The 111,306-nt window shown below is 44.5% G+C and overlaps 3 protein-coding genes and 1 pseudogene across 3 annotated transcripts; all 4 read left to right on the top strand.

The window, feature by feature from the left end:
• The first annotated feature begins 5,101 nt into the window (after positions 1 to 5,101).
• Positions 5,102 to 37,056, top strand: LOC130479013 (cholesterol 24-hydroxylase-like; annotated as a pseudogene).
• A 3,108-nt stretch (positions 37,057 to 40,164) lies between these two features.
• LOC130478712 (cholesterol 24-hydroxylase-like) lies at positions 40,165 to 64,189 on the top strand. The gene is given in 16 exon segments (XM_056850885.1): positions 40,165 to 40,194; positions 40,196 to 40,305; positions 42,779 to 42,856; positions 44,020 to 44,101; positions 45,228 to 45,301; positions 48,492 to 48,578; positions 49,833 to 49,971; positions 51,886 to 51,996; positions 53,535 to 53,691; positions 54,752 to 54,814; positions 56,251 to 56,323; positions 56,911 to 56,995; positions 58,623 to 58,733; positions 59,949 to 60,037; positions 61,577 to 61,643; positions 64,019 to 64,189. Coding segments are annotated over 16 exon segments (1,527 nt in total).
• Positions 64,190 to 67,033: 2,844 nt separating this feature from the next.
• On the top strand, positions 67,034 to 91,742 carry LOC130478711 (cholesterol 24-hydroxylase-like). The gene is made up of 15 exons (XM_056850883.1): positions 67,034 to 67,173; positions 69,301 to 69,378; positions 71,363 to 71,444; positions 72,452 to 72,525; positions 75,867 to 75,953; positions 76,394 to 76,532; positions 77,444 to 77,554; positions 79,569 to 79,725; positions 83,096 to 83,158; positions 84,347 to 84,419; positions 85,868 to 85,952; positions 88,175 to 88,285; positions 90,375 to 90,463; positions 91,031 to 91,097; positions 91,581 to 91,742. Exons 1-15 carry the CDS (start codon positions 67,034 to 67,036, stop codon positions 91,740 to 91,742), a joined length of 1,518 nt encoding a protein of 505 aa, XP_056706861.1.
• A 4,727-nt stretch (positions 91,743 to 96,469) lies between these two features.
• On the top strand, positions 96,470 to 107,293 carry LOC130479011 (extracellular tyrosine-protein kinase PKDCC-like). Its single transcript, XM_056851289.1, has 7 exons — positions 96,470 to 96,928; positions 99,161 to 99,280; positions 100,699 to 100,970; positions 103,552 to 103,631; positions 103,745 to 103,849; positions 104,464 to 104,640; positions 107,112 to 107,293. Exons 1-7 carry the CDS (start codon positions 96,470 to 96,472, stop codon positions 107,291 to 107,293), a joined length of 1,395 nt encoding a protein of 464 aa, XP_056707267.1.
• Positions 107,294 to 111,306: the final 4,013 nt, after the last annotated feature.

The raw sequence follows: 111,306 nt of genomic DNA, 5'->3' as shown, positions 1-111,306 counted from the left end.
GATTAGTTCCGCCACTCATGGGGAATCAAACCCAGTTTTCCAGATTAGAGCCCGCCTCTCTTAAACCACTATACCATGCTGTCTCTCAGTAACCTGTTTGTAGGTACCTCCTTTGGTCTCAGGCAACATGATGTGGTCCTAACCACTGATGCCTCCCTCGTGGGCTGGGGGATTTCATTGTGAAAGGTTTTCAGTTCAGGGCAGTTGGTTCCTGCTGGAGAAGAATTTACATATTAATGTATTACAGTTAAGAGCCATATGTCTCTTAACTTATTCAGAGAGATTCTGCGGAGAAGGACTATTCTCATTCAGACAGGGCAGTACCCCTGAATGTAGAGGCCACAGAGGCATGGCAGAAGGCTCTGAGACATCACGTTTCCTTATGAGCCATTCATATTACTGGTGTGTAAAACACACAGGCAGATCTCCTAAGCAGAGTTTCCATGTCCAACCATGAGTGGTCACTCAGGGACATCTACATCCAGCCTGGTTTCAAGCTATGGGTATTCCCACAGGTGGACCTATTTGCTTCTTGTGGCAATGCCAAGGCCTCAATTTTCTGTTCAATGGTGGGTAGCGACCCCTCTTCTATCAGTGACACTTTTCACACAAACCTGGGTTGGGGCATTTTTCTATGCATTTTCCTCGCTTCCCCTTTTGACCCAGGTTGTAGTCAAAATGATAGACGATGGTAGCGAGGGTATCCTTAGTCCCATTCTGGCCCCTCCAGATATGGTTCATCACACTGTTTAGTCTGGCCAATGGGGAGTATCCTTAGATCAATTTTTACCAAAGTGGGGTCTTTTTTCTCAGGAGACTATACTCCCTGTATTTTTCCCTGTCCCAACAAATCAAGCTGAATGTACTCTGCAAACTTTGAATTTAAGACAAACCTTTTAGGAAAAGCATTGGCCTCTTTGTTTGCCACTCTGGCCAGAATGAAGGAAAGACAGTGTCATCACAGTCCTTGTCTAGGTGAATTGTCTCTGCAATAAAGCTTTGCTACAACCAAGTCAGTTTACCTTGTCCTCTTTGTATCCATGCTCATTCAACCAGAGCACATGCTTCCTCTGCAGTCCTCCTTAAGAGGTACTTCTTCCTGAGATATGTAGAGCTGCTACTGTATGTGGTCCTCAGTCAACACCTTTGCAAAACAAGCAAGGAGAGAGGCTGAGGTTGGTAAAGCAGTTCTCCCTGTTCCATAATGTCAAGGAGAGCTTCACCCCACTGCCTTTGGTGAGTAGCTTGTTAAAATCCCAATGTGGGATGGCACAGAAAATGGAACATGAAAACAAGGTTGCACTTACCTGTAACTTGTTCATCAACATGTCTTCTGTGCAGGCACACATTCCCTCACTCCTGCCCCAATGTGAGCTCTCTGTTTTTACTTCTGGCATGCTTGGGGCAGCTCAGGCAGAACTGAGGAGATGGGGCCCCAGCTCCTGTCGCGCACAGCGTGTCTGGACTTCAGGAGTTTACCTGGTAGCAACTTCACACCACGCAGTTCTGCTATGTACAGTTTATTTACAATATCTACACAGAGTCCTTTAGCAGTTAACATTCACTGCTCTGACCATCAAAGTGCTTCGCCAGCACCAATATTTCTGGCAAGACAAACTTACATTCAATACACAGACTTATATATACATTCATGACCAATTACATTTCACCTGAGATGAAATCTCCGTTCCTGGCTGGAAATCCCCGTTCCTGGCTGTACAAACTGGCTCAGACCAGCATAATCACATGACTCAGCTGTCACTCTGATCAGTATGATCTGTTTAGCAAACTGCAGACTAGCCTGAACTTAGACATATGTTGACAGCGCCCTCAGAACATGCGACTATTTTGGTAGGAAAATGCATTGCGATGGCTCCAGGGGGACACCCCCTTGGTGAGTTTTTTAGCTACAAAAAAAACTCTCCGTGGCAGGCCTGCTCATACGCAGTCTCAATGTGGGCCGGCACAGAAGACAACTCGATGAACAACGGTTACAGGTAAGTGTGCCATGGCCACTGCCTTGTCCCTTTCGCCCACCCCTGATCCTGTCTCATCTCCTCCCCCACCTTCCATCTTTGTCTTCCTGCTGCTTTTTAGCCTCAGCATTTTTTAAAAACTTCCCTCCTAATGCTGGTTGTGATTTGGTGAGGGCTTGGTCAGCATTTCTTCATAAGAATTTGCTGATGGGGCAAGGTAAAACCCTTAGGCCATTTATGCAGGGCTGTTTCCCTTGTGGTCACCATACCGACTGCTCTGGTGCTTTGTTTTGATTATGCATGTCTTTCTTAACCATCAGAGGTTGCCTCGCTCTCCCTGCACATTTTGCCTGTGTTTTTCAGATGCTGTTTTAGTGAGAATCCGGAAAACATGGGGAAATGCGCAGGGAGAACGAGGCGACCTCTGATGGTTGGGAAAGGCATGCATAATCAAAACAAAGCAGCAGAGCAGTCGGCGGGGGTGACCACAGGGAAACAGCCCTGCATAAATGGTTTTTAAAATACCTTTTCAGAATTTTCTACAAATCTAAGGTTCTCCTGGATTTGCAGGCAAATTCCTTCTGTCTGTACATGGCTCCATTGGGCAGATTTTGTGATCCACATTCTGCAGCCATTATTCAGAATTCTACACACACAATGCAGCCATCTGATGGCAGAAAAAGGCTCTGTAGACAAAGCAGAAAATAGTGCTGTTTAGACAGTCAACTGATTTGAATGAATTAAAGTATCTATTTTATAAAAATGCCCATGTAACTGATAAAGTTAAAATGTTAGTTAGCACTTATGTTGTGACAAAGGTACTACACTGCTGTACTGGCACGTGATGGCTCTGTCCACCCTGACCTCAAGTGTGGGCGGAGGGAGTATTCGGTTTGAAACAGCATACCTTGGTTGGAAAGGAACCCCCATTCCCACCTTTAGTCGTCTTGTATTTAGCCTAATACAAGGCTGGAAACTATCTCTGGGAAGAGGTGAAAAGAAAGCAGCAATTTATGCTAACCCTTTTTGCACTGACTTTGTTATTACTGTTTGCTGATCCAGTCCAATCCCTAATCACACTTTCCTGGGAGTAAGCACCCCCACTAAATGGATGTGAGCAGGGTTCTGAGTAGACCTGCTTAGCATTGCTCTCTAAATCGATGTCATTGACTAATAACATTACAGAGCTGACAGTGTCTTCCCTGGCATTTTAAATCACTCACTTTGGGTGAAACCATTCCTAAAAGCAGATTGCAACCGCTCCCTTCTGCCAGCCGTCTACTAGGAGCAATCTTCTCTATTTAGTGAAAATTACCCAAAGTGGATGCAATTTGGTAATCTTCAGCAAATACATTCCTCTTCTATAGCACCTCCAGATGCTTCCCTTCTGGCATGGGATACATGAACAGAATTGGTTGGGGCAATGGCCTCAAATTAGGAAAAACAAAACCAGCCCTCAATATTGCCTCTTGTGCAGGATTCGTGAGCCTTGTCTATCACACTAACAGCATGTTCCTAAGCACGTTTATTCCATCTGAAATCCTATGAGCTGTATAGATGCACCTGTTAAGAAATGGCAATGGCCTTGGCATGTTTATTCAAAATGCCTCATAGAATATAATGCTTTTTACTTCCACGTTTAGGCTTGCAGGCCCTGAAGAGCTATTGTGTTCCCCACTGAACTGGGCAGGCTTAGACAAGCAGGTGCCTCTCTTAGTAGCATTGTAAGGATTACTGTGATGTGTATGGCTTGTTTCCACAAGGAATCCGTGAATGAGGTATCTCTCTTCGAATATGCTAATTACTGAGGCTAGGAAAGTGTGGAGAAATGGATGCTCCATTGCTACTACAAATGTCTCTGTATTTCTGGAGAGAGTGGAAGGAACAGGAGAAATAATCACTTTGCGGAAACAGCCTCTGCAAATCACTTAAACACTGGAAAAGTGAACCATGACTGCTAAAAATCAATCGTAATAATAATTCTCCTTGGCTCTGAGCACACCTAATCATCGATGTGCTCGGTCCAGGGTATAGTGACCGAGGAACTTGGTGGCTTCCCTCAGCTGTGCAATATCCTTCCTCTTGAAACACTTGCATAGCCACTGGGGATAAGGGTGCAAGCTCCAGGGTGGGAAATGCCTGGAGGTTTGGGGGTGGAGGGCATTGGGAGGGCAGAGTTTGGGGAGGGGAGGGGCATCAGTGGGGTACAAAGCCATAGAGTCAACCCTTAAATGCATCCATTTTCTCCAGGAGAATTGACCTCTGTAGTCTAAAGATCAGTTGCAACAGCTTAGTAGTCTAAAGATCAGTTGTAACTGCAGGAAATCTCCAGGCTCTGCCTGGAATGCTGTGTACAGTTCTGGTCACCACACCTCAAAAACAGGGATGCCAGGTCCCTCTTTGACACCAGCGGGAGGTTTTGGGGGCGGAGCCTGAGGAGGGTGTGATTTGCGAAGGGGAGGGACTTCGATGCCATAGAGTCCAATTGCCAAAGCAGCCCTTTTCTCCAGGTGAACTGATCTCTGTGGGCTCGAAATCAGCTGTAATAGCAGGAGATCTTCTGCTATTACCTGGAGGTTGGCAACCCTGCTCAAAAAGGCTATTGCAGAGCTTGAGAAGGTGCAGAAAAGAGCAACCGCAATGATCAGGGGACTAGAGCAGCTTCCCTATGGGGAAGGGTGAAAACGCTTAGGGCTGTTGACCTTGCGCGCTTTCTGCGACCGGTCAGCCGCAAGAGGCTGCGGGAAGAGGGCGGGAAGGGAAGGGGGGTGGGGGGTTAGGGGAGGGGGGCGACATGGGAAGCCGATGCACGGAGGTAGCTGTGTCCGGCATCGCTATGCCCACTTAACATCAGGGGACAGTTGAGGTCCTAGTCAAATAAAAGTGTTACTAACCGTGCGCTTGAAAGAAATGTTGGGTGCGACTCCTGCTGCTGGAGGCTCGTTTCTCTCCCCCCACCCCGGGATTCCCAGCTCGGCCTCTTTAAGCGGACCCAGCCGGGCTCCGCCCAGCTCGGAGGGGGCTTCCCTTGGCAAGTGGACTTGTGTTGCAAGCAGTTGCGTAACGCTGAGCTTGGGCGAGAAGGGGACTTCGGCGTCGCGCAACCAGAGGAGCGCCGGGCACTTATGGAGGCGCTGGCGGCGGCGGCGGGCTGGGTGTTGCTGCGCCTCTCGCTGGCCAGCGCCCTCCTGGCCTTCGGCCTCTACTGCTGCTACATCAAGTACGTCCACGTGAAATACGATGACATCCCCGGCGCCCCCAGGGCCAGGTAAGAAAGAGGCTGGCCGGGCAAGGAGACCTAGATCGCGTTGCAAGAAGAGCCCCCTTCCCTGATCCAGCACCCTGGATTTTTTTAAAAAAATTTTTTTTATAAGTATGAACAGAAAATAAAATTGACTTTAAGTTTATCTTGACCTCAGTAAGGCTTTTTGATACAGCTGGAAGGGACCTTACGTTTATCTTGACTTCAGTAAGGGTTTTTGAGAAAGTTCCACTTAATATATTCTCGTTGGCAAGTTGGTAACGTGTGGTTTAGACCCTATAACTGTCGGGTGGATTTGTAACTGGTTGACAGATCACGCCCAAAGAGTAACTGGCTCATCATCCTCTTGGAGAGGAGTGACAAGGGGAGCGCCTCAGAGATCGGTCCTGGACCGTGTTGTTCAACCTCTTTATAACTGACTTGGATGATGGAATAGAGGGGATGCTCATTAAATTTGCAAGGGATGCTAAATTGGGAGCGGTAAAGATAAAATACAAAGATAAAATACAGAGATAAAATTCAGCATTCAGGATGGTGTTGAAAGGCTAGAAAATGGGGCTAAAACTAACAAAATGAATTTCAACAGAGATAAATGTAAAGCTCTCCATTTGGGTTGGAAAAATAAAATGCATAATCATTTGATGGGGGACCCTTGTCTTAGCAGTGGTGCATGCAAAACGGATTTAGGAGACTTACAGTGCATTCCTAAGGAGAGTTACTCCAGTCTAAGCCCACTCATTTCAGTGGGCTTAGACTGGAGTAACTCTCCTTAGGAATGCACTGTTAATAGGTCATACACTGAACATGAATCAGCAGTGTCATGTGGTAGCCAAAAAGGCAAATGTGATTTTAGGCTGCATCAACAGAAGAATAGTATCCAGATCATGTGAAGTGATGGTAGCACTTTGCTCTGCTCTGGTTAGACCTCACTTGGAGAACTGTGTTCAGTTTTGGGCTCCATCATTTAAGAAGGATGTTGACTAGCTTGCCTCGAAAACCCCATGGCTTCAGTTTGATAGCACAGTAGCTCTCAGCCTTTTTTGCTCCATTCCCCCCTTTCACCATTGTTAAGAATATAATTCCCCCCTTCCCAAGATAGTCATAAACTTTTCTGAATGTAGCAGATTAAATTAAAAACAATCTTCAGTTTTACAGATTGTACATAATCTACAGGACATCACACTTTGCTGAACAGTGGTCCCAATTCCCACCCTGGAACCCTAGAATTCCCCCCCCAGGGGGGGAATTCCCCCCTTGTTGAGAACCCATGTGATAGCACTTTCCACCACTAGCCTGAGCATGATACCTGCTGGGTTTTTGCAGCTTGCTGCCTCCTGAAGACGGTGTGCTTTGTCGTGAGTATGGCTCAGCACGCATACAGTGCTCTCCAGATCATGCCCAGGTTTTTTTCCCTTGCTGTAAGTAATGCATTTTTTTTACTGTGAAAGTTGTGCGTAGATTTGTGTCTGAATTCCTGCAGTCTTTTACCTTTCCCCTGCTATCATTGGCCTCCTACGGACCAATTATAGGACAGAATAGTCCACACAGTTTCATTAACTCCTGTTTTATTTTTTTAATGCAGCTTTTTCCTTGGTCACCTGCCAGTTGTTTGGAGAGCACTACTACATGAGGTACTGCTTCCAGAAATCTTTGTGCAGTGGTAAGTTAATTTTAATTATTCTGCCTGTTGGAAATGGAGGCAATGAGCTGCAATCTCAGTTTTAACCAATGGCCCATATTTACATATTTACTTCAATTATACACTGGCCGTCTCCCCACTGGGCACCCAAGCAGCTTACATCATTCTCTCTTCCTCTGTTTTATCCTCACAGCCCTCTGAGGGGTAGATTAAGCTGAGAGTGTGTGACTGGCCCAAGGTCATAGAATCACAGAGTTGGAAGGGGCCATCTAGTCCAATCCCCTGGTCAATGCAGGATCTGCCTAGAGCATCCCTGACGAGTGTTTGTCCAGCCTCTGCTTAAACACTGTTAAAGGTTACCCAACAAGCCTTCATGGCATTGTGGGGATTGTGAACCTGGGTCTTTCAGATTCTAGCCTGTCACTCTTTATTTATTTATTTATTTTGTTTATTTAATAAAAACCCAATTTTTAAAAAGTAAAGACAAAAATATAACATGAGTGGTGGCGGATCTAGAAGAAGAAGAGTTGGTTTGTATATGCCAGCTTTCTCTACCACTTAAGGGAGACTCAAACCAGCTTATAATCACCTTCCCTTCCCCCTCCCACAGCAGACACCCTGTGAGGTAGGTGGGACTGAGAGAGTTCCTAATAGAACTGTAACTTGCCCAAGGTCACCCAGCTCGCTCCGTGTGTAGGAGTGGGGAAACAAATCCATTTCACCAGATTAGCCTCCGCCACTCATGTGGAGGAACAGGGAATCAAACCCGGTTCCCCAGATCAGAGTCCACCGCTCTTAACCACTACACCACACTGGCTCTCATGTAGATGTATGTGCAATTGCCATCTATATGCCATGCGTTCAAATATTGATAGAGCTCTAAGGTCCTGAATCCATTGATTTATCAGCGATTGGCTTTTATCTGTCAAATGTTGTAATATGAGTCTTTTAGCTGTAGTAAGGGCATGGAGGGTCTGCTTTTGTTGACCATCATTTAGCCTCCAAGAGACAGGCAAATAGTTTAAAAATAGGTAGATATCCTCACAATTCAGTGAATATTCTATTACAAAATTGATATGGGTAATAACTTCTTGGAGAGTCAGCATGATGGAGTGGTTAAGGTGTCGGACTAGGACCTGGGAAACCCAGGTTCAAATCCCCACTCTTGCCATGGAAGCTTACTGGGTGGCCTTGGGCCAGTCACACACTCTCAGCCCTGACCCTGGCTAGTGCTTGGGTGGGAGACCTCCAAGGAATCCCAGGGTAGTAACACAGAGGCAGGCCTCTGAAAGTCTTGCTGTGAAAACCTTAAAGGGTTGCCAAAAGTCAGCTGGGGACTTGATGGAAAAAACAAAACAAAAAACTTTCTTCCCAGAAAAATCTGTCATATAGTCAAGGATCTTTTCTCCCCCCCACCCCACCCGCCCACCCCGATATTCAATATTCCATTACTCTGGGAATTTGTATTCTTCTTTCATGTTTGGTGAGGTCTTTTTAAAATGCATAACCTCATATTTCCTGCATTCCCAGGAAGCCTTCCAAGTAAATAGAAATCCACATTTTTTAGGTGGGCCCATTTCATTGTCTTTGTGATGGGCATTTAATCTATCAAGTTCCTTCTTAGAAGAAACAAGCCGGAAGCTGTGAAGGCCTAGGGGTGGTTAGCAATTTGGAAATACCGGTAAGCTGTCAGGGGTTTGAGGCAGATTATTATTTTCTTTAATTGGCTCTCAACTACTTAACCCTTTCGGAGAGGAAAGTGGACCGTAAGGAGCCGAAATAAATTAACGGAGCCCGTGGAGAGCTCAGTTTTTGGGTTTGTATGAGGAGAAAGGTTTTTGGTTTGTATGAGGAGAGACCCAGATACTAAAGCGAAATATGATTAGACGTCTTGGGGGCTGGACTCCTGAACCATGAGAGGACTTGGAGATCCTTTGGGAATGGAGATGGAGATGAGAGAATGTTCATGAGAAGGGCTTTGACCAAAGGAGCTTGGATAAGGGCAGCCTTTGTTTGCCTCTAGTTATGTGGAAAATCTGCCTTGCCTCTTGCTAGGGCGGCCTCTGATTTTCTTTACCCGAGATGATGTTATTAATGCATTTCATCCAGAAGGAGTAAATTGCCTGCCTGCTGGTCTTCACACAGGCCTGACTTCAGAAACCAGCAAATTCTTGCTCTTATCTTCATTGGAGTGCAGCTTTTCTTATTCCTTCTTCTCTCTTTGTTTCCTCTATTTCGCAAAACAGTGCAGTAATATTTTTTTCTCTTCTCAGGGCTGAGCAATATGGACCCATCGTGCGTTTAAACGCTTTTCATAAAGTTTCGGTGTTGATATTAAGTCCAGAGGGAGTAAAGGTATTTTATGAAAAATATCACGTGTGTATGTGCTTGTATGCGTACCTTAGTCAATGTCCCTTTGTTTAGAAAAATGTGTGTGCGGCCTCTCCGCAACTTGCAGGAGGCAGCTCACAACTAAAACAGTAAAACAAGTCAATAAAAGTAAGCGTATTGACAAAAAACAAGTCAGGATGTAAAAACATAAGACAAACAGAGCAGTCTAAAATGGTATTGTTAAAACAGTCTTCAGGCTCAGATAAATTCCTGGAGAGTTGTGCGTGAAGCTTGGGGTGGCAGAGTCTGGGGAGGGGCTATGTCAGTCTCCCTTTATTGTTGTCTTCTGCCAGAGGGTAAGGACTTTTTTTTTTAAGGTTTATTGTTATAATTAAGGGGATACAGAAGGGAAAAGAAGGGAAGGGTAAAAACCGTTTGATATACAAAAACAATATAGCAGATTCAATGGAAAAATAAACTTAGTCGAATACAATACCATATAACAAGCATGAATATTAATCAAGTAAAATAAAATATATCTGAATATGTAATTGTAGAAAAATATAAAAGTCGATCAGATTTTCTGCCTATTACATAATAAAAGTATATTATACCGTTTGAAAACCCAGGAATTACATGACGAATGGTTGGAACATAATGGATGAAACATTGCCTATTACTCATTCTAGTGCTATTCGGTATATATCAATCATTTGATTAACTGGAAGTCATATAAATGCAAAATGATTCCCACTTTTCGTCAAATTGTTCTGTAAGTTCGTTATGATTGGGGTTCAGCATAAAAGTCATTTTGCCCATGCTGGCATAGCCTAGCAGTTTTTCTTTCCAGTCTTCTATTTCGGGTATTTGCATTTGCTTCCAGGTTCTTGCCTGGAAGTTCTTCCAGGACTTTTTTGTTTTGCTTGGGGTTCCCTCGCTAACTGTATTAGCCCTCCTCCCTGTTTGTGGGTTTTTATGTATTTCTATGTTTATGTGTTGTTATGTTTTATATAGTTGTTTTAAATATATGTGTCTGTGTGTATTTTAAATGTTTTTTAATGTTTTGGATTTTTTAATGTTTGCTGGCTTGGGGACCCAAAATTGGGTGGAAAAGTGGCACAAAAAAGTTTTAACTAAATAAAATACCCCCCCTCCCAGGTTTAGAAAGCTAAATGCTAGATCTGAGCTCAGAAGTCTTAATGTGTGTGGGGGGGGGCAGGTCCTCTTATAAATCTGATTCTCTCCAAACTTTTCATGAAATACAGTTTGATATTCTTTTGACAAAGTCAACAGTATTTCAATATGAACTAACTGCAGAATTCAATTTTAGGAGTACCTTATGTCACCTCAATACCCAAAGGATCCAACTGTATATGGCTGGCTTTTTAATATGTTTGGTGTAAGGTATGTTCATTTAAAACGAAATTACACATGGTGTGTGAGATAAAAAGAATGTGTTTAATGCTTGAAGAAGAAAACTTGGTTTTTATACCCCACTTTTCTCTACCAAAAAGAATCTCAAAGCGTCTTAAAATCATCTTTCCCCCCCTCAACAGATACCTTGTGAGGTAGGTGGGGCTGAGAGAGTTCTGAGAGAACTGTGACTGGCCCAAGGTCACCCAGCAGGCTTCATGAGGAGGAGTGGGGAAATCAAACCCGGTTCTCCAGATTAGTCTGCTGCTCTTAATCGCTACACCACACTGGGTCTATCAGTTTTCAGAAAGAGTTTGGTTTCTCCAGAGCGTTCTGGTTGGCATGCATACAAGGTCCCCTGACCATTTCATCCTCCCAGGAACTCTCTGAGATAGGCTGGGGTGGGCAGTGAGTGAGAGGGTGTATATATATGTGTGTGTGTGTTACTACCTCACAGACAGAGGAATGTCATTATGCTACTTCAGAACAAGCTAAATCTCTTTGTGGAAAGGGGGTAAGAAAAGCATTTTGGCCTGGCGCCTAAGAGACAGTAAAATAGGTGCTAGGTGCCACAGGTAAGGAGCCACCATAGAAAATGCTCTGTATCTAGCTATCATCCACCTCACTTTTTCAGGCAGTGGCACAGAGAGCACGGTCTGAGAGGCAGATCTTAACTGGATAGTATGAGAGGAGATTGTCCTTCAGGTACCTGAGTTTACCTGCATTGCCTCTAGGGTTAGTGATAAACAGGAAATGGTGGAGGGGGCCCACATGTGACAAGAGGGAGCCTGTTCTCAATGGATTGGAATGCTGATCTGTACTGTATACTGTACTGACTGTACTGATACTAATTTTCTCCACCTTTTTCAGATTTTTAGGGAATGGCTTGGTATCTGACCATGACTATAACCATTGGCACAGGCAACGGAGAATTATGGATCCAGCCTTCAGGTGAACGTGAGACAAAAAGCAGATACTTGAAACAAACTGCCTTTTTTTCCTTAACCAAGTTTTCCCTTAACCAAGGAGAGCCAGCGTGGTGTAGAGGTTAAGAGTGGTGGACTCTGATCTGGAGAACCAGGTTTGATTCCCCACTCCTCCACATGAACGGCGGAGGCTAACCTGGTGAACTGGATTTGTTTCCCCACTCCTACACATGAAGCCAGCTGGGTGACCTTGGGCTAGTCACACTCTCTCAGCCCCACCTACCTCACAGGGGGTCTGTTGTGGGGAGGGGAAGGGAGGGTGATTGTAAGCAGGTTTGAGTCTTCCTTAAGTGGTAGAGAAGGTTGGCGTATAAAAACCAACTCTTCTTCTTTTCCTCCTCCTCCACTTAGAAGTAAAGGTCTATTCAATATGTTTTGCTTTCTGGAACGGATGTTGCCTGCAACACAGAGGCATAACAAAGAGGGTCTCCCTACCCGTGCAGTCCTAAGGAACTATTGGTTTCTTGAATAATTGGGCAGCCAGATGGATGGAGTATTTTTTTATTTATTTATCGACTTTATTTATTTATTATTTCAAGGCCAAGGTCAGGGTGGGTAACAACCATAAAATCAACATAGCCAGGGGCTATGTTTGATCCTCTTTCTCCATGGATCTAAGTGGATGCTGGGGAAGTTTAGCCCTGGGGCAGTATGGCCCCCATGAACCTGAATGGAATGAGCATTCCTGTTGTGCACACAAACCCGCCCCTTTTAAGAAGAGGAGTAGTAGTTGGTTTTTATATGCCGACTTTCTCTACCACTTAAGGAAGAATCAAACCGGTTTACAATCTCCTTCCCTTCCCCTCCCCACAACAGACACCCTGTGAGAAGGGATACCACCTACCCTGTGAGGTAGGTGAGGCTGAGAGAGTGGGACTAGCCCAAGGTCACCCAGCTGGCTTCCTGTTTAGGAGCGGGGAAACCAACCTGGTTCACCAGATTAGCCTCTGCCGCTCATGTGGAGGAGTGGGGAATCAAACCGGGTTCTCCAGATCAGAGTCCACCGCTCCAAACCACCACTCTTAATCACTGCACCACACTGACTTTTTAGGGAAGAATCTACTTCCATATTAATCTTCTGGCTGTCTTAGATCATCAGCTGGAGGCCTCCTGAGCATTAGTGCCTTGTGGGGCACCTCCCTCACTTAAATTGTTGTGCTCCCCCCATGATTACCTACTGTATGCACCCTGTTTTATTACTTAAGATGACTTTGTGTCTTGCTATAAAATGCCCTTCCTCAGTGATATTTTTTAAATTGCCCAGTTATCTGATTGGCCAGCTGGGAATCTTCAATGACAAAGCAGAAGAGCTTATGAAGGTGCTGGAAGAGAAAGCCAATGGAAAGACAGAAGTAGATGTGATGGACCTCCTGAGACGAGTGACTCTTGACATCATTGCAAAGGTACTGGGCAGATAAAGGTGTATCTTCTGCCTCCCCCAAGGAGTTCAAGGTGGGAAACGTGGTTCTCCTCCTTACAACTATGAGATAGGTTAGGCTGAGAGTGCCCACAGTTTTGTAATGATATATCATGGCTGAGTGGTGGTTTAAGCCCAAATTTCCCCAATCACAGTTCAAGGCATTAACCACTACACTGGCCTTAGTGAGGGCCATAATATATTGCCACTGGGCCACAGGAGAAGGGCAGCACATTGCATTTCATGTGGGAGCAAGAGGGGAAGGGACTGCGGTCCTTATCATTCCCCATTACCAATGAGATCCATGATTGGCTTTGGGCTGATGCATGGGGTAAGGGGCTTTGAGTCTTTACACCTGCTGAATGGAGCTTCACCTGAAAGAACCAACTCTTTAATGCTCCCCCAAACGGGAGTGGAAATATTTAAATTGGGTCCTGAAAAAGGAGGCAACGTGGGGAAGGAGTTGGGAGTTTGAACTCTTGTTTAAGAAAAAGAGCCCCATGTCTGTGGCCCTAGAGCATCTGCTTGGCATGCAGAAGGTCCCAGGTTCAATCCCCGGCATCTCCAGTTAAAGGGACCAGGCAAGTAGGTGATGTGAAAGACCTCTGCCTGAGACCCTGGAGAGCTGCTGCTGGTCTGAGCAGACAATACTGACTTTGATGGACCAAGGGTCTGATTCAGTATAAGGCAGCTTCATGTGTTCATGACTTGCCTGAAAGCGATTCTCCTATGTGAAAACAGTATCAGTCAAGGTAGTAAGCCAAACAACCTCCTGCAAATGGACTCCTGATATGGGCTATGCTGTGAAAATAGTAACCAAATGTGTATTTATGCTTTTTATATACAGTAGAGATAGAGATTACTTGATGGATGTACATTTTCTCTTTCTTTTGCATATGCACAGGGATCTTTCCTCTCTCCCCCAACATATACACACTCCCACAGATGCACTGTTACCTTTTGAAAAAGGCACACAATGGAGACATGCACACATAGCACACACCCCAAACATAGATTCACACAGCAGCAGTTTTTACTCTCAATCAGCTCTTCCTCTTCCCCTCTCAGAAAAAGACAGCTCATCTTTCCCCCTCTCTTGTGAAATGGACTGTCCCTCTTTCAGGAAGCACCTCCCGCCCCTGCCTTTCCCTTTACATCAGTCTTTTTCCCAAGGATAGACAGTTCCTCACAAACAGACAGTATCCTTCTTCACCCTAAAGAAAAAAAAAAGCTATTTTACACCATTAAGTGAACGCTTCCTTTTCTGGTGGTGGTCATCGTTCAATTCAGATGAGGATTCACCTTGAAAAGTTGGATTGGCCAGTCACTTCCTGTTAGCTACTGAAACTGAAGAAGACGTGTCCCTAAAGTTGTCAAAAGTGTCATTTCTCTCCTTTTTCAGAAGCAAATGGTACTATTTATGACTAGTGGCAACCCTGTTCAGTGGGTATTGAATCCTGGTCTGCTCTGCTTATAACGAGTGGCACCGTTAGCTCATTCTGCAGGCTCAGGGAGCTGCCATCACTGATGCAGGAGAGAAGTGACTGTCACAAGAAAGGGACTTCAGTGGCAGAGGCCCTGAAATTCGGTCTCCAGTGGAATCTGTTGTCCCCTGTGTATAAGCTGCTAAGAATGACATGATATGGGGATAGTCTCTCTGGAAGGATGCTCGGGAATCTGCCTTGCTCAAGAATCTGCAGACCCTGCAAACTGGAAGTTTGCTAACTTGCCTCCACGATTGCGACTAGAATGTATTCGTCATCCTCTTTTCCATTTTCTGTAAAATTCTCAAAGAAATGATAATGTACTAAATTGTATATTTTGCATGGTGTAATGTTAAAGCCAACATGGTGAGAGCCAGCATGGTGTAGTGGTTAACAGCAGTGGTTTGGAGCGGTGGGCTCTGATCTGGAGAACTGGGTTTGATTCCCCACTTCACATGAGCGGCGGATGCTAAACTGGTGAACCGGGTTGGTTTCCCCACTCCTCCACATGAAGCCAGCTGGGTGACCTTGGGCTCGTCACAGTTCTCTCCAAACTCTCAGCCCCGCCTACTTCACAGGGTGTCTGTTGTGGGGAGGAGAAGGGAAAGTGATTGTAAGCTGGTTTAATTCTCCCTTAAGTGGTAGGGAAAGTCGGCATATAAAAACTAATTCTTCTAAAGCAATGTCTGGTAGTAGAATACATTTATATGCAGTCTCTGACATGATCATGGTATCTTATGAACATGTGCAGAATTAATTCCATATAGAGCTTAAACACATCATACACATACAGAGGTTTGTGTAATGTATAATGAAAGTCTGTGTCATGCTGACAGGCTAAGCTCTGTGTCAGGCTGACAGGCAACTCAAGGTTAGCTCTAATCAAAGCTAACTACTGAAGTTACTCTGACTTGTCCTTGAAGGGGCAGTGTAAAGTCACCTTTCTGACTCAGCTGCCAGATGTCAGAATCTTAAATGGCCTTTTTAAGATATCTTAATATACTAAGAGTAACAAGCTTTCTTGCCTTTTGTAATCTGCCCAAGGCTGTCAGTTACTAAAAGATGTTACAAGTGACAAATGTAAACAATAATTGTGTTTCATGAGTTCTATAGTTAAACGTTGTGCTACAGGTTTCTAAGTAGTCTCATTTAATGCGTATAGTCCTAACGAAGAGGATGGTATAGAAATTAAATACGTAACTTGATCATGTAACTCAGAAATAAGGATTTATACTTTAGGCACAGAGGACTGAAAAGGAAAGGATGTCCATATTTGGGCAATAAGATATCAGAAGACAGGAAAAGAAACCACTGAAGCTCCTGGTTCTGGATAAGAAAGGGAAAATAAAAGTACCCTTTTGAGGGCTAAGGAAGAGGGGAAAGGAACAATCTTCACTCTTAATGGGTCTAGAAATAGTATAAATACCAGCCACAGTCCAGCTTGCATTTTAGAATGCTATGACTGGCAGACTGCAGCTGTCTGATGTAGCACTTCTCCATCTCAAAAGGCTTGAGATGTAAAACATTGAAACTCTGATCCTTGCGTGGACAGAAGTTCTCAGATATCTTGAAATATCAAGATCTGGATATTTCAACATATCTTACTTACAGTCTTCTTGTGAGACTGCTCTATTCCTAGAAGAGGATAGAGACCCTTAGAATTCCTATTCTTTGAATGGGAATCTAAGTGCAGTGATCTTTCCATGTATTGGAACACTGAGAGTCCATCAGATTTATGGATTCTTACAGACTAAGCCTATTTGGCTTACCAATGCTAAGAAGCATCCTGAATACAGGGCTAATAGCTAGACCTCTGGGATTGTGTCAGAACGTCCTCTACTTAACAGAGGGACTTCTGAACCTCCTCAGAGCAAGAGACCAGAGAAGTTCCTGAAGGGAAAGGAGATTCTCTGTACTCTGTGAGATATGCACAATGCACATACACAGATTGGCACAGTCAAAGAGACTGTAAACAGCTTTAAGCTAACATATAGTATTTATATATTCAGCATTGCTGTCTAAAACTAGAAAGAGCATGCATAGCATGTACATACATAATGCCTGATCTTAATGATGATCAGTTAAGGATATTAATAGAAGTCTTTAAAGGACTCCAGGTGACACAGATGACACAGCAAGGTATAGTGTGTCTTCTGTACAGAAATGTTATGATGTTTTGAATGATTTAAGTTAGGATGTTTCTAACCAAATCTTTCTCCAAAGAATTAACCATATTTTGACAGGATTTCTGTAACCTTATATTCTGAATGAAGGTGCATTGCACTAAGGATACTTTATGAGTATATTCTGACTAAAATACTCCTTTATGGAGGCATAGAGAATGTGAATGATTACTTGCTACATAAACATGTTTAAGACTAATGATGTCTATCCTTATATAATATTTTAAGGCTTTGCAACCAGAAAGCATATATTGTATAATGTAAATAAATGTGTTTTTTATATATACTTCTACTCTTGTCCATTATTATAAATTTACTGGCGTATTCAAGAGATGTCCTAGGAGCAATAACAAGTTTCTAGGAACAGTTGATTCCGGTCTAGTGGTGTCTTGCTGAATAAGATAACTCCATTTCTCAGTAAATGGTACATTCTAAGAGTGTAGGCACTTAACGGCCCGAACCGCGACAGTTGGCGACCGCGGCAGGACAGAGCGAAGGGTTTGAATCCAGACGTGGGTTCGAATTCAGAGTGTTTTGCAAGCACACAATTTAAACCATTGGTATTTATTCCTGCAGGATCCTAAAGCACGGCTTAGGAGATTTTGGCTCTATATATTTGCAAAGCTTGTAGAAGTGACTACAATGACAATACCACAGTCAGGAATTGACTGACTTCATAAGGTGAAGGTAAAGGTAACATTACTTTGCAATCTACTGCCCTTTGTATACTGTACATTGAGCCAGGGCACAACTAAACCAATGGGCATTTCTCTAAGTACTTATAGAGAAATGAAGGCTACTATACTGTACTAGCCTTTTCAATAACAGCCTACAGGTGGCTGAGCAAGTAAGCAACTCTATGTGATAACTGTATGATATGCAGTCAGATATATTAAGATACATTAAGATGTATTGATGATTGTACTAAAGTACTTAAGGTTTTAAATGTATTGATATGTTGAATTGAAGTACTAAGGTACACATACAATGCTATATGCCAGATTAGAAAATATCTGGAATTACTGAAACATGTACTTATATAAGAGAATGTAAGACATGATGAATACAAATGAATATTAATGAAATGGAATGTATGTTTCTTTACTTGGTTCTTAACCCACGAGTGTTCAGATGGTTGAAGAGATGTCTGCTACTCACTTTTCTGTTCCTCATTATGCTATTATGAGATTATTGTACTAAGGACAAATAGTTGTCTGCTGGATAGACAAACTGAAACCTGGGCAATTATGATCATCAATACAGGAGCGTTTGTCACACCCTAAGTAGTGGGTAAGTGGAGCGAAAAAAGGACAGAATGACATGTAGTATGATTGAACTCCTATTTGTTCCCCAATGCGTAATTACTAAGTAAATATCATGCATTATAAATATGATTGAAATAAAATATACAATGATTCATTGTAAAAATATTTCGTTTTTATCTCCAAATAGAGTAAAAGGAATCTTGGTGTCTAGGAATTTGGATAAGGTTCAGCTGATGTTACTCAGACCAATGATAATGTTCAGAAACATGAAGATATTTTATATAAATATATGTTATACTTTTCAGAAAGTATAAGTGTTCTAGATCTTACTTTCCAGCAGATGTGAAAGAAGAATTTGGTGAAATGTCATCACCAGCCTGAGGTCATCTGAGAATAATGGACCATATATGTTTGAAGAAAATAATTGAACAATGATCTGAAGAGAATATTTTGAAGAGTTGTGAAAACCACATAGTGGAACATAATATGATGGAACACAGCCCAAAGGGATCATTGTTAAAGAAGTAAGTAAAACTGTATTTACTCCACAGCTATAAATAACAGACAGATGCCAGGCCTACTGTATCTGAACTGTACTGGAATCCATCTGCTACATAAGATGTGCAGCTGAAGAAGAGAATATACAGAGACTAACCTGATGAGTCTCTGATTGAATTGGCAGAAAAAGTCACCCCCCAGAATAAGTGACTAACTCTGATCTGGAACCTACCCCTGCTTGGTGACTCGACACTGGTTATCCATACTAACCATCAGAAGCAGGTATTGATGTCTGAAAAATGATGTGAAATATGTTATGCGTGAAAACAACTGTTTATCCATCCAACCCATTTATATACTCAGAAGCAAGTATACCACTAAGCTTGTGAGCAATTGATGTTTTGGGATACCACCCAGTATGTGTACATCGGATTGCAGCAAGTCAAAACCTTTGCATAGAGGACCTTTTGAGATAAGGACTCTCATGATAGACCTTTATGAGTTTGAGGCAAACTCCCCAGAGACTGTCTAAAATGTAAACTTATATGGGCTGGAGGAACTGATGATACCATAAATGTGATGAATCAATATTCATGTCAGAAGAAATATGGAAGAAACAACCATATTAACCATATTCGGCATTCAACAAAGGATTGAAGACAGCCTTGATAAAGGTACAGTGAACTTTTTTATATACTTTGCATCCAAGAAGAAAATGCAAGACTAGCATAAATGCTTTATGATAAAGAAGCAAGAAATACTTATGCTTCAGTATATTACAGTATATTCCAATGCCATTGGAAGAAGAATTAAAGATCAGTGAGTTTGTATTATGGAAGCTCCATATACAAGAGAAGCTGGAAGCTTTAACCTCATTCTATCCTAAGGAGAGGGACTTCAGTTTAGGAAGTCCAAGATATGTAGCTACGTAAACGGGACATTGAGACTCTTTTTTGTGTTGTTCCTCTTGGAGAAAACTTTGTGAATGGCCCACAAAAGAGTTCATTGCAGATGATTATCCAAGACTAAACAGCACAACAAGAAGAATTGTATTATGATGACCAGAATGATATTTTTTACAAAATGATACAGAAAGAAAGAAACTGTAATCTTATTCTTCCTGAAGATAAACTTAAAGTGGAAGATCATAGACAACCACAACAAAGTTGTAGGTTTATACTCCAAAGAAGCTTTGGTGATAAGAAGAAATAGTCAAACAAGACTGTATAGATTTCTATATACTGATGTTCATATGCTGGCTAACATAGCTGAGAAAAGCTCACAGTTCAGCAAAATATGACTACAAGCAAGTAAAGTGCTTCAAAGAAGATATGTATCCAGAGATGGAAATAATATGGTCTAGAGTTTTGAAAGCTGAATACAAAAGATTACGCCAAGGGTGTAAACAAGAATATTTCCTAGAGTATTTCGTGGCACCAGGTAATTGGAGGTAAAAATGATATGTTTCCCATATGATTGCCTATATGCCTAATTGAATGTAATAACTATACAATGTAATGTGGGTATTGCCTATACTTATATATTGAGAATGTGAAAGCTTCTCACATTTACATTTTACGAACATAAATTGTTCACCCATAATGAGTGCTGCCCACTAAGGGAGACACAAGTTTCTGGTCTCTGCAGTGAGCAGGTCTTAAGATTTATGGGTGTGTGAGTATATTATAAATATGCTATTCATGTTTGTTACAATTCAGAATGTATTAGTATTATACAGAATTGAACTATAACTGTAAGGATGTCATGTTTACTTGTGTCATAGAATACAAGATTACATAATGACACAACTGACACACAGTGACAGTGACAGTGACATGTAAGAGTTTGTGTTAAATGATTTTAATGATCTCTTAGAATTAGCTAATTCTGCATTGAAACTCATGTTGAAAGATATGGACCCACATAGCAGTACACTCTGCTCCAATTTAATTGTGGGTTCTCACAATGAGATGACCAGGAAACATGGTTTCTGGCACTTTGGATGTCAATCTGAAGGGACGAACCCAGAACATATTTTTGTAGATGTTGCAATGTTAACCTTGCAACTCCAATTTGTTTGAGACAAACGTTTGGCCATGCTTTTAAACCAAAAAGCCAAGAAAACCAATTCTGGAATGGGTTTAATGCAACCCTACGAATTCATACATAACTTGAGGGCTCATCTCAATCTACATGAGATTAACCTTTTTTGAGAATGAACGAGCGTTCTATCATTTACAGTACATTTTAAAACGACCACTTTTTTCCTGTGCCGAGGCTTGACTTTAGAAAAAATGAAGAGAGCTGTGTCTGGGCTCAGAGCCAACAGCTCCAGATAAGATATGTGTAACTCTCTACTCTCTCTCGTTCACTGAGTAAGCTTGTATGAAACTGGGGTTTCCAATGCAATTATAACCATTGCTAAAAGGAATGGTTTGAAAAGTAAATTAGTTTGAAAAGTAAAGCTACTGTTAAATGCTTTGGAATTATAATTAACAGATTGTTTTTAAATACTTTCCTCCACTGAGGTAGGAAGAACTATGGATTTACAGATGCAAATGTTTGAAGACAACTGATTAAAGAAGACATTATATTATGGCATGAAGACTTATGTAAAGGCATCTCCTTCATTGTACTTCATTGTTATTTTATAATATTTTGTAATAGCCTACATGTAATGGCTCTGCTGTATAACGGTTTGATTTGTATTGTTATATGATAGTGATACTGTTTCTCACTGCTACTTAATTTTGGTGATTGATTATATGGTATTCCATAAGCATGGGGGGGATTCATGAGGCATGCTATGCTCATGGATTCCCATATCATATTCTTAAATGTATAAAATGAGGTAGAATACTGCTGTATTCAATACTTGGTTTCAGTACTTCTCTGAAATGTGCAGAGAAGCTTTATACAAAATTAAGTTCTTTTACTGTCTTGGACCCTTTAACTAAGGGTCTCTCTCTCCCTTAAGTCTTGGAGTAAGAACAGATAAGAAGATTTGCTTATGGACTATTTCCTAATGAACAAATGGATAAAAATGGAGGATTCAAAAAAATTGGAATGACAGATCCAAGAAAATTGAAAGACTCTACAACCTAATGAATGTACCTAAGTTGTGTTTTAGTATTTCTGTGACATGTTGAATATTTTGCGGGAATAAATGCTGCAAATGTTCATAGGAGAGGGTATAGCAGTCTCTGACATGATCATGGTATCTTATGAACATGTGCAGAATTAATTCCATATAGAGCTTAAACACATCATACACATACAGAGGTTTGTGTAATGTATAATGAAAGTCTGTGTCATGCTGACAGGCTAAGCTCTGTGTCAGGCTGACAGGCAACTCAAGGTTAGCTCTAATCAAAGCTAACTACTGAAGTTACTCTGACTTGTCCTTGAAGGGGCAGTGTAAAGTCACCTTTCTGACTCAGCTGCCAGATGTCAGAATCTTAAATGGCCTTTTTAAGATATCTTAATATACTAAGAGTAACAAGCTTTCTTGCCTTTTGTAATCTGCCCAAGGCTGTCAGTTACTAAAAGATGTTACAAGTGACAAATGTAAACAATAATTGTGTTTCATGAGTTCTATAGTTAAACGTTGTGCTACAGGTTTCTAAGTAGTCTCATTTAATGCGTATAGTCCTAACGAAGAGGATGGTATAGAAATTAAATACGTAACTTGATCATGTAACTCAGAAATAAGGATTTATACTTTAGGCACAGAGGACTGAAAAGGAAAGGATGTCCATATTTGGGCAATAAGATATCAGAAGACAGGAAAAGAAACCACTGAAGCTCCTGGTTCTGGATAAGAAAGGGAAAATAAAAGTACCCTTTTGAGGGCTAAGGAAGAGGGGAAAGGAACAATCTTCACTCTTAATGGGTCTAGAAATAGTATAAATACCAGCCACAGTCCAGCTTGCATTTTAGAATGCTATGACTGGCAGACTGCAGCTGTCTGATGTAGCACTTCTCCATCTCAAAAGGCTTGAGATGTAAAACATTGAAACTCTGATCCTTGCGTGGACAGAAGTTCTCAGATATCTTGAAATATCAAGATCTGGATATTTCAACATATCTTACTTACAGTCTTCTTGTGAGACTGCTCTATTCCTAGAAGAGGATAGAGACCCTTAGAATTCCTATTCTTTGAATGGGAATCTAAGTGCAGTGATCTTTCCATGTATTGGAACACTGAGAGTCCATCAGATTTATGGATTCTTACAGACTAAGCCTATTTGGCTTACCAATGCTAAGAAGCATCCTGAATACAGGGCTAATAGCTAGACCTCTGGGATTGTGTCAGAACGTCCTCTACTTAACAGAGGGACTTCTGAACCTCCTCAGAGCAAGAGACCAGAGAAGTTCCTGAAGGGAAAGGAGATTCTCTGTACTCTGTGAGATATGCACAATGCACATACACAGATTGGCACAGTCAAAGAGACTGTAAACAGCTTTAAGCTAACATATAGTATTTATATATTCAGCATTGCTGTCTAAAACTAGAAAGAGCATGCATAGCATGTACATACATAATGCCTGATCTTAATGATGATCAGTTAAGGATATTAATAGAAGTCTTTAAAGGACTCCAGGTGACACAGATGACACAGCAAGGTATAGTGTGTCTTCTGTACAGAAATGTTATGATGTTTTGAATGATTTAAGTTAGGATGTTTCTAACCAAATCTTTCTCCAAAGAATTAACCATATTTTGACAGGATTTCTGTAACCTTATATTCTGAATGAAGGTGCATTGCACTAAGGATACTTTATGAGTATATTCTGACTAAAATACTCCTTTATGGAGGCATAGAGAATGTGAATGATTACTTGCTACATAAACATGTTTAAGACTAATGATGTCTATCCTTATATAATATTTTAAGGCTTTGCAACCAGAAAGCATATATTGTATAATGTAAATAAATGTGTTTTTTATATATACTTCTACTCTTGTCCATTATTATAAATTTACTGGCGTATTCAAGAGATGTCCTAGGAGCAATAACAAGTTTCTAGGAACAGTTGATTCCGGTCTAGTGGTGTCTTGCTGAATAAGATAACTCCATTTCTCAGTAAATGGTACATTCTAAGAGTGTAGGCACTTAACGGCCCGAACCGCGACAACCTCAGCCCAGCACAGGTATTTACGCTGATGCATCTTCTCATTTTTTCTAATATTGTCAGGTGGGTTTCGGTCTAGAATTGAACACCCTGCATGATGACCTGACACCTTTCCCAAATGCAGTGTCTGCGCTTATGAAAGGTGTTATTGACACTCATAAGCCATTCTTCCAGGTCAGTGCAGTCTTTTCTGATATGACTTCTTTCCCAGTCCAAAGCTAAAAGTTGTGGCTTTTAAAACTTATTCAGGGGTCTGCAAAGTATGGCCATTGCAGAAGTGACTGAAAGTGCTCTGGATTTCAAACCGAGGACTCTAGGGATGAAATCTAGTGCCTTGTTTCCTGCATGAGTGTGGCTGTTTGTCAAAGGATGTCCTGTTGGCTGCTTTCTGATATTTTTCAGCACTGCTGCACATGGCCAGGGGGTGGTATTGCATCATCTGTCTAAGCAGAGATCAGGTGACACAAGGAGCCAAAAGATTTCTACCTGGTCCTATAAAAATTGCCCTGTCCTGACTGATCCAGGCTAGCCTGATCCATTCAGATCTCGAAAGCTAAACAGGGTTAGCCCTGGTCAATACTTGGATGGGAGACCACCAAGGAAGTCTAGGATCACTACATAGAGGCAGACAATGGCAAACAACCTCTGCTCATCTCTTCCCTTGAAAGCCCCAGGAGCGGTCACCATAAGTTGGATACGAATTGCTGGCACTTGTACAACCAAATATATAAAAAAATAATCCTTGTTGGTGGGGAGGAAACTCTGAGCCACTAATGTGTGGTTCCTTTGCCTTTCAGATGGGGCAACTTCCCCATCTACCTGCAATTTGGCAGGCCAGAACCCACTGTGGAGGGGATAATCCCTGAAATAGTCGTCTCAATTGGAAGGGGTGGTGGAGAAAAGTTACAGTCTTGTGTTTGAACTGAAACCAATGGAAATGGATAGAACAAAAACAGCATAAATAGAGACCAAATAAAATGATAGAACAAACGTATATAAATACAAATACACCAGCGTGGTGTAGTGGTTAAGAGCGGTGGATTCTAATCCAGAGAACTAGGTTTGATTCCCCACTCCTCCACATGCAGCCTGCTGGGTGACCTTGGGCTAGTTCCAGTTCTCTAAGAACTCTCTCAGCTCCACCTACCTCACAAGGTGTCTGTTGTGGGGAGAGGAAGGGATTGTGATTATAGCCGCTTTGAGACTCCTTAAGGTAGAGAAAAGCAGGGTGTAAAAACTAACTCCGCTTCTCCCTCCTCTCCCTCCTCTTCTTCTTCCTCTAATAATAACCAGAGAATCCAAATTGATAAGAGGGTCAGAATTTACCTTCTGTGTACCCTAGCTTTGATCAGAAGCATTTGATTGGCAGCTACATTCTGTTTCATCCCGTTTAATTTTATGCTACTGTGCTCATGGTATGATCTTATTTCTGCTTAGTACATGCCATGGAATAGAAAAGTGGTGAAAGAAGCTCAGGAAAGCTTGAGGCTGTTACGTCGTACCGGGAAAGAGTGTATCCAGCGGAGGCGCAAGGCCATCCAGAATGGAGAGGAGACCCCTGTGGATATTCTCACCCAGATATTAAAAAGTGCAGGTAAGAGACTGCTTGTAGAGAGAAACCAATCATTCTTCTTGCTTTAGCAGATGGTTTAAACTATAGGATGGTAAATTTGACCCTTGTGTTAGAGGAAAACTCCTTGATTATATGAGCAGGTTTGCAATCAAATAATATGCTAAAGGAATGTTCAGAGGCAGTAAACCTCTGTAAACCAGTGCCAGGAGGTAACACCAGGGGAAGGCCTTGGCCTCTATGTCCTGTTGTTGGCCCTCCAGATTTAATTGGTTGGCCACTGTTGGACTAGATGGACCACTGGTCTGATCCAGCAGGGCTCTTGTATCCTTAAGGTATAGGTTGGATAAAGATATCAGTTAGGGATGCTTTAGATAGCTTCTCTTAGGCTGAATCATTGCCTCTAGCTTGCTATCCTATGTCTCCAAGTTGTAACTTCTATGATTCTTCAGTCTGACCTGTGGCCTGTCAGTAGAAGAAGAGTTGGTTTTTATATGCGAACTTTCTCTGCCATTTAATGAAGAATCAAACCAGCTTATCATCACCTTCCCTTCCTCTCCCCACAACAGACACCCTGTGAGCTAGGTGGGGCTGAGAGAGCTCTAATAGAGCTGTGAGTAGCCCAAGGTCACTCAGCTGGCTTCGGTGCAGAAATAAATTAACCACGCAGTCCTGAAGTGGGGGCCGAAACTGGTGAGGAGGTGGCATGACCCGTATGACGGTATAAGTGCCACTTATGCTGTCCAAACTGGCATGGACAACTGGCACGGGAAAACTTACACTGTTGTGGGGGAGCCGCACAGCAGCGCAAGCCACAGGCACTGGCACAGCCTCACCGGCAGCATATCTCTGGCGCAAGGGCATGACCTTCCTGGTTAGCTGGCTTTTCTGGGTTGAAGTTTTTCTTCCCCTTTCTGTTATGGTTTTGCTGTTGGCACAGTGGCCAACCAGTTCCTCTGGAGGTCCAACAATAGGACCTAGAAGGCTGAGGTCTTCTCCTGATGTTACCTCCTGGCACTGGTACTCAGAAGCTTACTGCCTCTGAACATGGATGTTCCTTTTAGTCATCACAGCTAGCAGCCACTGATAGACCTGTCTTCCATGAATCTGTCTAATCCCCTTTTAAAGCCTTCTATGCCTGTGGCTGTCACTGCATCCTCTGGCAGTGAATTCCACATTTTAATCACTCACTGTGTGAAAACATATTTCCTATTGTCCCTCCTGAATCTGCTGCTCATCAGCTTCATTGGATGCCCTCGAGTTCTTGTATTTTGGACTTAAAGTGTATTGGAATGCTAGTAAACTAGATTGCTCCTTGTCCCCTTTAGAACTGTTGTTCTGTAGGTGTTCCACTCCACATCTTGATGTGTGGGAAGACGGTCTGTTCCTATAGCTGCTTCATGCGTCACATTCTTTTAATATGCACACAAAAAGGGTGGATCCAGTAGTCTGTCAATGTTTCTATGTCTTTACAGCCCTGTTGTATTTTTGTCCTCTTTCCCCTTTGAAGTAGAATGTCAACCTCTGCCCTTTGTTTCCTGCCTCAATACAGCACAGGAGGGAGATTGTGATGATGAAAGCATGCTGGACAACTTCATCACCTTCTTCTTTGCAGGTCAGTAGACGTATTACCCCCTTTTAATTAACAATCAGTGTATTCTGGACTGATTTGCAGTCACAGTGAGTTGTTCACCTGGGCCTGTTGGGACTGGCTGAATTAGTATCATGACATGGATGAAAATGATCATCCATCTGCGGTTACGAGTTCTTGGTCATGTGCTTGTGAATGGCTTAAGCTGGATCAGGGCCAATGGCTAAAGTTACTGGCAGCGACTAGGAAATTACATGGAACAAAGGCAGGTTGGTGCTGCTGCAGTCGTCTTGTTTGTGGCTTCCTAGAGGCACCTGGTTGGCCACTGTGTGAACAGACTGCTGGACTTGATGGGCCTTTGTCTGATCCAGCAGGGCCTTTCTTATGTTCTTATGTAGCTGCATCCAGATGGGTCAGAAAATTTCAGCAATGATAATAGATATAACCTGATGCCATCGTATCTGTGGGACTGTCTCTCCTGATAGGCCCCCCCAGAAAGTGCACAGCTCATACCAACGTGCTGGTGGTCCCTGGCCCGAAGAGTGTCCTGCTGTCCTCAACCAGGGTCAACAAACAACCAAGTCAACAAACAAATCTGTAAAAGCTAACATAAAAATAAAATACAGTAAAAATATGAATATGAAATTTAAAATTTTAATTCATTTAGCATTTTTATTATACCTGTGGCAAATTTTATATACAAAAGCACAGAACTTAGCAGCATTACTTGTAATATGTGGATTTTCGTCAGAGAGGAGTTTTTCGAGTCAAGTTTTTTCAGAATGACCTGGAATTTTCTTTAATAAAGGATAATATTCATTCGCACTCCGTTGTAAAAAGGACAACGAGAAAACACACGTTCTCGAGTCTCTACTTCCCCAAGTATACATAAACACTTTCCAAGAAGTAGATCTTTTTATACCTGCCTTCTAAGACTGCCAATGGCAAGGCAGAGCATCTGGCTAGAGTAAACGCTCTTCTGTATCTGTTGACTTCAAGGAGCGAAAGGTAAGAAGCTGGTGCCAGCATGTATCTAGTGTTTATTGGGGAGAGAAAAAAGGCGTCCTTGAAAGATCAGCCGGCCATTTGATATCTTCCACCCTCTGATTGATAATTTGTTTGACTTTTGCTCTATCCAACTCTAATAGGGTGTGGGGAGCAAGACCTATTCTCTCTAGATAATTTTGAACTGCAACAAGCCACCTTGACTGGAAGCTATCTTGTAAAATCAGCAGAAGAAGGCCTTGTCCATCTAAATTTATTCTAAGCCACTGATCGAGAGATGCTAAGCAGACCCTAGCCTCCACTCAGAGACCTCTTACCTCGTTTAAGCAGATTATTGATCCCACAGGTCATGAAACCACTGCCAGTCAGCTGTCTTTCGCCATCATGGAGCTGGGGCGGCAACCAGAAATATTGGCAAAGTAAGTAAGCAGAGTTGTCCAAATGTTTGACGTTACCTCCTCCTTTTCCTAACTTGTAGTTTCGACAGCTTTTCTGTTTTTATAGACTCCAGGGACCAGTTCATACAAATTTATTTCCGTATGTGTATGGAGTCCCACATACCTTTGGGTACTTATTCATGTCAACAAACACAATGTTTGAATCCACCATTAATGGATATTGTCAGTGGCAATTGTTTTAAGCACAGTGTAACATCCTGTTCAATCAGAAGAATTGGTATTGACTGCACAGTTTGGATATACTGTTTTAAGGGGCAGTTACAACTTTCTCGTCTGATCTCTGATTGAGAGCCCAATCATTTCTGGATTGCTGCATTCTTTTAAAAACAAACAAACTAATAAGCTTTGCCTGAAATATATTTCATTGGCTGCAGTTTTTTCTCTAGAAAAAAAATAGCAATCTAATTAGCTTTTGTCAAATACTTTTTATTTTTGGTTTTGCAGAATCAAACTGATTTTCCAAATCAGTGAATTTGCATTGCTGAAGATGCATGTGTGAGAGAAGAATTATTCCTTGGAGCAGAATGTTGTCTTTTCAAAACCTCCTTTAAGGGAACATATCCATTCTTGAAATGAGTTGGATTGCTTGGTTACACAGTGTTTTGTTAATATAACAGATTTTTGTTTCACTGACATCTGCTCTTTTTTGTCCTTTTTCCGCCCTTGATTTCATGGTGATGTTGTTGTGAACAGCTAGGAGTGGGACAGGTTTATAATGTCTTCCAGGGAAGCTTGTACCCCTCCTACGCTGGCCTTAACCAACCAAGAAGGGCACTGATCCAGGAGACAAGTGGTTGGCTTTGCACCTGACAGGATCCTGTCTGCATTGGAGTGAAAGACACCTGAAATGGTCTAATATTGGACCTGAAAACAGCCAAGGGGCCTCTAGTTCACTTACTGTGACTTTATAGTGACTTTGGCTCGGGTCAGATATAACACGAAACTTTGGCTTACTTTAGTTAGGGACAGTTTCTGGAACAAGGATTCAGCTTGTTGATAATCACTCAAATCCTGCTTTGCCTTGACCAGTACTGGTGTCACTGCTTTTGTCTGTGGTGGGGATTGCAGTGTTGTGGAACGAGCCAGGATTAAATCAAGATTAAGCCAGTATGTCTGTATTTACGCATGGCATGAAAAGATCATGGTTTTAGATCCTGGTCTCACAGATCAAAATGAATTAATGTTGGTGGAGCAACCCTCTTTACAACGCTCACACTAACCATCGTTTGTTTTAATTAACCATAGTTTCATGTGAAGTCCATTCATTCTGTGGCTACTTTGCATTTTATCCGTGTCTATAAGAAGTAGGGTTGCTAACCTCCAGGTCTCCTGCTATTACAACTGATCTCCAGCCGATAGAGATAAGTTCACCTGGCGAAAATGGCCGCTTTGGCCATTGGACTCTATAGCATTGAAGTCTCTCCCCAAACCCCGTCCTCCTCAGGCTCCACCCCAAAAACCTCCCACCAGTGGGCGAAGAGGGACCTGGCAACCCTAATAAGAAGAGCCCTGTGGGATTAGACCAGTGGTCCATTTACTCCACATCCTGTATCACACAGTGGCCTCTTGGTTGCCCTGGAGGGGTCAGCAGACAGGGCACAGAGGCCAGGGACTTCCTCCGATGTTTCCTCCTGTCACTGGTATTCAGAGGTTAAGTGCCTGTGGATGTTGAGATTCCCTTCAGTCACCATGGCTAGTTGCCAATGAGGGACCTATCTACCATCAATCTATCTAACCTCCTTTTAAAGTTACCTCTGCTCTTGGCCATTACTATATCCACCAGCACTGGATTCCACAATTTAATTGTTGAGTAAAGAAGCATTTCTTTTGGTTCATTCTGAATCTATTGCCCATAAACTTTGTCGAATACACCCAAGTTCCATTATTATGGGAGAAGGAGAAAAAATGACAGTTATGGTAAAAGCTAGTCCTAGAATTATAAGCCTTGATCTTCCTTAATACGTTGTAACAGTCACCTGTCTCTATTTCATAGGCTTCAAGCTGAAATCGATGAGGTAGTTGGTGTGAAGAGAGACATTAACTATGAAGATCTTGGAAACCTCCGATACTTATCACAGGTACAACTCAAAATGGGGCCCAGGTAACCCAGAGTTGCTGTGAATCCACTTTACCGTGGTGTAGAACTGGTGGTAAAAATACAAATCAGTGGGTTCTAGCTCAAATCAAACCCGAACGCTCCCTAGAAGCTAAAATGACTAAACTGAGGCTATTGTACTTTGGTCACATTATGAGAAGTCAGGAGTCACTGGAAAAGACAATAATGCTAGGAAAAGTGGGAGGCAGCAGGAAAAGAGGAAGATCCAATGTGAGATGGATTGATTCTATAAAGAAAGCCATGGCCCTCAGTCTGCAAGATCTGAGCAAGGCTGTTAACGATAGGACATTTTAGAAGACATTGATTGATAGGGGTGCCATGAATCAGAAGTGACTTGACGGCACTTAACACACACACTCAAAAGAAGAAAGAGGCAGTCAGCATCTTTTCTGTGATGTAGGACTATAGTAAGAATAACAACCGTCTCCCTCCTAACCTCATTTTAAGCATTTATCTCAGTGTTACTGAATTGCGGGGGGGGGGGGACTGTGAGGAAGGGATTCTAGAGTTCCCCTGCTAAAACATCAAAAACCTTCCAACAGCTGACAAGACTGGGCTAAACCATGCTGCCTTCCCTCCAGGGCAACCATGCATAGTAAAAAATGCAGCAGAGACATATTTTATCTGGACATGCCAAGAGGTCCTAATGCTTCATGGGGGTAACTTCATTTCTTCCACTCATTCTACTACTCGAGATCTAAGCCTGAGAAGTTCTTGCTGAAAACCACTCAGCAACTTGATGACTGACTTGTGTTAACCTAAGTATTCCAAAAGCAGGTCCATCCAACCTACCTTCAAACAGGATCGAGGTTGAAGAAGCGGCTCCTCTGCCCACACTGTGTTAAAACCATCTTCACTTTCTCAGGTCCTCAAAGAAGTCCTGCGATTGTACCCACCAGTTCCAGGCACTATACGCTGGACGGGAAAGGAAGGCATCATTGAAGGTGTCAAAATTCCAGCAAACACCACTTTGTTTGTGAGTCTGTTGAATGGACTGTTATCTATGATTGTCTGAAAGATGTCTATAGCTGTAGATAGTGCAAATGTGGTGATGCCACAGTGGATCTGTATTTATGTCTCTTTTAAAATAGACATGCAAGCTTCTTCAGAACCAAATACTCTTCTAGGAGACACCTGCTGTTAAGATTGCTTGTTAGCAGCCCTTATGAGCTCTCAAAGAGACCTCCCTTTTCCTTCCCATTTGGATCTGCAAAGTACTGATTGCTGGCCATTATGGCCATCATGAAACCACACCCCACCCCAGACCAGAGCAGTGTTTCAAGTTGAAATAAACCCTGCCTGCCAGGTCCTGGGATTTTGAAAAACAAAACAGGTCCAAAGCCTTTCCAAAACAAGGAAGAGAGAGTCAAAATCAGAAGTAGATTCAGAGCAAGATACATGTACCTTTAGATCAGTGAAAACAATGAAGAAGAAAACAATGTGAAGATGCCTTTATACACACACACATTCGCTTTCAGCACCACACTTTCGGATTCCTCACTGATTTGTATATTTATTTGTTTTTCAAGTTTATAGCCCGTAAGAACATAAGAAAGCATGCTGGATCAGACTAAGGCCCATCCAGGCAGCAGTCTGTTAGTGGCCAACCGGGTGCCTCTAGGAAGCCCACAAACAAGACAACTGTAGCAGCATTGTCATGCCTGGGTTCCAAATCACCTAATACAATAGGTATGCTCTTCTGATCCTGGACTGGTATCATGACTAGTATCCATTTTGACTAGTAGCCATGAATACCCCTCTCCTCCATGAACATGTCCACTCCCTTCTTAAAGCCTTCCAAGTAGGCAGCCATCACCACATCCTGGGGCAGGGAGTTCCACAATTTAACTTTGCGTTGTTTGAAGAAATTTTTTTTGGTCTGTTTTGAATGTCTCACCCTCCAGCATCAGCAGATGACCCCGCGTTCTAGTATTATGAAAGATGGAGAAAAGCTTCTCCCTGTTCACTGTCTCCATACCATGCATAATTTTATAGACCTTTGTCATGTCTCCCCTTAACCGCCTTCTTTCCAAGCTAAACAGCCCTAAGCCTTTTAACCGCTCCTCATAGGACAGCTGCTCTAGTCCCCTGATCATTTTGGTTGCTCTTTTCTGCACCTTCTCAAGCTCTGCAATATCCTTTTTTAGGTGTGGTGACCAGAACTGTACACAGTTCTCAGGGCGGGTAACATCCTCTTAAAAGTACATAAAACTATAAAAACACCAGTTAAAACATATCATAAACTACAAAACAAGATGGCATTAAACAATCCCAAATGCTACCAAGGAACCGGATTTCAGCAGATCAAACCCCCCCCCCCCCCAGGTAGCAAAAGTGTGTGGGGGAGATCGGGAGGCCAGCAACGATGGATAAACTTGTAGCTGCCCTCAATTATAGGCCTGGCAGAATAGTTCCGCTTTACAGGCCCTGGAGAAATCCTTTGTTTTTAAAGTTTGTTTTTAAAGTTTGAAGCATGCTATATGCAATTTTTCAGGAGTGCAGAAAGGCAGCAAAGTCTGTTAGTGACTGCAGTGTTCTTTCTTGTGAGAATCTCATATTTCGCTGTTTTGAAAAAAGCATGGCTCTTGTCCTCAGGGTTGCAAAGCTATTAATTATATAAAGCCTGTAAGGGCAAGTGAACAGTCAGAAGCCCAAGATGAGTGTGTTGGGGAAAGAAGGCCGAACCAGATTACCAGGTGTCAGAGGGAGAACTTCCGCACCCAGCCTAGCTAATCGCCCATCCTCATGACAAGCAGATGTGAAATAAATTATGCAAACTCATAACAATGCAGAATAAGAAAAAATGCACACAATATGATGCACAATAAGAAAAAATATGCATTTTTGTACAACCATAATTAGCCAAATAAGAATAAATTATTTTATTTTTATTTACATTATTTATAGTATGCTTTTCTCACTTGAAATCAAGGCGGATTAGGCAGAGTGATTCAATACAGTTGACAGATGGGACCTTCAATAAACAATGCAATTAAATCATTAAAACTAAAAAGAAACACACCATTAAAACCAGAGCTAAAACATACAAGAGCATAAAAACAGTTAAAATGTAGAGCAGGAAGGCGGGATCATTGATGGAACTCCATATAAAACAGAAAAAGTCTTCACCCATTGTTAGAAGACAGCAACAGAAGAGTCTCCCTGGGGAGAGAGTTCCAGAGTTATGCTGCCACAGATGTGGTGTAATGTGTATGGTGAAATGTGTATCTATCTGTTCATATAGGTGACCATACTTCTTGCCACCTAATAACATTACTCACTTTTTTTTTTGTTGGCAGTTCAACACATACTCTATGGGACGCATGGAGAAGTTTTTCAAAGACCCACTGCTCTTTGATCCAAACCGATTTAACAAAGACCGACCCACGTGAGTCTGTTTAAAGGATCAGCTGGTAGATGATGTGGAAGACCCTGGACAGCTGCTGCTGGTTAGAATAGGCAGTAATGATCTTGATAGGCCAGTGATCTGTCTCGTTATAAGGTAGCTTCATGTGTTCATGCGTGTGTATTGTCTGATATGTTGGGTAAATTCTGTCCAAGGTTCTTTTGCTTTATTTTATTAGGTTTCTACCCTACCCTTTCCCTGCACAACCTGGGCTCAGGGCAGCTAACAGCAGCCATAATACCACAATTTGTACTTTATCAAAATGAATGTGTTAGAAACGTGAGAACATGCTGATCCATGTAGTCCAGAGCTCCTTTTTCTAACAAAGGCTAAATATTTGCCCCTAAGGAGCCCAGAAACAAGGAATGAAAGTTATAGCTATTGGAAAATTTGGTTAATATAGCAGAATTTGCCCAGTCATAGAAGCATGATATGGAGTGCCGTAAATAAAACTCCCAAGAAGTATACTGCAAAAAGTCAAACTTACATTTGTTCTAGTAGATTTAGTTGACGTTCAGGTTGCAGTCGAAAGGAAGAAAGAGAAGCCTAATCTAAAGAGTGCTTTCCCTATCACAAGTCGCCAGATGATCTGGCATCGTGTGTATGAGACATTGTTTCTACCTGAGAGACCTGTAGATATGTGTGACTCCATGAAAAGCCATGTGGAGAAAGGGAAGAACAAAGGTCACAGAAAGGAGTCAGAGGGCAGAAGAGAGAGACTTCCCATTCAAAGAGATAACTTAGACTGATGTAGTGCCCCCCCCCCCAATGTCCAGGCATTCTGAGTTGCTCACTCCACCAAAGCCCTCCCCCTCTCTGTGGTTCCACATCATCCTGTATGCAGTGGTACACTGCTTCTGAACCGGAAGTTCCATTTAACTATCATGGAATACAGTCATTAATTAGACCTCCATAATCCCCCTTTTAAAGCCATCTAAACTAGTGGCCAAGGAGCCCCGTGGCGCAGAGTGGTAAGCTGCAGTACTGCAGTCAAAAGCTCTGCTCACGACCTGAGTTCGATCCCAACGGAAGTTGGTTTCAGGTGGCCGGCTCAAGGTTGACTCAGCCTTCCATCCTTCCTAGGTCGGTCAAATAAGTACCCAGCTTGCTGGTGGTAAAGGGAAGATGACTGAGGAAGGCACTGGCAAACCACCCCATAAACAAAGTCTGCCTAGTAAACGTCGGGATGTGATGTCGCCCCATAGGTCAGGAATGACCTGGTGCTTGCACAGGGGACCTTTACCATTTTAAACTAGTGGCCAACATCATCCTATCAAAGCAGCAGTGAATTCCATAAATGAGTTAAGATGTGTGAATTCATACTTTTTTGCTCAGCCCAAGGGAGAACTGGCAAACTTGCTCACTTTGTAATGATTTTGCCTAGTCTTAATAAATTTTTTTATTAATATTGTTGATTGTAAATGACCTGCAGTGCCATCTTCATCAGACTTAACCACTTCTGAGTCCATCATGGAGAACAAGTCTATGGCCTTAGGACGGCACTGCTGGTAGAATGATAGAAATCAACAGATAATTTTTTTAATGGTGTGGAGATGAGGCGTAATAATGTTACCTGCTAGAGCAAGACTTACAGTCAATGGGAAAAGTTGCCAGTCTTAATTCTTAAGCAACACAGAGATTATGCCGAGCTATTGGAGAACTAAGATCCATCTTCTTATCTCCATTATAAAAATATGTAAATTGAGACACAAATGTTGGAGGGAAGGTATGCTCTGTAAAACTGAATTCTAAATAGCTGAAGTTCTTGTAAGGTTTTGGATCAAAGTACAGGTTGAGCATCCCTTATCCAAAATGCTTGGCAGCAGATGTATTTTGGATTTTTTTGGATTTTGGAATATTTGCATATACATAATGAGATATCTTGAAAATGGGACCCAAGTCTAAACAAAATTCATATATGTTTTGTTTACACTCATAACCTGAAGGTAATTTTATACAATAATTTAAATAATTTTGTGCATGTGGGGCATCGTGGGGAACCTGACATTGGTGCGACCGGCCTGCACACGTGCCATTTTATTACCCTTTGTGGGTGTTCAAAAGGTTTTGGTTTATTTTGGATATTGGATTTTCAGAAAAGGGCTATTCAACCTCTATATCACATTTGGCTGAACCATATAAATGATCACTGTCTTTCATTGCTGTCTCTAGGCCATACTTTTCCTATTTCCCGTTTTCCCTGGGACCTCGTTCCTGTATTGGGCAGATATTTTCACAGGTAAGAGCATCATCAATATGGCTACAGGTTGTCCCTGCATCTTTAGAAGTTCAAGGTATCATGAGAGGATGCAACTTTCTGTCCTACTTGGGTATTTCGCTGGTCCCTTTGCTTGAACTGCCCACCTTCTCTCTAGCCTGTGGCAGAAGGTGGGTGAAGGGATGGGTGGGCCAGCAGAAAACATGGCGGCTTCCCAAGAAATGAACGCAAATAGGAGAGGGACGCTCTGGAGATATTCTGGGACAGCATGTTCCAGTGGCCTTCATTTTCAGTGCTCCAGTTCCCACAGTCATATGAACATATGAAACTGCCTTATACTGAATCAGACCCTTGGTTCATCAGAGTCAGTATTGTCTACTCAGACCGGCAGCAGCTCTCCAGGGACTCAGGCAGAGGTCTTTCACATCACCTACTTGCCTAGTCCCTTTAACTGGAGATGCCTGGGATTGAACCTGGGACCTTCTGCATGCCAGGCAGATGTTCTGTCTCTGAGCCACAGCCCCTCCCCAATCTGAAGCTGATGGCCAATTTTGTGACTTCTAACTTAATTTTCTGATGGGTTATACCTGCCACAAACAGACAGCAGTTCCTGCTATTGTGAATAGAATGGGGGGGAATGTTATGGACATAGTCTATTCTGAGTCCTTTCAGTTTTGACACTGCATCTTCCATGATCATCCTGAAGCTTGTGGCCAGTTTTGAGGCTCCTAGCTTTATTTTCTGTTGAGTAATCCCTGCCACAAACCAATGGACAGACACATACATCTCAGAGAGAAAGCAGACTATCAATAAAGTAAATTATAGACGCTGTATGAAACTGTGAATGAATAGAAGATACACTTTCATGGAGCTTCAGTTCTATGCCTTCCCGTGTCCAAAGCTGGTTCAGCCAGCTTACTGTTTTGGTTCTTTTCAATTGCAGATGGAGGCGAAAGTGGTGTTGGCCAAATTTCTGCAAAGGTTTGAATTCCAGCTCGTCCCACCACAGAGTTTTAAAATTTTGGAAGTGGGAACGCTGAGGCCATTGGATGGTGTGGTGTGCAGACTGAAGCCACGCAGCCCTCTTGCTTTGGGGGAATAAACAAAATGTTTATTCTGGGGTATACCTCCTCCCCTGCATTTTGGAATTGCAGCTGGAACGTGTTAATATTCCATTTGCAAAACAGGTGCAACAGAATTTATCATTTGATTGCAGAATATCAGAGGGAATAACTGTCGACTCACTTGGGCCAATTGTTTAGGGCAGGGGTCCCCAACCTTTTTGACAGCACATTTGGAATTCCAACACAGCATGTAGGGTTGCCAGATCCAGGTTTGGGAAACTCCTGAAGATTTGGGGGTGGAGCCTAGGGAGAAGACAGGGACCTCAGTGGGGTACAATGCCATACAGCCCACCCTCCAAAGCATCCGTTTTCTTCAGGAGGACTAATCTCTGTAGTGTGGAGATGAGGTGTGATTCCAGGGGATCCCCAGGTCCCACATGGAGGCTGGCATCCCTAGCGCAGCAACAAAATGGCTGCCGCAGGAGGTGGAGCCAGCCACAACATGATTGCCACAGCTTAACTTCAGTAACACAGTGCAGATCCTTATGCTATGGTGGCAGCTGCTGCCAAAGCAACATTTTTTTTAAAATCACAGCCAATCAGAAGCCTTGCCCAACCCATTTTCTAAAAATACTTGTTGAGCGCCAGAAAAGGTGTTGGCGGGTGCCAATGAGATAGCTTTCTCTATCCAGAACCTGAAGCAAATCCTGTATAAAAAGTTACCACTTTGCATTAGCTCTCTGCTCCCCAGGAGTATTGGAGCTTCCTCATGGTGCCATCCACTGAGAGCCCACGGAGGCCTGCATCCATAGTTTCTAGGGCAGCTGGGAATTGCTACAGCACCCAAGCACCTTGTGAAAACAATCTAAAATCCAAGTGTGGCTTCTGGAGGACTAATTCAGGCACAGAACTTGCAAGACACATTGATTTAATTTTTTAAAAAATCTTTAAACTCAACCTTTCTGCCCTACTGAACAATGCAACAAAACTGATGTAGCAAACTCATAAATAAAGGGGTGAACAGGAAACGGCAACAGATTCAGGTAGGGTATCCCTTATCCAGACATCCCATATCCGGACTGATCCAAAAACCAGACCCTTCGAGCTGGCATGCAGGCAGATCCGTGCTGCCAGCTTTCAATGTTTCCTTCCACCTAATAAAATAAAATACAGTGTACAGTTCATGGTGGGTGGAGACTGATAGCCTGCCTTTGTCAGTTTGTTTGTTGTTCGTTGATACAGGTATTCTGGTGAGATAGTTACACCTTTGCTTTCTGATGGTTCAATGTACACAAACTTATTAAAAATATTGTTTAAAATTACTTTCAGGCTATGTGTATAAAGTGTATATAAAACAGAAATGAATGTGGGTCCCATCCCCAAGATATCTCATTATGTATATGCAAAAATTCCAAAATCTTCCAATATACAGAAAGATCCAAGATATGGACCACTTCTGCTCCCAAGCAGTCTGGATAAGGGATACTCAACCTATAGTCTGAGCTGGTTCTTGCCTGCAAAACGTCATGGTGAGTTCTTCCCAAATCCACCAAGGTGATGGATTCTTCTCATCAGACCAGTTAGTTTACTTTTAAGCAGTGGCTACTTCCTGAAGAGAGAGATGCTGGTTCCCCACACATGCCTAGAAACTTTGCATCTTAATACCAGGTGTGTTCTGGAGCAAGATTTAGAGCCATGCACTCTGCCCATTAATAGGTGTACTGTCATATTATTATAGTTGTATCCCACGCTTGCAGGAAGTAACCCAGAGCTGCAGTCTGTGGCACAGGCAGTGTTTGGGGCCCCAGGGCTAGGCAAACGATGGTCCCCTCTGAACCCAGTGCACTGTTTTGTTTTATTCGCTGAATACTGCAAAGTGGATAGCGTGGAGTGCAAATCTGAAAAACCCAGGTGGTCGCTTGGTACCCATGCATCCGGGACACGCAGCTGATGGGTAGGGTTGCCAGGTCTCTTCCACCGGTGGGAGGTTTTTGAGGTGGAGCCTGAGGAGGGTGGGGTTTGGAGAGGGGAGGGGCTTCAATGCCATAGAGTCCTATTGCCAAAGCGGCCATTTTCTCCAGGCGAACTGATCTCTTATCGGCTGGAGATCAGTTGTAATAGCAGATCTGCTAGTACCTGGAAGTTGGAAATCAGTACAGGAGCGAAGACAATTTAAACAAAGTGCAAAAATCTTTATAAGCTACTATATGTAAATCAAGACAACACAAGACAAAATGTACATCAAAGACCTACCAAAGACCATATATACAAATTGATATGTACAAAATTATTTTTCAGTTGTCTCAATTATGAGTACAAATTCTTCTTATTGAAGGCAGATATCATGTCGCAAGATAGAGGCCATCAGTTTATCTTGCGACATGATATCTGCCTTCAATAAGAAGAATTTGTACTCATAATTGAGACAACGGTGAAAAATAATTTTGTACATATGAATTTGTATATGTGGTCTTTGGTAGGTCTTGGATGTAAATCAAGACAACACAAGACAAAATGTACATGTAGTAGCTTACAAAGTTTTTCGCACTTCGTTTAAATTGTCTTCGCTCCTGTGCTGATCTCCAAACCCCTTGATACTTGTACAGTGGCGTCTATCGCGTTCTCTCAGTACCTGGAAGTTGGCAAGCCTACCGATGGGGGGGGGGGAGCGCTGGTTCCTGAGCTCCCCCTCCTTCCTGGTCGTGCCCCCTCCTTCCTGGTCGTGCCCCCGTACCCCTTGGCCCGATGGCCTCTCCCTTCGCCGGCGGTGCAGCTCGGAAGCGCGAAGGCTGGCTGCGGGGACCGCGGCGTCTCAGCCGCTGGGCGAATGGGCTGCAGAAGCCCAGCGCCCCGCTCAGCAGCTCCAAGGCAGAGACTGCCGCGATCATGCGCTTGGGGGGGGGGGGGGATTGGGATATTCGCCTGTGGAACAGGCGGCGAAGCTCAAGTGGGACGCACCCTCGGTGGCTGGAGGGGGCGGGCCGCCTTCTGGCCGCTTTCAGTTTTCCGCCCACGAGGACTCTTGACGTGACCCCTCCCGTCCCCAGCCTTGGCAAGAGGACTTGTGTTGTAAGCAGTTGCGTAACGCTGAGCTTGGGAGAGAAGGGGACTTCGGCGTCGCGCAACTAGAGGAGCGCCGGGCACTTATGGAGGCGCTTGGGGCGGCGGCGGCGGGTGTTGCTGCGCCTCTCGCTGGCCAGCGCCCTCCTGGCCTTCGGCCTCTACTGCTGCTACATCAAGTACGTCCACGTGAAATACGATGACATCCCCGGCGCCCCCAGGGCCAGGTAAGAAAGAGGCTGGCGGGGCAAGGAGACCTAGATCGCGTTGCAAGAAGAGCCCCCTTCCCTGATCCAGCACCCTGGAATTTGACGGCGCTGCTAAAGCAGCAGGGCAGGATCCGTGCGCTCAGTGCGGAAGGCCGGGGTGCGTTTTGCACATCTCGGCTTGTTTAGCATGGGTTGGAAGCAAACTGTTCCAGGCGCCCTTTGCCGGAGGTCGGGAACGGAGCATGTCGGCAGGGCTAGTAAAAACGTCCTTTGAGCGGCCGCACCTGTTCTTCTGTGGGTAGCCGTGTTAGTCTGTTTGCAGTAGTCAAAAAGGGCAAGAGTCCAGTAGCACCTTAAAGACTAACAAAAATATTTTCTGGTAGGGTATGAGCTTTCTGAAGAAGTGAGCTGTGGCTCACGAAAGCTCATACCCTACCAGAAAATATTTTTGTTAGTCTTTAAGGTGCTACTGGACACTTGCCCTTTTTGACTACTGTTCTTCTGTGTTCACCTTGGCAACTGCGAGGATGTGGTGCGCAGGCGTTCTTGGGTGCTGGCATTCTCCCAAAGAATGCGGGAATGAGTTTGAGCTAATCCACCAAGCCTTGGTTCGTCAGCAAGAGGGTATGCTTGCAAACAACAGCAATTAATGACAACTGTTTAGAGATACTGAATAGTACTCTTCCTTTGTGATGTTAAAAGCATACATTGAAATGCCTGTGTTATAATATTAATTTTGAATCAGTATAACACAGTGGGAGGTTGATAGTTCAAAGCAGTTGTTTATTGAGCCCAATATACATACCGGATAAAACTGCCCTAATGCGCAGGACAGTCTTCACACTCAAACAAAGGATTGCAACTCCAATTATAACTTTTGGTTAGGGATGTTCCAATTACGTCGACTCACTAGATATTGGTTGTCTACCTTACTTTAATTAACATAGTATATAGAGATTGGTAGAAGCTGTCTCTAAGCAAGCACTTGGGCTTGTGATTCACATTCCTAACAGTGAAGGTAAGACACTGTTTTTCTTTACTGGGGAAAGCCTGTGCCAGGCAATGTGTTCTGTTGGCCTCTTATAGTTATGGATGCCAACGTTCCCAAAGTTTCCATGTGTGGGTAGAATATATCTGCCTGATGCTATGCTCTATTCTTGAGCATAGCACCTCATGAACCTATGAATGTTTATACATATGAAAGAATATATGTTTTCCCATAAATGAAGTTTATAGGCACTTCAACATTTGCCAGTAGGATTCTAGTTGATACATAGCATAGGCCACATAACCCTGAAGTCAACCCACGCAACCTCAACAGTAGATGAAATTAGGGTTGCCAACGTCAGCCTGGAAAATTCCTGGAGAGTTGTGGGCAATCCCTGTGGCAGGGGAATCTGGGGAGAGATTTCACTTAAAATCTATAATAATAGAGCCTGCCTTCTGAAACTGCTGTTTTCTCCAGGGGAACTGATCTCTGTCAGCTGGGGATATGTTGCAATTCCCAGATAATTCCAAAATAACATTATTTCTGTAGCCTGAATGTAGAACTTGCTGTGATTTGCTGCTTGCCACCTCCTGGGAATGCACACACCTTTGATTGATTGATTGATTGGTTTATATTTCAGCTTGTACCCTGCCCTCATTCCTCAGCTGAGGAGTTTATTTATTTATTATGAATTTATTTGGAACAGTTTTATGCCAGCGCTGCAGGAAACCTCCTTGAGGTGGATTGCAAGAAAAACGTGATAAAAAACAACACCAACAGATAAAATAAGTTAAACATTAATAAATTTCTGGTCGCAGTATCTCAAAAAGGATATTGGAGAGCTGGAAAAAGTTAAGGCTGCCAGCCTCCAGGTGAGGCCTGGCGATCTCCCAGAATTAGAACTGATCTCCAGATGGCAGAGATCAGTTTCCTTGGAGAAAATTGCTACTTTGGAGGGTCGACTGTATGGCATTGTACCCCACAGAGGTCCCCCCCTCCCCAAATCCCTCTCTCCCCAGGTTTCAACCCCCAAGACTTTCCCAAACCAAAACTGGCAACCCTAGTCAAAAAGTAGATAAGAGAGCCATCATTTTCTAAACTAAAAAGTCACAGATTCTTCAGTCTTTCCCTCATAGGAAAGGTGCTCCAACCCCTGGATCATCTTGGTTGCTCTCTTATTTACTTCTTTACTAGGGTTGCCAGTTCCACAGAGTGGAGAATAACAGGAGCCTTTTCTACCATAATAGTAGAACATGGGGCACCCAATGAATTTGATGGACAGAAGAAAAGGAAATACTTTTTCATTCAACAAATCATTAAATTATAGAATTCACTGCCAGTGGATGTAGTGATGTCCATGAGCATGGATAGCTGGTCCACCAATGGGATCATATTGGAATTCCTCCTTTCTTTGCTCCCCCTGCCCCCAATGTCATTTGATACTACTGAGAGTACAACACCGGTTCCATAAAGCTTTGTGGTTTGTTTGTTTTTAATTTGCAGCTTTTTCTTTGGTCACCTGCCATACCTGTGGAGCAAGCTTAAAAGTAACGAAGTGTTTTATGATATCATGGCACAGTGGTAAGTGACGGACAACTTGAAAGAGGATACAAACTGTGGTGCTGGTCCAGCCCGGTGGTCCAGTCGAGCCAAGAATCTTTTCTTTGGTGGAATATTCCATAGGATTTCAATATATTGGATTTTTTTCTAGCGCAGGAGCTTGGATGTGAAATCCGGTCTTCCACCAGAAAGCCATTATTCCTCACACTGATTGTTTCTCTTCAAGTTAAATGGTTAATTAGAGGAAGTGGGTGAGAGTGATCTGGATTCCTGAACCCTGACAAACAAGCTGCAAGAGGTTCCAGAGGGAAACTTCTATAAGTAGCCTGTGTGAGGGACAGAGAATGCGGAGGGGAAATGTCTGAGCGGGGAACCGTTTGAGGGACCTGTGTCCAAAAGAACCTGCAGAGAGTTCTCACAAAGTCTGCATGGGTGAGGGTCTGAAAGACAGAGCTGGTAGACCAAGACAACAAAAACAGAAATCTTGAGAAGAAATCAGTTCCTCTAATTCTCATCATGGCTTCATTTGTAGATACTTAAATTCATAGATTGGGGCCATGAACAGACAAGACAGATCTTTCTACAAACTTAAAAAAAGCCCCAGGTTAGCAGAAAATCCTGAAACCTAAAAAGAAGGGGGGGTTTACTCCCCAAATAATAAAAGCTGCTACTATCATTTTAAGAAATGAACACCCTCTGGTATTTCATCAGCCATTGTGGGGGTTGCTGGGCAACCACAACAATATTGCCAGCCTTCAAACCTTGTTTTGTGTCGGTAAAAGACAGGGAAATGGCCCTGGGTATTTTGGCCTCCCAGTCCACCCCTGCTTCCCTTCCTCCTGTTCTGGAGAAAGACATCAGGAACAGCAGCAACCACTGTACAACGTGCTACTGTGGAATTTGTGTAGCTCACTCAGGTGAGGTTCTGGCTACCAGAGCACTTGATGGCACACAAGTAACTTGTTCCTAATGGTAGTCTCCACCCAACCAGCATGACTTGGCCAGGCCTGGTAGTGGCCCACCGCACAACTTGCCTGAGAGACTTGCTACTGCACGCATTTTGCAATTTGGCCACATTTTCCCAGAGAGGCACTGGCATGGGGAAGGAAGGAGGGAAAGATGAAAGCCAGTGCTCCAATCTTAGCTCATTATAACTACAGGTTGTCATTTTTTCCTCTTTGTAGGGCTGAAGAATATGGACCCATTGTGCGTATTAATATCTTTCACAGAATCTCAGTGTTAGTATTAAGTCCTGAAGGAGTAAAGGTATTTTATGAAATATATATATTCCAACTTGCATGAGGTGTATATGTGTGTGTGTGTGTGTGTGTGTTTATCTGAAAGATTAATACAACTTTTCATGTTGATTATTGAATTGGGGAACTGCAGTAGATGAATCTGTGAAAATTTCTCTCTTAGAGAAGACACTTCTATCTTTAAGATGAGCAATGCACAGGATTACCTTGTTGTTTTAATGGCGTAATCCTAAAGAGAATTACACCCTCCTAAGAACATTGACAGATTCCCCTGGATGGTCCAGGCTAGCCCAATTTCATCAGATCTGGGAAGCTAAGCAGGGTTGGCCCTGGATAGTACTTAGATGGGAGATCATCAAAGAAGACCAGGGTTGCTTTCCATAAGTTGGCTGCGACTTGATGGCACTTTCCATCACCATCAAGCACACTGACCTCAACGGATTTAGAAGGGTGTAACTCAAAGGATGTTTTGGAGGTCATTAATTCATAGGGTCACAGTAAGTCATAAGCAAATTCACCGCACCCAGCTCTTCTCAGGGTTACACTGTTGTAGAACATGCAGTGACGACAAATCATAAGAATTGCTGATTGATGTGTATAATACTCTATATGTTTATTTGGAAAGTGTCATTGAGGTCAGCATTATCAACTAAGCAAGTTTAGAACTGAAGGAAATAGTTGGCTGGTGCTTAAATCTGCTCCTGTTCATTTTCCACTGGAGCACCAACCTCTTCCTCACAGAAGATCCATGAGCCAGAATCCTGACTGACTATCAGGCTTCTTTCCAGCTTCATACATCCAAGTCTTCTCTGAGTCGGCAGCTCATCGCCTCTCCTTCCACATGGAGTTTGCTCCCCTCTCACAGTTTGCAAAATAAAAACGGAAGTGAAAAAGATATTTGGAGGCCTTCTGATTGGTAACCCCCCTCAGTCTGACTCTTCTACATACCCACTACGAAAGGCGGTTCAACAGCCAGATGCTGGAACTAAGTCCAGACCCCTGACATGGAAAGGTTGTCTTAAAATCTCTAAAAAACTATATCTTCACCAAATGTTTAGCTGTGTTCAGGTGATAATAAATTATTATTGTCATAGTTGTTGTATGTGGAAGTGAACAGACCTGTGATTTATCTTTAGGAGTTTCTGATGTTACCGCAATACCCAAAAGACCGAAAAGCATATAGCCATCTTTATAATATGTTTGGTGTGAGGTAAGTTAATTTAAAGCTATGCAATGCATGATGTGTGGGATTTAAAAAATAATTAATAATTGACAAAACATCAGTTTCTGGGGGGGGGAAGCTACTTCATAATGAATTGGAATTGAAATTAGCACAGAGAAAAGGCATATCCACATAGCCTCTTGTCTGTATTTTATTGCATATCAGATTTTTTTTTAATTACAGAAATGTAAAAGTCATAACTTGAACAAGGGAGGGTCGGGTCTGTGGCTCAGTGGTAGACCATCTGCTTGGCATGCAGAAGGTCCCAGGTTCAATCCCCGGCATCTCCAGTTAAAGGGACTAGGCAGGTAGGGATGTGAAAGACCCCTGCCTGAGACCCTGGAGAGCCGCTGCTGGTCTGAGTAGACAGTACTGACTTTGATGGACCAAGGGTCTGATTCAATATAAGGCAGCTTCATGTGAGTCTTCCCCAAAGAGTGACTTTCAGCGAGTTGATCAGAACAGTGGCAGGCATCCACTCAGCAGCATTTGAAGCCTTCCTCCAACTTCTGGCTCTGCTTTTGGAGGAAGAGACCCTTAAGCTGGAGGAAGACTCCTTAGGCTGGTAGAAGGCTGTCCGGCCTAAAATAATACATGCCAAAATAACCCCACGAAGTTATAGTAACAACATGGAGTAGTATTAATTCTTCATTTCCATTACTACCTCTTATTCAGTAATAACCTCACAGATGCCAGTGAAAAAACAGGCAGATTCTAATTCTACCCCAATAGATAATTTATATGCACAATTATACTTCTTTGGGTTCTCCAAGTGATAGAGGATACCATTTTCAAGGCTGCCAGACACCTCCTTCCTTGTTTCAAGTGACTAATCACTTGTATTTGTACTTGTGCCACAATGTTTACAAGGGAAACTGTGCTGGCCCACCAGGGCGGGGTGCTGCTGCAGCAGCGCGGTGCTATGAAGAGGTCTGCAGCGGGCGGGGCAACAGGCTGGGGTTTCTGAAGGCGAGGCTTCTACAGCTGGCAGGTGTACTAATTGGGAATGGGTGTAGTAGACACAGTCCAGTAACAGTCCAAAGTTCAGTCAGGGTGAAAGGCAATCCGTCAGAGCAAGAGGCAGAGGCGAGGTCCAGCCGGTCCAAGGTCAGGCAGGGAGTCCAGAAGCATTCAAGGTTGAGAAACAGTCCAAGTCGATACACAGTCAGCCAGAGTGGAGTGTCGCAGGTTCAATATGTGTTCCTTCCACAGCTTCTGCTGACTCAGCCCTCCTAAATACTTGCAGCTGTCTGGGGGAGGCAGCTTCTGTGAAGGCTCAATAGTGATTGCTGTCCCGGTTCCTTCTTTGTTGCTCCAGCCTGGCCGGGCGTTATTCTGGCAGGACCCGGCCCATTTTCCTCTGACGAGTCCCAGGAGACATCTGTTCCTCGTGGTCTCCCAGCTCCCTTGGCAGCTTCCTCGATGTTCCCGGGTCGACCAGGGTCTGGTTTTCCTTAGGCTGCTCTTTAGCTGGTGACTTTAAGGTTTGTCTTGGCAATATATCACCATCAGCTGTTTTCTCTGCCATTGTGGGTGGGGAAGGAGGACTCTGCCTCTGGATCTGGTCTTCCTCAGATTCTGAATCTGTTGTCAGGCAGCCTCTGACAGAAACTGTTTTCATCAGGTACCTTTACTATTCAATACTGAATACACATGAAACTGCCTCATACTGAATTAGACCCTTGGTATATCAAAGTCAGTATTGTCTACTCAGTCTGGCAGTGGCGCTCCTGGGTGTCAGGTGGAGGTCTTTCACATCACCTACTACCTGATTCTAAACTAGAGATGCTGGGGATTGAACCTGGGACCTCCTGCATGCCAGGCAGATGCTCTGCCACTGCAATACAATCCTTTCCCCTTACACGTGTTCTCAGCAGTAAATCCCAGTTTATTTGATAGTGTGCATAGGATCAAAGTCTTAGTCCAAGAGAATGAATGCAAGGGTCTCACTGGTATTGTCCTTTTAAATTAATGAGTTGTTGCATTCACCTAATTCATATTAATTGCGGCACGGTTCTCAGATAATCCACTGTTATTCAACAGGGGGGAAAATAGCGATCGGAAACAACCAAGCAAGAGGCATGAGTTTCTTAGCCAAACTGTATATAATGCAGTCAGAAGAATGCCTGGGAAGGGAAGGAATAAAAGTGCTATGGTGCTTCTGATGTGTTTAAAAAAACTTGATCCCAGGAAAACTGCTGTAGCATTCCATAATTGAGGCACCACCACAGAGTAGGCCCTGTCGTAATTACCCATTGCATCTCCAGAGATGGAGGCACCCAAGACAGGGCCTCTGATGCAGGTCTTAACTGGTCAAAACTCAACAAATTTGTCTCCTGTTTATGGTTTGCAAGCCCACTTCAAACTGTAGTTTCAGTTCTATGTGCAGAGATTAGTGTTTACCATAATTTGTTCAATTCAGGCCACATGGCAATCTAGCATGCAGGTAAAGAGGAGGGAGCTTTTTGGTGATGTCCAAATCTCAGGGCCATCCTGTCCACTAGGCAAACCTAGGCACTGTCCCTTCGGGCATCAGAGCTGGAGGGCACCAAAAGAGAGGGCAACAGGCAGCCCCAGAGGTCCAGGGTACCGGGCAGAGAGGGAAGCAAACCAGCATTCCTCCTATATTGTCTACCATGCCTACTCAGAAATAAGTGCCACTATGTTCAATGGGATTTACTTCCTGGTAATGCAGCCCTTGGCATTACCATGTTGATGTTTTATTATGTTTGTGTATGTATGTTCAAATGGGTGGCACCAAAGTCATCCCTGTCCATTCTTTCTCCTCCTTGGGTTTCCTATTCTCTTCCTTGATCTTACCCACTGTGCCCCCTCCACCCCTGATACTGCTTGCCCTCCTGGTCTTGGCCAGAGGGCCTTCCTGGAGGGATCTGAGATTCATGTTCATTAACCTCCTGGCACAGGCTTATCAGGGTACTGCGTTTAACTGAGTCTGGTTGTATTTTACATGGACATTTTAAATCATTGTAAATTGTAGTTGTATCTGTTGGAAACCACCCTGAGTTCTGCATTAGCTGGGGAGGGTGGGGTATCATCAGCATCATCAGCATCAGCATCCAAACCTTTTGGGTTGGCCCTGCTCAGTCTCCATGGCCATAATTCAAAGGATCAGTATGTGATATCTTTATATTAATACCATTTCCCCTTACTTTTTCAGATTTTTAGGGAATGGCTTGGTAGCAGATCCCAACTACAACCACTGGCACAAGCAACGGAGAATTATGGATCCAGCTTTTAGTCGAATGTGAGGGGGGAAATGTTTGACAGAAGCTGTTTTTCTTAAGTCTGGATTAGTCAATTTATATCCTTGTTCTGAACGTGTTAACTAACAAGTAAACTGTTTGTTGTGATGAGCTACCTTGAGCAGGTCTGGAGAGGAGGCATACACATTTTCTAAATTAAATATCATAAATATATCTCACTGAATTTACTGTGATTTACTAGAAATGATGCTGTCCAGTTTCCAGTCCTGGATTGTGTCTTGGAAGATAGCACCAGGTGACATCAGGAGAAAACCCAATGGGTGCAGCTAGAAAAAATGCACATTGTCCTATTAAAAAAATGGTGACCATGCGTAATGAGAGAATCGCAAGTAGAGCGATTGCAACAACTGAAAAGGGCTTATAGGTGAAAGGGACATGCATATGAATAAACACATATGTCCTGAGATGTTGGAAGAGATCCTAATAATAAGATGAGGAGAAGAAGCTGCCAAGGTAGGGTATTAATCCTCTTCCCTGGAGGTTTTCAGAACTGGCCAAACAGCTCCCAAGGATGAAACTATAGAAAGAACAAGACTGTTAGGATTAAAATAGAGTAAAAACAGGAAGCCCTGCCACTGAGACAACACCTCCAGGTAACCTGGAGATCTTCTGGAATTACAACTGATCTCCAGATTACAATTCCCCTGGAGAAAATGACTACTTTGGAGGGTGGACTGTATGGCATTATACCTTTCCCAAACCCCGCCCTCCTCAGGCTCCACCCCCAGATTTCCAGGGATTTCCCAACTCAGACCTTGTGTCCCTAACAACCCCACACACAAAAAAGTATAAATCTCCTGGCTATTATTATTAAAATTATTATTGTGCCTCTCCTTGTGAATACCTATACTAAGCCCCCATGTCTTCATATGGGATAGCTTCTTACCTCACTACAAAGCTTCTGGTGTAGTGGTTAAGAGCAGTGGTTTGGAGCAGTGGACTCTAATCTGGAGAACTGGGTTTGATTCCCCACTCCTCCACATGAGTGGTGGATGCCAGTCTGGTGAACTGGGTTGATTTCCCCACTCCTACACATGAAGCCAGCTGGGTGACCTTGGGCTAGTCACAGCTCTCTTGGAGCTCTCTCAGCCTCACCTACCTCACAGGGTGTCTGTTGTGGGGAGGGGGTGGGAAGGTGATTGTAAGATGGTTTGATTCTTCCTTAAGTGGTAGAGAAAGCCGGCATATAAAAACCAACTCTTCTTCTTACTCAGTGATATTTTTTAATTGCTCAGTTACCTGATTGGCTTGATGGGAATCTTCAATGACAAAGCAGAAGAGCTTATGAAGGTGCTGGAAGAGAAAGCCAGTGGAAAGACAGAAGTAGATGTGATGAACCTGCTGAGACGGGTGACTCTGGATATCATTGGAAAGGTACTAAGTGGATCAATTGTTGCTCATAACAAGTGAAACTGTTGGAACAAATGGGGAGTGGCCAAAACTCTTCAATATAGCATCTGCTTTGCATGCAGAAGGTCCCAGGTTCAATCCATTTAAAACAGGTGTCAAACGTACGGCGCATTGGCTGGATCTGGCCCCTTGAGAGCTCTTCTCTGGCACGTGAGCCAGCCAAGGCAGCCACCCCCCTGCTCCAGATCTGGGCTGGCGAAGGATGGCCCGCCCCGCCCAAGTGGCATTTATGTCATATTCGGCCCTCATAACAAATGAGTTCAACACCCCTGATTTAAAAGATTGGGCAGTAGATTATGCAAAAGACCTCTACCTGAGATTCTAAAAAGCTACTGCCAGTCAGACTAGAAAATACTGATCCTAATAGACCAGTGACCTGACTCAGTATAAGGCAACACCATGTGTTCATGTGAGACAGTGATGGAACAGCCACCAGGGGCACAGGATAAAAGTGATGAGAAGAATATCCAGGGACACTGGCCCTCAGATTCAGTTTCTATAGAGGACCTGAACCAACCAGCCTACTACCATTAGGTGCTGGGCATTAGATCAGCATTTGTCAGCCTGTGAGTCCTGATTGAAAAATGGGTTGCTGCAATGTATATGGGAGTGGGTGCCAGGCTTTTGCAGTTTTATTGATTTGTGCATGCTCTGGTCTTTTTTCTGAGTCACCATATCAAGTACATTGGGACTTGCAGGTCACCATACCAAAAAGGCTGAGTACCCTACTGATTTAAGTGATAAGGAGGGAGTGAGTTTGAATGGATGGAAAACTAAACTTGAGAAGCTGCAAGCCCTTATCACCAAAAATCCTCTTCCATCTTATGGTGTTTGCATACTTCCCTTCTTATTTTATAGATAATTGGCTTTCCTCCCAAATAATGAGGGCTAACTCCTGTCCATCTAGCTATCTTTACCTGTGCAAGAAACTATGTAATTTAACTATGTTAAATTGTGGAACTCCCTGCCCCAGGATGGGTGATGGCTGCCACTATGGAAGGCTTTAAGAGGGGAGTGGACATGTTCATGGAGGAGAGGGGTATTCATGGCTACTAGTTAAAATGGATACTGGTCATGATGCATACTTATTCTCTCCAGGATCAGAGGAGCATGCCTATTATATTAGGTGCTGTGGAACACAGGCAGGACAATGCTGCTACAGTCGTCTTGTTTGTGGGCTTCATAGAGGCACCCAGTTGGCCACTGTGTGAACCCACTGCTGGACTTGATGGGCCTTGGTCTGATCCAGAATGGCTTTTCTTATGTAATATGGTATTCTACATGGCATAAAATTTGCACAGACGCCTAAACAAAGCAAAGTCCAATAACAGAGGGTAGCCGTGTTAGTCTGTCTGCAGTAGTAGAAAAGAGCAAGAGTCCAGTAGCACCTTAAAGACTAACAAAAATATTTTCTGGCAGGGTATGAGCTTTCATGAGCCACAGCTCAATTCTTCAGATACAGCTAGAATGTGAATCCATCTGTCTTTAAGTAGAGGAGAGTGAATTCAGACAAGCATTAGTATGTAAATGTTAACAGTATGTAAATGTGAATAGCAGGCGTGATGGGATTAGGTGTGGTATGCAGAAGAGCCTGTGATGTCCAGGGGAGAGATGGGTGTGGAGAAATCAGCATTGGTAATGAACCATGAATGCAAGGTCTTTATTCAGCCCTGGGCTGAATATCTGGGCTGAATAAAGACCTGGGCTGAATAAAGACCTTGCATTCATGGCTCATTACCAATGCTGAGAAAATATTTTTGTTAGTCTTTAAGGTGCTACTGGACTCTTGCTCTTTTCCAATAACAGAGTACATATCAGCCTTGTCCCCCAAGAATTCAGATCTTTGACCAAACTTCTAATTTTCCTCAATATTATCAGGTGGCTTTTGGCTTAGAACTGAACACCCTGTACGATGACCAGACACCTTTCCCACGCGCAGTGACTGTGGTCATGGAAGGTATGGCCAAGTCACGCATCCCTACTTTTGAGGTCAGTGCAATCTTTCTTTTGATGAATTCTTTCCCTATATGGCTCCCCCCACCAATCTTACAAGCCATAAAATAAGACATGCAATCTTATAAACCATGAAATAAAAGAAGATGTGCCAATGGAGGGAGGGTCAGTTTGAATTGGTAAGAAGTTAAAGGTTTTCTGACCCCGACCTCAAGCAAGGTGCTGTATAGCTGGCATTTCTTTTTAAAACAGTGGGGAGAGCCATTCATGCCTTCTTTGGCCCTCAATCTGATCTGCTTGTGGATTGCCCATTTCTGCATTCCTGCTGACCTCCATACTGGGTATTGATGTTGGCCAAGAGTTCATATACGACACATCACTTAGAAGAAGAGTTGGTTTTTATACCCCACTTTTCTCTACCATAAGGAGTCTCAAAGTGGCTTACAATCACAATCACACCTCCCCCCCCGCACACACACAGGCAGGACAGGCACTTTGTGAGGTAGGTGGGGTTGAGAGAGTTCTGAGAGAACTGTGACTGACTCAAGGTCACCCAGCAGGAGTCATGTGGAGGAGTGGGGAAACCAACCCGCTTCACCAGATAAGAGTCCACCCCTCATGTGGAGGAGTGGGGAATCAAACCCAGTTCTCTAGAGTCCGCCGCTCTTAACCACAGCACCACACTGGCTCTCAGGAGTGGCAGGCCCCTATGGGCTCATGTCCTAGACTTTTAAGCTGGGTCTGGCAATGGTCCACACCTTGTTTCAGACTGACAGATGTAACATTTCTAGGGGGAGGTAAAAGGTAAAGGTGCAAGCACCAGGTCATTATTGACCCATGGGATGAAATCACATCCCCATGTTTACTAGGCAGACTTATGTTTATGGGGTGGTTTGCCATTGCCTTCCCCGGTCAGCTACACTTTACACCCAGCAAACTGGGTACTCATTTTACCGACCTCGGAAGGATGGAAGGCTGAGTCAGCCTTGAGCCGGCTACCTGAAGCAGACTTCTGTCGGGATCCAACTCAGATCATGAGTTAAAAGAATTAGAGGGTAGGTGACGTGACAGGCCTTGATCTGGAGATCCGCTGCCAGTTTTGAGTTGACAATACTGACCTTTGATGGACCAATGGTTGGATTCTTTATAAGACAACTTCACGTGCTCCTTTTAATTTTAAGTGCAGGCTCTTGTCCCAGGCTTAGAATCTGAAAATTAAATGAGGCCAAAGGGGGAAATATGTGGTGCATATCAAAAGGGTGGCAAAAACAACAACAAAGACTTGAGAACAGAGAGACGTTGCTTGCAGGAATCCCTTATAGGTTCAGGCTGGCCAATCCCCAACACAGTACGAGCTCAGAAATTTATTAAATAGCTTGATGACCTTTCAGGAAAATTACTCCTCCAGGCAGCTTGCAAAAAAAAGTATAAACAACCTCCCTGATGTTATTAAAACAGCACATATGTAAAAATACGGCAAATAGTAAGAATAACAGTTAAAACCACACCTGTCTGTCGCTCCATGTTTCATTTTATGTTGCTGTGCTCATCATAACACCCCATTATCTATTTAGTACATGCCATGGAACAGAAAAATGGTGAAAGAGGTTCAGGAAAGCTTGAGGCTGATACGTCGCACTGGGAAGGAGTGTATTGAGCGGAGGCGCAAGGCCATCCAGAATGGAGAGGAGATCCCTGTGGACATTCTCACTCAAATCTTGAAGAATGCAGGTAGGAGAGCCCCTGTGGAAAGAAACTAATCATATGTATCTTTCTGAATATAACATGCAAATGCTAAGATGGTGAGTTAGGAAAACTTTGACGATAAAGAATAGATTTTCAGTCAAACACAATACTTAAGGAAGTCATGAACCACTCTTACTAGGAGGCATAGAAAAAGGGTTTTGACAAAGACATCAAAGTTGTTTTAGATGTTTCATCTGAGCCAGTGATCTACTGGACCTGTTTTTTAATTAGGGTGAGGGAGATAAGTCTGACAATCTTGTGGGCTGCACTTAGTGAAATTTCAGAACCCAAAATGGGGCTGAAGAAGATTCTCAGTGGTCCATAGGTAGGAAATATCCCTTATACTGTTAGGCAGTGTCATGTGGTCACCTGAACCCACAGGTGTTAACAGGCCTTGTTAACGGCTGTAGATCTATGCACACTTCTCCTCCCCCCCCCCGTCAAGTCACAGCTGACTTATGGTGAGCCCGTGGGGTATTCAAGGCAAGAGACATTCAGAGGTGGTTTGCCATTGCTCGCCTCTGCCTCACGACCCTGGACTTCCGTGGTGGACTCCCATCCAAATACTAACCAGGGCTGACCTTGCTTAGCTTCCAAGATATGATGAACTTGAGCAATGTCAGGGCAATGAACACATACATGGGAGTAAGTTCCAGTGATCTTAAAATTATATGATAGGGTTGTTTTTTTGCATATAGCCAAAGGCCATTACAATCAGCCACAAAGAAGATAAAGCATAAACAATAAATAATATCATTAAAATAACCAAATCTAAAAGTGCTTATGTATTATGGGTCTTAATGGTTTGTACCTAATGGTACTTAATGGTTTGTACTTAATGGTTTGTAAAGATGGTCAGGAGTGTTTTGGAACCTGAATAAACGAGCCTGTTTCTCATCCATTTCTGGAACAGTTTTAGTTCCTTCTGTTCTGTAGGTGTTCACTTAGCTAGTGATGTCTCATCTCCAGAGCCATATTGAATTTTGCTCTCTTGTACCTTTGGAGTAAAATGTCAACCTTTGCCCTTTGTTTCATGCCCTGACAGCACAGGAGGGGGACTACGATGATGAAAACATGCTGGACAACTTCACCACCTTCTTCTTTGCAGGTTTGTGGATCTGTTGCCCTTTTAACACACAAACACGCTGATCTACCCCAAAAAATCTGCACATATTATAAACAAGCTTCCGAGGGTCCAGCCAATGAGGATGTCAATGCCTATCCCAATCTTCATCGGCATTCACATTGGGATATTTGCACTGGCTGATCTGACATTGACTGTGGAACTCCCTGCCCCAGGATGTGGTAATGGCCGACAACTTGGAAAGCTTTAAGGGAGGAGTGGACATGTTCACGGAGGAGAGGGCTATCTGTGGATACTAGTCGTGATGCATACCTCTTCTCTCCAGGATCAGAGGATCGTGCCTATTATCTTAGGTTCTGTGGAACACAGGCAGGATGGTGCTGCTGCAGTCGTCTTGTTTGTGGGTTTCCTAGAGGCACCCAGTTGGCCACTGCGTGAACAGACCGCTGGACTTGATGGGCTTTAGTTTGATCCAGCATGACTTTTCTTATGCCCTTATGACAAGACTACACGCAGTGCTTTAAATGCTGTGTGCCACTGAGACAACACCTAGGAGGGCGGAAATCTCAGGCGGTTCTCCTAAGTTAAAACCTTGGTGGTGGCAACCAGGTTTAGCATACCTGCTATCTGGAGGGGAGGAGAAGGGAAGTTCAAGAGTGCTGGGGTGGGCCATTCCTCTCACCTGTGGCAACCCCTCTGAATGGTGATGCTGTGCACTGCGCTGTGCCCAGCAGAGGAAGTTGTTATCCCAAATTCTCATCTAAAGATGTCATGTGCATGTGCAAAACACACACATTCACAAGTGGCTTCCTAGAGGCACCTGGTTGGCCACTGTGTGAACAGACTGCTGGACTTGATGGGACTTAATCTGATCCAGCAGGGCCTTTCTTAAGTTCTTATGTTCTTAAGTTACCAAATCATGCAAGTGTTTGTGACACATGCAAAGTAGTTCCCACCCAAGCAGGCAGTCAAGCTCTTAAGGATACCTCTGGGGTATAGGAATCTTCCTGGGTGCTATCGTGGAAGGCTGCTTTCTCAGGATGTGAAAGGGAAGGGTCCCTGGCAACCTGAGCCAATCCCAAGGGAGTTGTCGCATGATGGGCTCAGTCTCTTTAGGCCTCTGACTGGGCCTAAATATTCCCTCATTCAGTCTTCACCTATTGGTGATGGAGGTCAGAATGTTATTCACATGGAAGAAGCAGAGAATGAAACTTCACACACAGTTGTAATCCACTTGCTGTGAGACTTCTAGGTCTATGGAATCCCTGTTTGAAAAAGAAGTATCACGTTTCTATGCTGATTTTTGGTGTTGGCTTCTGTTGCAAAGGACAACTTACATTTCTGCTGTTATAGTGGAAGTATTTTAAGCTAGACTTTTTGCCTTGAAGACATGGGTAAGTCCAATTTCTTGTTATGTTCCCATCTTCTTTCTACACCTAACTAGGCTCTCCATACTGCAGGTCATGAAACCACTGCCAATCAGTTGGCTTTCACCATCATGGAGCTGGGACGGCAACCGGAAATAGTGGCAAAGTAGGTAAAATGGGCTGCTCAGTTGTGTTTTCTTCTTTTTTAACTTCATTATTGTAGTTCAGCAAATTTTTCTGTTTTTGTAAGGCTTGTGGCTCCAGTTCATGGTCAAGGAGTCCTGACCATCATTGAGTACTTGTTTATGTTGCCAAAGTAGTGTTTGAATCCAGAAATAATGGATATAGTTGTTTGTAATGTGAGGAGGACACCATAGTTCAGTTGACTCAAGGCCTGTGGCCACATTGGGTTCTAGGGTTGCCAGGTCCCTCCTAACCGCCAGTGAGGGATGGGGGGGTAGGGTTGCCAGATCCAGGTTGGGAAATTCCTGGAGATTCAGTGGTGGAGCCTGGAGAGGATAGGGACCTCAGTGGGGTACAATGCGTGGTATAGCCCGATCTCTTCAGATCTCGGAAGCTAAGAAGGGTCGGTACTTGGATGGGAGACCACCAAGGAATACTTTGCAGAGGAAGGCAATGGCAAACCACCTCTGCTTCTTACCTGCCTTGAAAGCCCATTGCTGGGGCTGCCATAAGTCAGTTGTGACTTGACAGCACATAGGTATGTAATGGACTACTCTCCTGTCTCTTAAGACTTCAGGCTGAAGTGGATGAGGTAATTGGCGCAAAGAGAGACATTAACTATGAAGATCTTGGCAACCTCCGCTATTTATCCCAGGTACAGCTGACAAATCAGGTCACAGGTGATTCAGAGCTGCTGTAAATCCATTTTGCTTGGCTCCAGCATCAGTTGTAAGAATAACAAAGTGGGTTCCCAAATGAGAACTGAAGCATGATGCTTGTCGTGATTTTTAAATAAATGGTATCTCTGACCTCTTTAGCTTTGGTACAGAACTATGAGATAGATGTTCTAGGGCCCCCATGTCGAAGCATCGTAAGGACTTCTCATTGGTAAATGAACAGAGAAAATAATGCAGTGATTTTTGCATTGCTCAAAATGCTGGACTTAAAATGTTATTGAGTACGATGTTAGTTTAATTCTGCTTGTTCTGCCAGTCTCCAACCTTAGTGCTTCACAGCCATTCATAAGAACATCAGTAGAGCCTGCTAAATCAGACCAGTGGTCCATCTAGTCCAGCATCCCGTTTCATACAGTGGCCAACCAGTTGCCTTGGAAACCAGCAAACAGCATAGAGGCTGCAGCCTTGATCTTAACTCCTAGCGCTGATACTCAGAGGTTTGCTGCCTCTGAATATGGAAGTTCCTTTCAGTCTCCCTGACTACTGGCCATTGATCAGCCTATCCTCAATCTTTCTAAACCACTTCTAAAGCCATTTATGCTCAAGGCCATCTTTATGTCCACTGGCAGCTGCCCTCTATGTCCACTAAATCACATGCTGCCCTCTATTTCAAACAGCACACCTGTTGTTACTGCTCTTGTGTTCGGGTGAGTGTTATGCAGAACTGTCAGAGCTGCCCAGATTGGTAAACTCCCTATTGACTCTCTCTTACATTATTAAAATAACTAGCAAAACTTGCTACCCTTTCTGTATTATCATATGTGGAGGGAATATCTGGCTGAAACCGAAACTTTGGGGCAATTATGCAAAGTTACAAATGCAAATAAGGCACACTTTATCTGATCAGGCAGCAAGCTCTGAGGTTTCTTCCATTAATTTTCCTTCAGTGGCAACCCTAAGAGGTAGATCACTTCTAGGGAACAGAGGCTGCAATCCTAAACACACATACTAGGGAGTAGGTTCCCCTAAAGTCAATGGGATTTACTTCTGAGTGTGCATGCCTAAGATTGTGCTGTGTGTCTGAGAGTGCGGTGTTTGCTGAAACCATCCAGCAAGTCCCACCCAAGCCTGGGCTCCTTCTACACCAGTTTGTTTCCCCACTCTTCCACATGAGCAGCAGACTCTAATCTGGTGAACCGGGTTGGTTTCCCCACTCCTACACACGAAGCTAGCTGGGTGACCTTGGGATAGTCACACACTCTCAGCCCCACCTACCTCACAGGGTGTCTGTTGTGGGGAGGGGAAGGAAAGGAGATTGTAAACTGGTTTGATTCTCCTTAAAAAGATAGTCAGCATATATAAAAAAACTCTTCTTAATCATGGCAAATTAAAAATACAGATGAGGCACATTTGGCAGCAACCAGATGTGACAGGCTGTTGGGAAATTAAGTGTGCAGTGTTTACTAAAAACTGCTCCATAAAACTGGCCTAAAGCTTTAACCAAGGCAACCAAAGATGAATGCTGGTCCATCTTTCACGCTACATGTTAAAGAAATACAATGCTTCTCTACCTAAACTGAGTTAAATTGATCTCCTCTATCTCAGGTTCTCAAAGAAAGCCTACGATTATACCCAACGGCCCCAGCCACTGTACGCTGGACGGGAACTGAAAAAGTCATTGAAGGGGTCAGAATTCCAGCAAACACCACCCTGATGGTGAGTCTTTTGAATGGACTGCTGTCTATGATTATACAAAGCCAAGGCTACCTGCAGGCATACATAGAGTTTTGAGACTACCATGAATCTGCATACATTACTTGTAGTCAGATAAATAAGCTTCCTTGGAGAATCATGCTCAGGAGTAAATGGTTCTTCCAGTGTCCAGCAAATGGCCCTTCCCCTTCATTGTCCCTCCAGCTGACTCTACAGCAGGGGTCCCCAACCTTTTTCAGCCTGCGGGCACCTTTGAAATTCTGATATTGGATGGTGGGCACAATCACAAAATGGTTGCTCTCACTTTACCATTTTACATCCGTTTGTTATTATTTCTTCCAATAAGCGGGCTTATAATTTCAAAACTATGAGCCAGAAAGGAAAAGAAACGAAGACAGCTGCCAAACCTTCTACCACTGACAGTCAAGAAGAGGTAATTTCCTGGCTGAAAACAATGGCTGCTCAGCTGGAAAAACAATCTGAACAGCTAAAACAGCAGTCAGGAGAATGTAAATGGCAGTCAGGAGAACTAAAACAACTTTTTGCTAATGATAAGTTAATTGACGATTCAATTCAGCAGCTCCAGGGATCAATCAAGTCTATGATGATAGACAAGCTACAGAGAAGCAAAAAGTACCACCACCACCCCGCCGCCCAGTGAGGAAGGGAGTTAGGTGCATTAGTCTTGGGCTTTTGTCATTCTTAAAAATGTGTGTGAAAAGTCAGGCCCACAAAGTCTTTCCACTAAGAGGCTGCAATCCAACAAAACCGGTCCAAATCAAAGCATAATATGAAGAAGAGACGGGAGCAGCATAGAGTTGCTTCTCATTACTCCACCATCTTAACCGGAAGCCCAGAAGCTGCAATTCTATGTTCAGCCACAGACCAACTCTGTGGTGTTTGAGCCCTTGATTTACAGCATTGCCAATCTTCAAATCTGCCAGTTCAAAGTAATTTTCACTTGGACCTTGTGATCAATTAAATGACTGAACAGGATTTATTCAGCAGGATTGCAGACCAATCAAAATTTCATTCAAAACAATGCAATTGACAATACAATACTAAATGGAGTTGCACCCTTTTATGTTCTGTTGAAATCAGTAAAAGGGGCATAGCTCTGTTCAGGATTGCACTGTAAATATTATTTACCTGTTCCTGTGGATATCAGTTGTTCTATCTTCACACCCACAAATGTAAACAGCTCTCTTCTCTTGGCAGTTCAACATGTATGTCATGGGACGCATGGAGAGGTTTTTCGATGATCCACTGATCTTCAATCCTGACCGATTCAGTAAAGAACAGCCCAAGTAAGTGGTCTGTGAAGAAAACAGTGCTTTTTTGTTTTAAGAACATAGAGGGGTATGTGTAAAGTGCCATCAAGTCGCAGCCAACTTATAGCGACCCCTGGTGGAGTTTTCAAGGTAAGTGATTAAGCAGAGGTGGTTGCCATTGCCTTCCTCTGCAGAGTCATAGAATTGGAAGGTACCACCAGGGTCATCTAGTCCAACCCCCCTGCCCAATGCAGTAAATTCACAACTGTCTCCTCCCCACACCCCCAGTGACCCCTACTCCATGCCCAGAAGATGGCCAGGATGTCCTCCCTCTCATGATCTGCCTAATGTCATAGAATCAGCATTGCTGACAGATGGCCATCTAGCCTCTGCTTAAAAACCTCCAGGGAAGGAGAGCTCACCACCTCCCGAGGAAGCCTGTTCCACTGAGGAACCGCTCTAACTGTTAGAAAGTTCTTCCTAATGTTTAGACGGAAACTTTTTTGATTTAATTTCAACCCGTTGTTTTGGTCTGACCTTCTGGGGCAACAGAAAACAACTTGGCACCATCCTCTATATGACAGCCCTTCAAGTACTTGAAGATGGTTATTATATCCCCTCTCAGTCTTCTCCTCTTCAGGCTAAACATACCCAGCTCCTTCAACCTTTCCTCATAGGACTTGGTCTCCAAACCCCTCACCATCTTTGTTGCCCTCCTCTGCACACATTCCAGCTTGTCTACATCCTTCTTAAATTGTGGTGCCCAAAACTGAACACAGTACTCTTGGTGAGGTTGGTTCTAGTCCAACCTTCTGGGGCAACAGAAAACAACTTGGTACCATCCTGTATATGACAGCCCTTCAAGTGCTTGAGGTTTTAGCAGAAGAGGAAGTATGCTCTGTGGCTACGAACTGTAAATGATCTATGTACTGTAAAATACTGCTGAATTTTCCCACTGGTTCCTTCTCATGTCTCTGCATGTGTTAGTGATAATATTGCACTCTTCTGAGCCTACAGATCTCAATGGCTGCTTAGGAAGAAACTGATAGGGTCCTCAAGCTTTTATTTATCAATAATGTAAATATCAACGCTACCATGGCAAGTATCAGTGATATGTGTCACTTAATAAATGTACAATATCAAACATAAATCATGAAAATCAACACAACATCAAGCATTGACGATGAGAACAAACAGCGTGGTTTAGATCCCATGAACTAGTTCCATGCATTGTCTTGCGGGACCCGGTATCAGATCAGCGATTACTCGGGCGGGTCTCCATTGAGGTGCAGATCTTGGGCAGGAGACCAGGGGCAAACGGGGAGGAGTGGAGTGCACAAAAAACTCCATTTTGTCAGTGGGGGGAACCATCTTGATTCTTATCCGGGGCCGGCAGAGAGCCTATCTGACACTTATTTGCGTACACGTTTATTGTGTTTTGTATAATCGTTTGATTTATAATTGTAAAGCCACCTTGAGTTCCACAAGGGAGAAAGGCGGCTAATGAATGTTTCAAATAAACAAATAAAATAAGACAATTGAAATGACTGATGTCCGCCTTGGATTTATTTTCAGGCCCTACTATTCCTATTTCCCATTTTCCTTGGGGCCTCGTTCCTGCATTGGGCAGATATTTGCACAGGTAAGATGGTTACCATTGTTGAAAGTGGAGAACTGTGCAAAGTTCCTTTGTACAGAGCACAGCCATGTTCCAGAGTGGAAGTAGAGCTAGCAAGGCTAAATAGGTCACTTCCTCTATCCTTCCTGTTGTCTGCTTTGCCGCCATGCCTGCCCTTTCAGAAGCCCAAGGCATTTTGAAATGCATCTGCTACATCTCCCATTCTGCTGGTCTCTTTGCCGGAAATGTCCACCTTCCTCTCCTGCTTTCAGTCAGGAGATGTAATGGTGGAAAGGACTGCTGGAACAGCAGGCCAGAGACACAAGTGCCTCTTGTAAAGATGTTTCACAACTATTAGAAAATGTTGTTTCGGCTGCTTTATTCTTAACAATCCTTTGGAAATTAAACTTGAGCTTTTTTTGTCTGACATTACAGGTTCAATCATTTCCAGTTAAAGGGACCAGGCACGTAGGTAATGTGAAAGACCTCTGCCTGAGACCCTGGAGAGCTGCTGCCGGTCTGAGTAGACAATCCTGACTTTGATGGACCAAGGGTGTGATTCAGTATTAGGCAGCTTCATGTGTTCATGTGTGTTCATGAGTCAGTACAGTCAACAAAATGGGACATTCGGTAGCCAATGCATTAGGATTTTAGAAGTCTGGAACAACCAGAAAGAACTGAAGCATAGCATAAGTATTAACACGACACATGAAGTGGTACAAAAATTGCATAATAGGATCCTACTTACAATAAGCCATACACCCCAGTATAGACCACAGCCCCTAATCATTTATCCAAGCAAGTTTGTGAACCATTTTGTACAATTGCAGCCCAAATTACCTGTGCAGAAAGGCCTTTTGGAATCGTTCAGTCCTGCATAGTTTGCAGAAAGCCCTGAGAGTGGAAGCTTTCCTTACTTTCTCGGGCAGGCCATTCCATAAGGTGGAAGCCATGACAGAGAAAGTACAGGCAGTTGTTGATTTTGCCCATTTGCAGGTTAGCCCCTGCAGAAGCCCCTGCAGTGGAGCAAATAAGAGGGGCTAAGGCCATGAAGAAGAAGAAGAGTTGGTTTTTATATGCCGACTTTCTCTACCATTTAAGGCAGAATCAAACCGGCTTACAATCACCTCTCCTTTCCCTCCCCAGGCACTCTGTGAGGTAGGTGGGGCTGACTTGCTTCTCTGGTAATAAAGCTGCTTCCTTAACTTGCTTCTCCAGTAATAAAGCTGGATCCAGTATGACCCCAAGGCTTTTAACTGAGTCAGCAAGGGTCTGTTGAATGCCATCAAAAGTGAGGAGAACAACGTCCTTCAAGACCTCCTCCTCATGTTGGCAGTAGGTCAATATTTTATTACAACAGGCTGATATTCACACAGAGCCATACAGAATAATATTTTGTTGCCCTCCAGTCACAGCTGACTTATGGCGACCCCATATGGTTTTCAAGGCAAGAGGTATTCGGAGGTGGTTTGCCATTGCCTGCCTTTGTGTCACAACCCTGGTGTTCCTTGGGGATCACCCATCCAAATACTAGCCAGAGTCAGGGCTGAGAGTGTGTTACTGGCCCAAGGTTACTCAGCAAGCTTCCATGGCGTGAGTGGGGATTTGAACCTGGGTTTCCCAGGTCCTAACTTGACACCTTAACACCTACACCACGCTGGCTCTTTAGAGTCCTATTAAAAGAAATTTTTGTTTTAAAGTTTGTTCCCTTAATGTAGAGGGGAAAATATTACTAGCAAGAGGATAGATTCAAATGACATAAAAATAAAAACATCTTGGTGAATAGCATACACACACACAAAAGAAGGGGTTGCAGCCGGCTGCTTTTTCACTCAGTCTTGCCCAGTTCTCCTGTTTATTGTGGTCCCCATTTGTGTGGTTTTTGTCTTTCAAGATCCCCCCCAGCATAGCCCTTTTAGTTGTCAAAAGAGCCCCCCTCCTCCTTCACCAATGGAAAACCTGGTTTAACCCAACCCTGTATTTTTCTAAGGAACAAATCTGAATTTTTTCCCAGCTATTATGATTTTTATGCTCCTAAGAGGACTTAAAAACATAACCCTGACCCCATTTTGTCTCATGAATGAATAGAAATGTCTGTGCTCCTGTACAAAAACTTCTTTGACCAGCTCTCACCACTTCATTTATTGTTGTTGTTGTTAAGAACATAAGAAAGGCCCTGCTGGATCAGACCAAGGCCCATCAAGTCCAGCGGTCTGTTCACACAGTGGCCAACCAGGTGCCTCTAGGAAGCCCACAAACAACTGCCTGTGTTCCTAGGCACCTAATACAATAGGCATGCTCCTCTGATCCTGGAGCGTATTAAATTAATGTGCCTATTGTTGTTTTAGCTGTTACTGTTGTTACTACTACTACTACTATTATTAATTATTTTGTTACAGATGGAGGCTAAAGTGATGATGGCCAAATTTCTGCAGAGGTTTGAATTCCAGCTGGTCCCACCGCAGAGCTTTAAGGTTTTGGACAGCGGAACACTGAGGCCGTTAGATGCTGTCGTATGCAAACTGAAGCTCCGCAGCCCTCTTGCTTTTGAAGATCAAGCAAAATACTGATGCAGGCTTCAGTTTGAGATTGCTTTTGGAAGATGCTAAAGTGAATTTCAGAGATGAATCAGGACTTGAAATGCATCACAGTGGAGTTTGGACCAACATTACTATTGTCCAATGTATGAGTTAAAATGCTACTATGGCTTAACTGTTTCGGGGGGTAGCCTTGTTGGTCTGCAGTAGAACAACTAGATTCGATTCCAGTAGCTCCTTAGAGACAAAGTTTTTTTAGGTATGAGCTTTGGAGAGTCAAAGGGCTCTGGGGAAGGGCTGTGGCTCAGTGGTAGAGCATCTGCTTGGCATGCAGGAAGTCCTAGGATCAACCCGCAGCTTCTCATGTTAAAAAATCTAGGCAAGTAGGTGATATGAAAGACCTCTGCCTGGGACCCTGGAGAGCCACTGCCGGTCTGAGTAGACAATACTGACTTTGATGGACCAAGTATTTCATGTATTTGATGGACCAAATTCAGTATAAGGCAGCTTCATGTGTTCATGTGTCCCTTCATCAGATAACTGAAAAACGTAGTTTTGACTCTCCAAAGCTCATACACTGAAAAACCTTTCGGTCTCTACAGTGCTATAGGAATCAAACCATGACTAAACTGGAAAGGGCTAACAAAGGCTCGACAAAGACAGCCCCATTAATTCAGCAAAATCTGGTGTTATTGAAACGCAGCTCTGCCTGTGCCATATTAGGACGATGATACAGAAACGTCAGTAAATCATGTGTTGCTCATACAAGTGTGTGGAAACATGGACAACTATGAGTCCAGATTGTGAAGAACTGTTTTATGGCAGTTTCCAGAGTGGACGACTGAGCCCGTAGAGTTCAAATTCATATTATACCAACTGAAAAAGATATTTTGTTGGGACAGAAAACAACCCAAGGAAGAAAATCTGGTTTCATGAAAAGGAAAAGCTATGATAGAACTATACATATGTTTGATTACTAAATGATCCATCAACATTTCTGTTTCTATTTAATTATCACTGTTTCTGCTTAAATGAAATTTTATTAAAACACATATTGACAATAAGGAAGAAGTGGCTCTGCTGCTTTATTTTTCTTATGCGTGTATGTATCCTCACTGTAAAAAAAACAGTAAGAGGCACTTTGTCCTTCTATAAGGCCAGCAGCAGGGTAAATGAAAGAACTACACCTAGGAAAACTGAGAAGGCTGCATTTGGTTCCCAGTTCATTCCCAGTTCCTTATTTGCATTTCCTAGTTCCTGAATGATATTGGACAATTTAAAAGCTCTGCACAGTATGCGTCCCCTCGGAGGACAGTGCCCTGGATGTGGGGGGGTGGGGTCTATGATATGTGGTGGTCCAAACTTTCTTTTGGGGTGCAGAGCGTTTAAATTGGCCTCAAGATCATTCAGGAACTTGGAAATGCGAACTGGGAAAGAACGGGGAACCAACTTCAGCCTCCTGGAAAACTGTAGCTTGAGAGGGCGCTTGGTCACACATGTGCCCTGAGCCCCCTTTGGCAGGCACAGCCAAGGTGCCAGGTGGAAAGTGGTTGCTGCGCTCAGTGGTGACCCGTGAGCACCTTTTTCCGGGGGTGCCCAGCACCCTGCTGGCATTGCCACTTGTCAGCTCAGCTCCTGGCGAGGTTGGGGGGGGGGTGCAGCATCTGAGCCAGCGTGACCAACGAGGCGGGAGGGGAAGGTTGCCAGCTCCAGGTTGGGAAACACCTGGAGATTTTTGAGGAGGGCGGGGTTTGGGGAGGGGAGGGACTTCAATGCCACAGAGCCCAATTGCCAAAGCAGCCGCTTCCTCCCGGGGAACTGATGTCTATCGCCTGGAGATCAGTTGTGTGACAGTACCCCAGAGATCTCCCGGTAATCATTGGCTTCCAGACTGCCAGGGAAGGAATTTCTGCCTAGCTACAAGCCTGCTCTGTGCACTGGGTCACTGGGCTAAGAGCCATGGAGTGTGTCAGAGTGAACGAGAAACAATGATAGGAGAAACTGGATGAAACTGCAGCTGTCCTGAGTCGCCTTTCTGTCTGTAATACAATCAGATAGGCATAACGTGTTGATGTATCGTCATAACTTGAATTTGGATAAATCTCTCTTCCCCGGTATAATCGGGGTTCAGAGATTTCTGCCTATTCGGGCCTCGGAGTCAGCAGCTGCCAATAAACTTGTTTTCTTGATAACGCTCTTGGGTCTCCCTCTCCCTCCCCCGCGAACCCCTGTTTTACTGCAACCGTTGCAATAGTGGGGGATCTCCAGCCGCCACCTGGAGGTTGGTAACCCTATGGGAGGGGTGGCCGCTGCCTTTCCCCGGACCGTAAAGTGATGCCGGAGCAAACGGACGCTCCCGGCAAACGGCGGTGGGGCGCGCACCCCTGGGGAGCTGCTCTCGTCCAGGGGCGGAGAGCAAAGGGCGAAAACGCACGGTCGCTTGAGCCTCCTTTCTTCCCTGTTCCAGTCAGGATCCAGCCAGGATCGAACGCACGGACGTTCGAAGAACGTTCAGCCAGGATCGAACGCACGAACGTTCTTCCCTGTTCCAGCCAGGATTCAGCCAGGATCGAACGCACGAACGCGAACGTTCGTGCGTTCGATCCTGGCTGAATCCTGGCTGGAACAGGGAAGAACGTTCGTGCGTTCGATCCTGGCTGGAACAGGGAAGAAAGGCGGCTCAAGCGACCGTGCGTTTTCGCCCTTTCTCTCCCGGGGGTCCGGCTGGTTTCGGTGTCTCTCCCCCCCCCCGCCCGCACGGTCTCTTTAAGCGGCCCCGCCGCCTCTCCCCGGAGCTCGGCTCCGCCCAGCCCGCAGGAGGACTCGGTGGTCACGTTGCGTCCTTTGGAGCCGGACGCGGGGGAGCCCTCGGACGCCATGGAGGCGCTTGGGGCGGCGGCGTGGGTCTTGCTGCGCCTCTCGCTGGCCAGCGCCCTCCTGGCCTTCGGCCTCTACTGCTGCTACATCAAGTACGTCCACGTGAAATACGATGACATCCCCGGCGCCCCCAGGGCCAGGTAAGAAAGAGGCTGGCAGGGCAAGGAGGCGCTCTCGGCGGGGCTGGCGCTGTAAGAGCCCTGCCTCTTTCCGCTCGAGCGTATCTATTGGTTTTGCTGCGATGTCAAGAGACCTGCTCGTTTCTGCTCAAGTGTATCTACCTATCTATAGGGCGAAAACGCCTGGTTGCTTTAAACCAGTGGTTCCCAACCTTTTTTTGACCAGGGACCACTAGGACTTTTTAGTTCGGTGCAGGGACCCCAAGGTTCAAAATAAAAATTCAGAGAATTTGAAAATAAACTTTAATCATAACTGTTAGTTAAACATTAAACTTAGAATAATATTTGAATATATATATATATATATAATAGAGAACTTTTAATTGAAAATATTAATTTATTATGGGTTTATAACTTTGTTTTATGGACCTTAATTTAGTTCTCGCGGACCCCTGGGGATCCACGGACCCCTGGTTGGGAACCAGTGCTTTAAACTCTTTTAATCCTTGTTTTAGCTGGGATCGAACGCACGTTCAACGAAACGCATGTATTCGATCCTGGCTGAATCCTGGCTGAAACAGGGATTCAAGGAGGGTAAAGCCACCGTGCGTTTTCGCCCTATGAGTGCATCTTGTTTCTCTACTGTGTGTTCAAGTTGTCAGGGGCCATACTGTTCAGACAGGCTCTTGACATGAGTTAGGCTCATTCCTGTTCCTGTGTTATTCTTTGGTTTTGTTCCTCTGAACTGTTCAGGCTGTTACCCCTCCTTTCCCTCCCCCCTGCTCCGACCTTGAGTCTCTAGCAGGCAACTTCAGTACTACGATTTGCTCACTCCCTGCTTCCTACCAGGCACTGTTATCTCGTAGTTCCCAGGCCGCTTAGCTTTGCACCTGGGATGACTCCATGCTTAAAGTTATGCTTTGTAGTTTGGTTCGCCATTAGCAGCTTTGAAACTGTGGATTGCTCATGTTGTACCTGCGGCTCCTGAATAAACGTTTACCTGCTTTAGACCTGCCTGTCTGAGCGAGTGACTTTTTGGGATTGCCGAGGTAGGCTAAAGAAGCTCACAGGCGCCTCGGTAACGCCCCTGCCCAGATCGGGCACGCTGGGCATGGCCGGTGCTGCAGTCGGCAGGACGGGATCTGGCCCTCGAGGGCGGCTTTGCAGACGTTTGCCTTGGGGCAAACGTAGGGCGCCTCTGCCCCCCCCCGCAAGTGTGCATCTCGGAAGCCTGTGTTTGCTTAGAAGGGGAACGTGGGACCTCGTGTCCGGGAGCTCACGGGCACTGTTTGGAAGCGAGCAGTCCCGCGGTGGCCTTTGCTGCAACTCAAAGACTTTCCCATCGTCTCCTTGGCAGCTGAAGAAAAGAAGGAGCAGTTTTATGAGATGCCTGATTTTATGCTAGAATAAATCTTGCCAGGCTTTAAAGTGCTACTAGCTTTCTGCTTGATTTCTCTACAAGGCAGGAACACAGCTACCTCTCACCAGCCAGGCAACAAGTAGTAATGGCCCACCAGGTATTGGCTGGCGCTTCACTGCACATCCCTTATTTCGCTGGTCGAATTGGGCTGCTCTGTGTTACGCGTTTCCCTCATATGCACACAAACCCAAAAAGACAAGCCAGAATTCAACAGCCACCCTGTGAAAAATGTGAGCCGGGGGGATGTAGAAACGTAGACGCAATGTGCTTATCGACCTTTCCTTATTCTTTGGCTGTTACCACACTAGGTATTCCCAGCCATGCATTTTTCTGCAAAACGGGGGTCCTTTTCAAGTTTGTAGAAAGATCTATGTTGCCCATTCACAGCTCAAGTCACTGGATTTAAGAATCCTGAGGATATTTGGCCAACTTGGCTATTATATACAAAGGATTGTGTATGCTCATCTTTTTCTTGAAGAAAACAGACATTTGTACAATTTAAAATCGTAACTAAGTTATGAATGATGTATTTATATTGTTAAAGCTGTGAAACAAGTTTACATTTGATAAGAAGGTGTGTCTATATATATTTCACTTTTTCACTTAAAAACAGTTTTTCTTCACATCTTCAAACGTCTGAAAATTTTAGAACTCCACTAAAGACCCCACTGTGCATCCTAATCCACAGGGTTTCATAAAGTATGGTTTTTTTTGTTTTTCATCTGTAGCTTTTTCTTTGGTCATCTGCCCATCATTTGGAGAATGCTTAAAAAAAAAGAACTGGTGCATGACGTCTTTCTGCAGTGGTAAGTTTCTAACATCTTGAAATTAAAGCTACAGTGCAATTGAGATCAATGATCCATATAGCCAAGAATTTTCATAAGGAAGTATACAAGGAATTCCAACTATTAAATTTCTGGCAATACAGGAATTTGGATGTGATCTTCTCATTTAAGTGTCTGAGAGTGGTGTATTGAATGGAAGATGCAGTAATGTGCATGGGGTTTTCTTATCAGGTTGACTTATATTATTATCTATCACAACTCTGTGTGTTTGTATAATTTGCTAACTTCTGTCAGCGCTTTCTTCTAGTTTAAAATATATAAGCAGACCCTACAAGCAGGGACAGTGTAGCAAAATTACATTTCACTCTACCAATGGCTTCACATTGTGTTTTGTAATAGATTCAACAGCGAAGAAATAAGAACAGTGTTCTCAAAAGTGTTTCTTTAATGTTTACCACTTTGTACGTGTCAGGGACAGACCCTGTTTTTGGTATCAGTCCTAGAACAGTCACTGTCCCTACTTTGTAGACATTTAAAATACATTGTTCTTGTGCAGTTGGGAGGGAAATTTCCACTCCTCGCCCCCATGATTCACAATTTATTGGACTGTGCAGTTGAAGAGAAGCAAGAAGTTTTCCCCTTATATCTCTGCAAGCTAATAGATGGAAATTGGGGCAGGGGATGGATTCCATCAAACATGACCAGCAATCCCCCAACACATACACACCCTATTTCCATCATTGCCTTATGATCCTTTAATGTGTTAGGCTGGAGGAGCTACCAGTGCAGTAAGAGCAGGAGTGTAGTGGAGGGAGGTGGTGGCAGGAGGAAGGAAAGCAGCAAAAGTGAATTAATAATAAGAAGAAGAGTTGGTTTTTATATGCTGACTTTCTCTACCTTTTTAAAGGAGTATCATACCGGCTTACAATCTCTTTCCCTTCCTCTCCCCACAACAGATACCTTGTGAGGTAGGTGGGGCTAAGAGAGCTTGACTAGCCTAAGGTCATTCAGCTGGCTTCATGTGGAGGACTGGGGAATCAAACCCGGTTCTCCATATTAAGAGTCCACCGCTCTAAACCACGACACTATTTTTTTTAACAAGGACAAAACAAAAACGGGAGGGAAATGCATCCTCTAGCTCCTCCCCCCATGATAATATTGTGGCAGCCATGTTTATCCCTCATTTTGGAGTTTTCCTCGCACTTGGAGATGAAGGGGCTTCCCTAGGAATGCAGAAATCTCAGTCTGGGATGATCATTGCCAACATCTGCTGCCTTTATAATTGGCATAGGTAATAGGAGGAAAGCGGTGGGGGTCTGAAAGTAATTGAAAGGGGGGAATTCCACTCCACCTTCAAAAATCTTCCCCTCTGGGATTCTTTAAGCTGTCCTGCTATGCAGTACCCAAGCAGAGCCTATAACCTGCTCTCAACATTCAATTCAGAACGTCTTCAAGCCTCACCAGGCCATTTTAAATATTTATTTTCAAAATTGTTTTTGCATTGTACCTCTGCATTCAGTTGGCCCTTCTTGGTAATACCCTTCTCAGCTGGATATGAGTACTGATGCATCTTCATTCTTACTTATATCTGACAAAGTGAGTTTTGACTCACAAAAGCTTATTCCCTGGGGAAATGTTGTTGGTTTCTAAGAGTGCTACTAGACTGGGGCTTTGTTCTGCTACAGCAGACCAACATAGCTAGCCACCTTAAATTGAACCTATGTGTAACATTGTCGATGTTTGAATTGGGTTGTGGATGTAAGTTTTAAGTTAATTGATCGTTTGGTATTCCTGTCGCATGTCAAAATGCTCAAAACCCACCCTTCAAGACAGCTGTCCCTCATGCCTCAGATTTTCCTTGCAGGAGATTATTTTCTTGACGCATTTTGAACATTTGCAAGTCTTCCCACAAGCATGGGATACTTTGTTATTCTGCAGTTTGTGTTGTGGGTTTTTTTTCCACCTTTTAAAACAATCTTTTGGTCTCCCCCCTTCCTCTTTGTAGGGCTGAGGAATATGGACCCGTTGTGCGTTTGAATTTCTTCCACAGAATCACACTATTGGTGTTAAGTCCTGAGGGAGTAAAGGTATCTTACAAAATATGTATCTCAGCTTGTGTGTGTGTATGTATGTGAAGATCGCTCACAGTACAGCCCTTATTCAGAGCATTTGCCCATCTTTGCAACTGAAACCACAGATGTGTGTATCAGCAAATTGCATGCTGGCTCACTTTTGTTTGTTCTCCCCTATGCTTCAAGTGCCCTGACCTGGCTGGCCCAGGCTAGCCTGATCTTGTCAGATCTCAGAAGCTAAGCAGGGTTGGCCCTGGTTAGTATTTGGATAGGAGACCTCCAGGAAATACCAGGGTTGCTATGCAGAGGAAGGCAATGGCAAACCACCTCTGTTAGGTCTTTTATGCATGGCTGTTTCCCTCGCCATCACCCCTCAGACACCTTCAGGTCTTTGTTTTGATTATGCATGCCGTTTCTGACCATTGGAAGTTGCCTCACTCTCCCCCTGTGTTTCCCCGCATTTTCAAATTTGAGATAAAACAGATCCCTCAAAATGTGGAGAAACGCAGGGGGAGAGCGAGGCAACTTCCAATAGTCGTAAACGGCTTGCATAATCAAAACAAAGACCCAAAGTCGTCGGAGGGGTGACAGAGTGAAACAGCCATGCATAAAAGACCAGTCTCTTACCTGGAAAACCCTACGGGGTCGCCATAAGTTGTCTGTGACTTGAGACCACTTTACACACACACACACTTCAAGTGAGGTATGATGGGTTTCCATCCCCTTTCCTTGCATATGGACTTTTCTCCCCCTTCAATTTGCAAAACAAAAGGTATTTAAAGTTTAAGGGGGGAAATGTGCTCAGCTTCACCCTTTCTAGTACTAGTCAAGGCAGAGTGATGGAATCTGTCATCTCACCAGGTGACTGAATAGCCAGACTCTGAAACTAAGTCTAGAACTCTGATGTGGAAAGGCTGTCTTAGTGCCAAATCTTCTCTAAATGTTCAGCTTCATCCAGGAGATAATACCTGATTTATTTCTTTTTCTATGTGAAAGTGAATTGACCTGTGATTTATCTTTAGGAGTATTTGATGTTACCACAATACCCAAAGGACCGAATTGTGTATGGTCGTCTTTATAATATGTTTGGTGTCAGGTAGGTTAATTTAAAGCTAAGTTATACGTGATTTGTGGAATAAAAAAGTATTAACAATTGATTAAAGTCATCAATTTTCAAGAAAGGTTTTTGTTTTCTTATGCTGTTAAGCAGATACTTGTCATTGGATTACTTCATGATGAAAGTACAAATTCATTCAGGAGAAATAGACATTATACTATCTGAACAGAAACCAGAGTAATAGACATTTCTATTAGTAAGAGAAATAGGCATTTCCCCTTGACCCTATTGCAGTGATGGCGAACCTTTTAGAGCCCGAGTGCCCAAACTGCAACCCAAAACCCACTTATTTATCCCAAAGTGCCAACAGGGCAATTTAACCTGAATACTGAGGTTCAAAGCCGCAGCGGGGAGTCCAGGGAAGGGGGGGAAGGGGGGGGACTGGGAGGGCAGCCTGCGAGCTCACTTGGCCTGGGGCTTGGGGGGGTGGTGAAGAGCGGGGAAAGGATCCCTTGAGGGGAGGAAGGGGAAAGGAAGCCGCAAGCCGGCCCCACTGGCTGCCACCGCAGCACTCCGAACATGGTGCCGCCCATCGAGAACGGTGGTTTAGAAAGTGGGGGAGAAGGAGAGAAAGCCGACACCGCCGCGCACACCTCCTGGCCTGGAAGGGGAAGCATGCGAGGGAAAAGGAAGGCCGAGATGGGGGCCGGCCCGTCGAGGAGGGGCCGAAAACTCCCACAGAGCCCCCCCCCAAAAAAAACCCAAACCCAACGGAAAAAAGGGGGCAGGCAAAGGCAGGCGGGCTTCCCTCCTCGTCCTCCTCGCTCCATATGTGAGGAAGAGAGAAACAAAACGCGGCACATAGGCCCGGCGTAGGCGCACACGGGGTCGCGCACCAAGAAGCTGCCGTCGTGGCTGGCCCGGGCCAGCAGCTCCTCGGCCGCCGCCCGGCTCAGGTCCTTGTGGTACACGGCGGGGGCGCAGGCGGGGGCGCCGGGCTGGCCAGCGGAAGAGCCGCCACGCCGCAAGCCATAGGCCTCCCGCCGCCCCACTCCACCGCAGCAGCAGCAGCAGCGCCGCCGCCCCACCCAGGCGCCGCTCTGGACCCGCTGCCGCCACCGGCCGCTCATGCTTGGCCCCGAGGGCTGCCCTGCCAGCCGCACTGCTATGCCCGCCGAGTCGCCCCCGCCCCGCGACAAAGTTGGCTGCGGCGCGGCGGAAACCTGCGTCGAGGCCACGAGGAGGGGCGGAGGACGGGGACGGGCAGTCAACTTTGTCGCGGGCGGGCGTAGCGGTGCGGCCAGCAGGGCAGCCCTCGGGGCCAAGCATGAGCGAGCGGCGCCTGGGTGGGGCGGCGGCGCTGCTGCTGAGGCGGAGCGGGGCGGCGGGAGGCATATGGCGTTGAGGCCGCGAGGAGGGGGACGGGCGGAGGAGGGGGACGGGCAGGGGGGGCCCAGCGGCTTCACGCGTGCCTATAGAGAGGGCTCGACGTGCCGCTTGTGGCACGCGTGCCATAGGTTCGCCAACACGGCCCTATTGCCTGTGATTATTGCTGTCACAATCCTGAGCCTAAGGCTGAAGAATGAGCCTGTAGGCCTCAAGGAAGCCTCTATTTCACAAAGGCCTGTATAAATTTTGCAATAGGTCTACATTACCCAGGCACCTTCCAAGCTTCAGGACAGGACTGGACTGGGGGGATAATGGAGGGGTAATTTAATTTTTGCAAAAGTATACAAATAATAAATTCAATACAAGATTCTTGCCCATAAAAGGACTGTCAGCACGTTGGTCAAAACAATGCGCCTCTACAGTATGTACTGGCCTGTATCCAACCACACACAGTTCCTCCCACAGAAATACATTCACATTTGCAGAAAAGGGGGTGTAGCAGTTTCTCCCCAAGTCTCAGCGCCTTCTGCAGACACTCACTTTGCCTTGTATGCTGTTCCTGAGTATCTTCTGGTTCCCAGGGTTAAAATTTGGGAACTGGTTGGGCTGCAGCAGGAGGGGGAAGTGAGATAATCCTGCTCTGCGAAGTCTGCAAATTGTTGGGTATGCAGCACTGTTCATTGTATTGTGGTGGTCTCCATTCTGATAACAACCTTTGTTTTCAAGAATAACTTCATGGGTGTTAATGAAACACTGAAAACTTCAGTTCTACAAGAATAGGCAGGTTGTACATGATCATACTACTTCACTTTTACCAGATGGCACTTTTACCAGATGCCTCGTTCCTTGTGTTAAGTGCTAATCGCTCTATTATGTTTGTACAAAACACTTAAAACCAATTTAAAGCATTTAAAAATTCACTAAAGTGGTCTTGTATTTGTATTACCTTTAATTAAATGAATTGCCGCACTCTTCTGATTTCATTGGGCATGCTTTCCAAAAAAATCACAGTTACTCTATATGAAAAAAAAATCAGTGTAAATTGAAAACAAGCGAGAGGCATAAGGTTCTTGGCCAGGCCATATATAATGCACTAAACAAAACACCTGGGAAAGAAATAAAGTTTTCACCTGTCATCTGAAGTTTAAAAAACTTGATGACAGGCAAATACCATACAGTTCTATGTTTGAGGCACCACCAAAGAGAAGGCCCTGTTTCCGGTCATTACCCATCATCCCTCCAAAGGTAGGGGCACACAGGGCCTCTGTTACAGCTCTTCTGATTAAGACTTGACAAAATGTTAATGTTTGTCTTAATAGTTTATTGTTTTTATATTGATAATTTATTATTTTAATTGTAAGCCCTCTTGAGCAGGACTCTAAAGAAGTGAGCGTAAAAATATCCTAAATGAATTAATGAGTGAATAAAATTTGCTTCCCATCTGTGAACTCCAAACTGTTTATGAGCACACTTGACCATGGTTCCAGATCACGGTTTAGAGGCTTGTACTAACCATGGTTTGCCCACTTCATGCCTCATGTCCAAGTATGGTTAGAGGAAATGAAGAAAGGAACCAGCATGTAATCTGGAAGAAGAAGAAGAGTTGTTTTTTATATGCCGACTTTCTCTTCCACTTAAGGAAGAATCAAACCAGCTTACAATCACCTTCCCTTCCCCTCCCCGCAACAGACACCCTCTGAGGTAGGTAGGGCTGAGAGAGCTCTAAGAGAGCTGTGACGAGCCCAAGGTCACCCAGCTGGCTTCATGTAGAGGAGTGGGGAAACCAACCCAGTTCACCAGATTACCCTCCGCTGCTCATGTGGAGGAGTGGGGAATCAAACATGGTTCTCCAGATGAGAATCCACCGCTCCAAACCACCACTCTTAACCACTACAGCACACTTGAGACATGTTCCTGATCATCCACACCATGGTTCAGAGGATCCAAAGATGATGTCTTTACTATACTCCTTTTTTTCTGTACTTTTTCAGATTTTTAGGGAAAGGCTTGATAACAGATCGTGACTATAACCACTGGCACAAGCAGCGGAAGATTATAGATCCAGCTTTCAGCCGAAGGTGAGATTAAAAAACTTACTTGGTGGCAGCCACTTAAGGCCCTTGCCTGCTCCAGGTCTGAAGGGGACAGGGGGAAAGGAGGGTGATGTGGAGAGGGAGAAATCTCTGGAAGGGACATCCCATCTGTAGCATACCTGCACTGCTTTGCAAAGTCCTGTGACAATTACATGCAAAACAATTTTATTTTTGTGAAAGCATACAAGTAATCAGTTCAGTATATGATTCTTGCCCATAAATGGACTGTCAGCACATCTGTCAAAACAATGAGCTCCTGCAGTATTTACTGGCCTGTATCCAACCATACACTTCCTCCCACGGAAACACATTTATGTTTGCAGAAGAGGGGCGTAGCGATTTCTTCCCGATTCTCAGCTCCCACTACAGACGCTCAATGTCTCACCACAAAGCTTCTTACTCTGTGATATTTTTTAACTGCCCAGTTACCTGATTGGCTTGATGGGAATCTTCAATGACAAAGCAGAAGAGCTTATGAAGGTGTTGGAAGAGAAAGCCGATGGAGAAACAGAAATAGATATGATGAACCTGCTGAGGCGGGTGACTCTGGACATCATTGCGAAGGTACTGAGTGGATCAATTTTTGCTCATAACAAGAAATTGTTGGAACAGTGGCTATGGGATAGTGTTATGTGTAGGGTCGTCAGGGACACGGTCCCAAGAACTTGTGCCATGGCTGCTAAATCAGGAGTTCTCAACGTGGTGCCAATGGGCGCCATGGCACCCACCGACACCTTTCCTGGTGGCCACCAAGTGTTTTTAGAAAGTGGGTGGGGGGCATGTGGGGCTTCTGCCCAGAAGGGCTTCTGATTGGCCACTGGAGATCTTATTGACTCTGCAGATTTTTAAAAAGTTGCTTCAGCAACAGCTGCCCCCACAGCACAAGGACATTCACTGCATTACTTTGTGTGTATACAAGAAAATATTTTCTAACAGTGTGTTCATTTTAAAAGGCATCCAGTTAAGCAGAGCTTCAACCTGAAATGTTGAAGAGTTACTATTAGAGTTATGTGTAACCTCCCTCCCTGACATTTTGTGGTTGGCTCCACCTCCGGAGGCAGCCATTTTGAGGTTGAGCCCACCACCTTTCCAAAGGTGTCTGCAGGCTTAAAACGTTTGGGAACCCCTGTTCTGCATATTAGTTGACAGGAAGGCAACTTGGAAAGGCTGGGAAGCTGTGCTTGAAAAAGTGCAAATCCTAATTTGAAGGCCCCCTTCTAGAAAATAGTGTTTGTGTACTTTCCTCCATAAGAATGAGGACTAACTTCTGTCTGTCCAATTGTCTATGGAATTTTAAATTTGCAGTAAACAGGCTGCTTCACCTTTTTGCATGATACAAAATGTGCAAAGATGATGAAATAGAACAGTCCCAGTAATGAGATACATACACACACACACACACACACACACCTGTTCCCCCCGCCCCAAGGTATTCAGCTCTGACTAATCTTCTCATTTTTTCTCCACATAATAAGGTGGCTTTTGGCTTAGACCTGAACACCCTGAACAACGACCTGGCACCTTTCCCACATGCTATGTCTCTGATCGGGCAAGGATTGGCCGGGATGCGCCAACCTTTTTTCAAGGCCAGTGAACTTCCCCCCCCCCTTTACGAATCCCCCCCATTATTAGCCAAAGGGGGGAAAAAGACAGGCAAAGGGAAGGGTCTGTTTTAGTCAGTGAAGTGTGAAACCCTCTCTCTGATTGTACCTTAGCCCTAACCCAAACTGAGGTCCTGTATGGCTGGTATCTGGAAAAGACAATCATGCTAGGAAAGGTTGAAGGCAGCAAGAGGAGAGGAAGACCCAACACAAGATGGATTGACTCAATCAAGGAAGCCATGGTCCTCAGTCTGCAAGACCTGAGCAAGGCTGTTAACAGTAGGACATTTTGGAGGATGTTAATTCATAGGGTCGCCAGGAATTGGAAGTGACTTGACAGCACTTCACACACACACAGAGCTGGTCTTGTTCTTCAGAAAAAAACACCAGAGAGAGACGGTCACATCTGGTTTGGCCATTAGTCTTTGCCGCTTGTGCCCATATCTGTATGACTTCTTGCCTCCACGGTGATGTTGACCCAGTGTTCTCTCACAGCACATCACTCTTCACTGGAAAGAGAAGCCCCTGAAAACACATGCTCTGGATTGTTAAGCTGGGTCTTGGACCGGCTCCGGTCCCACACCCGTTTTCAGGAGGACGGGTGCGACATTGCTAAGCAGTGCACCAACAACAGTTTTTGTTAAAATCTCAGGGTCTTGCCCCAGGCTTACAATCTGAAATTAAATAAAGGCAAGGGTGGAACTGTGTGGTGCATGTAGAACTAGAAAGGGTGGAAAAACTAGACCACAGAAGCAGGAGACAGGGAAATAAGCTGAAGGAATTAAGAAGAGGAAAACAAGAACAGAGAGATGCTGCTTTCAGATTCAGGCTGGCCAATCCCCAACACAGTGCGAGCTGAGAAATGTATTAATTGTCTCGTTGACCTTTCAGGGAAATTATTCCTCGAGGTAGGTTGTAAAAAAACACAACCCAGTACAATTATAAACAACCCCCTTGATACTATTAAAAAGCAATTATTATACCAATTATAATGCAAATTGTAGAAATAACTGTTACAAGTCACTTACTCATTAAACCACACAGGTCATTATTTTATTTTTTAAAAAATTATATCCTGCTTTTTCCCCTCATTGGGACCCCAAGTGGCTTATGATCTCATTCTCGGCTTCTCCATTCTGTCCTCACAACAACCATCGTATAAGGTAGGTTAGGCTGAGAGATTGTGATGGGCCCAAGGTGACCCTGTGAACTTGCATGGAAGAGTGGGGGTTTCAACCCGGTTGTCCCAGGTCTAACTCTAAACCATGCTGGCTGGCTGTCATGGCTGGCATTCTGCCTTCGGAAGGGAGTTTTATAATGCATACTATAATGCTAGATAATAGTGCTTAGCTCAAGGATGGCTTGAAAACTTGCAAACTTTTACAGTTTTTTATTAGAATGCCCAGACTTTAGAAAGCCAAGAGTGCATATTCATGATTTTCTGACAGCTAAACAACAAAAAACAGCATGGTCTAATGGTTAAGGTATCAGACTAGGATCTGGGAAACCCAGGTTCAAATCTCTTATCCTGCCATGGAAACTTAATGGGTGACCTTGGGCCAGTCACACATTCTCAGTCTCAACCCTAGCAAGTATTTGGATGGGAGACCTCCAAATACCAGGGCATGATGTGGAGGCAGAAAATGGCAAACCACCTCTGAATGTCTCTTGCCTTGAAAACCCAACGGGGTCACTAGAGGTCAGCTGTGACTTGACGGCAAAAAAGAAAAGCACAATTAACCTATAAAAATCTTATGTTCTTTGCTTAAAAACAAAAGTGCTTTTCAGGATTAGATGACTGTCCATATTATTCAGTCTTATTTGTAAGATTCCCAGCATGTGCTAGCTGATCCACCAGAAATGGACCAGGGGTCCAGTCAGTCTACCTTCTGCCTCTCCCTGCCATGATGGGGAAGCATATGACTTACATCACACCCTCTGCCATGCCATGTTTCACTGTGTGCTGCTGTGGTCATGATAATATCCGTTATCTGTTTAGTACATGCCATGGAACAGAAAAGTGGTAAAAGAGATTCAAGAAAATGTGAGGCTGTTGCGTCGTTCTGGGAAGGAGTGTATTGAGCAGAGGTGCAAGGCCATCCAGAATGGAGAGGAGACCCCTTTGGATATTCTCACTCAGATATTGAAGAATGCAGGTAGGAAAGCCCCTGTGGAAAGAAACCAATCATTGTGCTGACTGTTCACTGAGGATAACATGAGGAGACAGGGAGGAACTAGGGAAAATCCTGTAAGCAGCAGCCGAGTAACATTTTACTGAGTTTGCTTTCCTTTCTGCACACAGGTATTTAAGGCCTGGGCATAACTAGCGGCACAGGCCCTTTGACACGGGCCTAAGAACCAAAGGGCTCTTGTCCTTCAACTCTTAGCCTGAGGGTTGGGGCCTTAGAGCTAGGCAGAAGATCCGCTCGTAGACAGAAGAGACCCACTCAACAATTAGAAACTTCCCCTCCCTTTCTTGTATATTTTTTTCTCTGTATTGTTAGCTGCTTTTGGGAAATTAGGTCTATATGTTTTGGGAAATGTTCTTACCTATAAGAGCAGGTTGACAATTGGATGCAACGGTTAAGGAAGTTTTGATCCATTCTTACTAGGAAGCACAGAAGAAATTCATTTGGGCCAGTAGTTTTCTAGTGGGTTGGCAACCTTCTCTGCTTCTCCTTCTCTGTGTAACCATAAGGATAATATATTAAGCAAAATAAACAAATTTGCTTAGCCATTTCTGATTGCAATTTTTTTTCTTTCCTGGTGAAGGATTTTTTTCCCCATGTAGTAGATGTAACTGTAAATTATAGAAATTGAAGAATCTCTACCATCTGAATATCAGTGTTAGGAGGCAGCATCTGTGTCCTGTTTGTTGGCCCTCCAGGGCAACTGGTTGGGGCGCTGTGTGAGACAGGATGCAGGACTAGATGGACCCCTGGTTTGACCTGGCAGGGCTGCTCTTAAGTTGCCACCGTGTGTCTTGTGTGGGGTTGCCAGGTCCCTCTTCATCACCAGCGGGAGGTTTTGGGGGCAGAGCCTGTGGAGGGCGGGATTTGTGGAGGGAAGGGACTTCAATGTCGTAGAGTCCAATGGCCAAAGCAGCCATTTTCTCCAGGTGAACTGATCTCTATTGGCTGGAGATCAGTTGTAATAGCAGGAGATCTCCAGCTAGTACCTGGAGGTTTAGCACAACTAAGAACACCTTATGCTGAATAAGGAAATGACAGGAGAACAACCAGCAAAAAGCTCAAAATGAAATGACTATTTGAACTACGAATTTAAACAACAGTCTTCTGTATCTAACCACAAAAAACACCAAGTATAACAATTGCAAGCCAAGTGTAACAGTTGTGCCAACCGACCCTGGTTGGTTGCCTTGTTGGGGAAGAAGACACGATTCAACGCAGCCCTCGCCCAGGCTACAGAAATTGCTGATTACCAAGCTATTGGATTCACAATCAGCTTTATTTTTGGACTTCTAGTTGCCTGTTTGTTTCATATTGTATATATCCTTGTACCTTTTTCATGTTTATTTGTGTTATATTGTATACACACGTTGTATTTCATGCTTGCAATTGTTACACTTGGTGTTTCTTGTGGATAGATACATAAGACTGTCGTTTAAAATTTGTAGTTCAAATAGTCATTTGATTTTGAGCTTTTTGCTGGTTGTTCTCCTGTCAGTACCTGGAGGTTGGCAACCCTAATCTTGTGTATGCCACCTGTTCAAGTTTCAAGTGCCTCTACCAGCTTCCAGCATACAGTTTTCAGTCTGGGCATGGTTACAAGCTGTTATAGCAGGGGAGGGGAACATCTCAGCCAGTTGAATAAGATCTAGGCCGAGTTTTTGTTTTCCTTCCTGTTACAGCCTGTGTTTCAGCCAGAGAATGGCCCATGGACTCTTGAAGCTCTTCGTCTGTGGCTTGCCAATAGTGGTATTTCTTGGGCCCTTCATCCCTGCATCCCACCCACTAATGATGTCAGTGGGTGTTACATTGGCTGTCGTAGGCAGGTGCAAGCCTTCGGCCCACCTGCCACCTTCTCTGTTGCCGGCCTCTGGACTGCGGCCCCGACCTCTATTGACCAAAAAGATGCCGGTATACTGTAGTATACTGTACCAGAGTGTACCAGCTCAAAAAAAATTCTCTGCTTAGGTTTATTTGAAGCCGGAAAAGCCAGTGACTTTGTTGCCGTTGCTTATGATCCTTTCCTGCCACCTTTTACGCATTTCCCACTCTAAAATGGCTGCCAACCTCATGGACTGAGGGCCCCTTCAGCTTTCCAGGGGGGATCTGGAAGCAGCCGTTTGAAGTGAATGAGTGAGGGCCAGACTAGATGTTACTTTTTTTTGGCAAGTTGGGCCTGGGTTTTCCTGACCCAAGACACTTTCTCCGCAGCCACACAGCAGCTGCAGAATATGTCATTTTGAAGCTGCAGTTTCGGAAGCTGAAACACGTTTTTTGGGGGGAGAGCAGAGGCAGGAGCGCTTGCTCCTTCCCCCATGCCATGGTCCGGAGGCCTCTGATGATCTTTAAAATGGCATTCCCTGCAGCTGCTGTGCGACTGCACAGAAAGCGAATTGGATGAGGGGACCCAGACCCAGTCCCGGATAAATGATGTCTAGTTTGACTCTGAACGAGGCATCAGAGCAGACATTTTCTTGACAGGGCAGAAAAGCAGGTGCCGGTCCTGGGAACGAACAGCAGAAGGAAACTGGAAAATGCTCGAGAAAGAATGCGGCTAAGGGGAGACATGATAGAGGTCTATAAAATTATGCATGGTAGGGAGAGAGTGGACAGGGAGAATCTTTTCTCCCTCATAATACTTGAATGGGGGGTCATCTGCTGAAGCAGGAGGGTGAGAGATTCAAAACAGATAAAATGAAGTATTTCTTCACGCAAGTCATTGTTAAATTGTGGAACTCCCTGCCCCAGGATGGGGTGATGGCTGCCAAGTTGGAAGGCTTTAAGAGGAGAGTGGACATGTTCATGGGGGATAGGGCTACCCATGGCTACTAGTCAAAATGGATACTAGTCATGAGGCATACCTATTCTCTCTAGTATCAGAGGAGCATGCCTATTACATTAGGTGCTGTGGAACACAGGCAGGATAATGCTGCTTCAGTTGTGTTGTTTGTGGGTTTCCTAGAGGCACCTGGTTGGCCACTGTGTGAACGGACTGCTGTACTGGGTTGGTCTTGGTCTGATCCAGCATGGCTTTTCTTATGTTCTTATGTAAGAATCACTCTAGCTAACTCAATGGTTAAAGTTCTTCAGGCAGCTTCTTTCATAAAATATTTTCTTTCTGTGTTGTTCCTGAGGGAGAATCTTGAACTTAAAATGTCTTGGTTGGAACCTTAATAAACAAGAGTGTTTTTTAGACTTTGCTTTTTAGACTTTGTTCTCACTTCTGTTCTGTAGACATTTATGTGGCTAATGGTGTCTCACCTCCAGAACTGTGCTGTATTTTTGCCTTCTTGTACCTGTGGAGCAGAATGTTAACCTTTGCTTCCTGTCTCAACAGCACAGGAGGGGGATTGCGATGATGAAAGCATGCTGGACAACTTCATCACCTTCTTCTTTGCAGGTTTGTGGATCTGTTGCCCTTTTAACACACAAACACGCTGATCCACCCCCCAAAAAATCTGCTTGTATTAGAAGCAGGCATCCGAGGGTCCAGCCAACGAGGATGCAAATGTATATTTTGATTTGCATTGCCATTCACATCAAGGCATTAATCTGGATTAGTTGATTAACCCCTTCAGCTATCTGGGGTCACTCCCTTTTGTACAAGACTTGTACATGACTCAATGATATAAACGGCCAAATAAATTAGAATCGGGCTTAAATTGCAGGAATGATCTCTAGACAAAAGAGCAGCTCAGAATTATAATATGTTATACCACTGCCTGATACTAGGTTATAAGCATTTCCTGCCTTGAAGTTTTCGCAGACTGAACATCCATAGCATATCCTTGGATGGACTAGATCAACTGCCTAGTTTGCCTATATGGTTGGGCCAGAGCTGACAATGACTGTTATTTTCAAATGCCCACAAGGGGGAGATCTTAGCCAATGGGTAACCAGGGCAGCTGCCCTGGGCCCCCCACTGGGGGTCTACCAACTATCCATGACCCCAGTCCCCTGACAGAAGGGAGGAAAGAACAGCAGGCTCCTGCTGCCGCTCATACCTGCCTCATCCAGAGCTTAGGCAGCTGGCTCTAAAGTGGCTACCTGTGCCCTCCCTGTCCAGGGTTCAGGCAGCCGGCTCCATGGTAGCAGCCACTCACATGCATCCCATACGAGGCCTGGGCAGCCAGCTTCTAACAGCAGCTTCCATCTGTCTCACTGGGGAGGGCTGCCCTTTGCTTTGCCCCAGTTCGGGGTGGGGGAGGGGGATGGCAGCGGTAGCAGTGATTTTGGGGGCCCATCCTGGAAATTTTGGCCAGGGCCCCAGAATTACTAAAACCGCTTGTAAAAGCCCTCCCTGTCTGATTTAACCACTTCCTGATAGGAAGGCAAGAGTTTTATTAGCTGATGGAGGGATCAGAGAAAGGAATTTCTCACACACCTGAAGTCCAACCTGGCTAGCTGGCTGTAGACCATCTCTCTCTCTCTCACTCTCTCTCACTCTCTCTAATCTATCTAAGCTTAAATTTTTGTCATTTGGATGCATTTTGAACTGGACTTCTTGCCTTGAAGAAATGGGTAAATCTAGTTTCTTGTTTTGATCCCACCCACATTCCCCCACCTCACTAGACTTCCTTTCATGCAGGTCATGAAACCACTGCAAGTCAGTTGACCTTCTCAATCATGGAGCTGGGACGGCAACCAGAAGTAATGGCGAAGTAGGTAAATGGGGCCATTCACATCCTCCTTTCTTGTTACGGTCTGTGATTCAGGGAATTGTCGTAGACTGCATTTTTTTTTGTACACACAAGGAGTCCTGAGCATTTTGGGATACTTGTTCATGTTGACAAGTGTGATGTTTGAATCTGGCAATAATTGACAGTCATTAAAAATTACTCTTTTCCCCTAGCGTTTTCAGTCACAGGACCCGGTATTAACTATATATCTGATAGCTAATCCAATAATTAATCTAATAGAATGTATATTTATCTTGAAAATTGCATAAGCACTAAAAACAAAGGATTATGCTATGAATGAAAGTCTCTTTAAATATTATGTAAAACATGATAATTGTTCTGTTGAATCCGACCAGTGGTCCATCTAGTTTAGGGGTCCCCGACCTTTTTTGAGCCTGTGGGCACATTTGGAATTCTGACACGGCATGGTGGACGCAGTAACTAAAATGGCCACCGCAGGAGGCAGAGACAGCCACAAAATGATTGCCACAGCTTAACATCAGCAACACATCAGATCCTTGTGCTATGGTGGCAGCTGCTGCCAAAGCAACCTTTTTAAAAATCTGCACAGCCAATCAAATCTCCAGTGTTCAGTCAGAAGCCTTGTTGGGCAAAGGTCCTACCTGGCCCCTTGCACTCCCTAAAACACTTGGCAGGTGCCAGAAAAGGTGTTGGCAGGCTCCATGGCACTCACTGCCACCATGTTGGGGACCCATGATCTAGTCCATCCAACTGATCAACTGATTGCCCTGGAGGGCCAACAAACATGGAATTGAGGCCAGGGCCCTCCCCTAACATTGCCTGCTAGGTAAACCTGTTCAAAGGTTTACTGCCTGTGTATGTGAAGGTTCCTTTTCGACTTGATGGCTGGTATCCATTGGTGGACCTGTCCTCCATGAATCTGTCTAAGCCCTGTTAGAGCCATCTATTCCCGTCACAACACCCACTGGCAGTAGTTGACACAGTTCCATCCTAAACAGATACCCTCAGTCCATTAAATTCTATGGGATTAGAAGGGGGTGACTCTTGCTTAGGATATCACTGCGAGTAGCAAATTTATTGAAAGAGTAATTAATTGAGGTACGGTATGTTTTATGAAATAAAAGGCTTTCATGGATAGCTTTTATGTAATCTCTTGGAACATCAGTATAATTGGATCTTTATGGCTCTTGCATGATAATTAATTTAGCAGTATCCGTTTTATTCTCCTGGAAGTATATTGATACCGTGTTATGAAGTTAACGAAATTAAATCATTATAAAGAACACATAGTGTTGCGTTGTGACCACTGAGAATGGGGACTAAATAAAGAAATTGTGATAAACTATGGCCCTTGCAGGTTAATCCTTATCTTTTCAAATATAGAAGTGTATGTTATAGCTTAAAGTCACTAGGCAATTGACTGAAGTTCTCCTCTCTGTACTTGTTAGACTTCAGGCTGAAGTGGACGAGGTAGTTGGTGTAAAGAGAGACATTAGCTATGAAGATTTGGGGAACCTCCAGTACTCATCACAGGTACGAATTGACACAGGTAAAACTGAAAACTGAGACACCAGGCAACCCAAAGCTGTTCTGGATCCTTTACTGTGCTATTACACCGCTGGAATTAGTAACAAAATTGGTTTCTGTATGAGGCTTCAAGCATGAGGCTTGTCAGAGTTTTAAGTCAAGGGTAGCTCGAAGCTCTTTACCTCTAATACAGAATTTAGTAACTAGGCCTCATTAGAACACAGTGCAGTATTAACTTTTGTTATTCAAAATGCTGGGCATACAAGTTTTGAGTGCCGTATTTCTCTAATTCTACCACTCTGTGGCAGTAGAGCATATTGTCCAATCATTGCTAGAGTTTTCTCCACCCACCATCTGACAAGGACCACGTCACCTGCATTACACACACTCTTTGCCTCTAGATACCGTATGGAATTTGAACCTGGTTAGTAATTTGTTGTGTATAATTCATGCATCTCTTAAAATCTTATTTGAACCAAGAGAGCATGAAATACCTCCTTTAAAATAGTACCTTTTTGTTTACTTCTCTTGTTCTGTGGCTGTGCATTGCACATTTCTGCTAGATATTCTCTCCTTCCTTGCCAGACCTGCAGTTTTGTGAACTTTTAATTTTTTTAAATTTTGCTTTTGAAAGAACCAGTGGGGTTTGTTATCTCTTCTGCTTCCATTATGCATAGAAGAAAAAGAGTTGGGTTTTTATATGCCGACTTTCTCTCCCATTTAAGGAAGAATCAAACCGGCTTAGAATCACCTTCCCTCCCCACAACAGACACCCTGTGAGGTAGATGAGGCTGAGAGAGCGTGACTTGCCCAAGGTCACCCAGCTGGCTTTGTGGGTAGGAGTGGGGAAACAAATCCTGTTCATCAGAGTAGCATCCACCACTCATGTGGAGGAGTGGGGAATCAAACCCAGTTCTCCAGATCAGAGTCCACCACTCCAAACCACCGCTCTTAACCTCTACACCATGCAGGCTCCCCAGCAGAAGGGAATATTGGGCTAAACCAGAGCTTTTGGGACATTGCAGCAGATAAGACACATTTTGCCTGTGTTCAGATCTCACATTAACTGGCATTAAGCCCAAATAGGCATGAACCTGGCTGGCTGCTGAGCTCCTACCCACACCATGCTTGTCCTTCTCATCTCATTTCTCATGCAGAGAATCCTGGTGAGTAACCAACTCTGGTTGCCCATGAGAGTGCAGGTGTGCAGATTAGTTGGGAGTTAAATTTTTGCTGCACAAACCAGGATCCTAAACCAGAGTTTAACCCACGCTTCAAATCTCAGTTTGTGGAAGGAAAAACTGACTACAGGTAACTCAGGATTCTGCATTCATACATCATGGTAGAGAGATTCATGAGGCAAAGCCATGGTGAGTAGAAGGAACCTTCATATTTAGAGGCAGTCAGCCTCGAAGGCCAGCACTAGGGGGCTGCATCAGGGGAGGGTCTTGCGCTCTATGCCCTGTTTATTGGCCCTCCATGGCTACTCTTTTGGCTGCTGTGAGCCGGGCTAGATACTGATCCAGAAGGGCTCTTCTTTTGCTCTTACGTGTCGATTTCTAACCAGGATTCTCCATGTGAGAAGGGAAAGAGTAAAGTATGTGCAAAAGGCCCGTATCAATTCAGCCTCAGTTTAATATTGGTTAGAAGTGACATCTGAATGCAGACTTCCATCTGGTCATGCAAAGAGGTCTGAAGCTTCTTGTGGGAAACTGCATTTCTCTGTAGCAGCAACCATATGAGACAGGTTTCAACCGCAGTACTGAGCTTAATCTGAAATGTTCGCTGAAAACCCACAGTAAACCAACCTGGAGTTTTAAGCAAGGCATTCCAGTTGCACTGGTGAGCCAGCGTGGTGATTAGGAGTGGTGGGCTCTCTAATCTGGATAACAGGGTTTGATTCCCCACTCCACCACATGAGCCGCAGACTTTAATCTGTTGAATCGGGTTGGTTTTCCCACTGCTACAAATGAAGCCAGCTGGGTGACCTTGGATCAGTCACAGCTCTCTCAGCCCCACCTACCTCACAGGGGGTCTGTTGTGGGGAGGGGGAGGGAAGGTGATTGTAAGCCGGTTTGATTCTTCCTTAAGTGGTAGAGGAAGTCGCCATATAAAAACCAACTTCTTCCTCTTCCTTCTCCTCCTCCTATATAATTGTCATGCAAGATGTTAAAACGAAGGGACGGCTCCTCTGCTTACCCTGAGTTAAATCCACGTTTCTCCCTTAGGTCCTCAAAGAAGTCCTGCGATTGTACCCACCAGTTCCGGGCACTGTACGCTGGACGGGAAAGGAAGGCATCGTAGAGGGGGTCAAAATTCCGGCAAAAACCACTTTAGTTGTGAGTCTGTTAAATGGGCTGTTATCTGTGATTGTCTAAAAAGATAGGTTACCTGCAAGAATACTCAGTGTGAGTTGTGTGACCCCTGTGGGCCTGCAAGCCCAAGGTAAGGAGTGCATGCGAGGCAAGTGAATTTAGTAAATACCCTGTGCTACCTCTCTTGAGTCCCCAGCGTTCATTAAAAAAATGTGTTCCCGAAGAAAATGTGTAGTGTTTTGAATGAGGTTATGTGGTGGAAAGTGCAGTCAAGTCACAGCTGACTTACGGTGACCCTGTAGGAGTTTCAAGGCCTGCCTCAGTGTAGCAACCCTGGACTTCCTTGATGGTCTCCCATCCAAGAACTAACTAGGATCAACCCTGCTTAGCTTCTGAGATCAGGCTAGTCTGGTCCAACCAGATCAGGGCAAATAAGATACAGCTGTATGATTTTCTTTATAATACTACTTTATTTCTGTTCCCTGCCATTTTCGTCCTTCCCCATCCCCACTGAAAGAAGTCTGAGCTTCTTTCAGAGCACTCTATTTGTGAAAGATTTCAGGATTACTCATTTCTAATTTTACATTATTGTCATTCCTTCAACTCTTTAGGGGGCTCTTGTATCACTGGATGGAATATTATTACTTTGACTGGTAAACTTGAGTTTTCAAAGTGCTTTTTTAATGTGTGTGTTCAGATGGCTCTATTGAATAATGATATGAATAGAATATCAGTCAATAGTCAACCTAGAATATTGGGCCTGCTTAGGCATCCAAGTCATAACATACAGATAAATAAATTAAGCAACCTTTCAGCATATCAGATTTATTTAGCGTTTTTGTGGTTTCAAGTTGACTTATGATAGCTCTTTCTTCAGGTCTCCAGGCAGCAGGTTGAAATTTCAGGGCCTCCAAGTATTCCACACACTTGTGGGCTTCTTCTAATAGTTCTATGGCCTTTTATGCATGGTTGTTTCCCTCACGATCACCCCTCCAATGACTTCGAGTCTTTGTTTTGATTATGCATGCCATTTCCAACTGTCAGAGGTCATCTCGCTCTCCCCCTGCATTTCCTCACATTTTGCCCACGTTTTCAAATTCGAGATAAAACAGGTCTCTGAAAACGCAGGGAAACGCAGGGGGAGAGTGAGGCGACCTCTGATGGTAGGAAACGGCATGCATAATAAAAACCAAGACCGGACATCATTGGAGGGGTGACGGCAAGGGAAACGGCAATACATAAAAGACCCTAATATTCCTGTAATTAGTGTAATTTACCCATGTAAATTAGATACGGGTGGCATGAACAACTCAACGACTTCTTACATTTTGCCCATAGTTAATTTCAATTAAAAATAGTACAGTAACTAACCATCTCTTTAAATCAATTGTAACTTCATATGCTAAAAGATGACTTGTGCCGTGGTACAATATCTAGCAGTGTGCGAAAGTATTGTCATGATGAATTCAGTAGACCCCATTTTTTGACATCATCAGCTCTCACCCATTGAGTCTCCAGGCATGGAATTCTGGGAAGCAGGCTGTTGTACTCTCCTCTCTGTGTACCATGGTGCCTCCTAACCATAAACTTCATGGGCCTGATCTGCAAACACCCTTTTTTATCAGGTATATGAGTTTCCACAAAGAAATGAAATCAGGAACACCAGTTTCCATTAGAACTCAGAATACTGATAAGATGGCCCTTGTGAAATCACAGAGCCTCTTCCCTCCCTCTCTCTCTCCAGCTGATTCTGTTTGGTGGTCCTTACGGCAGTTGTGAAACCAGTTCCCACACTTCCCAAGTCAATGCTTCAAGTTTTCTTTTTAAAAACTATTAATTTTTTAATGTACCAAAATGTCTACATGACTTAAAGAACCAGAATGAACTAATCAACCTATAGAATAAATCACACAAAATAAGGAACATTTATTTAATTTTGTCTTGTATGCAAGTCGCAGAATTACCTTGCTTCATGGGCAGCCTCAATGCATAATCTTCATCTTTTGATTAGAACAACATGGTTAGACATGTATTTGCCTGTTTCTGAAGGTAACTATTGTATTTATATCTTACCTCACACCTACACATTTAAATATTTGTCTTCTCTTGGCAGTTCAGCACATATATCATGGGACGCATGGAAAAGTTTTTCAAGGACCCACAGCTTTTCGATCCTGATCGATTTGGCAAAGATCGATCCAAGTGAGTCTGGTAGAAGTGTGCTCAAGGTTCTTTGTTTTACCAAAACAAATGTGTTGCAATGTCTGACCTGGATGGCCCGATCTTGCCAGATCTCAGAAGATAAGCAGGGTCAGCATTCGGATGGGAGACCTCCGGGGAAGTCCAGCGTTTCTACACAGAGACAGGCAATGGCAGACCACCTCTGTTAATCTCTTACCTTGAAATCCCTATGGGGGTCGCCATAAATTGGCTGCAACTTGATGGGACTTTCCACTATGTGCAACGTGTGCAACTTAAAAAGATCTGCAATGGATCAGACCAAAGGTCCATCTAGACCAGCATAGTATTTCCCAAGATGACCAGCCCTCTCCTCCATGAAAATGTCCACTCCCTTCTTAAAGCCTTCCAAGTTGGCAGCCATCACCACATCCTGGGGCAGGGAGTTCCACAATTTAACTATGCATTGTGTGAAGAAATACTTATAAGAACATAAACACTGGGCTCCTGTTTAATTTAGGAGGAGTAAGTGTGTCCCATTTGGGCAAAACAGTATAGATGACTGATTCTCTGTCTTGGATTTATTTTCAGGCCCTACTATTCCTATTTCCCATTTTCCTTGGGGCCTCGTTCCTGCATTGGGCAGACATTTGCACAGGTAAGATGGTCACCATTGCTGGAAGTGGAGGACCATGCAAGGATCACTTAGACAGAGCACACCCTTGCTTCAGGGGGGGGATAGAGCTAGCAAGGCTGGTGTGGTGTAGTGGTGAAGAGTGTCGGAATAATATCTGGGAGAACCAGGTTTGAATCCTCGTGCCATAGAAGCTCGCTGGGTGACCTTGGGCCAGTCCCACATTCTCAGCCTAACCTACCTCACAGGGCTGTTGCGAGGATAAAATGGAGGAGATGAGAAGGCTGTAAGACACTTTGGGTCCCCTTTGGGAAGAAAGGCCCTGTATGGGCAGGTGCCATGGCCATGAGCACCTTGTTGGGGACTCCTGTGCCATGACTTAAACAAACGAACATAATTTTGTCCAATGAAATGCACAAGTAGCCCCATAGAATTTCTTTTTTCTGTGCCCTGATATGTCAAAACTGCTTTGGTCAGCTCATAATGTTTATTTTTTGTTTGTTACAGATGGAGACTAAAGTGGTAATGGCCAAATTTCTGCAGAGGTTTGAATTCCAGCTGGTTCCACCGCAGAGCTTTAAAATTTTGGACACTGGAACCTTCAGGCCATTAGATGGCCTAGTCTGCAGACTGACACCACGCAACCCTCTTACTTTTGAAAAAGATTAAGCAGAACACCGATGATGGGCTAAACCTCCACTGCATTTTGGAATTGCTACTAGACCGTGCCAAAATGCATTTCATAGACCAATCAGGGTTGAAAGGTCTCAGTCTGGAGCTTCAGCTAGGATTTTATGGTCTGCCCTATGCGTTAAATTTTTCAGGTGTCCAGCAGTGCCATCTCAAGCACTCTTTTAAGTCCATTAAAAGTCAGTGGGCTTAGAAGGGTGTAACTCTGCTCAGGATTGTCCTGCAAACTGGAAAGGGGTTGAAACCGTTGGAAAGGCTCAGCAGGTAGTCCCAGTGATTCTGCAGAATTGATTGTGGCTGAAAAACAGCTCCGAGTTCTTGTTCAGAGACGCAGTTTTTCATGTAGCGCAGTGTGAGGACGATCATATTCCAACCTGAGTTCACCAGGAGTTAGATCATGATGGAGGATCTAACCAAGAATTGTGCACACACATTTCTAAGATTTCCCTGGAGCCTATCTTGCGCAGTCCCATAATCCTTGGAATGGTGTCACAGGAAGGTGCTGCACAGATACAAGGGTGGCTGCAAACAGTTCCTTTTGTTGCCATCTTTGACTCAGCCCTACTGTTTGAAAGGCAGGTTGGTCCCATGAGCGGCTTCTGTCTGTCTTCTAAGCCAGTGTGGTGTAGTGGTTAAGAGGGGTGGACTCTAATCTGGAGAACTGGGTTTGATTCCCCACTCCTCCACATGAAGCCTGCCCGAGATCTTCTTTTATCAAAAAAGCGACCAAGGCTTTGCAAGGCCTAACAGCAATGCCAATAGGAAACTCACCCCAAAGGAAACATCTGGAACCTTTACCTCCCAGGGGTGCAGCATTCAAACTGGTCGTCCAGTCTTCCAAAGAGGGTCCAGCTGTGGGGTTTCCCGTGATCTCTATTAGGACAAGTATTACTTAATTTCTTCCTAAATGATCTGGTATCAAGCTGAGCAGTCAAGCGGCAAACGATGCCAAATTATTCAGGATGGTAAAAACCAACGCAGATTGTAGAGAATTCCTTGAGGGTCTCTCCAAACTTGGTGCGAGAATCATCATGGTGAATAAGATGCATTGTAAGCAAGGGTAAAACAGTGCATATATTGGGACAAAAATTCTGACTTTATGAATATACAGATTGGTGTTTAAGCTGGCAGTGACTGACCAGGAAAGTGATCTTGGGGTCATGTTGAGTATCTCGGTGAAAATGTTGATTCCTTGTCTGGCAGTAAAATGCAACTTATGTGTTCAAGATGCTTAGGAAAGGGATTAAAAATAAAAGCGCCGGTATCATAAAACACCCTTGTAAAGATCTCTGGTGGTCTCATTCTGGTCAGCCCTTCTCAAAATGGATATCATAGCTGCAGAAAAGGGAAACCAAAATGATCAAGGAGTGGGAGTTTCTTCCCTGCAAAGAAAGGCTAAAGGTTTGGACTTTTCACTTAAAAGCAAGCCATGTAAAAGAAGACATGACAGGGGTTTTTGAAGTTACACATAGTGTTCAGAAAGCAGATAGAGGGCCTTTTTCTCCTTTTCCTAAAGACTGTGTAGGATCCCAGTGAAGCTGATGGGCAGTAGATGCACTTTCCTGTGGTCGGGAAGGACTGCTGGGGAACGCAGGAAAGGTTGGATCCTTTTGTCCATAAATGGCTGGATCCAACCTGTGCTTTCAGAACTGGTTTGATGCACTTTCCATTCTTAGTAGAGTTGCCTGCAAATGGGCAATCACACTGTAGTTAATTTAATTAAATCTTGGTTTTGTGTGATATCTGAATCAAGCCCTGGTGGGTATACAATGTCCACAAGGGTTTGTGCAGGAGAAGATAATTTCACTGGGGAATTCACTATAAAAGCTCCCCCCTCCCCTGAGCTGGATGGCCCAGGCTAGACTGATCTGGTCAGATCTAAGAAGCTAAGCAGGGTCGGCCCTGCTTAGTACTTGGATGGAAGACCACCAAGGAAGTCCAGGACTGCTATGCAGAGGCAGGCAGCTGCAAACCACCTCTGAACATCTCTTGCCTTGAAAACCCTACATCTGCATAATGCACTTGAATAATACTACTTATAGAAAACAATTGCTGTGGCTCAGTGGTAGAGCCTCCGCTTGGCATGCAGAAGGTCCCAGGTTCAATCCCCAGCATCTCCAGTTAAAGGGACTAGGCTAGTAGGTGATGTGAAAGACCTCAGCCTGAGACCTCGGAGAGCCGCTGCCCGTCTGAGTAGACAATACTGACTGATGGACCAAGGGTCTGATTCAGTATAAGGCAGCTTCATGTATACATTGTGGTCAATTCTTCCACAACTTCTCTTTTTTAAAATTTTATTAAGAGAAAATGAGAATACAACAACAAAGGAAAACGGAAATACAACAACAAAAGAAAATGAAAATATAACATTACTAAAATACCCATAATACAAATACTTGAGGAGAAACTGATATAACTAAAATATCCACAATAGTGAACCAAGCACTACTGGTATCTATTTATCTAAAATCTTCATGGTTGTCACTTCCCTCCCTCGCTGTGATTTACACATTGGAGTGTTTTTTCCATCTTTGAAATTGTTACATTCCAGCAAGCGTCCAGTTCGTCTGTATTTTTGTCATTCTTGTAATACGCCAACTTAATTAAAGCATAGGTTTCTTTAACCTTATCAAGCCAATTATTTAAATCAGGGAGTTTCTTGCAATTGTTAGTATATGGAAAAACATAACTTGAATATCTTCCACAACTTCTTCATCCATTAACTAGATTTCTTTGAAGAGCCAGCATGGTATAGTCAGCGGTTAGAGTGCCAGGCTAGGATCTGGGAGGCCCAGGTTTGAATCTCTGTTCTGCAGTGAAAGCATAATGGGGTGACTTTGGGAATGAGGAAATAGTGACAGCAGGGCTGGTTTATGCACTGTTTTTCTAGTTCTGTTGCTGGTACATGCACTGAGCTACCAACCTCCAGGTGGGGCCTAGAGTTCTCCTGGTATTATTACGAGTGATCTCCAAACGACAGGTATCAGTTCCCCTGAAGGAACTGGGGTCAGGGGTGGACTCCTTGGCATCACAGACCTGCTGAGCTTCCCTCGCACCCTAAACACCACCTTCTCTGGGCACGGATCCCAGATTTCAATGAATTTCCAAGCCAGAGTTGGCAACTTTCCCCCTACCAGTGCCCCTTTAACAGCAGCAGTAGAGACCCAATGAGGGTATCAATAGCTCCTGAGTGGGCATCCAAACTCCTAACAGGGTTCCCATATCCAGGTTGGGAAATTCTTGGGAGATTTGGGGAAAGATGTGGGAGGAAACTCAGTGGGCTATAACACCATAGCGTTCAGCCATTTTCTCCAGGGAAGCTAAGCTCCATTGTCTGGAGATCAGCTGTAATTCAGGGAGATCCCTGGGCCGCCACCTGGAGGTTGGCAATGCTAGCCTAACTCCCATTTATTTCCTATCTCAGACTGGCAGTTGCAGTAACATCCTGACTTTACTCAAAAGCACTCTGTGTATGAAGTCATATGAAAGTTCTGTCTGTGTGATGGGGCTTGGTTATTTTCACCAGCCTAGCGTATTGGTCAGGAGCAGTGGACTCTAATCTGGAGAACCGGGCTGGTTTCCCCACTCCTCCACATGAAGCCAGCTGGGTGACCTTGGGCTAGTCACAGTTCTCTCGGAACTCTCTCAGCTCCGTCTACCTTACGTGGTGCCTGTTGTGGGGAGAGTATGGGAAGGTGATTGGAAGCCAGTTTGCGACTCCTTAGAGCACTGGTTCCCAACCAGGGGTCCGCGAGAACTAAATTAAGGTCTGCAAAACAAAGTTATAAACCCATAATAAATTAATATTTTCAATTAAAAGTTCTCTATTATAAAAATATATATTCAAATATTATTCTAAGTTTAATGTTTAACGTTTATTTTCAAATTCTCTGAATTTTTATTTTGAACCTTGGGGTCCCTGCACCGAACAAAAAAGTCCTAGTGGTCCCTGGTCAAAAAAAGGTTGGGAACCACTGTCTTAGAGGTATAGAAAAAGCGGGGTATAAAAACCAATTCTTCTGACTCTGTGGCCATTTAGGATTGGTAATTAGCAGCGCGTTCCGAGTTGAATTGCCCCGCATACTTTGCTGAGTTTTTCCACGTCGTACCGTCCTTCAGGGAGTGACTGCGAAGCCGGCGCATACCTGCTTCGCATCCTCTGAAGATGCCTGCCACAGCTGCTGGCGAAACGTCAGGAAAGAAAAGACCAAGACCACGGTCGCACAGCCCGGATAACCTACGAGAACCGACTGAAGAGCCCCTTCAGCGCGACCTTGTGCGTTTGCTCCGCCCCCACACCGAAGAATCCCCTCGAGGAGCCGTGCCAAAGGACAGCCGCGCGTGAGCTATGCAACGGGCGATTGCTCACAGCCGTGCAAACAAGGAGCAGGCGAGCGGCGGGGTGGGGTTTCTCCTTTTGCATCGGCGCCGTGAATAGTCATTGTAAAGGTCGCATTTAAAACAAAGAGTTTGAGCGAGCTTCCAAACGGACCCTGCATAAATGGTGTGTGTGTGTGTGTGTGTGTTGGGGGGGGGGCGCAGGGCTTCCCTTTCCCACGCTCTCGGTTTCAGCCTCGAGAAACCCGCGCAAGGCCAAGCCCCAGCCCTGGGCGGGGTGCAGGTGCGGCCCCGCCCTCGGGGCGCCACCCAGCCCGCCTCCCCTTCCTAGGCACCGGCTGCCCGGGCTGAGCGGCTCCTTGCTCGCCATGCCGGGGCCGCGGCCGCTGGCGCTGCTGCTGGCGCTGCCCGCCCTGCTGGCCTTGGCCTGGGCCTTGGCCGGGGCCGGCCGTCGGGCGGCGGGGGAGCCGCCGTGGGGCTTGCAGCGGGAGCTGGAGCGGCGGCAGCGCGACCTGAGCCGCCTGGCCGCTGCCATCCGACGGCGCGCGCCTTCTGCCCGGTGGGGGCGCGCCTGGGGCTGCGCGGAGCTGGGCGGCGCGGCGGAGCTGAGCCCGGTGGGCTCCGGCGTCACCAAGCTGGTGGCCAGAGCCGTCTTGCCGCCGGGCGGCCAGGAGGTCGCCCTGAAGACCGTGCACGCCGCCGGCCGCGACGTGAGCCGCTGCCTGCGGCGCCACGGGCACCCGGCGGGCTGCCGCCGCCTCGCCGCCTACAAGCTGCTCAAGGAGGCGGCTCTGCTGCGGAGCCTGCAGCACCCCGGCGTCGTCCAGGCACGTAGGGCCCGGCTCGGGGGGGGGGGGCGAGGGGCGGGGGGGGGCGGACGGCAGCCCAACCGACGGCCCTGGGAGGCGATCCTGGCGCGCTCGGCGGGGCCGGCCGCTGCCCGCTGGGAAGGGAAATGCGCCAGGGGGGCGACTCAGTCCTGAGTATGTCCAGTTGGTCAAATCAGTCGCTAGATACTGGCCATTGATGCCGGGGAGCTTTCGCCTGGGGTTTGCCGCTCTCTAGAGGCACATTTTCCCCCATCCGAATTCTCCAAACTCTGCAGGGGGGCTTGTTGGCCATCTACGCAGGGGAGGTTTTGCCTGGGATTTGCCACGAGTTAGATGCGCGTTTCCCCCAGCCAAAGTCTCGAAACTCCCAACAGTCAACCCCCATCCAGAGTTTTGAGAACACGGGTGGGGGGGGAGATGTGCAAATCCAAGGCAAAACCTCCCGTGCAAAAATGGCCATTGTTGAGGGGATAAATGTGCATCGAAAGAGTGGCAAATCTAAGGCAAAACCTCCCATCCGTAAATGGCCGTAGATCCCCTATGCTTGGGATCACAGCCTAAATTGAAGTCAGGCCTGGCTGGCTGGGTTGTAGATTGAACTGGGCACACAAGGGTGCCCAGCCGGCAAATCTTGCTGATTTGCTTGGAGCCCCCTTGGCCAGGGCTGCCGAGAGCCCCCGTGGGCCCCCACAAAGATTCAACCTGCTCCCCCCCCGTGTGACCCTGAGTCAAACCAAATTTCATAACAAAACAAATCACTTTGCTTGCTGTTAACATGAATCTGTAGTAATGAAAGTATCACTTTGTCTAACCATCTGCCCATTTTTGGTGGGCATAAGTCACCAGAGAATAAGGGTAGGAAGCTCAGATGGTCGTGGGAGTTCCAAGACCAATATTGAAAGGCACAGGGCACCCCATGCTATTTGTAATGGAAACGAAGGATTTCTGCTGCTCTTGAAAGAGCCCTGTTGGTCCAAAGGAAAAGCTGAGAGCAGCCAAAATGATGCAGAGCAGTGTGCGAGGTTTTGAGTTCTGCAGGACTCTTCAGCGGGCTTGAGGTCTGAGTGTGCGATTTATGACCAGACTTCATCCCACGACCTGTCGTCATCTTGTAATTTCTTCCTACAGGATTTCCCCCCCCTCAGCAAAAGTGTCTTCCTTATTAAAGAGGAGCAAACGGTTTACAAATAATTGGTTACTTTTCCATTCCAGTGATGATTCTGCACTTCTTCCCTTCCTGGCCAGTAGTCCAACCCTCTTCCTTTTTTCCCCCTTCCCCAGACACATATTTTTTTAATGCCAGGTTTGTTTAGCAGCAACCAGGAGTGCATTTAATAGATACCGCTTTCCCATTTCTTTTGCTGTTTTCAGCTTCTCTCAAGAAAAGAAAGAGCCAGCAGGGTGTTATGGCTCGGGTTTCCGGCTAGGATCTGGGAGACCCAGATCCGAATCCCCACTCTGCCAGGGAAGCTTGCTGGGTAACTTTGGGCCAGTCACACTCTCAGTCTAACCTGCCCCACAGGGTTGTTGTGAGAATAACATGGAGAGCAGGAGGAAGTAAGTCAGTTTGGGCCCCCCATTGGGGAGAAAGGCTGGTTGTAAATGAAGTAAAATTTTAAAATCCTCCCTTTCCCCCTTGCATAGAGCTTATTAGGGTGTGTATTGTGGGGGGAAGGGACGAGCAACAGTGGGGTTTTTAAAAAAATTAAAACTCTTTTTTGTGCGAGAGAAGCCGGGCTTAAGCGAACGGGAGACTGTTCGATCACAAGTATCAAATAGATAAAGAAAGCCTTTATATCTGCATCTGGTAAACTGCATCTGAAGACACTCTTGGGTTAATTATTGTTAATAGCCCAACAGGGCTGGTAAGGCAATGGGAGAAAGCAGACTGCTGTTCCTCTTAACAAGAAAATTGCCCTTGGCTGGGTTAATGGTAAACACACATCAAGGGGAATGCCGTGTTCTCAGGGCGGTGTAAGCACTCGACTTTCAGAACACCGGCTAATTAAAGTCATGATTTATCCAGTGTCAGCATGCTTGGAACCAAACGTATAAGAAGAATTAACTATCTTACGATCTCAAAGGCTTAGCTGAGCAATTAGTCTATCCGTGTATACCATTCTTTCCTCCCCTTCGCACTTACTTCTATTTACCTTCGAAAAGGAGATGCTTGTGTTTTCTGTTGATATTAATATGACAATCTGTGCATTTCCCCCCTTCTTTTCCCAGTTGTGGGGTCAATGCTATGATAGCGCCGATCCTGAAATGAAGACCACCGCTATACTGGAGCTGGGAACACCCTTGGAGATGATTGAGCTTCTGCAGACCCCCTGGGAAAAGAGATTTAAAGTAAGCAAACAACACCAAGGCATGTTTTATCAGGCGTCTTTAGACCTCAGACTGAGGGCAGAAATCCCAGGAGGGACAAATGAGATTTCTGTGCTGCTATCATCTGTGGAAAGCCTTTGGAATAATCTCATTTCTGTTCCTTTGAAGCTGCATCTTTCTTTTAAAAAAGACAAAAAACAAAAAACTCCACCAGTGATTGGTCACTGCTGGTTTATAAAATGAAAGAGGGAACAGCTGTTTCTTCTATTTTTTTCAGCAATTTTAAGAAGAAGAGTTAGTTTTTATATGCCAACTTTCTCTCCCACTTAAGGAAGAATCAAACCGACTTACAATCACCTTCCCTTCCCCTCAACAGACGACCTGTGAGGTAGGTGGGACTGAGAGAGTGTGCCTAGCCCAAGGTCACCCAACTGGTTTCATGTGTAGGAGTGGGGAAACAAATCCAGTTCATCTGGAGAACCGTGTATGATTCCCCACTCCTCCACATGAGCAGCGGAGGCTAATCCGGTGAATTGTATTCGTTTCCCCACTCCTACACATGAAGCCAGCTGGGTGACCTTGGGCTAGTCACACTCTCAGCCGCACCTACCTCACAGGGTGTCTGTTGTGGGGAGAGGAAGGGAAGGTGATTGTAAGCCGGTTTAATTCTTCCTTAAGTGGTGGAGAAAGTCGGCATATAAAAACCAACTCCTCCTCCTCCTCCTTCCTTTACCTAAATATTCATTTATTGACTTCATTTATAACCCAACTTTCTCCCCAAGGGGGACCCAAAGATGGCAGGAAGGATCGTGCTGATTGGGTGTACTGCCCTTTCAATACTGCAGCTGCATTTTTCAGAAGAGATTCTGTCCGTTAAAGTTTCAATAACTTGGATTGTTTCAGGAAGGATTGGGTGTATACACAGCACCAGGGGCCAGGAATTAGTGGCATTAAAAGAGGGAGGGAGAGCTAGAGAGCCAGCGTGGTGCAGTGGTTAAGAGCAGTGGACTCTAATCTGGAGAACCGGGTTTGATTCCCCACTCCTTCACATGAACGGCGAATTCTAATCTGGTGAACCAGTTTGGTTTCCCCACTCCTCCATATGAAGCCTGCTTTGTGACCCTGGGATAGTCACAGTTCTCTCAGAATTCTTTCAGCCACACGTACATCACAAGGTGTCTGTTTTGGGGAGAGGAAGGGAAGGCAATTGTAAGCTGGTTTGAGACTCCCACGTACATCACAAGGTGTCTGTTTTGGGGAGAGGAAGGGAAGGCAATTTTAAGCTGGTTTGAGACTCCTTAGAGGTTGAGAAAACTGGGGGATAAAAACCAACTCTTCTTCAAAAAATATTCAGCTGGTGTCCCTATATTGTTTAACGTCACCCCTTCCCCATCGTTCACATGCTCCCAAGCAACCAGAATTCACCTTTTGCTTTTCAGATCTGTCTGGATCTGGTTGAATTGCTCTATTATTTGGCAAATTCTCCTCTGGGGTCCATCGCCCTCCTGGATTTCCAGCCCAGGCAGTTTGTGACTGTGAACGGGGTCCTGAAAGTGACAGACCTGGATGATGCAAGCACTGAGGAACCATCATGCCAGACAGATGAGGACTGTGTGTTAGAATTCCCTGTGAAAAACTTTTCTCTCAAATGTACCGTGCATGGAAAGTGCGAAGGAATCAATGAGAGAAGAAATCTCTTCAATGCCTACCGGTATGTTGGACAGCATTAAAAAAAGTTACTGATGAATGAACAGGATCATAAAGATTGTGTTATGCAGGAAGATGTGTCATTCTGTTTTCTGCATTTCCTGCTTAAATTGATGGGGTTATTTAACCATTTATGGACTAGGTTATGTTCTGGAACTAAAGCATCCCACTGATATACGCACATCTTCCATACGTTCAGTTTATTTTCCTCCCGGGTCATTTTCTGAAAGAACATTCCAGGATCTAGGAAGCATCTTATTGGGCAGTGTAGGATGTTCTGGTTAAATGGAGAAGAAAATGCAACTTTAAATATTTTCACACTTGAAACAACAGTGACTCTATACTGATGGGCTGGAACTTTATTTTTTAAAATGAGGCGGTGATTAGAAGTCGGAAAATGGAACTCCCTCCAGAATCAGCTGCATTAAACAATTATTTCATATTGCTTCCTGGGGAAAGGACGCTCTGAAATCCTGTTTTGAGTGCTGAGCCCCGTTATGTGTTCATTTGGATCCACCTCTTACTGCTTATGGTCTTCATCTCATTCATTCTCATAGCCCCTGAATTTGATGGGGAGTAGATTCAGGATGGACAAGGGGAAATACGACAGTAAAGGGGTAGCCATGTTAGGCCACTGTAGCAAAATACAATAAAAGACTAACAACATTTATTTCAATATGGGCTTTTGTGGGTCACAGCTCACTTCTTCAGATATGTGACATGGGCATCCTACTGGGAATTCTTATGGGGAAGATTACAGGGGATGAGGAAGGGCTGAGGCAGAGAGGTTTGGCGTGAATAACATTGTGAACCTTTTTAAGTGAGAAAATTCTCTACATGAAGGGGGAAAAGAAGAGGTAAGGTAGAAAGATTAGGTGTGAGTCCCATCATAAAACACCAGAATGAACTGTTAGTCCATCAGCGGCTGCTTGCTGTGGTGACTAATGGGAACCTACATATTCAGAAACAGTAATAGCTGTAATACTTTAAATACCAGTGTGGAGGTGGAGGCCCTCGGCCACTAGGACTGTTTGCTGGCCTCCAGGGCAGCTGTCCTATAGAGGATAGTACCAAGTTGTTTTCTGTTGCCCCAGAAGGTCGGACAAGAACCAACTGGTTGACATTAAATCAAGAGTTTCTGTTAGAGCAGTTCCTCAGTGGAACAGGCTTCCTCGGGAGGTGGTGAGCTCTCCTTCCCTGGAGGTTTTTAAGCAGAGGCTAGACGGCCATCTGATCTGTCAGCAATGCTGATTCTATGACCTTAGGCAGTTCATGGGAGGGAGGGCATTTTGGCCATCTTCTGGACATGGAGTAGGGGTCACTGGGGGTGGGGGGGAGGTAGTTGCGAATTTCCTGCATTGTGCAGGGGGTTGAACTAGATGACTCTGGTGGTCCCTTCCAACTCTGTGATTCTGTGACTAGCTAGACCAAAGCTTCTTAAACTGGGTCATGACCCCATATGGGGTTGCATAACTGAATGTGGGGGTTGCAAAAAAATTTTTATTTAAAAAAAATAAATTTCTTTATGATTTATTATCAGTAAATGTTTGATTTGTATACCTATTTTATGTACCTATCTATCCGGGGTCGTGTAAAAAATTTTCGGTTGAAAAGGGGTCACGAGTGGAAAAAGTTTAAGAAGCCCTGTGCTAGACCACTGGCTTGATCCAGCATGGTTCTCTTTATGTACTCATAGCAACCTCATATTCTATGCTTTTAGGAGATTTCTCTAATCCCAGCCCTAGTAGATTGTTCATTAGATGCCTCATCCTATTGATGGCATCCGTTTATACTGTGTAATCTGCCTTGAGCCTCAGTGAGAAACATAATAAAATAAATAAAAATATGAACCTTGTGAAATACATCACTATTCCCATCGGAGGCCTGCGCGGTGTAGTGGTTAGACTGGGCCTGGGTGGTTCAAATCCCCATTTAGTTATGAAACTCAATGGTCAGTCTACCCTCTGTCAGCTTGCTTACCTCACAGGCTTGTTGTAGAGCTAAGAAAGGCCAGGGGAATCATTCTCACTGCCCACAGCTCCTTGAAGTAAGGGCATGATAAAAATGCAATGAACAGAGAGACCTTGTTCCAAACAGATAAAAGGAAGTATTTCTCCACACAACGAATAGTTAAATTGTGGAACATTCTGCCCCAGGATATGGTGATGGCTGCCAACTTGGAAGGCTTTAAGAGAGGAGTGGATGTGTTCATGGAGGAGAGGGCTATCCATGGCTACTAGTCAAGATGAATACTAGTCATGATGCATACCTATTCTCTCTAGTACCAGAGGAGCATGCCTAGTATATTGGGTGCGGTGGAACACAGGCAGGATGGTGCTGCTGCAGTGGTCTTGTTTGTGAGCTTCCTAGAGGCACCTGGTTGGCCACTGTGTGAACAGACTGCTGGACTTGATGGGCCTTGGTCTGATCCAGCATGGCTTTTCTTATGTTCTTGATGGAGAGGGGCTGAGTCTGAGAAACAATGACGTGACCAAAATTCCTAGTCAGGGACATATTAAACCATGCTAGTGCCTAAGGAACATTACCATAGCTTTTAAGATTTTTGTTCTTAAACTTTGTTATAGGTATTTTTTTACATATCTCTTACCACACCTGGCACCTGTCGTTTTACAGCCCATTCTGAAGGATATCCTAAATGCCACAGGTAAGATGAAATTTTGAAAGTTTATTTAAACAAGACCTGCCCTGAGGCATCTCTCTCCTGAAAAATCACTTCATCTCTTTCTTTCCCCACCCCTTCCTGGTATGTCAATGTAGGTGATTTACGATACGGAGCGAATGAAACGCTGAGAGCTTTTCAGAAAGTTTTGCATTTGTATAAATCTGGACTTTACCTGCAGAAGAAGCCTTCCCATTTAAAAGGTACACAGGTGATGATTTAAAGCTTCCGTGCAATATTAATTTCAGCGCCAAACTTCAGAGCATATGCAAAGGGACCAGAGACAGTGAGTTGCTTTTAAAAATTGAAATCGGGGCAAAGTTAGTCATAAGAACATAAGAAAGGCCATGCTGGATCAGACCAAGGTTCATCAAGTCCAGCAGTCTGTTCACACAGTGGCCAACCAGGTGCCTCTGGGAAGCCCAAAAGCAAGATGATTGCAGCAGCATTGTCCTGCCTGTGTTCCACAGCACCTAATATAATAGGCATGCTCCTCTGATCCTGGAGAGAATAGGTATGCATCATGACTACTATCCGTTTTTACTAGAGCCATGAATATCCCTCTCCTCCATGAACATGTCCACTCCCCTCTTAAAGCCTCCCAAGTTGGCAGCCACATCCTGGGGCAGGGAGTTCCACAATTTAGCATGCCATTATATCAGTGGGAGTAAGTGCAACCAGCAGTATTCTCACACCCTTCTAAACTCATTGATTTCTGTGGACTTAATCCGCTTCACTTCATGCGCCTCCTGTTTTTTTGTTCAGTCTGAAACAGCTCTCAGACTTCAGCCAAATGCATGATTTCTTTTTCTTCCAGAATATATTGCCTTAAAAGGATTCCGTAGCGGGACTGCGGAGGATTACAAGTGCTGGCCCTCGTATAGCCACACGGGATGCGTGCTGTCCGTTCACAACGCAGAAGAAGCCGCAGGCATTTGCAGTTCCCATTCGCAGTGTCAACATTTTATCATCACTCCACAGAAGACGTGGGCAGGTGAGAGCAAAGTGCTCACAGATATCAGTCCTTTTAATCTTCTAGGTATTGAAAAGGAGAGGGAATTCTGGTTTTCTTTAGAGAAGGAGATAGTAGTCTTTTTGGGGTGATGCATTCAGGATCACAACTTGCAGCCGGGTTAGCCTAAGCACAGTTTTAGCTGATTCTCACAATTGCTGATATTAACCCCTCTAGTTCCTACGATGAGGAAACAAGATGCACAGCAAGCTGACCCAGCTGCTTTGAACACATGAAGCTGCCTTCTACTGAATCAGACCCTTGGTCCATCAAAGTCAGTATTGTCTACTCTGACCTGCAGCGACTCTCTAGGGTCTCAGTCAGAAGTCTTTCACATCACCTGCTTGCCTAGTCCCTGTAACTGGAGATGCTGGGGACTGAACCTGGGACCTTCTGCATGCCTAGCAGATGCTCTACCACTGAGCCACAGCCCCTCCCCTTTACAGAACATATTTTAATATTAAAATCTGTTTTGAAGACTTAAATTCTGACACTCAAACTCTGAGCTCGGGTGGAGTAATGCATTTCAGTAAAACACTGGCCCTGTTTTTTCTCCATCCTTCCAATCCAAGCTCAGATATCTTCTTCTTTGCTGCCCTGGTTTTTTTTAGCATTACTAAACAGGTTCTCTTATTACTAAACAGGTTCTCTATCTTGCACCCCTGAGACAGGTGCAATTTGTACAAGTCTGGAGGTGAAGTAATCTGCTGTATGCACATATTTAGGTCTGAAGACTCTTGGGGGTTTGTTGGAATGGGGGGGGGGGAAGCAGAATAAAAGTAGGACCTGTTCTCTTGGTTATAAGAAAACTACTTCTGATCTCTTCATCAGCCTAAATCCCCACACAAACAAAATTCACCAGTGCCCTGTAATTAGCGCTGATGATGGCCTTTCGTTGAAGGTAGCCAGTGTGCCCTTCTTTTTCAAAAGCACACCATCAATTATCCAATTTTTGGCTGATTCTTTTGCAGCCGAGCTATTACCCCTCATGTGAATAATGAGAGATGCAGTTCAGTACTATCCAGCCATTACTGTTAAGGATGATTCATTATATCAACATCTTATGGGAAATTGGTGTGTATGTTTTTTTTCTTAATACTCCTAATTATCCTTAATAACCCTTAATTAATAATAATCCTTAGTAATAGCTCTTTTAATGTTATTGTTAAAGGATTATTAATGATCCTTTATTATAATAAGGATCCTTTATTATTATATTAATGATCCTTTATTATAATGAAGAAACCCGTGGCGCAAAGTGCTGCAGTACTGCAGTCCAAGCTCTGCTCACGATCTGAGTTCGATCCCAACGGAAATTGGTTTCAGGTAGCCGGCTCAAGGTTGACTCAGCCTTCCATCCTTCCGAGCACCTGGCTTGCTGGGGGTAAAGGGAAGGTGACTGGGGAAGGCACTGGCAAACCACCCCGTAAACAAAGTCTGCCTAGGAAACATTGTGATATGACATCAACCCATGAGTCAGGAATGACCTGGTGCTTGCAAAGGGGATCTTGACCTTTTTTAAAATTATAATAATAATAATCCTTGATAATCCTTTTCTTTCGGAAACTTGCATGAAAATGCAAAGGGGGCACATCTCACTAGCACAAGAAGGCATCATGGTTAGAGTGTTGGACTAGGATCTGGGAGACCCAAGTTGGAATCCCCGCTCTTCCATGCAGGATTGCTGGGTAACCTTGTGCCAACCAAATACTCTTCCTAATAGAGTTATTGGTTGGGTTGCCAGCTCCGGGTTGGGAAATACCTGGAGTTTGGGGGATGGCGCCTGAGGAGGGCAGGGTTTGGAGAAGGGAGGGACTTCAGTGCCAAAGAGTCCAATTGCCAAAGCCGTCATTTTCTCCAGGGGAACTGATCTCTGTCACCTGGAGATCAGTTGTAACAGCGGGAGATCTCCAGCCACCACCTGAAGGTCGGCAACCCTAGTTATTGGGGGATAGTATGGAGATGGGGAGACTTATGTAAGCTGCCATGAAAATTGGTGCTTTGGAGGGTGGACTCTGTGGCAAAGGATCTGACAACCCTAGCCCTCATCCCCCACTGGTGACCCGGCAACCCTGTTCTATCCTCACCACAAGACTGTGAGGTAGCGTAGGCTGAAAGTTGGTAGCTGTTCAGAGGTCACCCTGTGAACTTCATGGTAGAGTAAATGTTTGAACTCAGGTCTCCCTCTCTCATAATACTAGAACTCGGGGTCATCTGCTGAAGCTGGAGGGTGAGAGATTCAAAATGATTAAAAGGAAGTATTTCTTCACACTACACATAGTTAAATTGTGGAACTCCCTGCCCCAGGATGTGGTGGTGACAACTAACCTGGAAGGCATTAAGAGGGGAGTGGACATGTTTTGGAGGAGAGGGCTATTCATGGCTACTAGTAAAAATAAACACAAACAAATGCTGTTTCTACAGATCTTGTCTCTTCTCCTCTTCCCCTGCAGGACGCCCACTCACTTTGTTTCAAAGCAGCTCAGCTGACTTAATCCCAGGTGGTAACACGGTGGCTTATATTAAACGATCCGCACTCTCGAGGGAGAAGCCTCTAACAAGAAGCTTGAATGAGCACAGAGACGCAGGAGAAGAAATGCTCATCAGGACTACGCTCAGCCCCCCAAAGAGATGACATGATTTATTTCCGTTTAAGAACATGTTTTCTGTACCAACGTCGGTTGTGTCAAATACGGTTGTCTCTCTGATCCAAGGAAACCTTCCCTATGTAAGATGCAACCTCCCTCCATGGAAAAATCTCGCAATCCGATTATCTTTTCCCAGAGTCAATTATTTCCTTAGAAATGTGCTCAGTAGGGATGGCAGGTAACCGGCTCAAGGTCCACTCAGCCTTCCATCCTTCCGAGGCTGATAAAATGAGTACCCAGCTTGCTGGAGGTAAAGTGAACGCATGAAACTGCCTTCTACTGAATCAGACCCTTAGTCCATCAAAGTCAGTACTGTCTACTCAGACCGGCAGTGGCTCTCCAGGGTCTCAGGCATAGGTCTCCCTTTAACTGGAGATGGCGGGGATTGAACCTGGGATCTTCTGCATGCCAAGCAGATGCTCTACCACTGAGCCACAGCCCCTCCCCACTGTAGACGACCGGGGAAGGCAATGGCAAACCACCCCGTAAACATAGCCTGACTAGTAAATGTCATGATGTGACGTCATCTCATGGGTCAGTAATGACCCGGTGCTTGCACAGGGGACTACCTCTACCCTTAGAGATGCCAGCCTCCAGGTGGGGCCTGGGGATCTCCTGGAATTGCAACTCATCTCCAGATTACAGAGATCAGTTCCCCTGGAGAACATGGATGCTTTGGAAGATGGACTCCATGGCATCGTACCCCACCTGAGGTCCCTGTCCTCCCCAGGCTCCACCTGCAAAACTCCAGTTGTTAATGTGGAAATTGTGAACATGTTTAAAGCCCTGCCATTGGAAATGACGGGGGCTTAAAAGTACTTTTTCATGCCCTGATTTTTAAACTTCAAAAACAGTGTGGGCATTGTGTTGCTGTCAGCCAACGCTTTTGCCTACCTGCCCATTATTTCCCCCCCCCCATCCCTGTAGTTTGGTCACGATGGGTAGCCGGGCTAGTCTGCCTGTAGCAATAGAAAAGAGCAAAGAGTCCAGCGGCACCTTAAAGAATTAACAAAATTTCTGGCAGGGTGTGAGCTTTTGTGAGCCACAGCTCACCTTCTTCAGTTACCTGTAGTTTGGTGCAGTGCGGACTTGTTTTGAGTCATGGGGAAAGATCATGGCTCAGTAGTAGAGCATGCAGGAGGTCCCTGATTCGTTCTTCAGCGAAAAAGGGTCATGTAATAGATGACATAAAAGATCTCTGCCTGAGACTCTGGAGAGTCTCTGCTAGTCTGAGGAGGCCGGGCTTTCCTTGACGGACCAGTGGTCTGATTTAGTATAAAGCAGTTTCATGCATTCCCCTACTTTCCAGCACATCATGTCCTTTGCTTGTGACACAGAGTGGTCTGGAGGCCTGAATAGGCATGATCCTGCCTTAGGACTTATGATTTCATGCTGCATCTGCAGAAATAACCTCTGGAGGAAAATTGAGAAAGTGGGTACTGTTTTTTCATGGGCAAAATGGTGAGGACCAAGAAAACAGGAATATAAAAATAGTTCATTTCTCTCTCAATACAGGCTATTCTTAAAAATTCTGTGGTATCTCCAAATGCAGCTGCTGAGAAGGTTTTAATATTATTATATCAATGTATTAAAATTGATAATGGACTCCAGACCAGATCTGTTTCAAAATTCTTGCATTAGAGTATTTGAATGTGATTTATTGTACAGCTGTGGATCAAGAGTTCTGTAGAAATTTTGGACCAAGGGTCTTTAGCCAAAATAATGAGAGACAAAGCTTTGTTTTGGGATATAAAAGTCCAGGATATCCCAACTGATATTTTGGATTTTTCATGACTTTTGGAAGTCCTTGTAACAATCTTAGAGATTTGTCAATGTTACTTTCAGTGAAAGAGATTCTGCCAAGTGAAATGTTCACATATTTATGCGTAAAAAACCTTGTGCTATAAACGGATGGCTTTTTTCACTGTGGAAAATATTGTCATTTTATTCGTTTATTTAGCTCTGTCAATGTGCATGGCATTTTAGAGTACAAGAAGATATGGCTAAATACAAATAAAACCATTCATAAGGGTGGTTCTTGGAACAATCCTGTCAGGCCGGGTGAGTACTGAGCCAGTGTGGTGTAGACACAGTAGTGTGTAGGGGAGAGCGTCTGATTAGACTTGGCGAGATGCAGGTTCAGATGCTAGATTCGAATCCTTAGAGACCAACAAGATTTTGGGGGGTATGAGCTTTCACAAGACCAAATCTGTTGCTATTGGACTTGACTAGCTGTTCTTACTGCGGACCAACATGACTACCTTCTAAGGCTGTTTATGCATGGCTGTTTCCCTCATCATCACCCCTCTGATAATTTCAGGTCTTTGCTTTGATTATGCATGCCATTTCTGACCATCAGAGGTTGCCTCACTCTCCTGCGTTACTGCGCATTTTGCCCACGTTTTCAGGGACCTGTTTTATATGCATACTCAACACAAAGACCCAAAGTCTTCGGAGGGGTGACTGTGAGAGAAAGAGCCATGCATAAAAGGCCTAAAACTAGGTTCAGATCCTGATAGTCATGAAGCACACTAGGTAACCCCGAGCCAGTCTCTCTTTCTCAGCCTAGCCTACTTCACAAGGGTGTTCTGAGGACCACATAAGGGGGAAGGACACTCATCTATGTCACCCTGAACTCCTTGGAGGTAGAGTGACAACAACATAAAAGCTCTTACATACGTAGGGATGAAGAGAAGAGACTGTGATTTGTGCATGGGTAAAAGAAAACATCCTGGCAGATTTTCAACATTACCACTTCCTGTGCAAGTTGAGGAAGGTACTTTTGACCAGAAAATAGTCCTAGAGGAAAGGGCTTAGTGCCCCCCCACCTTTGCCAGCTGGCCTGGAGAAAATATCCTGTCTACAGGGTATACATTTCCAAGAGTCAAAGCTCCCTTTGTCAGATAAAAATATTGGTCATAAAAGACCAATACTTGGGTCTGCAATTTGATGCATAATTTGGCTTTAAGGCCAGCAAATTCATAGGAGGCTGACGTTGGTTCCCAGGACCCAGAATGCACCCTTCGGAGGGCACAATCTCTTGAATGTGGGGGTGTATGATACGTGGTGGTCCAAACTTTATTTTGGGGTGCAGAGCTTTTAAATTGTCCTCAATATCATTCAAGAACTAGGAAATGTGAATAAGGAACAGGGAACCAACTTCAGCTGCCTTGAATTCATGGATAAGGTTACATTTGAACCAAGGAATTTCCAGTTCAGATTTCACACAGCTTCTGTATTCCTTCACTGGGGACAGATTGGGCTGTTAGCATCAAAGAAAAGATGCTTTAAAAAAATTAAGGGAACAATTCTTAAGATGGCATCCTGTGAAGGCTATCTGTAGATAATGTCTCACCAGGACCTAGTTTAGACAGAGCAATGCAGATCAGTCTTAGCAAATGAGGGAATCATCCCTCGCTCTTGTTATGCAACCAACCACAGTTCAAATGCACGGAAAATGGCTCTTTAGAGCACAATCCATTAATGGAAAATCCCCTAATCATCAGAACAAAGCTATCATAATGACAAGACAGGTCATAATGGTGACCATAACAATGGGCTTTATGATGGAAAGTTTTTGCTAAAGAGTCTTCCAGTGTGGAGGTCCTGGCCCATGGGGAGAGAAAGACAAGAGTTGTCTGTTGTTCCCACTTCAGCCTTAGTGGTGGCTTTAGACTATCTGATGATTGCTTCTATAGATTAGTTCGATGATAATGGGGTATCATCTTCCACACCAGAGATAAAAATGGGAACACCATGTTGTCAAAACAAGAAACAAGGATAAGATGAGAGGCCCTTCCTCAGTTCCTTATCAGTCAAATGGAGGTCTAACACGGCCCCAAATGCATTTACTGGCAGTTAGTTCTATAATGAATCCAAGAAAGCATGCCGTGAGATCTGCAACATTAAAAAAAATTTCAAAACCGTAGAAACTTATATTTTAACAGCATTTCCTACTCCTAGTTTTGTATATATATATTTTATCCTACACTTCCCTCAA

The sequence above is a fragment of the Euleptes europaea genome, chromosome 6 (genome assembly GCF_029931775.1).
Source record: "Euleptes europaea isolate rEulEur1 chromosome 6, rEulEur1.hap1, whole genome shotgun sequence".
NCBI lineage: Eukaryota > Metazoa > Chordata > Lepidosauria > Squamata > Sphaerodactylidae > Euleptes > Euleptes europaea.
This window is presented reverse-complemented; position numbering and strand designations above follow the sequence as displayed.

Bases quoted from the DNA above. Each gene is read 5' to 3' on its own strand.
- LOC130478711 (XM_056850883.1), top strand. From the start codon at position 67,034: ATGGAGGCGCTTGGGGCGGCGGCGTGGGTCTTGCTGCGCCTCTCGCTG. The intron at 71,445-72,451 runs GTATCTTACAAA...ATTTATCTTTAG, and splicing joins TAAGTCCTGAGGGAGTAAAG to GAGTATTTGATGTTACCACA. The intron at 72,526-75,866 runs GTAGGTTAATTT...GTACTTTTTCAG, and splicing joins TATAATATGTTTGGTGTCAG to ATTTTTAGGGAAAGGCTTGA.
- LOC130479011 (XM_056851289.1), top strand. From the start codon at position 96,470: ATGCCGGGGCCGCGGCCGCTGGCGCTGCTGCTGGCGCTGCCCGCCCTG. The intron at 99,281-100,698 runs GTAAGCAAACAA...TTTGCTTTTCAG, and splicing joins CCTGGGAAAAGAGATTTAAA to ATCTGTCTGGATCTGGTTGA. The intron at 104,641-107,111 runs GTGAGAGCAAAG...CTTCCCCTGCAG, and splicing joins TCCACAGAAGACGTGGGCAG to GACGCCCACTCACTTTGTTT.